This window comes from Taudactylus pleione, unplaced genomic scaffold (assembly GCF_031769625.1).
Source record: "Taudactylus pleione unplaced genomic scaffold, aTauple2 ptg000018l, whole genome shotgun sequence".
NCBI lineage: Eukaryota > Metazoa > Chordata > Amphibia > Anura > Myobatrachidae > Taudactylus > Taudactylus pleione.
This window is the reverse complement of record NW_028284420.1, coordinates 7,689,319-7,833,497: the sequence shown is the minus strand read 5'-3', so window position 1 is coordinate 7,833,497 and position 144,179 is coordinate 7,689,319. Positions and strand designations below refer to the sequence as shown.

Here is a 144,179-nt window from a genome sequence, read left to right as displayed (position 1 = left end):
AACATACAACTATGAACAGAGCATTAAAACAAAAGAGGCAATGGCCCCAAAAAAAACATATCAGGGAAGGATCACAGTGAACCCCAGAAGGAGTTCGAGGAAGAGATTTAACAGTGAGTACAAAAAAATCCAATTTCCTCTATCTTCCATCTGGGGGACACTGAATAGTACTTACAGCTGAGACTTTCCAAAGCGCACAAAATTGGTGTCCCCCACACAAAAAGTGTGGAAACTATAAAATTTTTGAAGGTATGCACAGGCAACCAGGTAGCCGCTCAGCACAACTGTTCCAACGAGGCTCTGGGGCGCACCGCCCAAGAAGCGCTAACACCATGATCCGAATGAGCCAAAGAGAAGCTGGATCCGGCATATACGCCAAACAAATAAGCTTGACGTATGACAGAGGTGACCCGCTGAGCAATGGTACTCTTTGATGCTGGCCAACCCCATTTTGAGCATTAAACAACAATAGAGAATCTGTACTCTGGATAGAAGAAATACAGTTCAGATAGATCTGTAGCGCTCAGACTACATCCAACAACTCCAACGCGAAAGAATTAGCAGAAGAAGATGCCCGCAGAAAAGCAGGAAGAACCATGTCCTGGTTATGATGGAATTTATAAACTACCTTAACTAGAAAGGAATGTTTGGTCTACAAAACTACCCAATCTGAATGGAAAATGACCAGGGGAGGTTTGCAAGATAGAGCAATTCTGACACGCACTTGGCAGACGAAATAGCCACCGATTCAAGACGTTCGTAAAGTGCCTATTGGAGAGCCTCCAACACCAAATTCAGATCCCACAGATGAACAGAGTGAAAATACGGTGGTTGAATATGAAGAGCACTCTGAAGGAAAATCTGGACCTCCGGAATGGTGGCCAATTGTTACTGGTATAGAATAGACAGAGATGAAACTTGACCTTTGAGAAAGGAAGGGCCTGAGACAACCCATCCTGCAGGAAGGACAGAAGACGTTAATGGAAGGCAGCAGCAGAGAGGCCCTTACCTTCGCATCAAGAAACAAAGATTCCAGACAATGCTAAATTCTGGAAGTTACTGACTTGCAAGTCTGAATCATGGTCCTGACCACCTGGTGGGAGAACCCCGAGCCCTCAATATCTGGGTCTCAAGAACCATGCCATCAAAGCCAGATGAGGTAAATTTGGGTGCAGACAGTAACCTTGATGAAATAGGTCTGGCCGAAGAGGTAGATGGTAAGGATCCTTGTTCAGCATGCTATTAGAATGACTGGTAGAGCCTCGCGACACACACGCTGAAGAACCCTGGGCGGTATGGACAGGGGGGGTAGCAGATATCCTTGATGAAGGAGCCAAGGATCCATCATGGTGTCTAGGTAGGCTACTTGAGGGTCTCAAGAGTTGTAATTCCCATTCTCCGGGATGAACGGTATGGCAGCTGAGAATGTCTGCCTCCCAGTTGTCCACCCCAGGAACTGTAAATGGGTGATATGGTGGGGACCCAGAGTTCTGCCCAATTAATGATGTCTTACACCTCCCTTATGGCCAAAACACTCAGAGTTCTGCCCTGTTTGTTTATGCAGGCCACAGCCGTGGCATTATCAGACTGAATTCTGACAGCTTGCCCCTGCAAACACTTCTGAGTCTGGACCAGGGTATTCCTGATTGCCCTCAACTCAAGGATGTTGATGGGGAGAGTGGACTCCATTGGCAACCAAAGCCCCTGAAAGTGCTGATCTAGGATGACTGCTTCCCACCCAGTCAGGCTGGCATCTGTTGTGATGAGGACCCAGTTCCAAATTGAAATGGGAGAACCCAGGGACAGATTCTGAGTGCCAAGTCTGGAGTGTCTGAACAGACAGATGGAAAAGCTGCCTGTTCAGACAGGAACCTGAAAATTAAACCACCTTGAAGTCTGTAACCATTTTTCCCAGCAGTTGAATGCACCGAAGAACTGTCACCTGAGGCAGTTGGAGAAGAGAGCGTACTCTGGACTGGAGGTACTGAATCTTCTGAGAGGGTAGGAAAAAATTCACAGTTGAGCTGTGAGTCTGTAGGGTGTCCACTGCTACTTGCAGATGTTGTTGCAGAATGACCTCTGATTAAAGGACCCATCCGGCTTGCCCACCAGAAAAAGACTGGCATAAAAATCTAGCCTTCTCTGGTGAACCGGAACAATAATTCTCGAATTTGAAAGCAAATGAATCGCTTGCAGGAGGGCTCATCTTTTGGACGGATCCTGGGAAGAGGAGTGCCGAGAAAAAATTTGTAGTTCGGGACCCTCCAAGTCCAAGATGTTTTCTCTGGATACAAGGCCGCTAACCCAAACAGCTGGTGCCGACTGAAGTCAGACGTCCCGGAACCGAGGAGATGGGCCTCAACCACCTGGGGGTGATGTTGGGCCCACAGAATATCATGCAAATGGCTTGTCTGTTGGCTTGGTAACAGGCCAGCGAGGGCCTGTAGTGCCATGGCCCTTGAAGGCTCCCCTATGGGTGTATCCCAACATACATCGAAAAGACTGCAAGCTCCCCTACCCTGAGGCCAAAAGGAACAAAACCTAGAAGCCTTTGTCTTGGGGGCAGAAACAGGGAGGTAAGGGCTCTTACCTCGAACAGCCTGAGAGATAATCCTTATATATTCTGGCCCAAAAAAAAATTCCCCCTCAAAGGGGACCACCTCTAAAGTTAATTTTGATTCTGGATCAGTTTTCCAAGACCGAAGCCAAATTTACCTGTGAGCAGAAACAGCCAATGCTGAAATTCGCGACTGCACAGACACAGGGCTTCACGAATCTGCTCCATTAGAGTAAAAGAGTCTGGATTAGGCTCCTCAGTCTGAAATCCAGAAACCATCTGAGCCAATCAAGTATATACAGCTCTAAGAATCCAAGCACTAGCCAGCACAGGCCTAAGGGAGGCACCTGTAAGAGAGGACACAGATTTTAGCAGAGCATCACTTCTTCGATTAGTGAGATAACTTCAAAGTAACAGACAATAGGTGCATCTACCTGAGGGTACAACAATCTGCTTACAGAAGTTTTCCTGAGGCTGTAGGAACACTTCCAACAGCAAGACTAAGGAAACATCTGTATTTGATACGATCCTACAAACTAATACTAAATCTAATTTTGACCCCCAGTTAAATAACCAGTCTAGTTTTACCTGCAGAAAAATGGGGTCCCTTGATGCTGGGCTGCAGGCTTACATGCTTTTTATTATTTCCAAGGTACATGATGCTTAAAACAACCTGGATAGGTTTTCTGCAGTATGGTTACAATGATATAGGTCTCAAGGTGTCACTTTCCCCGGTCTTTCTTGACCTCTCATTCCCTGCTCACACCACCTTCTCTTTCTACTGTCCATTCTCCTTCCTCCCCCTTTCGTTTCTGGGGCTCCTCTATTGGTCCCCCCCAGCTCGCTCCCTCTTTTCTAGTTTTCTCTCCTTATATATTTTCTTTTACTCTCTACTTTTATTTTTTGTTTCTCCCCACTATCCCATTTTCGACCCCGCCTCTTCCACCCTTATGGACCTTTGAGGATTAACTAAAACAAATTATATGCTATTGCGCATTGTGATCCTCCTATTTTCTCTTTCCTTTATGTTTCACAATTTTTACTCCTTTTTGTCCATTTGAGAATTTTTTTAATTTTTAACATTTCCCCCAAGTTAAGTTTTATTATTCAGCATGTTATTTTTTTTTGCATACCAGCAGTATGTTTAATATTGGTTCTGACATCTATTATTTGATTGTGATTTATTCGAAATTATTTTTGTATGTTTTTCTTTGATTCTTTAATAAAAACTATATGATAAAAAAACAACCTTTCCCTGTGACTCCTAACTTATACACTGAACCAAAATTTAATAGATGCAGTTAATTCCCCTGGCAGACCCATCATATCTACCAGGGGGACATTCTATCAGCCCATTTCTCAACTTTTGGACTCTTTCATCCAACCTACTTACAGTACTTGACACCGAATCTTTCCTAAAAACTTTTGAGTAACATTCTAGAAGTGAGTGATCATACCATCATGTGCACAATGGATGTACACCTCAATCCCACACAAAGCAGGTCTAGAGGCAATGGAGACATCCCACAGGTAGTAACTTTTTCCTTCATCTTTTGAAACTAAAGCTGCGTACACACTGTCAGATAAAGTGGACGATTTCAAAGATAACGATCCTATCGTTATCGTTCAAATCGTCCAGTTTCTGGCCCCTGCAAACGACCAAACGATGGTCGATGTGTGGGCACGAATGGTCGTTATCGACCATCGTTCGTCGCCCCCGGGCAAACCGGCATACATGGTCGATATCGACCATGTTAGCCTATTTACTATAGGGACCCGCGATCGTTAATCACGGGTCGTTATAGGTTAATGTATGTGTTGGATGTTCGATAAGGATCATCCAACACATGTAGAATGATCAGATGATGATCGTTATCTGATCGTCGTGCAGTCATCCCGTGTTAATCTCACTCTGTATTATTTTTAATTTAATAGAGAATATTATTTGCAGACATCTGGTTGCGTGATGGCGTCAAATGTGGCTCCATCCTATGCAAATGTGTACACATTCAAACAAGAAAATATTTTTTCATTTGAACCTCCAGATGTTTCTCAACATATCGACTTATATACTCTATATAAATAGACAAGTTATTTATGCTCTGCGATGGAGGGCAAGAGGCATTTCTCAATTTATGTCACAGATTAATCTGTTGCCGACACCATTTCTGTTCACATATCAATACAGAGACTGTAAGCCCAATTTTTTAGATGTCAAAATTTTCTTGAGAGGGATGGCTGAGTACCACAGTTTTCCACAAGGACACCGACAGGAATGGAAGCAAATAGCCATCATCTGCCAGCCTTGAAGAAAGGCCCACCTTATTCTCAAATGTTCAGAATAGTGCGTATCAACAGTGATCCAGTGGTGGTGGTTCCAGCACAGGTGGACAAATTTAGTACCAAAGGTTAGGACTATAAGAAACTCCTATCACTGAAACATCAGGTTCTGTCCATAAATGGCAGTGCCAGATTAATGTCCACATGGGCCTGGAGCTGAAATTTATGAAGGACCTATTGTGTGTCAATGCAGGGGATGTGACAAGCATTGTGGCAGTGTGACTAGTGATGTGGGGGCGTGACCAGTATTGTGTGTGTGTGTATGGTCTACACATGGGTGGTGGCCTGTGCCATGGGTGTAGCTATCTCCATGGAGGGCATAGCTAGCACTTACCTTCAATCGATAAAAAGCTTCCTTTAGAAATCCTTTAGAAACAATAACCCTTAGATACTCATATAATATGGATTTTATATCACATCCCCAGTCAGAATCAAATCCATACCACATCTAAAATTTGATAAACAAATCAAACTTACAGAGTGCGTGTATATATAGTGTGACAGGGTCAGCATAATTAAACATGAAGTAAATGTGGAATATCCAGATCTCCCAGGTTTGGCAGAACAAAGGCATTCGGATTGTGTAAATGTCCAGTTCAGGTGTTGCTTCAATCAGTGCCTGGAAAGGCAGCTGATTACAGACACATGTCAGAAGCTGGTTTAAGAGCTGCAGAGACACTGGGGAAACTGAGCCTGATGGTGAAATAGTCGCCCAGCTTATAGGCCTGGGGGTGACTAGTGTTAGGGTTCCTGGACCTGCGAGTCCACTGAAGAAATTGCTGTATTGGAAGACTTTAGGTGCATACACACACAACGATTTTTTTAACGATTATCATTAAACGATATCGTTTAACGATAATCGTTTGAAAAAATCGTTCACTTTCTGAGTCAAACGATGAACGATTATTGTTCATGCGCGTTCACGTTTGTAGTTCAGTCAGACTTGTCAACTCAACGATTTTCATTAAGTTAATATGCAAAAATAGTTTGTAGTTCATAAAAATCGTTCATTACATTTAAATGAACATAGTAAATGAACAACTTTAGTAAACGATTTTAGTTCATTTTTTCAAGGTAGAAAATCGTTTACTAAAATCGTTCATTAACTCAATCGTTGTGTGTGTATGCAGCCTTTGTATGACATCTTGCCTGTGAAACTGCCATATCCTGTGTAGCTGCCTGTGGTGAGCAATAAAAGCTACTGATGGATTTTACCCAGTCTATGTGATTCTTGTCACACAAAAAAAAAAAAAAAAAAAAAAATATATATATATATTTTGGTTTGCTTGAATACAGACATCAGTATTGTAGATTAATCTAAGTTCCTAGCGTATAACCAGAACTACTTCTGCTGATCTTGTAGAATAGAGGGATATGCTCTAAAAACAAACTAATACAACACTAAATTATGGGTAGTTTATTAAACAATATAGGGGCTTATTTATCAAATAATTTGTGCAGGATATTCCCCGAAAATACCAGTTTTTGGGAGCTACCTGCAAATATTAAGGATCCCCTGAATGTATGAAAGAGGGGTTGCAGCAGATATCTCAGATATCTGCTGCGGTCCTTCCATTTCCAACAGCAGTTGCAGCCCCCATATGTTTCTGGTGGCAAAATATTCACTTCTTACAGGTCCCAAATGTATATTTAAAGCTTAACATGACCAGGGGGCTCCCACACTAGTGGCACAGTTCCGGGTGACCAGAGGAGGAGCTTAGCACGACTGAGGGCAGAGCTTAGCAAGACCAGGGACTCTCACATTGGTGATACAGTGTTGTATGGCCAGGGGTGGAGCTTACCACAATCAGGGAGCAGAGCTTAGCATGACAAGGGGGTTCCCACACTGGGAACACAGATTTATATGGCCGGGAGCAGATCTTTTACCATAATCAGGGGGCTTCCACACTGGTGACACAGGTTCAGATGGCTGGGTGTAGAGCTTAGCGCATGTAGGGGTGTAGCTTCGGATGGACTTAGTGGACAGCGCCTTGGGGGGTTGTTGAGTGGTCGATGTTTCAGCCGGTTGGAACTGATATAATGGGCTGGACTGTTGGTGGTGACATGTTTTTTTTTCTTTTCCTGTCAACACTGTCACTGTGTACTAAACCCTACCATCAAAAAGGAGTCGTCAAATCTCTTTATTTGGACTATCACATATAATGCACAAGTCCTACTAGTCATAGAGCCACGTGGCCTATTGTGTCTAGCAACCTGAACCTCCCATACTTCAAAAACACTAGACCTATGGCATGTAATCGTTGGGGCAAAAACCTTAGAGATTATTTAGTTATAGCAGATCAATAAATCTAAAACTGATCTTTTCTGGGTTCCTAACAAACCTGGATGTTATGTGTCCGTCTTGTGTTATTTGTGGATACTTATTGATGGGCCAAACATTTAAACACCCACACTCAGGCAAGAAGTTTGTGATGAGACTTGTTTTTAATGCAGCACTCGGATTGTATTCCTTTTTTCCCTATTTTTTCTGTTTTCATATTTTTGTTTTTATTGGTATATTGACATTTTTTTGTAATATTTAAGGTTTGTTTATATATCTGTTTGTGGCTACATTTTGTACTGTAACACTTTTCTTCTCCATTGTTCTCTCTTGTTGGTTAACTAATAAGAGCATGATTGCTCAAAATGCATAGGACCCACTGAATGCTGCTATTCTACAACTCCTGGATTTCATAGACACATCAGTTAGACAAGCAGATTGGAATTGGGATCCCTCTGCCTGCACATCACGTGATCGTGGGAGGCCACATGGTAATGAGTACCCAGACGATTTAGCTGGACTTTTTACATCAGTACTATACCTTGTACCCCACCCTGTATTGGATATCTTCATTGTATGCAATTGGCTTGGAACTAGTGGATGCTTTCATGGTGTGCTATGTGCATTTTAGTACAAGTGCATTCTGTTGTATTTATCTCACTTTATTAAATTGCCAGAATACATGTTTTAACGTTATCACACCATGTATATCCTTTTCTTTCTTTCACATATGAATCAATAACTTCATTCAAGAGAAGCAACTAGCATATTAAGGAAAGTATTATTGGTTCACGGCACTATATCTTTCCATCATCCCTACTGCGCCGGGAGGTGGGCTTACCGCCTTCACCTTAACTAATAAGAATACTGCATACTCCTGTAATAGTGCCTCTGTTTTTTTCCGGTCAATCACATTACTGGTGTTCTCTCTTCCCTTTCAGCGGTGTTGCTGGTTGCTTAGACAACTACGTCATGGCAGTGGTGTAACTAGGGCAAGGCGAGCGGGGCACGTGCCCTGGGAGCCGGCCAACGACGGCCCGTCCGCCGTGCCGTGCCGCCGGCCATGGTCCAGCCCGTCCCAGTTAGGCAGTGTAGCGCTGACCGCAGTGTGTGCGATCAGTGCTACATATTTACAAAGGACCGGCGCTAGGCTTCCCTGCGCCGGTCCTGTGCTGCACAGCCGAGCCCCTTCCCTCCCCCTGAGTGCTTACCCAATAGCGCCAGGAGGGTGGGATGTGGGCACAGGCTGTGCAGTTTAACACACACATCGACCGCCAGCGCGGCAGCAATGTGTGTGTTAACCAGCAGCCAATGAGAGTCAGACAGACTCTCATTGACTGCTGCAGTGCCCACTGCAAGAACCGGGCTGGAGCTCACTCATGAGCTCCACCTTCTGGCTCCTGCAGTGGGTAATGGGAGAGACGCCATGACGTCTCTCCCATAATGCAGAGCACGCCAGCCCGGAAGGACTGACGTGCAGTGGCAGGAGCAGTGGCCAGAGCGTGGATTCAGGTAAGTGTATTTTTTTTTTTTTTTAACTTGTGTCTGCACTACGGGGAAGGGGGGGGGCTTGCTACTGGGGACCACAACTGAGGGTGGGCTACTACTGGGGGCACTGCATCGGGAGGGGGAACCTCTACTGGGGACTACTACTGGGGTGGGAAACTCCTACTGGGGACACTATATAAGGGGCTTACTACCATGGGACCACTACTGGGGGCACTAAATAGGGAGGACCACTACAGGGGGCACTGTATAAGGGCACTGGATAGGGGGGGACCACTAGCGGGGGCACTGCATGGGGGGGGACTACTGCTGGGGCACTATATAAGGGGCTCACTACTAGGGGCACTGCACTGGGGAGACCACTACTGGGGGCACTAAATAGGGAGGATCACTACAGGGGGCACTGTATAAGGGGATCACTGCTGGGGGCCTGCATAAGGGATGCCACTACTGGGGGCACTGCATAGGGGGGGCTACTACTGGGGGCACTATATAAAAGGGCACTGCATAAGGGGGTACCACTACTGGGGGGACTGCTACTGGGGGCACTATATAAGGGGCACTGCATAAGGGGGACCACTACATGGGGGCCTGTATAAGGGGAACTAATCGGGGGCTGCATAAGGGGGACCACTACTGGGGATACTGTATAAGGGGCAAAACTATGGGCCTGCATAAGAGGGACCACAACTGGGGACAGTGCATACTTATAGTACTGTATAAGGGGCACTACTGGTGTTAAGGTGCATATGGAAAGGAATGTTCAGAGTGATGATAAAGGGGTGTGTGTCATGTTGACACACCCCATTTTTAAGTGTTCGCGCGTGCACATAGGGGGCGGGGGGGTTCCATTTTTAAATTTGCCCTGGGCGCCAAATATCCTAGTTACGCCACTGCATCATGGTTATGTAATGATGTTATCAGAGCGGGCAGTCAGCAATGGTAGTGGATAGATCCCTTTCAGTATTTGTACCCTGATGTCATCAGTTACTGTCCAACGTCATTCCTTACTGTCCACGTGGACATAGAGGGGGAATATAAACCTGTGGTGAGCAAAGCGAGCCACTGTGCCCAAAGCATGGTGAGCGGACAAATTTTTTCTTTTGGTGGCCTTTATGGACAAGGAACCACACTTCCGCCCTCACTCCACGTCACTTCCAGGTACAGCTACTGAAAGGGATCTGTACGCTACCAGTCAGCAATGGGACTCCGATTTCACTTCTGTGCACTGGTGGGGATAAAGGGTAAGCCCTGCTATTGTTCTTTTGTACCCTGACAGGGCTCTGTGTGGCTCAGAAAAGCAGGTGTCATGAGCCTTTGGAAAGATGATATTTTTTTCAAATTGGTACTGTGCCTGTCTTTTTCTGGTTACACAGTTTTACCATATCTGAGAATATATATATATATATCTAGATGTGGTACTAGTAATTTTTCAAATTTAATATAAATCAGATGACATACACACAATATAATTACATTTAAAAGATTTTTGAAAAGCTTATCTGAGGTGTCCAAACAACCGGATTGGGACATCAGCAGTGTTACCACCCTCAACGCGTTTAGTCACTCACGCTATACCAGCTGGACTTCGTCAGGAGGATAATGAAAATACTGACAATCTGACTTATATGCACAGAAACAGACAAATCTCAGGTGCACAACTCCAAATTATTAATAATATATATATAAATGCAATAAAATTTTGCAATCAATAGAGGTTTTTAGCATAATCATGGCCAAGGTTATGGGCCTACCCACCATATCCAGGTAACCTCTTTCGCGTAGGTCCCTAACGTACTAAGGTTCAAATCCAGAGCGCAGGAAGTATCTTAAGTAGTTCCTCCACAAAATTAGAAGTTGGATCTTGAGATAATTTCCTATAAGAATTAACCTCCCAATAACCTAAAGACTTCCTTTTCACAGTCTACCCTGTTCTGGAGCGGAAATATATATATGGAGATAACCCATTCAAAAATCACCTGATTTTGTATGCACGTTATATAGACGACATACTGGTGATATGGAAAGGTAGTGAGAATGATTTTATAGAATTCATGGATTATATAAAGCATTATGAGTATAATCTGTCATTCACTTATAAATGTAGCCAGGAAGAAATTGAATATTTGGACCTAGTTATTAGTAGTGAGGGTACTAACATTGTCAGTCGGAATTATATTAAAACACTTGATACCAATAGCTATGTACACTATAACAGTGGCCACACATTGGGATGGAAAAATAATATACCATTCTCACAATTTTGCCGAATACGAAGAAATTGTAGCAAGAAAGAAATGTTTGAACAACAGGTGGAACTAAATTCCGAGAGATTTCGGGAGAGAAATTATCCTGAAGAAGTTATAAGGAAAGCAGAAACTAGGTCGAAAAATTTGAATCGAGATGATTTGATGGTGTATAAAAATAAAAAAACAGATAATGATAAGATCATATTTGTTACACAAATCAATCATTGGGAAAAAGAGATCAAAGAGATTCTCAACAAGCATTGGGATATTCTTAAAACAGATAACATTTTAGGAGATTTTTTTACCGGAAAAACCCATTGTTACTTTTAGGAAGGCAAGGAATTTGAAGAATTATCTAGCACCAAGCACTTTAAAACCTATTAATCAGAATATGAAAACTTGGATTCAAAACACCAAAGGATTTTATAAGTGTAACAGTTGCAATATTTGTAAATATGTCAGTGGAATATCGAAGAATTTTTGTAATTATAATGATACTGAAGTTTTTAAGATACATACTCTTATGAATTGTACATCAACATGGGTTATTTATTTGTTTGAATGTCCTTGTCAACTTAAGTACATATTGAAAACAAGAAGGTTATTAAAGATTCGCATACAGGAACACATTAGAGGAATTAAAAATAAAGTAGACAACCATTCTATACCTCGACATTTCTCTAAATGTCACAACTCTGACCCATCTGGTGTGAAATTCAAAGCAATAGAATATATACAGATGGGGGATAGAGGGGGTGATAGGGAGAAAAAACTCTCCCAAAGGGAAATGTATTGGATTTTTACTTTAAATACTATGGTCCCTAATGGCTTAAATGAATCATATGAAATTACAGCTTTCCTTTAAATGAATTTTTATTATATATTAATTATTTACTCTATTTATTGCCTTGTAATTTTAGTTTGCTATCTCTGTTATAGATATTTCTTACTATTTTTATATATTTTTATGTATTTATTCTGATACAACCTTGTACATATGTCTGACTTATCTGTATAAAGGGGGAGATATGTTTATTCCTCTATTTTTAGAATGAAATGGTAGTGTATATATGTGATGTAGTAGACCATGATAAAATGGTGGTTTTAAAACGCTAGGGGTGAAAAATGTCTACAACAAAATGGCGTCCGATACATTTTATGTTTTAAAAGTGTGTATAATTTCTATAACACTGTGGTAAGGATGAAAGAGAATGGGAGCCGCTTGCTGTACTCCCAGTCCTGGTACAGAATAAAGTCTGAGTGGCGCATGCTTACAGTATTAAGATAGAGGTATCGCGAGTGTGAAAGTTCCCGCGCATGCGCGGGAGACTTGGACATGGAAATAATATGAGATATGGTAAGAACTTACCCTTGTTATCTCTATTTCTACGAAGTCCATAGGGTTCCACAGGATACCTTGGGGTATAGGTGTGACGTCAGTCGCTGGGCACCATAGAGTTAAGCTTTTCAGCCTCCCAGGATGCACTAGGGTCCCCTCCTATACCCCGCCCCCGAGCCAAGGCACCTCAGTTAGTTATCAAGCCATAGGCCCAGGGAGGAGAAGGAAGAGAGAGAAAAAAAATCTGGACACATACAAGAATCACATTCTCACCAGAGGGAGACGGAAAACCGGTGACCAGAGCAAAGCCCATCTGCAGCACAGGTGCGACAGGGCGGGAGTCCTGTGGAACCCTATGGACTTCGTAGAAATAGAGATAACAAGGGTAAGTTCTTACCATATCTCATATTTTCTACTTCAGGGTCCATAGGGTATCCACAGGATACCTTGGGGATGTCCCAAAGCAGTATCCTTTAAGGGTGGGGACGCTCCTGTGCAGAAAGGAGAATCCGCCGCCCGAAGGAAGCATCCTGAGAGGCGAAGGTGTCAAACCTGTAATACCTCACGAAGGTATGGACAGAGGACCACGTAGCAGCCTTGCAGATCTGAACTGCCGAGGCACCACGTCGAGCTGCCCACGAAGGACCCACAGACCTAGTGGAATGAGCCTTCAGAGAAGGAGGGACCGGTAGGCCTTCATGAAGATAAGCTTCAGAAATAGCCATACGGATCCAGGCTGCCAAAGTTTGCTTTGAAGCAGGCCAACCCTTTTTACGGAAGCCATAGAGGACAAACAGAGCGTCCGACTTCCTAAACGAAGAAGTGCGGTCAACATAAGTCCTTAAGGCCCGCACAACATCCAAAGAGGCCTCACCCACGGAAAGACCCGGTGAGTTAAAGGCCGGAACAACGATTTCCTCGTTAACATGAAACTGGGAAACAACTTTGGGAAGAAACTCGGGCCGAGTGCGGAGCACTGCCCTGTTCCCATGAAAAACCAAGAAAGGGGGTCTACAAGAAAGAGCCCCTAACTCAGAAACACGTCTGGCCGAAGCAATGGCCAGACGGAAAACAGTCTTAGCTGTTAGCCATTTAAGATCCACTGAGCCCAGTGGTTCAAACGGCGGTCCTTGGAGAGCCCTCAGGACCACAGCCAAATCCCAAGGCGCCACAGGTGGAACAAAGGGCGGCTGAATGCGGAGAACACCTTGCATAAAGGTGCGCACATCCGGGATTGTAGCAATCCTACGGTGAAACCAGACAGATAGGGCCGAAACCTGTACCTTCAAAGAAGCAAGGCGAAGCCCATGATCTAGTCCTGCTTGCAGGAAGGCGAGAATCCGAGACAGACGAAACTCCCGCGGTGCATAACCTCTCGGTCGACACCACTGGAAGAACGTATGCCACACGCGATGGTATATCCTCGCGGAAGACGGTTTCCGAGCTCGTAACATGGTACGCACCACAGAGCTGGAAAACCCCCGGGACCTCAGCATGGCCGTCTCAACAGCCACGCCGTCAAAGACAGCCGAGTCAGGTCCGGGTGAAGGCAAGGACCCTGAGACAGAAGGTCCGGTCGTAGCGGCAACCGCAGAGGACTGTCCACGGACAGACCCTGAAGGTCTGAGAACCAGTGCCGTCTGGGCCACGCGGGAGTTATCAACAGGAGCGTCCCTCCTTCCTGTTTGAATTTCCGGATTACCCGTGGAAGAAGGGAGACCGGAGGGAACAGGTATGCGAACCGGAACGTCCACCGGACGGACAGAGCATCCACCAGAGACGCCCCTTCGTCTCTTGTGCGAGACCCGTACACCGGCAACTTGTTGTTGTGCCGGGACGCCATGAGGTCGATTTCTGGAAGACCCCACCTGTCCACCAGTAGTTGAAAAACGTCCGGGTGCAGGGACCATTCCCCCGGATGAACGTCCTGGCCACTTAGAAAGTCCGCCTCCAAATTTAGCACTCCCGGGATGAAGACCGCTGATATGGCCGGAAGATTGCGCTCCGCCCAAACTAGGATCCGAGAGACCTCTACGAGAGCCGCCCGACTGCGAGTTCCTCCTTGCCTGTTTATGTAGGCCACAGTGGTAGCATTGTCCGACTGGACCTGCACCGGGTGACCCTGGAGAAACCGCTGTGCCTGCTGGAGAGCATTGAAGACCGCACGGAGTTCCAAGATATTTATTGGAAGCTCCGCTTCTGTCGGCGTCCACCTGCCCTGGAACAAGTGTGGACCCGAAACTGCTCCCCAGCCCCGAAGACTGGCGTCCGTTGTCAACAGGACCCAATTTGGAACCCAGAACGGACGTCCCTTGTTGAGGTGGGTCGTCTGTAACCACCACGCAAGGGACAGGCGAACCTCCGGGGTGAGCACAATCGTCTGGGACTTCAGAGACTGAGGCAGCCTGTTCCACTTGGACAGGATCAGGTGCTGCAAAGGTCTGGAGTGAAACTGGGCGTATTCCACCATGTCGAACACCGATACCATGGAGCCCAGTAACCTCATCGCCGAGTGTAAGGACACCCGGCGGCTGTGCAGACAACTGCGCACCCTTGACTGTAAAGCAGAGATCTTGTCCTCCGTCACGAAGATCCTTTGCTGTCCCGAGTCCAATAAGGCTCCAAGATGCAGAATCCTCCGAGACGGGATTAGAGTGGACTTCTGCCAGTTGATTAGCCAGCCGTGCCGTTGCAGCAGTGCAATGGTCAGGTCCAAGTGGCGTAACAGGAGCTCTGGAGATCCTGCCACCAATAACAGGTCGTCCAAGTACGGCAACATGCGGACTCCCTGCAGCCGCAGAGAAGCCGCCATGACCGCCATCACCTTGGTGAAAACACGTGGTGCTGTCGCCAGGCCAAAAGGTAACGCCCGAAACTGGAAGTGGTCGCTGCGGATTGCAAACCTGAGGATCCTCTGAGACGGGGTGAGAGTGGACCTCTGCCAGTTTGTCAACCAGCCGTGACGTTGCAGTACCGCAATTGTCAGATCCAGATGGTGTAAAAGAAGCTCTGGAGACCCCGCTATCAACAGGAGGTCGTCCAGATAAGGCAACAGTTGGACTCCCTGCGTCCGCAGGAGAGCCGCCATGACCTTGGTGAATACCCGTGGAGCAGTCACCAGGCCAAAAGGCAGTGCCCGGAACTGGAAATGTTCATTTCAGATTGCCAATCTGGGGAACTGCTGATGGCGCAAAAGAATAGGGACATGCAGGTAAGCGTCCTGTATGTCCAATGACACCATGTAGTCCCCAGGTTCCAGCGCCAGAATGATGGACTGTAGGGTCTCCATCCGAAACTTCGGGACCCGCAAAGACTTGTTGAGTGCTTTGAGGTTGAGAATCAGACGATATGACCCATTGGGTTTCTGTACCAAAAATAGATTTGAATAGAAACCCTGGCCCCTCTGGGAGAATGGAACAGGCACTATAACTCCAGCCTGGAGCATAGTGTGCAATACCTTCCGCAGCTCCGTAGCCTTGTTCCGGTCTGATGGTAGACCCGTGGTGAAGAATCGAGCCGGGGGTCTGTGCCGGAAGGAGAGGGCATATCCGTGGGAAACCACCTCCAGAACCCAAGTGTCTGTCGTAGTGGTCGACCAACACTGGGCGAACTGTAGCAGGCGGCCTCCCACCCTGGGATCCCCCAAAGGGAGGCCCGGACCGTCAGGCCGCAGGCTTGTCATCTGGCTTGGGGGCCGGACGTCTGGTACTCCATGCTTGCTTCCGGGGCTTGGCCGATTTCTTAGGACCAGCCTGTCGAGGAAACGACTGTGGTTTGGGCCTGCCCTGAGCCCTAGATGACCGAAAGGACGATGGTCCAGAACCAGAAGGAGCAGCGGCCGACGGGAGACAAGCCGATTTGGCTGCCGCCAGCGTGGCCACAATCTTATCCAGATCCGGACCGAAGAGAACTTCTCCGGTATACGGTAACGCCTCCAGACCCTTTTGGAATCTGCGTCCGCCTTCCAGGATCGCAGCCACAAGGTGCGATGAGCAGCTACCGCTGCTGAAGAAATCCTAGACACCAGAGTACTAATGTCTAGGGCTGCCTCGTTGATGTAGGTGGCCGAATCACGGAGATTGCCAATCAACCCTGTTCGGCCGGACAGTCGGAATCAAAAGAAGCCTCTAATGAATCCGCCCAGCGCTCCATCGCTCTGGCAACCCAGCAAATGGCCATAGCCGGCCGTGCTGCCCCCCCCGCAAGGGAATAAGCGGACTTCAGGCAGATTTCCACCTTGCGGTCCGTAGCATCCTTAAGGGAGGACATGGATGGCATTGGCAATGTGGCACTACGGACAAGACGGGTCACGTGAGAATCCACCTGTGGAGGGGATTCCCACTTTGCAAAATAATTATCCGCGAATGGATAAGCCACCGCCAGGCGTCTCTGCGGCTGGTATCTTTTGCCAGGCTGTTTCCACGCCTCCTCTAAATGGTCCACCAACTGACCCGAAAGAGGAAAGACTGTGGCATCGCCCTTCACATCCTTGAAAAAGGCATACTTAGATTTAGCCGCTGGGGGAACTTCGTCCTCAATCACCAAGGCTGTGCGGACCGCCCGAATAAGTCCAGGAATATATACTTTGGACTTAGCATCAGCGTCCTTAGTATGGAGAGGTTCCTGATCGTAAGGATCCAGAATCTCCCCATCATCAGACGTCCCCTCGTCATCCTCATAAGGAGCCGACAGAGACGCCACCGGCCGTTTATGCGGCCGCATCACAGACTCCCCTTGCAACACATCCGACACGTGCTGTACAGAACTCGTCAGGGAGTTAACCCACGCTGGCTCCTGAGAAACTGGGAGCGGGGAAATAGGGAGACTGTGGGGTACCACCAATTGTCGTGGGAAACCCTGCATGGGTGACGACACCACTGACTGCTGGGATAAACCCATCGGTGTAAACGCGGGCTGCGGAGCTAACTGGCCCACTAAGGCTGTAAGCGCCTGAGCGAAACAATCCCAGGGCGGCTCCTGTACCGGTGCTGTAACCGTAAGAGGCCGCGCCATGGACAAACACTGCCGGCAAAGGCCCTCCGCGCTACCCTCCCCCTCCGCTAACGGTACTTTACACTTAGTACACTGTAGCCGGAGGGGAAAATCACTTTCGGACATGATGGCACCACGTATGTGACCTCTCTCACCAATTATAACTTAAATAGGCGAGAGACCACCCTGCAGCACCACAAAGGGCTTAGCAGAAAGAACAGGGACAGTAATAAAGCTGACAGTTTAGAGAAAAGTTACAGGCAGCAGCGCTAGCACAGTCACATACAATGCAAAGAAAATCAATTCCTGCACTAACAGCGCTGATCACTCAACTACGCAGACACAGGGCCTGGTAGGACACAGCGCTGCATACACAGACCTGACCACAGCGGAGGAGAGGTATGCGGGGGGACCCAGACCACGATGCTTCCGTCCAGCGCTTCCAGCAGCATTCACCATGCGTTCTGGAGAAGATGGCTGCCGAGGAGCAGAGAGGAGGCTGGCCTGGGGGAGGAGCGCTGCCACAGGACCAGTCGGCAGCATGCAGAGAGGGCTGTGTGCAGCGGGGGAGGCGCCGGCTGTGAGACAGGGAAGGCGCGCTCCCCTGGCATGCATTTAACCCCTGGGACGCCGCAGCGCTACCGCTCTGCTGCGGTCCGCTGTCCCAGGGGGTAGTGGAAAGCGCAGGTTGGTCGCCTGGCTCCACGCTGCAGCCAGTCCCCAGGGAGCCCCCTGCCTGGGGACTTAGGACCATGTGACCAGCAGGGACCCACCGCGGGACCCCGCTGCTTACCTTTGTCCCCCTTGGATCCGGCCATGGTCCGGAACATCTGGGGTCACCGCTAGCTGTGACCCCAGATGATCACCAGCATCCCCAGATCGGTACTGACGTTCTGGTACCGGCGGGGGTGTAGGGAAGACAGCATGGACGTCAGGACTGACTGTCCATGCTGTACATCCAGATGTGCAGCCACAGCTGCACTGAAGAAAGCTTCAGGGGCTCTTCTAGCCCCCACTCCGACAGGTGCACCCGACGCCGGCCGGGCACCAAACTAAACTGAGGTGCCTTGGCTCGGGGGCGGGGTATAGGAGGGGGACCCTAGTGCATCCTGGGAGGCTGAAAAGCTTAACTCTATGGTGCCCAGCGACTGACGTCACACCTATACCCCAAGGTATCCTGTGGATACCCTATGGACCCTGAAGTAGAAATAATAGATAGTGGAACGCATGTATTGCCGCAAGACTGTGGGGATCTCGCGCAGCCACGGAAGTTTCCAAAATGGCGGCACCGGAAATACCGTGTATGGTATTGCCCAATTATGGAAGTAGGTACATAAGTCAGATTAGTCAGTATTTTCATTATCCTCCTGACGAAGTCCAGCTGGTATAGCGTGAGTGACGAAACGCGTTGAGGGTGGTAACACTGCTGATGTCCCAATCCGGTTGTTTGGACACCTCAGATAAGCTTTTCAAAAATATTTAAATGTAATTATATTGTTTGTACGTCATCTGTTTTATATTAAATTTTAAAAATTACTACACTATGAGAGTGTCTATTCTCTCTCTTTCTCCGATTCTATATTGTTGAGTTCCATATCCAAAGAGTCCACTGAATGGAGACAAAGATACTGACTACGTGATTGTTTATACATCGTTTGGGGAACGCATATTGGATTACCTTATTTTCTATATAATAAGTTCCCACAAATTACTACACCATAAAGCGCTTGTTTTCTCTCCTTTTTGTCTTATAATATATATATATATATATATATATATATATATATATATATTTTATATGTGTGTGTGTTTCTGAGAGCTCATAAAAGTGTGAGCAGGAAGTACTTTACATGTGTAGGCATTGCCACCTCTGCAGGAGTGAAAAGATGTTTCAGCTTGGGCAGCCACATATGGGATTTCCGCTATGTAATCAGTAGGCTGAAAGCACAAAGTCAGTCAAGCTTGTCTTGTCACATTGCACAGAGGAAATATATAATGGTAACTTAATCATCACTTTTCACTTAAGTATTAAACAATACTGAGTTGGAATTTCCTTCATCTCCACCACACACAACAAAAGCCATATTGCCACAAACAATTATAAAAATTCTGTCTATATGGGTCAAAAAGATGAAATGACAAAGAGTATTGTTTATCAGAATGTAGATTTAACAAGTAAAATTTAAAAAACATATATATATATGTTTAGCTGTATTTAACATAAATTTTTCTACTAACATCTAGTATAAATCTTGATCATTCTTTCTATTGTCATTTTGGCATTGCTATGCGCACTTTAGTAGCCCCGAGTTTGGCTAAGTTATTAGCAGGTTTTCAGAGACTTATTTTGGACCAACAGTCTAAGCTGTCATTTATACACATATAATTGTGTTTAAATATTCAATGATTAAAGCTAGTCTATCACTATTTATGTGAACCCAATTACAGAAGGTAGACTTTGATACCTGCCTATGCAAATAATTACCAAAAGAGAACTTGGCTTAATAGTATTCCAAAGAGTCAACCCCTTTGACTACTGTTCCTGTATTCATTTAATAAACCTACAGAGAGACTTATGCACCATATTTGCTACGTAGCCAATGATTTGAAAACAAACAGCACACCTAACTACTGTATCAGCACAGTCCTCCTTGGTATGTGACATCTATGTAGTACATTGCTAGTCTAATTTCCAACACAATCAAAACCTATTGTGACCGGATGAATTCGCTTCCGCCAACCGGTCAAAGATTATTTTTGATCCCACTGGTTCTTGGGGTAATATGTATCCCCTCTTACCGTCATTAACCGCCTGTTACTGACTCCGCCCACTGCGCTATGGGCATGTAACCATGCTGCCACCATCAAGCTCCTTCACCAGCACTTGGAACCGCTTATTTCCATACAGTCTCCTACCACTTCTTCCAGGCTCCTGCGTCGGCACCTGGGACCGCGTCTGTAGTGTATGTGTAGACAAGCTGCAGCCACACCTCAGCTGATACCCACTGATCCCTCGCAGTGGACTAGGCCCTGCATGGTAGCTGGCAGAGGGCTTGAGTTTGGAGACATTGGGCTCAATCCAGAATAGCCCGAGAATGGAATAGCATGTGGCACAATTCTGTTGTCGCAGGATACAGATGTCTTAAAGGCATGAAGTATATTGCTCAAAACGTCTTCAAAAATACTTTTCCCCTTGGGGGTATCACAGCATACAGATGTTACAGCAGTTCATTCCTTCTTGATGTCCAAAAATATATACACACACAGGGCTTACATGCCCTCTTTATATCCCATTCTTACACACAATATGACGGGTCAAATCCACCCTGTTTTTCTTTTACCCAATCATGCTATCTCACAAAATATAAACACATCTTATATTTAAAAGAAACTACATTTCCTTGTTAACTAAAATTTTAATTGCATTCATCCCTTTATATATCTGTGCCTAAAAACAGTTTGGCTTATTCACAATCAGGGGCGCATTGGCCATAGACCTCACTGGGAGTGTTTCTGGGTGGCCAGACTGTTTTGGGGCCACTGAATTTTTTATTTTTCAGTAATTTTTATTTTTAGAAATATGACCCACCCCACCCAACGGGAGTTGGCCCTGGCATAATTAATGGCTGAAGCAGACATGATTTGTTAATGGTGGTTGACTCCACCTCAGGGACCAGCAACCTATGGCTGTGCTTCGCAGATCAGCCCACCCCTTCCTGATCCACAACTCACCCTCCCTTTGCTCTCCGCTGGTGGCATCAGGTGTTGGAAAGTAGGGATGTGAGGTGAGCGGCACAGGCAACATCTCAAAGCCGAAACCACACACACACATTGACTGCCTGTCTGCCTCTAGATCTATTCTGTGGATGCTGGGATTGGCGGCTGCTGCTGCCCCTAGAGGGCCCTGAACAGAGATCACCCATTGCTCCCCCTTCCCCACCTGTAGACCTCCATAGACCATCTTCTCATTCATCACTGGGCATGAGTTAGCAGCAGTGGACACCAAACATTTTGTGCCACTGAGTAAGTGCCTCTGTGGAATTCGGGGTGTGCATGTACTCGGGGGGATGGTTTGGAGTGCTGCGGGTTGTTTACCCACCAAGTTGTCTGTGGGGGCTGCAGTATCTTTCATTGCATTGTATTACAGGCCCCTGGAAGTATGCCAGGGTATATAAGCAGGCAGACTGGAAATATGGTTATGGTATAGGCTGGCGGTGTATGTGTTCAAACTATAAGGCACCTCAGGAGCCATGTGCCCTCTGCTAATCCAACTCCTGTAGTGTCTGCAAACATGTTTGCACAAGACCCTTGTTGTTAGTGCGGGTGGGGGCAGCCCCATGGTCACTCACGGCTGAGGGAGTACCTATACTGGGGTCAGCCCCCTGGGTAGTCACTGCTGAGGTGGTACCTACATTGTGTTCAGCCCCTTGGCACTCACCTGTAAAGGGTGTACCTACACTCGGGCCAGCCCCTTGGGCACTCACTCCTAGAGGATTCACCTCTGGAGATTAACAGAATGGGTCCCAGCCAAGAAGGCCTCCCCTCCTCATCATTTGACTCTCATAAATGGGGTAAGGGAAATACTACATAATCATCCAGAGTGCACATATGAAGATCACTTTATCACACTAACAGAAACACACTATTTAGATTGCCAGCAATCGAAATACAATTGTGATTAAACCAATTCAGGGATACATAAATTGGCTTTCTCGTACTCTACAGAATACTAACTTTATATAACAACAAACCAAAATACTGGCTAATTTGACTAAACTATAGGAAATAACGACTTCAAATACTAAATGTAGACTAGAATAACTACAGTATGCACACCTAAACAGCAGGGAGGATTAGTCATAGGCTTCACTGGTAGATTTATGTAATTTGTTTTGTCCAACATGTAACAGTAATTGGGTAACAATGGTCTAAGGGCCAGATTCAGAGGCCCTCGCTGTTTGAGAGCGCTCGCTCTGAATCAGGGCAGGGGGGTTTTTTTGTTTTTTTTCGGCCTCCAGGCCGCTCGCTAAGCTGTTGGTGGCCACCCAGTTTTTGCGAGCGGCCTGGCGATGGTCGCGATTATCGCAACCATCGAGCTTGCGAGGAGACCTTTGTGGTAGGGTCTTAGCTCTCGAAAGCCCGAGTGGACTTCCTGCTCTAATAGAGCAGGAAGTCCACTACTGAAATCACGAGTAATGTCAGTAGGGCCGCCCACAACTGAGTGATTTCAGTAGGGCCGCCCACAAACGCCTGCGTTTGTGCAGCCATCCCCCCTCCCCGCCTACAAAACGGGGCGAGCTGTCAATCAACATCGACAGCCGCCCCGACTTGTAGCGAGACGCGTTGCGACTGAGCTGCCGTCGCAATACGGGTCAGTAGTGATGTCAGTAGGGCCGCCCACAAACGCCAGGCGTTCCTAAGGGAAAGCCTGCATTTGTGCAGCCACCCCCCCTCCCCGCCTACAAAACGGGGCGAGCTGTCAATCAACATCGACAGCCGCCCCGACTTGTAGCGAGACCCGTTGCGACAGAGCTGCAATACGGGTCTCGTGCATGCGAGCGGGTCTGAATCAGGCCCTAAGTCCACAGACAGTCAAGCATGATGATCTCCCATGCTGGTCTCCACACAGTCTGTTGGACACAGGCTACGGCCAGAGTGCTGTTCCATGACCTTGTCATCCAGAAGTGATCAAGTTACTAGTCTGGGGTGCTATGTACATTATTATGTACTGTATGGCATCACCTTGATCCTCAATGTACTGTATGACATTCAGTGGAATGCTATCTGTACATTATGGCTGTCACTGGGATGCTGTCAGTGCTGTATGGTGATCATGGGATCAGGGTTGGATTAAGGGGGGGCGACAGGGGTGGTCGTCCCTGGGCCCCCACACATGGAGGGGGCCCCACTAGCAGCGGTGCAGCTGGTGGCTTGCACCAGGGTCCGCTGTCTGCACCTGCTGCAAGTGTAGTGTAGTGTGACAGCAGTGAGTGCGGCCACACTACACAGTGACAAACACACAGCCGCCGGCGGCAGCTGTGTGTTTATTATAGCAGCCAATGAGAGTCAGACAGACTCCCATTGGCTGCTGCATTAACGGAGGAAGCCTGCTGGAGCTCACTCATGAGCTCTGCCTTCTGGCTCCCCCCACAGCGGGTGATGATGGGAGAGATGTCATGACACTGACGTCTCTCCCATAGTGCAGGAGAAGAGCCAAGACTCAGAGCGGACAGCAGCGGTCGCGTCAGGAGCGGGGATTCAGGTAAGTTGTGTGTGTGTGTGCGTGTGTGTGTGCATAAGGGGCACTGGCACTGCATAGGGGGCGGCTGCTACAGGGGTCACTATAGGAGAGCCGCTTCATGGACCACTGTATAGGGGGGACTACTACTGGGGGCAATCCATAGGGAGGACAACTACTGGGGGCACTGTATGTGGGGGGGACTTCTACTGGGGGCAATGCATAGGGGGAGACTACTATTGGGGGCACTATACAAGGGTCATTGCATAAGGGGGGACCACTACTGGGACCACTGCTGGGGGCATTATATAAGGGGCACTGCATAGGGGGACCACTACTGGGGGCACTGCATAGGGGGACCACTACTGGGGGCACTGCATAGGGGGACCACTACTGGGGGCACTGCATAATAAGCAATGCATATGGGGGACCACTACTGGGGGCACTGCATAGGGGGACCACTACTGGGGGCACTGCATAAGGAGCAATGCATATGGGGGACCACTACTGGGGGCACTATATAAAGGAGCACTGCATAGGGGGGGACCACTAATTGATCTGGGGGCACTGTATAGGGGGGAACACTACTGGGGCATTATATAAGGGGCACTGCATAACGGGCATTACTACTGGGGGAATTAACGTGAATAGAAAGGAAAACAAAATGTTCATAGCGTGACAAGAAACTGTGGTATATAGGGGTCCCCACAGATCTTAATCCGGCCCTGCATGGGATAGTGTCTTTGATGTATGGTGGTAACTTGAATGCTCTTTGTGCTATATTATCGCTAAGATGCTCAATGTACTGTGTGGCAGTCCCTGGAATGATCTCTGTACTTTATGGTGGTAACTGAGCTGGTCTCTATACTTGTGGTGGTGACTGAGATTCTCTCTGTACTGTATGATGTTCACTGGGATCAGGAACGTAGCAAGACCTATGGGGGCCCCATAGCAAAATCTCCAAAGGGCCTCCCCTGTGCAAATTATTTAGCAGTTTATCCAATTTGATTGTAAATTATCTGCCTACCTAGTTGACATGCAGGATTAAATGAATGGTGATTAGCATATGGTAAGCATTATCTACAAAAAAAATTATTATATATATACATATACATATATATACACATACATACACATACATACATACATACACGCACACGTATATATAGTCCCTAATCCTAAATGTTTATGGTATATAAAAAGTCTATGATTCACTAATAAATCAATAATTGAGGAGAGATGGTAGGAGAGATGGTGGCAGAGATGGCGGGACCAGTGACAGCAGATGCCCTGCAGCAACACACAGTGGGCCCCATAGAAGCCCCATTCCCTGTACCTACTGTCTGAGATCTGCTGCAAAATTGGACAGGTGTGTAGGCATCAGTGGCGTAACTAGGGTATTTGGAGCCCAGGGCAAATTTGAAAAGGGAGCCAACATCCCGATATGTGCGCGCGGGAAAAAAAATGGGTGTGGTCACTTCAAAATGGGGTGTGTCAACATGACACACCCCTTTATTTTCACGCTGAACATTCCTATCCATATGCACCTTAACCCCAGTAGTACCCCTTATACAGTACCCCCAGTATGCAGTTGTGGTCCCTCTTATGCAGGCCCATAGTAGTGCCCCTTATACAGTATCCCCAGCAGTGGTCCCCCTTATACAGCCCCCAATTAGTTCCCCTTACTCAGTGCCCCCAGTAGTGGTCCCCCCAAATGCAGTGCCCTATGTAGTGTTCCCCCTTATGCAATGCCCCCAGTAGCAGTCCCCATAATGAAGTGCACCCAGTAGTGGTATCCCCTTATGCAGCGCCCCCAGTAGCAGTCCCCATAATGAAGTGCACCCAGTAGTGGTATCCCCTTATGCAGCGCCCTTTATAGTGCTCCCAGTAGTAGTCCCCCCCCTATGCAGTGCCCTTTATATAGTGCCCCCAGCAGTAGTCCCCCCATGCAGTTTTCCCAGTAGTGGTCCCCCTTATGCAGGCACCCAGTAGTGATCCCCCCTATCTAGTGCCCCCTGTAGTGGTCCCCACAGTGCCCCTAGCAGTAAGCCTCTTATATAGTGCCCCCAGCAGTAGTCCCCCCCCCTCCCATGCAGTGCCCCCAGTAGTGGTCCCCCTGATGCAGGCCCCCAGTAGTGACCCCCTATCCAGTGGTCCCTGTAGTGGTCCTTCCTGTTATTGCCCCCAGTTGTGGTCCCCCCACTGCAGTGCGCCTAGTAGTAGACCCCTTTTATAATGCCCCCAGTAGTAGTCCCCCCCCCCCCAAGTAGTGGACCCCAGTGAGGTTCCCCCTGCCGATTACGTGCCCCCTGTAATAGCCCCTCCCCCCTATCTAGTGCCCCCTGTAGTGGTCCCCGCAGTGCCCCTAGCAGTAAGCCCCTTATATAGTGCCCCCAGTAGTAGTCCCCACCCCCTCCTATGCAGTGCCCTCAGTAGTGGTCCCCCTGATCAGGCCCCCAGTAGTGACCCCCCTATCCAGTGGTCCCTGTAGTGGTCCTTCCTGTTATTGCCCCCAGTTGTGGTCCCCCAAGTGCAGTGCCCCTAGTAGTAGTTCCCCCTATTTTATAATGCCCCCAGTAGTAGTTCCCCCCCCAAGTAGTGGTCCCCAGTTGAGGTTCCCCCTCCCGATTAAGTGCCCCCTGTAATAGCCCCCCCAGTAGAGGTCCTCCCAATAATGGTGCCCCCTGTAATAGCCCCCCCCAGTAGAGGTCCTCCCAATAATGGTGCCCCCAGTAATAGCCCCCCCAGTAGAGATCTTCCCAATAATGGTGCCCCCAGTAGTAGCCACCCCCCCGTTGTGCCCCCACCCCAGTAGAGGTCCCCCCAGTAGTAGCCAACCCCCTCCCCTGTTGTGCCCCGAGTAGTGCCGACAGTTTTTTTTTTTTTTTTTAATATATAAAAACATACTTACCTGAATCCACGCTGCTCCGGACCGCGACACCTCTCCCGCTGCCGCCTGCCAGTCCTCCCGGGCTGGCGCGCTCAGCATAATGGCAGAGACGTCATGATGTCATGACGTCTGTCCTATTACCCACTGCAGGAGCCGGACGGAAGTCCGGCTCTTGCAGTGGGTGCTGCAGCAGTCAATGAGGGTCTATCTGACTCACATTGGCTGCTTTTTAACACACACACATCGCTGCCAGCGATGCGTGTGTTATGCACAGCCCGAGCCCGCCTCCTAGCGCTATTGGGCAAGCGCTCAGGGAGAGGGAACGGGCTCAGGTGTGCGGCACAGAACCGGCGCTAGAAGCCTAGCGCCGGTCCCGTGTACATGTGTAGCGCTGAGCGCACTCACTGCGGTCGGCGCTACACTGGTGGCTAACTAGGGCGGGCCGGACCGTGGCCGGTGGCGCCCCCCATACCGCCGGTCCCACGGCGCCCAGGGCATGCACCCTGCTCGCCCTGTCCTAGTTACGCCACTGGTAGGCATATATTGGGTGTTGAATCTGCACACAGGTCTCCAGTAGCATTGTGTCAACAGTGTGGTCTGGAATTTGATCCCTGGAGGATTGGACAAGTGTGTACCCATCTTAAGTCATGCAGCGTCATATCAGATGAATAATTTATTTACATTAATTGTTTCAACAGAATAAAAAGTGCAATATTGATTGCGCAATAACAATGAGGTGCAGCTAAAGGTGCAAAAGAGTACACACCCAAATACTCAAATAATAACCAAAAAGAGAAAAAGACTATTGCACCTATATATAGCGCTCCCCAGTGGACAAATTCACATAAACAAAGCACCCTGTGAGTGAAAACACACAAGATGAACAAAAAGTAATCACCATAGAAACAGAATGAGAGTCCCGAATAATTAGAACTCATGGTCCTCCTGCAAGAGGAATATGGATATCCTTCCACTTCTTTTTTGCTTGTTACATTGATCCAATGTGGAAGGAAACATGCACAAACAGGAGAAAAAAAATATATAGTGTAGTAGTCCTTTATAAATTCAAAGGTTTAATGGTAGTATCACTTACAAACATAGAAGAAACAAAGGCATATCTGTATATCCCTCAAGGCACACAGCAGGTCCGTGAGTCTAGGAAGCCAGATGGTGTACAGGCAAGGTATCCGGATAACCCGTCTGATAAGGCTATGAACAACCCCGTTCCTCCGGTCCTCTGGGATGACAGGAATCAATATCCAAGTGAGCAGCTTAACGCATTTCTGACCTAAAGGTCCTTCATCAGAAGCATGCTCAGAGGGATATACAGATATGCCTTTGTTTCTTCTATGAAGGACCACAATATAGAAGCGCTTGTGATAAAGATCATGTATCTATTAAGCGTGTTATGAGGAGTCCTAAATGGATAAACTTTGATACAATATGGCCTGGCAATCTCTGAAATTATAAACTGTGTCAATTAAATAAAATGTAACAAAATTAAAAACGCCTGTTAGGTTAGACTAGCAATGTCTGACACACAGCGCGCTACATATAAAAAAATGAATAATAAGATGTTTATAACTCTTTTAGTGGAGTATATGTCAGTTGGGAGTCCCGTATAATGGAAAAGGATCCGGAGCACTGGTGGACTTACCCTACCTTTCCCTGACGGCAGCAAGGGCGACAGTGATCGGCTAGCAGAATAAAGGTGAATACTGCTGCCCGCTAAGCGCCTTCTGGTTGTGCTTGTCCGGGGTGAGCTTTCTCCCTGGCTTCTTGTTGAAACGCCGATAACGGGAGTGTTTTTGCCTCGTGTGCTTGAGCTTCCTCTGACGAAGTGACGTCAGTCCGGGGTCCCGCTTAACACCAACGCGTTTCGTCACGATATTGACTTTTTCAAGGTGTCTGTAGTGCTGTGTTAACCCTGTTATATTCTACAGGGAATGTTCTGATTGGTTCTTTTCTTGCTTCTGAGATTGGAAGCTGAATCCATGTATACGGTTGTTAAAATGATTAGTGTTTAAAAGGTATAATCTTTATTAGTTTATCCATTTAGGACTCCTCATAACACGCTTAATAGATACATGATCTTTATCACAAGCGCTTCTATATTGTGGTCCTTCATTATTGGTTATCAGTTCATTCTGATCTTACTAAAATAGATAGCTGCTTATACATATAGTAAGAGCGCACGATTTCCTTTTACCATATATCTGATACTTTAGTGTATTATATCTGTGCAGCACTTAAAACATTTGAAATGTCTGAGATTACATATTTACACAGGAACTTTATAAGTGAGAATTTTTTCAGTACAGAATTAAAAGCAAAAGACTTACCTAACAAAGAGAAGGGATTCTGTGCTCGTTTTCTAGAGTTTGAAAAATTATGCATAGCAGAAACCAAACAGTGGTGGGAGATTACCACCCTAAAAAGATATATAGAATGCAAATTAATACCAAGGGGATTACAATTACAAAAAAACCCTACTTTTACACCCATAAATATCCAGTTTTTTACAATCTGGAATAATATATTGGATACAGCTTCTATGGAACTTATAAAACTCATTATTAAGGATAGAAGTGAATCTTTACAAAATGTTCAGGATCAAATAAAAAAATATGAACTTGAATTCACACCTGTCAAAAATATGGAGGATTATAGAAAACTTATACAATTCACTAATAATAAGATTGATGAAATGGAAGGAGATATTAAAGAAAGAAAAAGGAGGAAATTTTGGAGAGATTTAGAGGACAAGAAAACATATGATCCCACAGTATGCAGAAAAACAACCGGGAAAGACACAGGGCTGAACCAATTATCAACAATAAGAAAGGAAAATTTACCGCGAAGAAGGAATAATAAATACCTATTGAGGACTCCAGTTCAACCCCAGAGGAACAGGACCTATCTACCATTCAACCAAAAAAATTTCAGCTATAATAGAAGTCCATGTGGGAAAGAAAACCTACAGATCAATCGATCAAGGACAGCTTATGAAATAGGAAGAAAAGAAGCCATAAGACAAAATATAAAAGAAGCATACCAGTTAAGACAGAAAATTGCGAACCAAGAGCTAAATAATAGTCCACTTGGGAGCACTAGCATGAAAAAAAGAACAAGATTATCTTCAACAGAAGATTTTTTAGAATTTCTGGAGACATTCGACGACCCGGGTATTGTTCCCCAGTGGAAAAAATCACAAAGAAATATAATAGAAGAGGAAAGAGAGGAGGAAGAAGCAGGTCAACTAGGAAATCATGGGAAACCGAGTCAAATAACATCACAACAGGAGATACTCAAACGAGTGGAATCTTTAACCTAAGTTCATCAGAGCTTAGCAAAGACCAATATAATCTTCTGAAAAAAGGACTGAAATTTGCGCTCCAATCAGTACCGAACAAGTTTGAGATGTATATAGATCTGCACAAATTCGTTAGGAAACACTGTTTGAAGAAGTACTTCCAAAGAAACCCGATCATTAGAAACCACACAGAAATAACAGAAGGAGAACAAGAAATACAACATACAAATTTAAAACCACAAAGCAACTTTTTCCCCGCCACATAAAAGGACCAGCTCTGGAAATGTTCCAAAGACTTGTTGAAAAAGACATAGAGAAAATACCATCCGTACCAAAGATCAAGATGAATCTAAACAAAGGGGAGAAGAAAGCTCTAGAAACACTGAAAAGTAACAAATAAATCATTATAAAAGGAGCTGACAAAGGTGGAGGCATTGTAATTATGGACAGGTCTAGATATCTAACAGAAACAGAGAGACTTCTATCAGACAACACCACTTACGAAATGTTAGAAAGTGATCCCACGGAAATGTTCAAAAGAGAACTAAATGAGCAGTTAGAAGAAGGACTTAGGTTGGGCATCTTAAATAAAAAAAGAATTTGAATTTTTAAACAACGACGCTCCAAGAATACCAGTATTTTAGCAATTGCCTAAACTACACAAAGATCCACTCAACCCTCCAGGTCGACCTATAGTGTCCGGAATTCAATCTTTGACCTCAAACCTTTCAGGTTATGTGGACATATTTCTACAGCCACTAATGACCAAACAAAAAAGCTATATTAAGGACACCACAACGGTACTACAAGACCTCAAAAGCATCACCTGGAAGGACTCCTTTTATTTAGTAACCTGTGATGTCAAGTCACTATATACCTGCATACGCCACGCTGATGGTTGTGCTCATACTTATCATTATCTGAACCATAGATCAGACATTTCTTATTCACAAATAAACTTTATTATGAGCAGTACTCTGCACAAACTGCTGCGTCTAATTGAAAAGCATGAAATGTAAGAAATGTTATTATAGCTTCTTTTATAATGTTCATTTATAAATTTTATCAAGAAACATTGTGCTACATATTTTATATATTTTTTACTTCAAAGATACCAATAAAGATTATACCTTTTAAACACTAATCATTTTAACAACCGTATACATGGATTCAGCTTCCAATCTCAGAAGCAAGAAAAGAACCAATCAGAACATTCCCTGTAGAATATAACAGGGTTAACACAGCACTACAGACACCTTGAAAAAGTCAATATCGTGACGAAACGCGTTGGTGTTAAGCGGGACCCCGGACTGACGTCACTTCGTCAGAGGAAGCTCAAGCACACGAGGCAAAAACACTCCCGTTATCGGCGTTTCAACAAGAAGCCAGGGAGAAAGCTCACCCCGGACAAGCACAACCAGAAGGCGCTTAGCGGGCAGCAGTATTCACCTTTATTCTGCTAGCCGCTCACTGTCGCCCTTGCTGCCGTCAGGGAAAGGTAGGGTAAGTCCACCGGTGCTCCGGATCCTTTCCCAACTGACATATACTCCTCTAAAAGAGTTATAAACATCTTATTATTCATGTTTTTATATGTAGCGCGCTGTGTGTCAGACATTGCTAGTCTAACCTAACAGGCGGTTTTAATTTTGTTAAATTTTATTTCATTGACACAGTTTATAATATCAGAGATTGCCAGGCCATATTGTATCAAAGTTTATCCATTTAGGACTCCTCATAACACGCTTAATAGATACATGATCTTTATCACAAGCGCTTCTATATTGTGGTCCTTCATTATTGGTTATCAGTTCATTCTGATCTTACTAAAATAGATAGCTGCTTATAAATATAGTAAGAGCGCACAATTTCCTTTTACCATTTGTTTCTTCTATGTTTGTAAGTGATACCACCATTAAACCTTTGAATTTATAAAGGACACTATATATTTTTTTTCTCCTGTTTGTGCATGTTTCCTTCCACATTGGATCAATGTAACAAGTAAAAAAGAAGTGGAAGGTTATCCATATTCCTCTTGCAGGAGGACCATCAGTTCTAATTATTCGGGACTCTCATTATGTTTCTATGGTGATTACTTTTTGTTCATCTTGTGTGTTTTCACTCACAGGGTGCTTTGTTTATGTGAATTTGTCCACTGGGGAGCGTTATATAAAGGTGCAAAGGTCTTTTTCTACATTCATTGTTTCTAAATTAAAAAACTGCAGCTAAAATGGAGGAAAGTGTCTGAAAGAGTAAGGGTGACTTACCTGAAGAGGTTATTCAGCTTCTTTTTCTGAAGATGTTGCTCTTCAGGACCTTATTGGAAGATGTAATCCAAAGATCTTATCAGTAGTTGTTATCCAAAGTCGCTTAAATAAAACAGGAACTACTCAGAGTTTCAATGTAGGACAAAATGCCACCACAAAATGGCTGCCAGTAGTTGGACATCCTTGATATAGGGCTGTGACCAGCATTGTGACATCACAATGCAGGCTGGCAGCAGCTAGAGATGGCTGTAGCTTGGATCAGATCTGAGCCCAGATGCCTTTGGTCCCAGCTCTGATTCAGCCCCTAGATTAGTAATTTTGTGCCTCAAATGCTCATGGCTGTACAAAGTGGGGGAAGACAGAACTTCTTTAAAGCACTATAACACTCCAGGTAATCGTATACTAACATAACACTTCCCTCTATTCACTTAAATAGATTAAAAAGATGAAAAAAAACAAACAAACACAAACAAACAGAAGTATTTGTTGTTGGTGAAACACTCCTGGATGCAATGTGAGAAACATAAAAATGCATACCTCCCAACATGACCCTATCCAGGAGGGACACAATGATGTGGTCCTGGACTTCCCTGGTAAGAGGTGGGGCTGCAGCGCAGTTCAAAATTCAAATAGGGGAGCCACACCAACTGTCATTTCACACGCTGCCAAACATCACTGGCAGTTGGTGTGACTCCCCTATTTGAATTTTGGACTGTACTGCAGCCCCACCTCTGGAGCCTCCACCAATCATAAATTACCAGGGAAGTCCAGGACCAGAGCATTGTGTCCCTCCTGGAGAGGGTCATGTTGGGAGGTATGAAAATGCATTTGTTTATTTTGCAAGAGAACAATTGGAGTAGGGATTGAATGATGAACAGACTGATGGAGGACTGGTGAAGATGAGGTAAAGGAAGAAGAAAAGGGAAGTATCATTTTAGTACGTGGACATGCTTTGCTAACGCACCCACAATCCTAAACAGATATTTGCTACATGTAACGTGTCACTGTGAGGAAATGAAACTGAAAGACCAAATAGTAGGGGTGTGTGTGGAGGCGGGAGAGAAACTATATGTGTGAGGGAATTTCTACTGCATGCAATTGTTTACATTGAAACCATCATTAGTTAGTTTAATGCAAAATGCTTTTCTGTAGCAATTGTTTATCTATATATACAACTTATTGTTTAAAATTGTATATACATTATTAACCCATTTTGTATCTAAACATTTAATCTGAAATACATAGACATAACAGCTGCCATCTTTGTTTCATATCTTTCCCTTTGTGGTACTGTATATTACCTGCCTCCCTACAGTGCTTTTCCTATATGATTATTTGGCCATCCTCACACCATTGTTGCCTGGTGACTCTCCTATCCGATAACCTGCTATTCTCTGCTACAAATGTTCAAGACAAGATGGCACCATCACCATGACTGCTCCTCTTTTAGAGTGACTGAACTTACCTGATGGCATTTTATTGTTCTGCTGAGCTACAATTATTCTATTGACTGATTCCATTTTTGTGGCATTTATTATTCAGCACCTCCATTAACCACTTGCCTGGCACAGTCGTATCAGATACGACCATACCAGACTGGGCTTTCCCTGACATGGTCGTATCTGATACAACCAGTCAGAAACACACAGTGGGCGGCTTGTTGGAAGTTAACTTCCAGCAGCCGCCCATCTCAGAGGGACCTGCCGGTCCCTCTACACCTGCGCCGCCTCCTCCTTTGTGTCCCGATCACTGCTGGCCACAGTGATCAGGCCCCGGCGGCACCCCCCTAGAAGAAGCAGCCACGGCTCATGTAGCCGCTGCTGCTGTGACCCGACCACTGTGGCCAGCAGTGATCAGGCACCCATTTCAGTAATAGGCAGTAGCGGTGGCTCTGGTAGCCGCTGCTGCAATGTAATCCAGGCCACTAGCTGGACACCCTCCCGCAGCGGCTCCGGATCACAGTGATCAGTGAGATCACTGTGTGAGAGAAGCAGCAGCGGCGGCGGCTCTGGCAGCCCCTCCCACTCCTTTCCGGCCTCAGCTCCACCTCCCCAAGTCCCCATGTGTAAATATATATATTATATATATATATATTATATATATAGAAGCATGAAGGTGCAGTACTGCCCTCTCAATAAATCAAACAGAGACCAAAGGATCAATAGGATCCTTTGGTGTCTGTTTGATTTATTGAGAGGGGAGTGCTGCACCTTCATGCTTCTATTTATCCCTATGTGAGGGCACCCCTGCAGGATTTGGTTGATTATCTGGAGTGCCGGACCTATGTTTATATATATATATATATATATATATATATATATATATATATACACACACACACATATATATATACACACACACATTATATATATATATATATATATACACACATACATGTTATATATATACATATATGATTATATATATATATATATATATATGTTATATATACATATATGTTATGTGTATATATATATATATATATATATATATATACACATGTTATATATACATATATGTTATATATGTATACACACACATTATATATATATATATATATATATATATATATAATATGAGATATGGTAAGAACTTACCCTTGTTATCTCTATTTCTACGAAGTCCATAGGGTTCCACAGGATACCTTGGGGTATAGGTGATGACGTCAGTCTTCAGGCACCACAGAGTTAAAGTTTTCAGCCTCCCAGGATGCATCTGGGTCCCTCTCCTATACCCCGCCCCCGGGCCAAGGCATCTCAGTTACGTCACAAGCCATAGGCCAGAGGAGGAGAAGAAAGATAGAGAAGAAAAAATCTGGACACTCACAAGAATCACATTCTCACCATAGGGAGACGGAAAAACCGGTGACCAGAATAAAGCCCATCTGCAGTACAGGTGCGGCAGGGCGGGAGTCCTGTGGAACCCTATGGACTTCGTAGAAATAGAGATAACAAGGGTAAGTTCTTACCATATCTCATATTTTCTACTTCAGGGTCCATAGGGTATCCACAGGATACCTTGGGGATGTCCCAAAGCAGTATCCTTTAAGGGTGGGGACGCTCCTGTGCTGAGAGGAGAATCCGCCGCCCGAAGGAAGCATCCTGAGAGGCAAAGGTGTCAAAAGCGTAATACCTCACAAAGGTATAGACAGAAGACTACGTAGCAGCCTTGCAGATCTGAACTGCAGAGGCACCACGTCTAGCTGCAAACGAAGGACCCACAGACCTAGTGGAATGAGCTCTCACCAAGGAGGGAACTGGAAAACCTTCATGAAGATAAGCTTCTGAAATTGCCATACGAATCCAGCCTGCCAAAGTCTACTTTGAAGCAGGCCAACCCTTTTTACGGAAGCCATAGAGGACAAACAAGGCGTCGACTTCCTAAAAGAAGAAGTGCGGTCAACATAAATTCTAAATGCCCGCACAACATCCCAAGTGGCGTCACCCACTGAAAGTCCAGGTGAATTGAAAGCCGGCACAACAATTTTTTCATTGATGTGAAAACTGGATACCACTTCGGGAAGGAATCCCGAACGAGTGCGAAGCACCGCCCTATTCCTATGAAAAATCAGAAAAGGGGGTCTACAAGAGAGAACCCCTAAATCCGAAACCCTTCTGGCCGAGGCAATGGCCAGAAGGAATATGGTATTAGCTGTAAGCCATTTAAAGTCCACTGAGTCCAGTGGTTCAAACGGCGGTCCCTGGAGAACTCTCAGGACCACAGCCCAATTCCAAGGCACCACCGGTGGAACAAAAGGTGGCTGAATGTGAAGATCACCTCGCATAAAGGTGTGCACATCAAAGAGCGCAGCAATCCTATGATGAAACCAGACTGACAGGGCAGACACCTGCACTTTCAGAGAAGCCAGGCGAAGCCCATGATCCAGTACAGCCTGTAGGAAAGCCAACACCCCAGACAGGCGGAACTCCCTAAGGGAATACCCTCTAGGTCTACACCACCGGAAGAAAGTATGCCACACACGATGGTAGATTCTTGCCGAGGAAGGGGTACGAGCTCTTAGTATGGTTTGCACCACGGAGCCAGAAAAACCCTCCGGGTGAAGACAAGGACCCTGTGACAGCAGATTCGGTCGTAATGGTAACCTCAGAGGAACTTCTACTGACAGACTCTGGAGGTCGGAGAACCAGTGCCGTCTGGGCCACTCGGGAGCTATCAACAGTAGCGTGCCTCCTTCTTGATTTGAATTTCCATAATACCCGCGGAAGAAGGGAAAACGGAGGGAAAAGGTAGGCAAACTGGAACGTCTACTAGACGGACAGGGCATACACCAGAGACGCCTTTTCGTCTCATGTTCGAGACCCGTACACCGGCAACTTGTTGTTGTGCCGGGACGCCATGAGGTCTATCTCTGGAAGACCCCACTTGTCCACCAGACTCCGAAAGACGTCCTGGTGTAAAGACCACTCTCCCGGTTCCTCCTTGCTGGTTTAAATAGGCCACCGTGGTGGCGTTGTCCGACGGGACCTTCACAGGGTGACCCTGGAGAACCGGCTGTGCCCGCTGGAGAGCTCTTGACACCGCATGGAGCTCCAAAATGTTTATTGGAAGCTCCGCTACCGCCAGAGTCCACCTGCCCTGAAACAAGTGTGGACCCGTGACAGCTCCCCAGCACCGGAGACTGGCGTCCGTTGTTAACAGGACCCAGTTCGCCACCCAGAACGGGCAACCCTTGTTGAGGTGGGTCATCTGCAAACACCAGGTTAGAGACAGGCGAACATCCGGAGTGAGCCCCATCGTCTGGGACTTGAGACACTGAGGCAATCCATTCCATCTGGACCGGATCAATAGCAGCAGAGGTTTGGAGTGAAATTGGGCGTACTCCACCATGTCGAATACCGACACCATTGAGCCCAATAACCTCTTTGCCAAGTGTATCGACACTCGACGACACTGCAGACAACTGTGCACCCTCAACTACAAAGCAAGGATCTTTTCCTCCGTCACAAAGATCCACTGCTGCCTGGAGTCCAATAAGGCCCCGAGGTGCAGGATCCTCTGAGACGGGGTGAGAGTGGACCTCTGCCAGTTTGTCAACCAGCCGTGACGTTGCAGTACCGCAATTGTCAGATCCAGATGGTGTAAAAGAAGCTCTGGAGACCCCGCTATCAACAGGAGGTCGTCCAGATAAGGCAACAGTTGGACTCCCTGCGTCCGCAGGAGAGCCGCCATGACCTTGGTGAATACCCGTGGAGCAGTCACCAGGCCAAAAGGCAGTGCCCGGAACTGGAAATGTTCATTTCAGATTGCCAATCTGGGGAACTGCTGATGGCGCAAAAGAATAGGGACATGCAGGTAAGCGTCCTGGATGTCCAATGACACCATGTAGTCCCCAGGTTCCAGTGCCAGAATAATGGACCACAGGGTCTCCATCCGAAACAGAGGCACCCTCAAGGACTTGTTGAGGGCCTTTAGGTTTAGTATTGAACGGTAAGACCCATTGGGTTTCTGCACCAAAAATAGAATGGAATAGAAACCCAGGCCCCTCTGGGAAATTGGAACATGCACTGAAACTCCGGCCTGGAGCATAATGTGCAAAACCTTCCGCAGTTCCGAGGCTTTGCTCTGGTCTAGCGGAAGGCCTGTCCCGAAAGGAGAGGGCATACCCGTGAGAGACCACCTCCTGAACCCAAGTGTCTGTCGTAGTCCTCGACCAGCACTGGGCGAACTGAAGCAGGCGCCCCCCACTTTGGGGTCCCCCAAAAGGAGGCCTGGACCGTCAGGCCGCAGGTTTGTTATCTGACCTAGGAGCCGGACGTCTGGTACTCCAGACCTGTTTCTTGGGCTTGGACAATTTCTTGGTCCCAGCCTGCCGTGGAAAGCACTGTACTTTAGGCCTACCTTGGGCCCTGTGAGGCCGAAAGGACGACCCACCAAGGAATCGTAGCAGACGGAAGACATGCAGATTTTGCTGCTGCCAACGTAACTACAATTTTGTCCAGATCTGGACCAAATAGTACCTGTCCAGACCTTCTAATCCCTTTTTGGAATCCGCGTCCGCTTTCCAAGAACGCAACCATAAGGTACGACGAGCAGCCACGGCTGCAGAGGAGATCCTAGAGGTGAGCATACAAATATCTAAGGCCGCTTCATTAATGTAAGTGGCTGAGTCTCAGAGATTGCCCACCAACTCGGTCTGTTCAGCCGAACAGTCAGAGTCCAAAGACGCCTCCAAATTATCCGCCCAGCGCTCCATAGCTCTGGCTACCCAACACACGGCCAGAGCCGGTCTGGATGCTTCCCTGCAAGGGAATAAATGGATTTGAGGCAGATCTCCACCTTGCGGTCAGTGACATCCTTCAAGGATGACATCGAAGGCATAGGCAACGTGGCACTTTTGACTAGGCGTGTGATATGTGAATCCACTTGCGTAGGGGATTCCCGCTTAGAAAAATAATTGACCGCAAACGGATAAGCCACGGCTAAGCGCCTCTGGGGCTGAAACCGTTTACCTGGATTTTTCCACGCCTCCTCTAAAAGATCCACTAATTGATCAGAAAGAGGGAACACCGTAGCCTCACCCTTAATATCCTTAAAAAGGCATATATGAATGTGGCCACCAAAGGATCAATATCCTCAATAACTAAAGCCGAGCGGACCGCTCGAATAAGACCAGGGATATACACCTTGGACTTAGCGTCCGGCTCTTTGGTACGGAGAGGTTCTTGGTCAGATAGATCCAGAATCTCCCCATCATCTGACGTCTCATCGTCATCCCCATAAGGAGCAGATAAAGACGCCACCGGCCGTTATGAGGCCGCAACACAGACTCCCCCTGTAAAACACCGGACAAATGCTGAACCGATGTAGTTAGAGTATTAACCCACGCAGGCCCCGGAGAAACCTGGGAAGGGACAGGGAGACTGTGGGGTACCATCAATTGTCTCGGGAACTCCCGCATGGGTGACGACACCACTGACTGCTGGGACAAACCCGTCTGGGTAAACGCAGGTGGCGGAGCTAGCTGGCCCACAAGGGTTGTAAGCGCCTTAGCGAAACAAGCCCAGGGAGGTTCCTGTACTGGGACCGTGACCATAATCGGCCGTGACAGTGCCACTGGGGACATAGCCCCTCCGCGTTACCCTCCCCCTCCGCTATTGGTACCTTACATTTAGTACACATGAGCTGGAGAGGAAAGTCAGTCTCAGACATGATGGTAAGTATGTGACACTCACACCTATACGTATTGGTATAGTGTGAATAACACCCTGCACACCGCGCACCGCAAGGGCTTTGAGCAGAGCAAGATCAGGGACAGTAATAAAGCTGACAGTAGAAAGTGAAAGTACAGACAGCAGGCTAGCAGTTCAGTCACATACAATGCAGAAGAAACAAATCCCTGCACTATTAGCGCTGGTTCTCAACTACTCAGACCCTCAGGCTGGTAGGACTCAGCGCTGCATACACTGACCTGTAACAAACAGAGGAGAGGTATGCTGGGGGACCCAGACCGCAATGCCACCGCTCACAGGCTTCCAGCAGCGTTCACCATGCTTTAAAGATGGCCACCGAGGAGCAGAGGATGAAGGAGGCTGGCCTGGGGAGGACAGCTGACACACTGTGGCCAATCAGGCAGAGCAGAGAGGCTGTGTGCAGCAGGGGAGGCGCCGGCTGTGAGACAGGGAAAGCGCGCTCCCCTGGCATGCATTTAACCCCTGGGACGCCGCAGCACATGCCGCTCAGCAGCGGCCCGCTGTCCCAGGGGGTAGTGGAAGCGCAGGTTGGTCGCCTGGCTCCACGCTGCAGCCAGTCCCCAGGGAGCCCCCTGCCTGGGGACTCAGGACCATGTGACCAGCGGGGACCCACCGCGGGACCCCGCTGCTTACCTGCTATCCCCTTGGATCCGGCCAAGGTCCAAAACATCTGGGGACACCGCTAGCCGTGACCCCAGATGTCTACCAGCATCCCCGGATCAGTACCGGCGTTCTGGTACCGGCGGGGTGTAAGGGAGACAGCATGGACGTCAGTACTGACTGTCCATGCTGTACTCCCAGATGTGCAGCCAGCGCTGCCTTTAAAAGAAACTTCAGGGGCTCTTCACAGCCCCCCTCTGCACAGTGCCTCCGACTCCGGCCAGGCACCGACGAAACTGAGATGCCTTGGCCCGGGGGCGGGGTATAGGAGAGGGACCCAGATGCATCCTGGGAGGCTGAAAACTTTAACTCTGTGGTGCCTGAAGACTGACGTCATCACCTATACCGCAAGGTATCCTGTGGATACCCTATGGACCCTGAAGTAGAAATATATATATATATATATATATATATATATACATACATACACACACACACACACACACACATATATATATATATATATATATATATATCGATAGATATCGCAGAGCCTCTGTTTAGGGATGGCAACTGACCATCGATGGTTTGCAAACATCGATGGTCTGACTGAACACAAGTGGTTTGCCATTGCTGGTGACCATCAATGTTGCATCACCGACGGTAACCATCAATCGATGTTTAGGAAACATCGACAGTTGTGGTCTACACAGATCTTGCCCAGTCGCTAAACAATTGATGGCTTCTAACGATGGTTGAACCATCAATGGTACAGCTGTCAATGGCCATCACTACAGTATAACATAAAATTGCTATTTTTATGGTAAACCGGGTTTAAAAAAAAAAATTTTTTCAAATAAAATAGTGATGGATAAGTTTAAAATTATGTTCTTGACCTAATTCAATCATAAAAGAAACAGACAATTTTGGAGCTGTTTTTGGAAAAAGAATTTGTCAGTTAAGTGGTTAATGGCAAAACCTCCCCGCGCTAAAGACAACACATGTAAAGGTGACCGGATCCATCTATTGATGCTGTTCAACCCCCTTCATTACTCTCTACAAAACAACTGGGCTTGGCGCCCCTGTCATATGTTGGAGTTGGTAAAGATCATGGAGAGACTATGGAGCCCTTGATGCTGCAACAGGCTGCTAAGTTTGTCATCTATTGCATAAATTAAGAAGCAGCTCCAATTCACTTCACATCAAGTGACAGGTAATGAACACCAAGGGGTCAATCCAATTAGGTGCGAATTGCGAGTAGTGAGTTTGTGTCTTGAAACTCGCAGACTTCACAGTGAATAGCGCTCACGAGAATTCTCCAATCCAATAAGAAATGCCTATTCGCACTTCTCACAGCAGGGGGGTGCGAATTGACTGCCAAATGATATTTGCGAAGAATGCATGACAATATGGGGAGACCATCCTGGAACCCTCAAAATGGATAATTTCATTAGCAGGACCGTATAGAAGGCTATTTGTGGGCATTAGGAAGGTACTGTAGGTTTTTAAATGGTGTCAAATGTCTGATTTGTGAGGGGGGGGGAGGTTTAAATGCAAGAAAATTATAAAAACCAAATTTTTTCGTTTAAACTCACGCAAATTAAATGAAAAATGCAAAAAAAAGGAGGAAAAAGAGTGATTTTGGGGTACTTTGAGGGCACCTTGAAAAATTAAATGTATAACAATTATTTTTCAACTAAAAAATTATTGGAATTAAATTTAGGGTGCCTAAACTAACGAAAGTGTTCATTTTGGGGTAATTTGAGGACTTTTTTTTTACCCCAAAAAATGAGTTACAATTATTGGACTAATTAAGGAAACTTCCAAATGCCTAATTAGTCATTAGGTGGTGTGGGGGTGGGGTGTCTAAGGAGCTCAGCACAGTATCCCGACATTTTAACCTTAAAAGATTATCCTTTCCATCTCTCTTACTCAGGGAGGTGCGAGTGGAAAGTTGCGAATTCAGTCTGGCTGCTTCATTGCGAGTTGCTAATTGGATTGCAAAATTAATTTGCAATGCGAATTCGAAGTGAAAATAGCAATTTGCACCTAATAGGAGTGACCCCCAAATTGGGACTAATTTTAATGAGATGTCTGAATTCAAGCTGCAGGTGGCTGATTTTACCATGTTTTGTAACCAGTTATTGGCAAAAGTTGATGATTTAGGAAAGAAGTCATGCAGGAACATGCCGTATAAGGCCCCCGGAATCATTTGGTCTGGCAATCTGAGCTTTTGTCTGCTAGCCTCATCTGGCTAGCAGGGTACCTAGAATGGCACCCTGCAGCCAGAATCTATGCAGCAGTGCCGCCTGGAGCGTCCCGAGGACGCTTCAGATGGTCACACTGCTGCCCTCAAAGCTCCCCGGAGCATCTTGCTCCGTGTAACATTATATGGAAGGGGCATGGCATGCAAATAATGTTATATATAAAAATGGCCCTCGGCAGAAAAAAAGTTCCCCACCCTTGATCTAATGAGATTCCTTTTGAAACATTTACCAGCATTACTGCAGGTTTCATTTGATCTTCAACCAATGGAAACTGAGTGAGGCCACTGATTGGGTCCTACCCGAGACACTATTATCTGTAGACCAATAGTGTATAAGGACTGTGCAAAGGGAGGTCCCGCTAGTGCACACCTAGGTACCATACAACAAATGCTGTAACAATGAAGTTGTGCAGATTGTTAGTTTGTCTATGTACGTAGGTATACCGGTATTCGCCTGTCCAAAAGTTTATTTTGTTGATATGCAAAATATCTATAATTTTAGAAATACTTTTTAAACCCCTAATCTGGTCATTTATTTAAAATATATCAGTGGGGTATGTGCTGGAAAATTGCCCTCTATTGTTATTCCAGATGGTTACAGTTTACCTGCATTGCAGGGATTCCTGACTTTTCATTTTCTAATTTCCTTTTTATTTTAGTTATGTTTAGGTCATTGTTTTTTTAAATATTGTTAGCATGTTTTTATTTACTTGGCATATTTGGCATTTTTCATTATTACTGTTTTCAGTGTGATTTGCTTGGTGGGTTCAGGGGGTGGCATTGTGGTTCTTAATTCCTACATTCTTGAGTAATGTTCCCAACTTAAGTATTGTTCTTGGAACGTCAGGGGTATACACTCTCCTGTTAAATGCAGGCATATAATTACGTTGTTTCACAAACTAAAGCCGAATATAGTGTGAAGATTCACCTGATATCCCCAGAACAACTTAAGCTTAACATGCTTCATGACCGGGTCTTGGATTTTGCCTTCTTTTCCTGTAAAGCCAGGGTGTGGTCATTCTGCTGTGGAGTACTGAATATACCATCCAACCTCTATGGGTAGCTAACTTGGATTGCCACATTTGTTGTGACAGAGCTTAGATGCATGGGGTTATATTTACTAAAGGGTGATTTTGCTATATTTCTAGTCGATTTTAATTTGATTTTGCAAATCGGGGATTTACTACAGGCATAACAGACTATAAAATAGACTATAGAACTGAACCCCGACCAAAATCGAACATTGATACTGTTACATAAACCACTATAGAATCCCATTATTTGCCAACATTCAGATTGGAAATCAAATAAAAATAGACTTCAAATCAGACTGTCAAACCACCCAAAACAATACACCTACCTGAGGCAGCCGATTTTGGAAGCATGCACAGATCACTATGATCTGTGCATGCTTTTTATATGTAAAAGCACCTAAATAGTGAAAAAAAACAAAAAACAAACAACTGTGTGGGATTCCTCCTAAACCCATAACCAGCCCTGGACCTTTCAGCCTGGTCTGGTCATGGAAAAACTATTTTTCATTAACCAGGTTAAACCAGCCTCGGTGGTAATGCCACAGCAGTACACACAGCGTGGGGCCATCCTGCCAAAGCATTAACCAACCCCAAAGTGGACAGCCCAGGGCTGACATTCCTCAGAAAGTGGGTTCTTCCCCTGGCCAGTGGGTGCAAAGGTAATGGGTTAAATTGAGTAATAATATTGTTCTTCACAGTGAACTACAGGTACCAGAAAGCCGGCCTTTGGAACTTATAGAACTACAAGTGCCAGCAGGCCGGTGGCACCTGTACCTCCACTGTGAAAAAAATATTAAACAAATCACAATACACACAAAGAATATTGTAATTCTTTTTTTAAACATTCACCGATTATAAACTTCTGACTAAAATTATAGCAGATATTGCTAAATACATCATACCTTCTGTGATACACCCTGACCAAACAGGATTTATTTGGGGCCGAAATTCTGTCACTAGTATTTGTAAAGTGTTAACTATTATACAATCTTTGTCCAGCTCGCCACAGGTAGATCCAAAGTCCTTGGTTTTGTTGAATGCTAAACAAGCCTTTGATTTGGCAACTTGGGACCACCTGTTTGAGACACCCGATTTGGCTTCCCAGACAATCTCACCCAATTATACAAACATTGTACTTCACCCCATTAACACAGGTGCTCATTAATAATTTCCTGTGTAAACCCTTTTCTGTCCAATGGGGGACATGACAAGGCTGTCCTTTGTCCCATATACTGTTTGTTCTAACATTAGAACCTTTAGCTGTTGTCCTTCAACAAGATGGCAATTTTCATGGAATATTTGTAGGTGCAAAGTAAGTTTGAACAATTTGCAGGAGATACAGTATATGCGCCTGCTGGTCTCCAATACTTTGCAATATTCGAATTGATATCTGTTTTCAGCTCTTTTGCTGGTTATAAAATAAATGAGCAAATCTGAACAGTTGCTCCTGATCTCCACCTACATTATAGCCCAATATGCCCATATCACCTTCCATTTTACGATTGTCATGGATAAGTTGAAATATGTCAGTCTCTATATCACTTCCAATCTATCCTCTCTATACAAACCTAATCATACCGCTATTATCTCCAAAATGTGTTTGCTGTTGGACAATTGGAAATATTTATAATAATGAATCATGCGCTCCCAGTGAATAAGCAGCTTTCTTTTAAAATGGCCAGATTACTGGCCAGGTAAGGGTTAATGTATGCTAAAGAAGAGCTTGTATAGTGGATAGTGCTTAAATGTAATACCAGCAATAGTGAAACATACACACAATAACACTCAATACATATAACGTAGATAAATGTTTAAGCGCTTTCAGTGAAAAATGAAGTGTCCTGAAAAGGTTTCCCCATTAAGACGTGGGCGCTGGATACCAGGTTAAGTGGGATAAACTGACCCTACCTTTCCCTGTATAAGATCTTCTCCGTGCGGGGGCTGGCTGTGCCCAGGCGGCTGCAGTATAATCAGCTGTATGACAATTCTGTCTGCCGCTTGTAATATCAGTGGCTCGCCGGAGCAGCGTCTTTCTGCACTCTTCTGCCTGGTGGAAATCTGCCGTTCTCATGGAGAGAAATTCGCGCTCACTGGAATAGTGACGTCGGGGGTAGTCTAAACACCAACGCGGTAGGACTTTATCAAGGTGTTGCTGTGAAGCCCTTGTTCACCTTTTATCCTTGTGCTAGCCTGGTAATTGGCTGGTTAATTATGTCAATCAGACATGTCTCAATACCGCATATTTAGCCGGATAACGGGATAAAAAGCCGGGCAATCTAAAAGTGTGCATTTCTTTAATATGTGTATACAATAAAAATGATAAATGAATTTTATTAATAAAATCTGTTTAAAAGTAGTGTGCAGTTATAATTGGTTTAATAATAAGCCAATTAATGCGAATGTAAAATCACAGAATACTAACAGAAACATTTACATTACATTATCAGTAGAGTGTATCATGTTGTTCCATTTGTTGCTGGATTGTATCATATAAACAATAAATAAATAAATATAAAATCAATCAATCAGTCTTTAAACGAAAAATTGATACAGATTATAATTTGAGAAAAGCTCCTAAATCAAAGTCTATATTTAGACCCTTGGGGTGTAGGGTTCCAATTCTGTATATCCATTCAGTTTCTATTCTTGAAATTTTTTCTATATATTGGCTCCCTCTCCAATCTTTTTTTTAATTGCCATAAATTTCATTCCTTTAGGATCTTTGTTATGGTGCATCAAAAAGTGATTGGAGACACTGTGTGTGGTTAGACCTTTATGTATGTTGTAAACATGTTCTCCTATTCTTGTTTTTAATTGCCTTATCGTTCGGCCCACATACTGGAGTCCGCAAGGACATTCCAGTAGGTAAACCACACCTTCGGTGTGGCAGCTCAAACTCTGGGTGATGTTGAATTTTTTCTTGTTCGTATTGGAACTCTTAGGCGGGCTCTGTTCTTAAAAGAACAAAGCAACTTTCTCAAAAAAAGATTCTTGGAAAGAAATTATTCTTCCAGTAAGGTCTGTAGATAATGAATCCTGGAGCAATACTATTCCAACTTGTGGCTGAATCGAGATGTTACCATGGTTGATATCTGCTACCATCGGTGATCCAGCAATTTAAAAACCTCCAGATTATTGGAGGGCTTCTCTGCTGAGGAAATCTCTAGCATTTTTCTACCCACAACATGGAAAGTTTTCCTACACTCATATGTCTTATTCTGCTCCTCTCTCATGGCCAGGACACTCTTGGTGCTACCATGAGCTTGTCCCATCCTCACAAGAATTGGAGTACAATGACCAGGTCGCTGAAGTCCGCCTAAGCACCAGCACATTTATTGAGAGCCATGACTCCTCTGGTGTACAAGGACACTTTAAGGCTGGAGGGCCATCGCTCTTCAGTCCCATTTAAAGGATTGAGTCTGTTGATCGTATCATACAGTCACAGATGGATAATGGATTACCTATTTTGAGATCATGTATCACCCACCAGCAATGATAAAGAGAGAGCACTTTAGAAGACAGTCTGGACAGCTGGCTAGTCAAGTATTGCCCTTTTTATTTCCCCCTGGACTTAAGGGCAGCCATCACAGCAATGGTCTTTTTAAATATCCTCGGTGCTGTGGCCAATAAGGTTAGTGCCTGAAACAGAAAATGACAGCACTGAATGGCAAATTTGAGAAGGCACAAGTGCTCTTTCCAGATTAGAACATGTAACTACATGCACTTGAGGTCCATGAACTCATCCTGCTCTCTGAAGTTTATGACTTATCTCAAAGACTCCATCTTAAACCTGTCTATCCCCAACAGAGCACTTTTTAATTCCAGTTTCATAATAGGTGAAAAGGAAAAGTCTAGTTTTTGGAACAAGGGACTGGATGCTTATTTTACGGCAAAACATGACAAGCTTTTTCCGATTCAAAACTAACTAAATCTAGAATATCTTCACATGGAATTGTGGAAATTGCACCCCCTTAAGGCAGACACCTAGCATAGACATTACAAGTCCATGTAGAGAGGGGGTTTTTCTTTTTCCATCCGGTAATAAAGTCTGCGGACAGGTGTCTAACACAAGCCCCATAAAGATAATCCCCTGAGGTGGTGTCTGGGTGAATGATTTTAAGTGGAGAATCCAATCACGCGATTCCAAGATCTTGGCTGTTGCCAACACATGATCCTGCAGAAAGACCCCTCTTTCTCCCACTGGTGTTGCAAAAAAAAATAAAAAATCAGCGGCTCTGATGCAGGGAGCGGGCAGCCTAGTGGGAAATCTGCCGCAGCCCCTTTAGCCATACTGTAATTAGTGTAAGGCTGTCCTGACAGGCAACCCCCAACTGACATGCGACCACCCTGCTCCTACTTCAAGTTTGCAGGAGGCTGCCATGCAGATTACCGTGGCTGGTTGCTCCAGGAAGAGAAACTTAATGTCTCCTCCTGATGTAATCTTTTTCTACAATCTCAGCCTCTACTATAAGTGTTTTATGTTAATGTCTCCAGATAAGTATAATACTGTGCATGCTGCTGGCACAAAATCATGTAATCATATCAATAAGTTCTACATCAAACTTTTTTTTTTTAACCCAAATGTAAATGATAGTTCAGTGGTTCTCAAACTTTTCTGGAGTGTGGATCACTACAAAATGTTCTACAAGACTTTGTTAATAACCAAAATGTATTTTCTTGTTTACATTATTTACGTGTAGCTTACAAAAATGTTCAGTGCTCCTGTATGCCCAATAGCAATGTATGAGACTAACATGACAACTGACCAATATGACCAATCATATAGTATTACTATAGCAGAACAACAGAGAGCTGCTCGCTTAGTGTGTCCTCCTACTTTTGGCCTATAGCTATCGTAAGTTTTTCAACTGTATCCTAGTTTGAGAATCACTGTAACAGGCATGTATTCCTCTATTGTGCCACATTTTGATTACATTAATGTTTTGTACAATACTCTACACCTTGCTGTTCAACCTATATATAATAGGGATGTGCAGGCTCGGATTTGCACGAGGGAAAAATCCGAACCCGGCATGCAAATCCGAACTAATCCGAGCCTGCACATCCCTAATATATAAGCAGTGTTGTGGCTTTGTTTGAAAAACAAAAACAAAACAAAAAAACAACCGTAAAACGCTTCTAGGCCACTAGTTCCTAATTAATTGCTGTGCAGCATTGCATATAAATTGTATAAGTGATGAGTGCTACTTGCAAATATTTACATAAGCCAAAACCATGTAGGCAACACTGTCGCTTTATATGGTTTTATTGAAATCCTTCATATTTACAATGGTTACTTTGCACTGAAGGGAACTTTTAATGGACTAACATTACAAGTTTTTTATATGGCATCAACTGCATTGATTTCCTTGTGGGGTTTTTTTTTCCAATGAATTTCTAATTATACCTCCAGATTGTAACCCTCATCTACTACAACACTCTGTCCAATAAATGGCATCTCAATGTACAAAGAATACTGTGTGTTATGCTTTTTTGCAGCCAGTCTAGTTACAATGTTTCATTTATACAGATTACACAATAAAAAAAAAAAAAAAAACAAGATTTAAACCAGATAAAAATGTAAAGAATCCAGTTTGATCATCAATTCTCTGCCATGCCCAGCACAAAATGTTCCAACAGGGCAACAAGTCCATTACACTAAATGGGAAAGGAGTTGTGGGAAGTAGATATAGAGCAAACATGTATAGAATTGTTCAACTTAAACTGTGACACTCACAACATTTGTTTTCCAGTGATCCCATTTAGCTCTGCTCCGTTGGGAAGTTGCAATAGATAAAAACGCAGTTCTGCTATGCTGTACGGTGTGATTCCAGGCTTGATGAACTACGGAGAGATTAAGCCACAGGTGTGGGTGCGGATACCTGTCTCCAAGCATGCATGGGTCTGGAGCGTGAAAACAGACCTCTGTTATACAGAAAATTCCAAAGGATTGAGTGGATCCTTCCAGACAATAATTTCAGGGTGCAGGAACAGAATAGTGAATTCCCCTTCCATATAACATCCCACACAAGCTTTTTATGTCTCAGCAGCAACAAAAGTTATACCCAGATTTGTCAGGATCTTACATTTTATTTCAGATTTTCGTTCATGCCGCGTTCAAAATTTCCTTTACACATGAGCACACGGAGAGGTATTTAAACCGAGAGGGAGTCAAAATAATATTAATTAAAAAAAAAAAAAAAAAAGAAAAACACATTCTCTAATAAACAGAGACATAATGATGCCATGGAAAGTCTGTTTAAATAATGTCCTTATTCTGGGTAAAAACACTTGAACAGAGACGGGAGATGAGGGAGTAGGAGGGACATAGGGTGTTGGGCGAGTGGAGTTGCAGGCAGGAGTGTGGGTTTGTTACCCAAACTGGAAGAAGAAATTCCCAGGTCCGGAAGCTGAAAAACAAAAATGTAGTTAGTGCAAACTGTAAGAGAAGCATTTCTAAGTATGTGGCCGATGTTTATACTCCAACTGGCAGAGGCATTTTTGCAGCAGTCAGTAACACAGATCTTATTTTTTGTCTTAATTGCAGGTTTTCAAAGGAACATTAAACATAGCAAAGCTGCCTCCCCCCCCACCCACACCGTATACAACAATATGCAGATATCAACAATATCCTTTGGGTATCTAATATTTTGGAAGGAGGCACTCACCAATCAAATTTCATAATTATATATATGTTTTATTGTATATCCATTATGCTATATTATGCCTATGCTTAGGTCGACGTTTCGGTTCAACACTAGAACCATTCTCAAGACCAATTATACTGGCTATTTAGACACACTATGATTGTGTCAAAGTTCATCTTATGCAGCAGACAGACACACAGTCAAAGCCGCGTGTCACTGAAACCGCGTCTAAAATGCCGCATACACGGCACACATATATATTTGGGATATTCCACGTCAGTTCAACCAGGTGTGTCCACCACCCATCTCCGATTTTTACGAAAATTTTTAGTTGGGAGGATGTCAGAAAACTACTGCCAAATATCTCCACTGTTAGTTTCCGAAATATAGATTTTTCAATTAATTAAACTATTCACTAATCGTGGTTTATTTATTCAGTTTATTTGAAGTATCACAGGTGTTTAAAAGGGATCACCATGAAATTTGGACCCCAAGGTAACTTTTTCTCCCGAATCCAAACCAAATTACTGGTTTGGATTCGGGCGGAAAAGGCAGTATCCACATCAGACAGCAGGCAGTGTATACTGGAAGGAAAATGCCAGACCATTACAACAGGTTCTGAACAAGGGAGAATAATGTTATTGTTGACTTAAGTTTTTAAATTGCATGGTTTCTTGTGTAAATTATGTATGCGGTACAGCAGTAATCGAACGTCAAATTCATTATATTTTTTTTCTCCACTATAAAACCATGAGTACCATGCTGAGGAGGTGGTGTGATGGTGCTTTACTGGTGACACTGTTGGTGATTTATTAAAAATTCAAGGCACACTTAACCAGCATGGCTACCACAGCATTCTGCAGCGCCATGCCATCCCATCTGGTTTCCGCTTACTGGGACCATCATGTCTTTTTTAACAAGACAATGACCCCGAACACACCTCCAGGCTATGTAAGGGCTACTTGACCAAGAAAGAAAGGGATGGAGTGCTGCGTCAGATGACCTGGCCTCCACAATCACCCGACCTAAGCCCAATTGAGCTGGTTTGGGATGAGTTGGACCAGAGAGTGAAGGAAAAGCAGCCAACAAGTGCTCAGCACCTCTGGGAACTCCTTCAAGACTGTTGGAAAACCATTCCAGGAGACTACCTCATGCAGCTGAATGAGAGAATGCTAAGAGTGTGCAAAGCTGTCATCCAAGCAAAAGGGGGCTACTTTGAGGAATCTAAGATATAAAACATTTTGATTTGGTTAACACTTTTTTGTTTACAACATAATTCCATGTGTGTTCTTTCATAGTTTTGATGTCTTCAGTATTAATCTACTATGTTGAAAATAATTTAAATAAACAAAAACCATTGAATGAGAAGGGGTGTCCAAACTTTTGACTGTGTATTATACATATATTTATATATATATATATATATATATATACACACACACACATATACACACACACACACACACACAGATACATGCATACATTCATAAAAGTGTGCACAGTGCTTGAGAAACACTGCATGTGTACACACACACAGGGCCTGATTCAGTGATGGATGCAATGCCGTTATCATGTACGAACACCGCACTGCGCACACGCAGCAATTGCATTGCAATTACTCTCACAGGAACCACTCTCAAAGTGAGTGACAGGTAGTCAGATTTGGAGTTGGTAACGGGGGTGGTTGAAAAAAAAACAAACAGACGCATCTGATCGTTTAAACGCGGTTTTGTGGGTATGCATATATTAGCTATTACGTTCTCATACGCAGCATGAGATCTCTCTGCACGTCAGGAGAGCTGCAGTGTTTGCGGCTGGTCAGACTTGTCTTACATGCTGTATATGTCTACCAAATGTATGCCGATAGTACCAAATTTACCGCTGTTGTATGACGTTAGACGCATGTGAGAGCGCAGCGGTGGGCGTCCCTATGCTGGAACGTGCTTTGGCAATAGCATATTTGCGCAGCTACGTTCCGTGAGAAATCACAGCTGCGATTGCATTAATGTAAAACTCTGCATCAGACTCACAGTCTGTTAGTCATACATTTGTCTTTACATATACACACAGATGAATGCATACACTCATGATGTGTGTGCACGGTGCTCGAGAAAGACCGCATGTGTGCAAATCAGTGTGTGTATGTAGACCACTCCGAGATTAGGTTGCACTACAGTCCACAGAACTAAAAATAACCTAATACAGTTAAGTCTTATATATAGATATAGGTCAGAAAATATATGTACAGGCATACATATTTGCTTAAATATATTTCAAGTACACACATGACAAATGGCGGCTGTAGTAAAGGTAAATGAAAGCCTTCAGAAAAGTGCCCTCTAAGCTGATTTGGTCATTTTCATTGTCCTCAAACACAATAACAGATCTGATGTACAATTGTAGCCAATGCATAGTTCTGAGCCTCTATGTTACTGTACACGAAGGCAACAAAAATAAACTAAATCGAATTTACAAAAAAGAAAATGAAAATAATTTGCGTGCCAAATGAAATGAAACAACTTATTTTACATGACCCGGACAGTCACTCAATACTACATCTTTAGGAGACTCTTAAAAAAACAAAAAAAGAAACCAGGGTATTCGTCTTGTGGATTTGGCAAAGCAGCAGTATGAAGGAAAAGATTTGATCACTGAGAAGGAACATGCGGCTCTTCTCATGTAAAGTGAATGGATATGGTGCAGTGCATGAAGCAATGTAATCAGTCCTAACCAGCTCTGCTTGTCACCAGATGTCCCCTTGTTCTAGGCCTGCATGATGGTCCTTTCATTGACAAGGACTGCAAGAGCACAGATACAGGGAGAGCACAGCATGTGTATTGTCCATATAATGGTGTCAAGGGAAGGGAATCACTGCCTGAAGCAGCTGCACATTACATGATGTACAGTGTCAGTTTTGCTTTATTAATGTATACTGAATACCCATACACAACACGCACAATACTATCAATTCACAAAGAAACAGGAGATCCATTTAAAAATGGCTCATTCTAATTATCTCTGTCAGAGAAAGCAGTGTGAAAAAGTAAACATGTCAGAAACGTACTAATATATACACAAAATGTGTATATTGTAATCACTTAAGGCTGAGAGAGAAGACCTGCTGCCATACATGTGTATAGTGGCTACATAAATGGCATCTGAATGGTAAACTGAGCTTTCAACAGTCTCTGTAGTATACACTGTTTATCAGTACAGAATGACCATAGAACAGACCAAAACAGAGCATGGACCATTTATGCTGAGCTTATAGCTTGCAAAATCATTCATCTGCACTGTCCCTGTTATCACAATGGTAACTGTAGCTGCCTAAGGGGGACTGGTGGACAGATGTTAATGTTGAGTACACACCGGACAGATTTACCAAAGGATGCTAGGGACTTTGGACCTTAAAAACAACCCTGAGAACATCCAATTTCGAGCGTACACATTTCCTACATTGTTTACAGATCTTACAATAGAACCAATTCCAACTGGCACAAATTCTTTGCTCTTGCACTTCTCCTTTATTTATGATTGCAATCACCTTTGATGTAGATGATTGATGGAAAAAGGTTTTTGAACACAGGTGACTGCAATCATAAATGATGGGGTTCCAGGAGCAGATCATTAGGTGACGGGTGAAAGGGTTCCTGTTGGATGGTGTGTAATTTTCCAGGCTTTTTCCTGTGTAGTACAGGTAATGCGGAGATTACTTGCATTTTTTTTTTTTGTCAAAACAAATAAAATTATTTATGAATTTAGCAAGCAATACATAAATGCTGTACATGATGACTGATTAAGTAAAAGAAGAGTCAGGTGTTGAGATAAACAAAACATGCAGTGTACAAAAAAATAAATAAAGATTTTATATATATATATATTTATTTAGTGGGCAATTTTGAGTTTGTGCTTTTTGGTTTGTGTGTGGGGTGGGGGGTTGTATACAAAAAAAGAGGCAGGACAGAAGTAATGTGGGATGCTACAGGTGCCTGGTAACACAACACACAGGTGAAGCAATGTCACAGTAAAGTATTGCACTGACGTTATAAACAAAAGATATCAGAGGATTATGAATATAGGCAGAAAAAAGTTTGACCCCCATCATTGTCGAACAATAAACAGAAGACATATGATCTATTAATAGGTAACTAAAGACTGTCAGATGACACACAGAATTGTATTCATTGATATAACGTTTGTTCGTTTTAAGAGAAGCTGAGGAGAGGCGCGGATTTAAATAGAAATTCCAAAAAAAGGTGACGTTTTCACATGAACTATCTACATTATAAGTCATCCCTACAAATAGTTTGGCACATGAAGCACTGAGACTGGCCCATGATGTTTTTGCCCTTCATGGTATTCACCGAATGGTTAATAGAGCTTGAGGGGTCTTCAAAACAGTAATAAGTTACATTGAGGAACACATTTTAAGTACTTACTAAATTTTTTTCTAAGTTTTTTTTTGTAAGCTTAATCCGTTTTCGGTATACCTATAATGAGTACTACCAGTGGGTCCTAAACACTAATCTGACTCACCGAGGGCAGATGTGAAATCACCTACAGATGTGTCCGCATACATCTATCCTCCGTGCAGTACAAGTCGCATTACACAAATCGTATGCGTCGTGCAACTCTTAACACCAAGCGTCTTTTTCGTGCAACTTTTTCCCTTACAGTGCGTGTTATTGCAAAGCGATGTGAAAAGGACGCACAATAAAATGATATGCAACATGCCTATATTCTGTGTGCGACTGCGGTTTTATGTGCTTGCGATATGCTATGTTACAGATTCAGCGACTATTACACTGTAATGTAGCATTTTGCATGCAGATACACTGGCAGTAGCACACAGAAAATAAGCATGCCGCATATCATTTTAATCAGCAGAAGCTTCTTGTGCGTCCTATGTGCATCACTTTGCGAATAAGACTCATTTAAAGGAAAACAGACTCAAAGCACTACAGAGTTGCGCTACGGCATGGCGCGACTAGAAAGGCTGTTTAACGCGCAAGGAGGAGGCGGCTAGATGTATGTGGACACATCTGTATGAGCGCTATTCATTTTACATTACAGTTTTTTTTTTTTTAAACACAACGGATCACAGATTAGATGTGGTGCGGATTTCTGCGAGTTTCCAAGCCGTTTAATAATCGACTTTTGAATTAATATACAGATCAAAAACTCTGGCACACACAGTAATTCTCGCTCTGTCTTCCTGCAAGGCTGTGGTGATAGGAGACAGAAGATTATAGGGCCAATCAGAAAATTATGCTGAAGGGAAAAGCAATGAGCAAGGTATCCGCAATTTGCAGCTTTTGCTTCATGCTAATATTAAAGATTTAATATAAATCCCCCATCACCCAATCTAGTTGAACTGTAGGCCTTTGAAGTCTATGAAGCCTGCTGCCGTGGTGCATGCACTTTGGGAGCCTCTGCAATGGCCAATATACCTGTCACAGACTAGAAAATAAAATTGAATCTTGCTGGTGCTGACACCTAATACCAAGAACACCGTTCAGATAGATGCTGCAGCTGACCAATCAGGTGCAGTCAGCACTTTCTTTTATAAATCATCATTGCATTTAATATAACTGTATGATGAGACAGTAGTAACAGCAGGATAACTTGGAGCCGCTGCTATTTCTCCCGAAAGAAACAAGGAAGGAGGCATCATACTCAAACAAGAAGCTGATGCTAATACAAGTCTGAGGAGACGGTAAAGATTTTTTCTGATGAAATATCTGGTCATAAAACTCACCTTCGAAGCTGAAGCCTCCTGGACTGCTGAAGAATGCCTTAAATATATTATTGGCATCAAAATCTGGAAAGAAATTGGAAGAGTAAAATAGTATAATACAGAGGTAACTTATCAGTGAAAAAAGGATACTGCTATAGTGTAAAACACATCCTGTGTGTAACATGTGCACTGCTTACTAGTGTTACATCTTATTACATGCACCAGAGCGACTTTAGAAAGTGCGCAGTATTCACCCCTGCAAATAACGGGTGAGGGGTGCATTAAGGGGGAAATAATTATTTACCTGGCACCACCGTGTGCCCTCCAAGAATGGGCACACAGTGGTGCCAGAGAGGACCCACAGGACACCTCATAGAAGTTTGATAAGATGCTTACTACTCTGAGATACAGTATAGTGCGGCCAGTTCTCATATGGGAGTTTGGATACTTTCATACAATTCATTAAATTAGCTTTTAACCATATTATAACAAGAGAATAAAGATGTAATAAATATTAAGTTAACAGTCTGAAATCGGTGAAATAAAACAAAGGGCGAGTTAATCTAAGTTTTCACATTTAATCACTTTACAGCGAGCACTATGTCGTTTTTCTTTTTCCATTTAAGATCACAGACCAGAGGAAGATGGCATTTAATGATGGGTAATAGATTACCTAAAGGTGAGAGTACTGACTTCCACTTGGACCATATTGAATTTGAATAATTATCAGAGTGTGCACTAGGCTATGTTTTTTATGATTCAGAAGTTTACCTTCATTTAATGCACTATTCTCTTCTGTTGGTGAATGGAAATATTTCACATTATTATTATTATAGCATTGGAGGACCCATCAATACAATATACACTTCATTTACACCTGAGTCCAACTGCAATGAAGTTCTTCCCTATTTGGACTAATTTTTGGAGGAAGACTGAGCAGTGTTCACGTATATGCGCTACAGCGCATTTTTTACTCAAAAATGGTGGCAGGACACTCCGCGTCCTGCAGGATGCGCAATGGACATTCAAATAGCACGGTACAGTGGCAAAGCCGGACGGTTGATCACGGTGTGGCAGTTATTATCCCCTCCACCTGCTCTCTAGTTGTGCGGCCGCATACTTCACATATGTGCCCGTTGGCAGATTCATATCACTTTATTTTCCCATTATGGCTCCTGTACAAGTGGCAGAAGTACTCCAGAGACCGGGGTGAGGTTAATCTTCTCTGTGGCAGGCAAAATGCTCTGGCTTAGGTACCCCGAATGTCATTTAAGAGGCATGTGGAGGGTCTGATGGCATGGGGAGGTCTTATTACAATTAAGGTGTATGTGTGAAGTCTGATATACATGTGGGTTGGTCTGACAACATGAAGGAGGGAAGATTGGCACTTAAGAGGCATGGGGCGGTCTGATAGACACTTATGGGGCATGTGGGGGGTCTGATGGACACTTCAGGGGATTTAATACAAACCATACATTACAATGGGACACCGAAACATCGAGAATGCAAAAAACATTTTAAATAAGGAGTCCCTGGGACCCATACAATTATAAACTGAGTACAAACACTGCTGGGATTTCATAGATCTCCTGAGATTAACTAATAATTTAACTGGACATTTAACCAACTCTAATAAGGGTGTTATTGCATTTAGGCTATTTGTATCAGTTGGCACAAGCCTCTAGTTCCCCTTTTATAATTATATCTCAGAGTAATTTAACTTAAAAAAAAAAACCTGACTAGATTAGGTTAAAGTAAAAAAACAATATAAACGTGTTCAGTAAATGTGAACTTGAGATATATATATATATATATATATATATATATATATATATATATATATATAACCCTAAAAGCTGGCTGACACTGACCTCCCATGTTCATTCCATCCTCCTCTAAGTCCTGCCCGCTATCGTAGCGAGCCTTCTTTTTTGGATCGGACAAGATTGTAAAGGCCTCGCCCACCTCTTTGAATTTCTTTTCCTCCTCTTTCTGAACTTCTGTTGTAGCAGCACTGTGTCTGTCTGAAAGGGAATAAACACAGTGCCAGAGTAAGTGAAAGTGTCCACTGGCAGGACCAGTGTCGGGAAGGTATATTAATACATCTTCTAGCAGGTAAATAAAACAGGGTGCAACCAACGTTAGCTTTCCAAAAGACAGGAGGAAAAAGCATGGAATCTAAAAGTCACAGATGCTTTTCCAATTTTATAGAGCAACAGCAACTTAGAGTTAGGGATTCCAAAAGAGTAGGTTTTTAAAGTCTTAAGATGTGTACACACTACACAATATTTTGCTCGATTCGCCAGATTCCGACGTAAATCGTGTAAAATACGGCCACGATGCCGATGCGCGTACATCACATCTTCAGATCTTGCCTACAGTAGGCAAGATCTGCCAATCTCGTACACAACACACTGGAAATCTTTAAGGACACACGATAGATCGTTGGTCAGATTGGACACTTTTTAGCACCATATCGTGCCCTGGAGTGCCAGGGAGAGTTCAAGGGAAATCGCTCTCGATATCGCATCGTGAGCACATTGTCTAGTGTGTAATGCACCTTTACTCAGCTGTATTGCACACAGACAATGGGGCTATTAATAGGGTGTGAGCTTGTGCCGCTACGGGAATTCATGCAAGTGTTCCCGTATTTTTAAATAGCAATCATTTTAAAAGGCAAAACCAAGCTGGTTTTGCCTTTAAAATGATTGTCACTTTAAAAATATGGGAACACTCACATGAGTTCCCGCAGCGGCACAAGCTCTCGCCCTATTACATAAGCCCAAATATACGAGTCTGTAGTATAGCTAGTGAAAGAATGGCACTATTGTATCAGGCCTCTATTGGCCTACTTTATTCTGTGTTTCACATTCCTATGCACAGTAGATGTGTCTCATTACCTGGATGATGCATTAATGCTCGTTTCCTGTAAGCTTTCTTGATATCATCTTCTGATGCATTCTTGTCCACCCCTAGTATCTTGTAGTAATCTTTCCGCTTGCTCTTCTTTAATTCCAGCTGTGCGTTCTTAAGGAACTGCTTGTGTTCTGGTAAGAAAAGGGTGTCCAGTGGGATGCATTATGAAAGCTCCTTTGTATCCCCATACACTATTGTTTGCTGACAAATGTGAGGGCTCTCCTTGGTACAGTGGCACGCCATCTGCCATTCCCTCCCCCGCCATATATAATGACACACAAATAAACACTGAGTTATGTATTCCACAAATGCTGGGACAGTGCCAGACCACCAGCTTACCGAAAATATGCACTTAAAATAGAAAACCCCATGAACACCAAAGTGTACTTGTATGTCAGCATGTGTAAACGGTTTTACATTAGCTCAGAAAACAAAATCAGTTTATTAAGTCATGTAACAGAAAGTTAATTTAGTTGTTTGTAGTAGTTTAAAACTTAAATATTCGTGTCTCCAAATAGTCCACAGAAATCCGTCACCAAATACAATGTAGCTGATAATAAAAGTAAGCTTACCTTTTGTGTTTTCTGTCTGGTAAACCTTTTCATAATCCCTAACTGCTTCTTCATACTGCTCTGTGTCCGTGTAACTAGAGGGAACAGAGTAACAATACTCATGTTAGTAACAATACTCATGTTTTGAATATTCAGTGTGCTTTTCTCTATCATGGTTTTATGGGAAACCAATCAATCCGCTATACCCAAAATGTAATGTAGTACAGATACTGATCCATATTTAAAGCACAGTTCACAAATAGGCCAAAATACCATACCAATGTCATTAATGCTGTGTAGCAGCATTTGTTTGTACGAGCGAAACCAACACCATCAGCCCATACATACATCATATGGACATATTGGAAGACCTAACGGCGTTAAATATAATTATATCCTCAATACTTGTTTTCATAAGGACTTCACTAGAAGGGTAATGGATAGTCCAATCTATCCCATCTCTTTGGTGAAAGCAGAGATTTTTTTACACCGAGTGGACATGAAATTGCGCTGAAATTGGAGGGCAACGTAGGGAGTAGTGTAATAAGTTTGAGTCATTAGCTTAAGGTCTCCTGTTATGACTGATGTATTTGCATATACAAATGAGCAACAAAAACGATAGATTTGCTGTTTGTCAGCAGTATTTTAACTACCAGCTAAAACTGTGGGACCTGTTTTTGTTGTTTGCAAGGCAAAGAAACACTGCAGAAAATCAGAGTAAGACTGAATAATATATTTTACTTTTATTCCCCATATATGATCGCTTAATAACAAAATAAAATAAATCACACAGCATGACGTGTTTAAGGGCAATACTGCAAATGTGGGAACAGTACACTATAGGCCTTTCATTCAGTAAGTGTACTGGAGCTCCGTACATGGGGAATAAACCATGTGTGTAACAAAGGCACCAGAATGAGAAGTATTACAGTTACTCAGGACAAATATGGTAATATCGCCTACCATTGTGCCCTCCGTAAGTATGCCTTGATGTAGGTTTCATCCAGCTTTATCGCATTTGAACAATCTTCTATGGCCTCGTCCAGCTTTTTGAGCTGTGCAAATCAAATGATTAGATGACATCAATTAACTATTCTGAAAGTTGATAAAGAAAGTTAGATGGCTGACCCCCAACAACTCTGTCCTGTTTCACAAGAGTCCACCACCCTCCTAGCAAATGCAATCAAATGTTCAAGCTTTTCACAAATACAGATAAAGAATGGCAGAAGTCATATGTAACATGGCAACTTTCTTTTCTTACAAACATGTGCACACCACAGCATGGTGGTACAGTGGTTAGCACTGCTGTCTCATAGCACTGGGGTCATAAATGCCAAATCAGATTAGGAACTTAAGGACGGGGGACAACGATATTCAAATGGATGGTGAAATTAGATCTGATTATTTGGCTGCATATAAAAATTGATAACATGCACTTCTACAGTTCTGTATATAGGTACGACATAGTACTAACCTTCGCATTGACAGTGCCACGATTACAGTATAATTTGGCATTTGTTTTGATATTGTTGGGGTCTATGCTGAGTGCTTCTGAGTACAGTCTGTAGGCCAGGTCATAATTGCTGTCTTTAAATGCTTGGTTGCCTTCTTCCTTTTTGGCTTTTAAAGCTTTTGCATTCTGAAACAGAGAATAATGAGCTGGTTGACTTGATCATTTGTACAAAAACACCACCAGAATCAATCTTGGTAAACCTGAAACTTAACATCTGCTTTTAAAGTAGGCTTGATAGCCCTCTGTAAAACTCCTGTTAGCCAGGTGATAGCAGTGATAAAAATAAAACAACCCCCATTCCACTTTAGGAAAGAACCATTAACAAATATGAAGGACAGCTGCAATTTAAGAGGAACTACCGGTGTTGTTAATATAAACTGCTATATAGCGGATGGACAAGCTGACCTAAAAATCAGCTACGCCCACCATCTCCATCTGTAGTAGCGTGCCTTTACATCTCAGACTATGACGCCAGGAGGATCATGGGAATGTACGCGTCAGCAGGAATGAGTCCCCTAAACAATGGTGGTCCCAGAAGTATGTTTCCGGTAGATGTATTTGCGCAAATACAAGTTTATGTGGATACCTCCATTAAGAAATGGTTAAAATCCTATTGAAATGGGAATTTCACATTGTTTGTTGAAATGTTCACATCACCTTATCACTTAGAAATTCCTAAATTGTTTGTGGAAATAAACACATTAGTGCACCAGGGTGTAAAGGCTGATGAGCTTTGTTTTGCATGTTCATTGTCCCTTAATCCTCAATATGATGACCAGGTACACACATTATACATGAAGAGAAGTTTGTCTTTTTCTATTTGTAGGTCATTTTGGGTTCCAAGGTCTTTTTTTATCCTGCTCTAATGCTGGTTTGTCATGTTGCAAAATATAGTAGGAGCTTTCAGGTGGAACAAAACTGCATTGTTTCTGACCTGTGCCATGTTACCAGGTAGTAAATCACACACTTGGCATCTGCATACACAGGAGAAATACCTCTTTTTGAGTTTAGGGGGTGGGAGGGTGTTCCTCTAGTTCAGGGATGGGGAACCACAGGTCCGGGGGCTGTATAAGGCCCTTGGAATCATTTGGAGCTTTTTTTCTGCTAGCCTCATCTGGCTAACAGGGTGCCTAGAATTACACCCTGCAGCCAGACCATGCAGCAGTGCCGCCAGGAGCGTCCTTAGGATGCTTCAGACGGTCACAGCGCTGCCCTTACAGCTCCCTGAAGCATCCTCAGGATGCTCCGGACATTGCTGTAATTATCGCCGATTGTCATCCCGCCCCCATGTGACATCACACGGAGGGGGCGTGGCCTGCACCAGGCCTGTGAATGATGGTATATATATCAAAATGGCCCTCTGCAGAAAAAAAGGTTCCCCACCCCTGCTATAGCTGAAGAAAATGAAAGGGACAGAAAAATCCATCTGTGTACAAATAAAATTTGTGAGCAAAAACCACAGTAGTTTAAGATTTTATACAGAAAAGCCTACCATGGGCCTACTACTATACATAGAATCCGTCCAGCATATTTCAGATCTAAGCCAGGGTCTTCACTCAAGTCATGTTGTGAAGAGAAATAAAACCAGTTTCAAAGCCAAGATATACAATAGAGATGAGCAAACCAGCAGCAAAATGTCAGAGAAACCGGGTAAGATGTTTTAGTGACAGCATGGAAGTTCTGTTCTGCACTGGACTTGTAAACGCACCTTCTGCAGAATTTATAGCCTATAATTAGAGCTGGGAGAGAGCGAACGTCAACTCACTCTGCTCTGATGTAATTGGTGTAAGCATTATAATAATAGAGTAACACACACAGCAGCTGAAATTTACACTATTCATCTTCATCTGGTATATCAGAATTAATACCAAAACCAGGGGCTTGTAGGTAGCGCATCTTGGTCACTGTTAGAATTGCTCTGTCCTGTTAAATTTAGTGGCTGTGCTACACAGACTTATAAAGTAGTGTCTGTGGTCAGTCGCACTAGGTGCTCTTCACTAACACTATGTGCTACTGACAGTTTAGGGGGGGTTATGCAATAGGTTCCAAGTATAAGAAACAGGTGTGTGTTTGTAGAGTTTGCTGCTAAATTTATAGATGCAATTCGTTATAAGGCTGGATTTGTCTTACAACAAATGATAGCTTTACATTTAGCAGCAAACTCACTGAAAACGCTCCAGTTTCTTACTCAGAACTATTACATAACTCCTTAGGGCGGCATAGGTTCAGCAGCTGAAACAACTGATCCTGATTTTTTTTTGTACCAGGAAACCTACAGATGTGTCCTCATACATTTAGCCTCAATATCCCACACAACTTGCCTGGCGTGAGTGAGTCGCCAGGTCCTATCTTAGCCTGCTAGCGTTGGGTGTCTCTTTTTGCCACAAATGCATCTAAGTCACAATGCAATACAACTAGGACACACCAGCAGGAATAATTTGATACGTGACACTTGTATATCTGTGTGCACCTGAGTCTGTATATGAAGCACAGCGGAACTTGGAATGAAAAAAGCTGCGACCGCTACACTGTAGCACTACTTATACAGATTCAGAGACTCAGTCACACACAGATATAGGGGGGTATTCAACAAGTCGATATAACGATACGTTTTCTCTTGCAAAAACTTTTTGGACCCATCGCACAAATATTCCGCTTATCGCATCTATGCCAGCTCCCGTTTATCGTGCAATCCTATTACAAAACCGGCGATAACACATGTACACGATAATTCTTGCAGGGTTGATAGCTGAAAAGTACAGGTGAAAATGGGGAAATCAGCATGTATCCCCAAAAAAGGTAAACTAATATTGGGTAACAGTATAGAAGTCTTTTATTGGCCATAATCAAAGGGTCTGGCGTTCATAAATGGTGTCAAATGGCTGTTACATGCATTTTTCTATAACAGTAAAAAAAAAAAGATAGAAAATACTTTTTTTTGGCCAAAAGTAATGCTCTAGTTAAATTAGGGGTACATAAAATAAGTATATTTTTGAGTCATTCTAAAGCACTTTTAAAAAATGGTAAACATTCACCTGCTGCTATGCAATGTTTAAAATACCTGCCCCATCCATACAGCCCCCAAAATACCTAATCCACTACTTTGAACCAATTTTTTAAATTTTCACCCCAAAAATGTCATGTCATTATTGGCCCAAATTAGCGAATTAAAAAAATATATTTGCCTAATTAGTCATTAAGGGGGGTGGTCCCAGGGGTTCTGCACCAAGTTCTGACATTTTGTGGGATTTTGCACAACTTCTCACCTACTCAGAGATGGTGAAAACTAATTTGCGATAATTGCTTTGGACCTTTGAAGACCGCGGCTAATTGGACAGCACGATAACGGTTTTTGGAGAAAAGTTTTTGCCGAAAGACAGGTTTTTGCGGCTAATGGGATACCCCCCATAGTGTATAAGTGTTGCATGTCAAATTAAACAGCACAGTCTGCTGATGTGTCCTAGTTGCATCAAATTGCGACTTAGGAGTATAATTACTAAAGTGAGGGTTTTAAGTGGAGTTATTGCCTAATGGCAACCAATAAAATTCTACTTAACATTTATCTAGCACTTTCTAAAAGATAATAGCTAGAATCTAACTGATTGCTATGGGCAACATCTCCACTTCTACAAATCTGCACTTTAGTAAAGATACACCTTAGTCTCATTTTCGGCAAAAAAGACGCCCAGCGCTAGCAGAGTCTCACGGGACCTGTTGTGCAGAGAGGGGCTTTTTAGCACGACTGTAGCAAAGATGTATAAGAACACATCTGTACTAGTGTACTGGTCATTTAGTGATTGTTCACTGTAAGAATTGCTTTGTTCTTGTTCTGAAACACATAATCACTGTTTTGAAATGATTACTTGTGCGATTCAGGGCACGGTCAGATGCTTATGTACTTTCTTGCGATAAAGCTTTATGTTTCCTATGAAAATATTACACATGCAGAAAAATTGGGTGATAAAAAAAAAACAAGATTTAGAAAAGATACACAATGTAACAGACGGCGCTGCAAATAAGATTAAACACACATTTAGCTCATTCAGAAAATATTTAATACATAAAAATAAAGAAAGACAATATTAGTAAAAAAAAATGGCCATGAAATATCTAAAAAGACAATATATTGGGGTAAACCCCTAAAATCTGCGAGTACATTATATATACACATACATATATATATATATATATATATATACATACATACATATTATTACCAGTCATTTATATAGCGCACATATTCCGCAACGCTTTCATTATATATATATATATATATATATATATATATATTAAATGGCTTGATACAATTAATAGTATATTTGTTAGTCACCAATAGTATGAGAACATCAATTGTTCATCTGATAGCTCCACAGTTCAGAAAATACAAAAATAATTATAAAAAAGCAACCATACAAGTTTAAATTACCAACATTTGCTAATACAGGTTGAGTCTCCCATATCCAAGTATTCCGAAATACGGAATATTCCGAAATACGGAATTATTTTGGCATGACTGAGATAATTAAATCTTTGATTTTTGATGGTTCAATGTAAACAAACTTTGTCTAAGGCACAAATTATTAAAAATATTGTATAAAATTACCTTCAGGCTGTGTATAAGGTGTATATGAAACATAAATGAATTTCATTTCTGTACACAAACGTTGCTTGAGCCACAAAATTATTGAAACTATTGTATAAAATTACTTGCAGGCTGTGTGTATAAGGTGTATATAACACATAAATGCATTCTGTGTGTATAAGGTGTATATAACACAAATGCATTCTGTGTGTATATTGGGGTCCTATTCCCAAGACATTTCATTATGATATGCAATTATTCCAAAATACGGAAATATTCCATTATCCAAAATACCCCTGATCCCAAGCATTTGGGATATGGGAGACTCAACCTGTATAGTGCTTTCTTTCAGAGGCTGCTAGGTGTTTTTTAGGATTTTGTGATAGTAATTCTGTCTGAGAAAGCCGCTGAGACTCAGAGAGGCGGGGAAACGTGTTAATCATTACCCACAAGTGTCTGTGCTTCACGCTGCATGCAGCAAGGAACTTTTAGCTAAAAGTGCACTAAGGCTGGAAAGAAGAAGGACTGCTAAAAATCTCCTCCACAAGGCTACCAGTGAGTATGACCACATGGATTGCCTGACCTAAAAGTCAATAGAGGGCTGAGTTACTATTTCATCATAGCGTGCTGACTATTTGACTGTCAGAAGTATACTATTGGTGCACTCACTATTAAAAACGGGAAAGAGTGGACCGTCAATCGCCCCTATAAGGGGAATGATCTATATTGCATCACATTTGCCAGTGAAAATACTGAGGAAATATTATTATATGTGGCTCCCCACCGAATGAGTGGATCACGTGGGAGAAGGAGTATTAATATCACAAAATCCTGAAAAACACCTAGCAGCCTCTGAAAGAAAGCACTATACAGGTTGAGTCTCCCATATCCAAATATTCCGAAATACGGAATATTCTGAAATACGGAATAATTTTGGCATGACAGATAATGAAATCTTTGATTTTTGATGGTTTAATGTACACAAACTTTGTCTAAAGGCACAAATTATTTAAATTATTATATAAAATTACCTTCAGGCTATGTGTAGAAGGTGTATATGAAACATAACTGAATTTCATGTATGTACACAGTTTGCTTGAGCCACAAAATCGTTAAAAATATTGTATAAAATTACCTACAGGCTGTGTGTATAAGGTGTATATAACACATAGATGCATTCTGTGTGTATATTGGGGTCCCATTCCCAAGATATTTCGTTATGATATGCAAATATTCCAAAATACGGAATATTCCGTTATCCAAAATACCCCTGGTCCCAAGCATTTTGGGTATGGGAGACTCAACCTGTATTACCAAATGTTGGTAATTTAAACTTATATGCTTGATTTTTTTATTATTATTTTTGTATTTTATGAATTGCGGAGCTATCAGATACACAATTGATGTTATCATGCTGTTGGTGACTAGAAGTACAAATATACTATTAATTGTATCAAGCCAATTTATATTTTTAGATATATATATATATATATATATATATATATATATATATATACATACACACACACACACACACATATATATATATATATATATACACACACACACATATATATATATATATATATATATATATACACATACACACACACACACATATATATATATATATATCACACACACACACACACATATATATATATATATATACACACATACATATATATATACATGCGCACTCACAGATTTTAGGGGTTTACCCCAATATATTGTCTTTTAAGATATTTCATGGCCATTTTTTCCTAATGTTGTCTTTATTTTTATGTATTAAATATTTTCTGAAATATTTGAACTAAATGTGTGATTAATCTATTTGCAGCGCTGTCTGTTACATTGTGTATCTTTTCTAAATCTTGTATTTTAGAGAGGGGTGACCATAATTAAGATAAATTGAATATACGGTAAGTGTATGTGGGACGCCTAGGTGATCTTTTTTCTTTATATGATTAAAAAAAACAGACCTAAAACATGACATCAACTAAATGTGGTAGCCCTCGTGAATTAATTGAGGAAGAGAGACATGAAGTAAGCCACACAAGTTCTGTGGAACAAGGTAACTTACACATCTGTGGCGTTAATGAAGAGCAACCCCCCTCCTCCGTTAGCAGCAGCAGCACCTGAAAATCAGAAGGATATAATACCCTCATGTAAAGTCCCTGCTGACACAAACTCAGATGCACCAACAGCAGCAAGAAATGTTCTTGTGTCACAAGTGTAGACAGAACACAATTGTCAATGATCAACCTACAGCAGCTGAAAGTGCACTTTCCACATGAAAACAAAGATAGGTACTGTTTCTATAGATGATGATAATATTAAAGTGGAAGTAGAACAAGGAGAAGTAGACAGTTACTTACAGGTGGAAAAAGAAACATACAGATGGTAGAAGTGGGACTGGTGATAAAGGATCAGGTAGTCTGCAATGTTTTTCAAGCCTGCTCAGCCTGTATTCCTATATTGCTTCTGGTATGCAAGGCGTTTTCTTCCTGGTACACGTAGTCTCCTCTCACTTTAATTGATCTTATAAAACCACTAACATATACATATAAACCACCTGTGGCAATGACTAGTGGAGTGTGGCAGGATGACCAGCACACAAATGCTGATTATGGACAACACTTTGCCACTAATTCAGCAAGCCAAAATTACTTGGAGGAATGCATTCCAATTCCATTCCAAATGTGGAAAGGGATGAATGTTCTACAGAACAGCTTTACGCAAATTTTGCTCATCTCGAATGTACACGGTTTGTTTGGCTATGTAATGCTCTAACACAGGCATGTCAGACTCAAAATACCAACCAGCCCAAATATTCAAGGTCTTAAGTGTGTGTGGGCCGCAACAAAAACAAAAGCATTGTATGCAATTTTGAAAGGTTTATTATTAATAAAAGCCAATGCAGTGCCCCCTGTAGTAGTGCCCCTTATGCAATGTCCCAAGAATTTGTTCTCATTATGCAATGCCCCTTATGCAGTGTCCTAGTCTCTGTAAAGCGCTGCGGAATATGTGTGCGCTATATAAATAACTGGTAATAAATAAAATAATAATAAAATAGTAGTGCCCATTATGCAGTGCCCCAGTAATGTCCCTAGTAGTGCCCCTTATTCAGAGCCCCCAGTAATGCCCCTTATGCAGAGCCCCCAGTAATGTCCCTAGTAGTGCCCCTTATGCAGAGTCCCCAGTAATGCCCCTTATGCACAGCCCCCATTAATGTCCTTAGTAGTGGCCCTTATGCAGAGCCCCCAGTAATGCCCCTTATGTTGTGCCCCTTCCCAGTATAGAACAGGCCCCACTCACCTGTGCAGTACTTACCTTTTTCTTGATGGCCGCTGGGCACCGCTCCAGTCAACGCAGTCTTCACTCCCACCGTCCCGCGTAGACGCTGCCTGGATCTAATTAGATCCAGAGCGGCAGGTGCAGGCTTCTCTCATCGCTGCATCACTGGGAACGCTGGTCTCTGAAGCGATCAGAAGCTTCTGATCGCTTCAGAGACCAGCGTTGCCAGCTTTAAATGAAGTAAACACTGCCCGATCAGAGCTGAGCTCCAATCGTGGCAGGGGTGTGGGCCCATGCTGTCGGGCCTCACAAAATGTTTATTCGGGCTGCATGTTTGACATACCTGCTCTAACACATTGTTTTGAGGTCACTGTATTCAGATCATACTGGAGTATAAATTGAAATGTTATTAATATGCAATTAGACTAGTTGCTTTCTAAGTGTTATCTGCAGGTGAATTCAATATGGAATAAAAGGCAGACTTGTGCTCTAGATAAGCGTGCTAATGTGTAAGGGAGCTGCTTCGAAAAATGGAGATGTCCCTTCTCCTTCAAAGTTTAGTATTATATGATAGCTCCGAAGCGCTACACCCTACACAATATATATGGAAATAGAGTGATGTGGTCCAGGACCATAAATGAATGAGACGTCTATACTGGGTATATAAAATAATGATATACCAATGTCCCTTATTAATATGGATGGAAGTGAAATATCAGCACACTGTAATATAGCAAAATGATTTTACTGATAGATACAATAACATATAAAAATGTAGACATCCTAATACTGATCTATACAATGATCCTGTGCACGTGTCACAAAATCAGTGTAAAAAAGAGAAGATCAGACTTCAACTCCATTTGAATAGTCCTGGATAAACCAGGTTTAGTTCAGAAAATGACTAGAATGACCACGGCGGGTCATCAACAATAAACAATGACCACGGCGGGTCATAAACCATAAACAATGACCACGGCGGGTCATAAACCATAAACAGTGACCACGGCGGGTCAGACACAATTATAGCTGATCTGATAAAATAAATTGTCAGTCTGAGATATCCGTGTGGAAAAAAATCAATGTTCAGATGCAGGAGAGGCGTCCCGGGACGCTAATATGGCTGTTGAAATAAGGTGGATGCCCCGGGGATCACCCAGCCTCCACGCCAGCGTTCCGGGCGGAACACGAGTGTAGAGTACCCGTCCAGGACATATGCCCCATACTCATAGCCCTGCAGCCGTACTCCCTCTCCGGGAAGACATCCCCGGGGCATCCACCTTATTTCAACAGCCATATTAGCGGGACGCCTCTCCTGCATCTGAACATTGATTTTTTTCCACACGGATATCTCAGACTGACAATTTATTTCATCAGATCAGCTATAATTGTGTCTGACCCGCCGTGGTCATTATTTATTGTTTATGACTCGCCGTGGTCATTCTAGTTATTTTCTGAACTAAACCTGGTTTATCCAGGACTATTCACATGGAGTTGAAGTCTGATCTTCTCTTTTTTACACTGATTGTGTGACACATGCACAGTATTAGGATATCTACATTTTTATGTTATTGTATCTATCAGTAAAATCATTTTGCTCTATTACAGTGTGCTGATATTTCACTTACATCCATATTAATAAGGGACATTGGTATATCATTTTATATACCCAGTATAGACGTCTCATTCATTTATGGCCCTGGACCACATCACTCTATTTCTATATATATTGTGTAGGGTACAGCGCTTCGGAGCTACCATATAATACTAGGTGAATTCAATAAATACATGATAAAAAAAATCTCTTAATCCACTTTAAAAAAGATGCTTACGTAGCGTGTAAAATGTCTGACAACTTAAAGTTGGGGCGCTCAGGTCTCGAGATGTTTTAAGTGTGAAACTGGTAATATTAATTAGAACTCTCATTTTCACTTGAAACATGCCCAAACTACTGAGAACAAGATAAGATAATGCGGAGACAAAAAAAACAGGATTTTGGTACTTACCGATAAATCCCTTTCTCCGATTCCACAGGGGACACTGGAGTTCAAGACAGTGGGGTATAGACGGTGGTAGAGTAGAGCCTGGCACTTTAAATAATCTAGAAGTGTGACTGGCTCCTCCCCCTCTATGCCCCATCAGCCCCAGTTTAAGAACTGAGCCCGAGAGGAGACCGAGGACAACAGGAATACGAGGAGAAGGAGAAGACCACAGAACGGAACAATACCGACTGAAGGAGAACAGAGGAAACCACTGCAGGGAACACATGCAGCCACACAACTATATAAAGACCCACAACAGGCAGGTACGCCGCGCCGGGCGGGCGTCCAGTGTCCCCTGTGGAATCGGAGAAAGGGATTTATCGGTAAGTACCAAAATCCTGTTTTCTCCTTCATCCACTAGGGGACACTGGAGTTCAAGACAGTGGGGACGTCCCAAAGCCAACCTCCCGGGTGGGAAGCGCGGAGAACATGCCGACCCTTCAGGCAACCGAACAGGGACCGCATAGAACCGGAGGTTCAACGGAAGGCAAGAGCTGAGAATCAAGTGTCGTGAGCCAGGAGACAACCAGAACTCCGTGCGGAACAGACACAGAATACCACAACGTACAGTAATCGAATGGAATAAGCGGCTAGCGAGAAAACACCCTCAGATGAGAAGCATCAGAACACTGTAAACTCAGCTGAAAACAGACCAAGCCAGACTGTTGGGAGCAGAGAACTCCTACCCGAATCCATAGGAGAAGGGCAGTAACCCGAGAAGAAACCTCGAGGAAACCGTACCAGATTCGGAAACAGGAAGCTGCCACATTTTGCAGATAGCAGAATACCAGCACTGCTGGACATAACTCATATAGATAGAAGTATAACGATACCAATCTACAAAAACAGAGAGTCCACAGACTCCTCACAAAAAGTATAAGGTAAAAGTCAAGGCCGCACAGTCGCCCTGAACCCTTCCGAAAGTCCAACTACTACAAAGTTGTGAACCAGCGGAAGGATGAGACCATAGAAATCTCCAACGAGTGGAGATCACCCTGGGCATGAGGCCGAGGCGGCTTCGAGAAGATTGAGATTACAATACCTTCCAGAGAGTCAGACCGCAGTACAACCCCTTCTGAGAACAGGAATAAACCAGCAACTGAAACCCTGACGCTAAAGAGAAAACAACGGACAACTTCCAACATGATGGAAGTGCATAGGTAGTAGTAACTGCTGGCCTGAACATAGCATGAAAACAACCAGGAAGATACCAGTCAGGTACCTGTCAGTATGATAAAAATATCAACAGCTACTGAACAGGAAACCCACCAGGCCCCCTGAGTGGAACATAGTGACTGTCACACTTCTATGTAAAGATGTGCAGTAGCCCAGAGATGTGCTTTGGTCCATAACGCCAACAGATTCTAGTAGAATTGGTTCTCAATGTTGTAACTATGCACCCACACTCCAGGAAAATTCTAAAGTGTAGAGCCAACTGATTAAAAGAGCGGATGGCTGCTAGGAGGCAGTAAGGGAGAAGAACTCTATGTATGTCAGTTTACATGAAATAGGAGCCTCTACCGAGGCATTAGTGGGTAAGCTCTCACCTGTGAGCGACCAGAAGCCCTCTGGCCCGAAATGTAGAATGTCACTGACCTGTTGTATCGCAAAGCAACCCGCCACATTAGGAATAGAGAGTAGCTTCAGTGGGCTAAGACCAATGCCCTACAGCACGTACTTCAGTCTGGAGATGTGCAGTAGAAAATACTGTGGAAACTAGCAGAATGTTAGTGGAGACAAGAAGGTCGTAAAACAGGACTCTATACCTGAGCCTGTTCCATTAGAGACGTGTATCTGAAGATTATACTTATACCCCAAAAACGGTCTGCTAGTTTAAGTATCCTTACATAAATATTTACAATGTGTATTATGCCCACCAATCTAATATAACCCAGGTCTGTCCCTGCCTAAATCGGTAGGTGGCCCTAGGCCTTCAAGATATGAATTGTACCTAAGGGCCCTTTAGACTCATTCTATTGAGATATACGACAATAATATGGAGTATCGGAATCGATACTGAGAAGGGTACCTGTACTTAGACATAGAACTCGTTAGTTATCCCAAGCAAAGAAGGGAGATAGCAGTAGTGATAACCCCAGTAGGGTTAAACAGAAAACAGGTTTTTGTTTCCCAATTATTAGGAAATATACATACAAGGAATGAGCGTCTTACCAGTTTGCTACCAAGTGCATCACTGTAATGATAATAGGTCCCCCGAAACGGGGCGCCATAGATATAGACTAACATGAACCGAGCTATATAAGTATATATCCTTATATACATGTGACATGGCTAGGGTCCATACTAGAAGCAATGCCTTAGGGAATTGTGACTATCACTATGTAAGCTGCAGCACATGACTTTAGATTATAGAGCCACCATATAATATGTATGGATATAGCCTACAGCTTCTGGTAATCCCTGGCGGCTTCCCATGCGTGGTATTATAGGTAACCTAATGCTTGTAGAAGTATAGGCCTCCTACACATATACATGTATATACACACAACCCAATCCCCCGGGAGAGATCGTGTTAAGCGGAGTTATTGTACCATCTACCGCATCAGGAGTCCAGCCTCCAATCGCAGCCTTCTATCAATATGCAAGGTATCAGACATAAAACTGATAACAACAGATCCTACCCCTGCTCTTATGGTAAGGATAAGAAGCGATATCCACATATGCATATGCATACCTACATACAAATTTAGTAGGTGACAATAATATTGTAAAATTAGAACATGAGCAAAAATTAAAGCCATGGAAGGAACTGAGCCCAAGGACAAAATTCACTCCAGCATGTATATGTTCTACTGCAGGGCTAGTATAAAATACAATATACATATTACATATATATATATATATACACACACACATATACATACCATACACGTGGCTTACCCCCACGCAGGGGAACTGCTCATGTACCGCGTGTGGCCGTCACTCTGCTACTGCGCAGGGGCAGGGTATGTTAGCTGCGTGCTGTCCCAGACTGGTTTCAATCCTGGGACCCTTCTGTTACAGGTGTACTCGCCTTAGCAGGTGAGCCATTTTAGCGCCAGATTAACCCATTTTTCGAAGTGGGAATCAAAAAGACCACCTCAGTGCTGTGAGGCAGCAATGCCACGTTACTAACCTCTTCCTGTATGTGCTGCCGAAGGGAACACATGAGAAATAAATAGATGCACATATGCATACCTTCTAAAGTAAGCACAGAAAACTGGTGAAAGGTTTTAAGACCAGCCTATAATGTAGTATATGTAGTAATGTAGTATATGTGCTGCCACATATATGCATGGGAAGATACTGCCCCTCTTTAAGGCGAGCCCATGTGAGGCATAAGCCTGGGGATGGGACGCCAAAATGTGCTAACCCTGGGTGAAGGGTATGCTATAACCATAAGTTCTGGCAGCAGCACCAGAACAGTAGAGCTAGTACACCATGAGGCTATGATACTTCACAAGCTAAGATACCAAGCCATTAGATTAAGCTAGGCGCCCTTTGTTATAGAACGAAGGGAAGCCTGCCAAGCGGCGCTGCATTGGCGGGACTGTCTCGTCAATCCCTCGCTTCTAGCTGTGATGCATCGACTGAACTGGCCTCTTTCAGAACCGCCTAACGTGGTGTTATGGTGCAAAAGGGAATTGGGCTAGTTCCCATACAGCTAGCAACCAGCTATGCACTGTAGCTAGCACTAAACTCCTGTCATACAAGGACAGGGCCTCCCCTACCCTTTGCGCTGAAGCACTCCCAGTGTGGAAGGCGTAAGAGACCCACGCTAAAGCACTCCCTGCTGCAGGTAGTGCACTGAGCTATCATGCTTGTGTGCAGTAGTAACTACAGTCCTTAAAAGGGAAACAGGGGGCGCTGTTTGTACATGAATACCGCGCTGTACGTGTGCAAACTGCTACACTCCAGTTAGCACAGCGCTGCTAGCCCCCTTAATAGTATAAAGCGGTGATGCTGTCCTGCTGTGACAGGAGTGTGAAGGTCATACAGCACTGCATCGGGGAGCCGCATTGTGCTGGTATAACTTAAGGCTATTAGCCCTATGTTATAGCTAACAGGGAAGCCTGCTCAGCCCAGCCAGGAGCTGCGGGACGCGGCATCTCCTCCTGAGATCTAGATGAGGAGCGTTGCTAATTTTTTAAAACCAGCCTAAGCAAAGACAGTGCTGCCTGCACCGGGAGAACATACAAACTCCACACAGCAAGAGCCGTGGAGAGATCCGAGCCCTGCGCTGATACTTATTTGTAGCCAGCCCTATACTCCTATCTCTACTTTTGTGCTAGCAGCACTCCCAGCGTGGGAGAAGGAGGGAGTCGCGTAGGATACCCACGCTAATTAACCCTGTTGCAGGAGTTAGGAGGCAGCCGCGCTCTTCAGGCGCTGGTCTGCACTGCACCTTTAACCAGCGGCAGGCAGTGGTACAGATGGCGCGGCTATTATGCATGACGCGCCCTTCCCTAAAATCCCGGCTATCAGTGTGTGCGCGCGCGCGTGCACTGTTATGCTCGCCTCTGCCCACTTACTAGGAAAGAGTGGGCTGGGCGTAATGTAGGGAACACAACCTTCCTCCCGGCCCTGCAGAACGGGGTGCGGGACCAGCAGATACATTTATAAGGCTGGGCCGCTCAATAAGGGAAGCCTCTTTACGCGGGTACTCCTTACCAAGGATCGCGCTGCTTGTCAGCGCTGCAACTGCCTCTGTAGAGGGACGCGTCTGGCCTCCTGAAGCCGGCCATTACACCAGATGGCAGGACCTCGCCTGTGCTGCACTATTTAGTGAGCAGCGGTGCGGCGTCTGTCTTACTCACACCTGGCTGCCCCGCTGGTTGGGCTGCCCCGCAATTAGGGCCGCGAAGGGGGGCGTGGCTTTTCCCCGAGTGCGGCCGCCATTTTAATAATGGGGGGGCTGCTGCTGCCCGCTCTAGACGCGGCAGGATGCCCTCCCAGGTACCTCTGAGGTCCCTTCCCGGGGGGACTAATGCAGAGTATGTCAGCGCAGCAGCGCTAACGGACCGGCAGACCGCGCTGCTCTCAGATGAGGGCTTAGAGCACGAGCCCGACTCCATCCCCTCGTTAATAGGAGGGGGATGGCTAGGAATAAGTCAGTCAGCAGCTCCGACACTACCACTTTCACTGGCAGGGGGAAGGAGCAGTGTGTGACAGCCATGCAGTGTGCGCTGTCCCTGAGCCCAGCGTTTTGGCCCACCACTCCAGCTAGTCAGGAGTAGTGGGATATACTTACGGACTGCTGCGGCCGGGTTGCTGGGCTGGGGGCCAAATGAGGAAACCCGGACACGAACCGGTTTCAGTTGTGGCGGGTCCTCATGGAGTCCGATGACTCTGTTTAAAGTCCCCCCTCAGGGTCACCGGACACAGACTGCAGTAGCCGTGTGGTGCCCTCCCGGCGGCTCCCACGTAGCAGGCAGACTGCCACAGTAAGCAGCCTGCCTGTCCTCATTGCTTGTATAAAAGCTTAAAATATGATTATATGAGAAAGGCTGGAGACAGCCTGATGTGCGACCGGCTCTCTCGGGCACATTCTAAAAACTGGGGCTGATGGGGCATAGAGGGGGAGGAGCCAGTCACACTTCTAGATTATTTAAAGTGCCAGGCTCTACTCTACCACCGTCTATACCCCACTGTCTTGAACTCCATGTCCCCTAGTGGATGAAGGAGAAAATTAAAAATTACATTGAAATTGAGAAAAGACTACATTTTATCCAGTGAACTCCTAGGCTAGGTTTCATAAAATGTAGGTCCTTATTTATTAATGTAGAACATTTGTATTAACAAAGCATACAAAAATACAAACCTGCATTGTTCTAAGCAGATGATCAAAATGTACATTTTCTAGTACTCCAGGCTGCATTTATAATTGGTGTTTTTAAAACTTAATAACTGGAATATAAATTGTGAGGTTATTAAAACATGATCAAATAAAACGCATACCCTGCAGGCTAACCGAGCTTTCTGGTGATCGGGGAACATTTTCAAGGCCTGCACAAAGAACTGTACAGCCTTCTCGATACAGTCTTCATAATACAGGCAGAGTCCCCGAACGTACAGTGCGTCAGCATTTGTAGAGTCCAACCGTAAGAGGTCACTAAAAGGAGAAAAATGATGGAACATACAGTCTGTGGCAGACAACAAGAATTACAATGGAGCAAAATATAAGTGTAAAAAGGTAAAGCAACTTCAAAAGTATTTTTACTAGCTAAACACTATCCATATGAATACAGTACATAATGAACGATCAGATATCTGTTCAAAGTGGGCATTTCACTTATACAAAACTGCACATTAAGGCGAACATGACATGTCCACAACCCCCCTACGCCCACAATGCCTCCCTTCAACCATTTTACACCAATTTTGCCAGGCCATTATTATGGATCACAGAAAACAAATGCCTCACAATTGTGCACATGCTGTTATCACATATTATTGAGTGCTGACACATGGAAGGTCTGTACACAGTGCAGAGCCTAGAAACCCAGGACAAGGGGAAAAAATGTTTTTTATTAACATTTCGTGCTGCGACATACTTGGTGACCAATCAGGTAAGAAGAATGGTGAGGTTTTCCAGATAACCTCACTGACCATCATCGCAAACTTATTTTCCGAATTGTCCATCACTAAGTACTATCAGCTGGTAAGCTCTCAATCATTCTAAATGTATTAGCACTGGCAATACAAGGCTTACAGCCTTATGCATTATAGCCTTCTGAAACTAAGTGTTTGGGGATTTAATTAACCAAAGAACCAGACAATTTGTAAAACACAAATTTTGAATCCAAATTATCCAATATATGTTCAGATCTTAAAAGATACCAATCGAAAAATGTCTTTAAAATTATATCCTACCTACATAATATATTATACTTATTGTAATCCAGGAACCTATGTATCAAGTTATTTTTTATGCAAAACTATGCAGAAATTGCAGTTTGTGCATAATTTTATGTATTGTAGCTATGTACTAATGGCACAATGCAGGAGATTTCACAGAACTCTCCAGCAAAGTGCTAAGTAGCGCTTCAGATCGCAGTCCCCATCATCATCAATGGGGACTACGATATGAACCTTATGTTACAAACTCCAAAAAGCACCCAAGTAGTTTAGACCATCTTCAGATGGTGTAAACTGCTGTCAACCTATGGAGAAGCTGACACTGTGCGCACGCGCAGTTTCAGATTCCCCCGGAGAAGACTTTCACTTCTGTGAAAGACTTCTACACCCTACAAGTTCCCCTTTGTACATAGCGGGAATATTTCCATTAAAAAATAAAAATATCCCCTGCGATATGAATAGGTAAATCGCGGCTGGTCCATGATTATTAGTACATAGGCCCCTCGGACTCTACATATACTCATCACCAATGTTCTTCAAACAAATTCAGAAAGTGATCAGGGATTTTATCTGGGGTTAGAGAAAGCCTCAATCCAAATATGATAATTCCGGCGTAAACATTTGGGGAGCCTACTACAACTACCAAATTTCTTAATGCACTACCAGTCAGTATTTCTCTGTAGGATCATGAAGTAGTTGCACCCTAGCTGATCTAAACAGTGGGTTACAATTAGAGATGAGGAGGTCCGGTTCTCCGAGATCCGGACCAAGACCCGAACGCGGCTCAAGGTTTCCCGCGTGACTCGGATCTCAAAACGAGGCAAAACGCCATCCTCCCGCTGTTGGATTCTCACGGGTTTTGGATTATATAAAAGGTTGTGGAGAGAGAAGCTGTCAGTCACTCAGTGTGTGTCCAGTCAGGGTGTTAGGCTGAAGGCTGCTGCTGTGTTGTTCATAAAAGGTATGCAGAATGCAGTATATAAAGGGGGCTTCCTTCATTGGGTGCTGCAGCTGTTGTGTCACTTGTCCTGTCAATTAACTATGCCTGCTGCTGTGTTGTTATCCTGTCCATCAGGTTAATGCTCTGTCAATTAAGGGTGTTCTTAACCAGTGTAAAAAAAGAAAAAAAATAGTGCTTTTTTTTTTTCGTGTGTGCGCGTTAGCAACTTAGCTGCGCTATTATTGTTTGGTGACACTGCCAGCCAGACCGCAGTTTACCGTCCACGTATTTGTGACTCTGCAGGTGATCTGTCCGCACTCAGCAGGTTGTGCTTTGTTGTCCATAAAAAAGGGGTGCTGTCTGTGTTGTTCATCAAGGGGCTGCTGCCTCATTAAGGGGTGATCTTTCTCAGTGTAAAAAAATAAAAGTGCAGGGGTTTTTTTTGTGTGCGCGTTAGCAACTTAGCTGCGCTATTATTGTTTAGTGACACTGTCGGCCAGACCGCAGTTTATCATCCACATATTTGAGACTCTGAAGGTGGTCCATCAGCACTCCGCTGCTCCGCAGGGGTGCTTTGTCGTCCATAAAGGGGTGCTGTGTTGTTCATCAAAGGGCTGCTGCCTCGTCCAGGGGTACTCTTGCTCAGTGTTAAAAAAATAAAAGTAAAGTAAAATTATCATTCCTGTGTGTGCGCTACTGTAGCTACGCTATTATTGTTCGGTGACATTGCGCTCATAAATTTTCTTAAGAATCAAAACTTTAAAATAAAAAAATTTATGAAAAACTAAAAATCAATCATCCCGTCCTTTCCGGGTCTTCAGTCCATAAACATATTCCAACTCCGTTGGGCCTAGTTAAGGAAAACATTCGTGGTTTTTAAACTTTCTAGGGATCGTATAGTTTATTAAACTGCCATCCTGTCTACCACTGCAGTGCCACTCTGTGCCATGTTGGAAGCTGAACTGACACATGTTAGTGCCGCCCACTGCTGTCGCTTAGCTTAGGCAGCCAGCTAGCTGGATGCAACATTTTGGCCTAAACTAGATGGAATCAATATTGTGAGGTGGTCATAACTGACTGGAAATAAATGTTATTGAGGTTAATAATACTGTAGGAACAACAACAGGCCCAAATGATGTGATTTTAGCTGTTTTATGATTTAATTTTTTTAGAAAAAAAAATATAGATCAAAAACCAAATCCAAAACACGCAAGGGGCGGTTTTGGCAAAACCAAATCCAGATCCAAAACACGAGGAGATACTGATCCAAAACTAAAATCCGCGGGTCAGCGCACATCCCTAGTTACAATAGAACACCACTCGTTCAGGTCAGTAGCAATAGCTCCAAGGGTCTTCTTATAAGACAACCTAGCTCTCCCTAACAATGGGGGCAATTCAACTCTCTGCATATGCTTCTGACACACCTATGCGGGCACCCCATGACCATGTATCTTTGATACATTTTTCCTCACACCCTATAGAGGTTCACAGGAAAATGAGTGAAGATTCTTTATAAAATAAGCAGCAACTGGACTCTGCAGCTGCACATTGCAGATAATTGAAAATATATGGTGTGACAGATGGTCTCTTCATCTATCTCTATCCAGACACTCTATTGTGGCTGGTACTCTAGTGTCACCTTTCTTTCCATAAACCATCCATGAACAAGTACCTAATTATCAACTGAAACCACAGGAAATCTACACAAACAACACCGGCGGACAGCGGTGAGAATCAGTCCAATGCGACATTTACATCTGAAATGAGGTGAGTGTGTATATAGAAGCACTTACCCACATTATTCTACAACATATCACACTGTGGGGCACATTCAATTGGGAGCGAGGTTTTCACCGAAAAAAATCACGCATACCTCGCGCCTAATTTTGGATTATCATGGGTATACGCGCTCCTGATACACGCAATATCCAACAAATAAAAAAATGCACACGGGGCTTTTAGCACTAAAAACCCTGCTGTGCGAGAGAAAAAAAAAAAGTTACTTACGGGTCTGGTGGACTCCACGGCTCCCGGTAATCTACCTTCCATCTTGCTGGGGAGTGGAAGTGGGATGCTGGGAGATTTAGTTCTCCCTGCTGCAGCCTCCAGGGGAGTTCTCACACAGACACACATCTTACACACACGCTGCTGCAGAAGACCGGGTCCAGACAGGCTGGATGAAGACGACACTACTTCGGAAGGTGAGTAATTACTGACTAATTAAGCTAATTGGAAACTTTCAATTGCCATGGGGGGTCCCAGAGCAATTCCCAATAATTTTTCCTAAAAATATGGATTTTAGGAAAAATTGGTTGTGCTCTGGGACTGTGAAAAAAATAAATTTCCACCACTCAAAAAATGTAAAACCCAGCACTTAATTGAATAGCAAAAATGCCGCACCTGCAGGAAAAAGCCAGCATGTGTGGGATTGTCGCACCTAATTGAATACGCCCCTGTGTACCTTTATGCTTTTACTTGGAGTTTAAATCAAAGTGATCACCATTACAAATCTCTGGACAGTGACAAATAACTAGTACTCCAAAGAGCAAAAGGTTGAGCAGTTTTATTCTGGCTGTATATTTAAAGATACACAACTATCCTCCTGGTGCAGTTCTACACCTTTTTATATCGTTCACAATTGTGGACAGAAAGAAATGCAATTAAAAACCATGAAATACTTATCCACTGTCAGTATTTTGGAGGACAATCTGACTGGAAAGTGGTCTATATACTGGTCATCATGGCTAGTTTTCTCTTCTTATTCTTTTAATTTAAAAGAAACTTTTTGCAATATATTACTGTAGGTCATATTATTATTCTATACTGTTCTCACTGGGCACCTTTAGCAGAATACCCTGCCATTTTGTTAATTTGGAAATGAACCCTTCCCATCTTGGAATTCATGAATTGGGCCACGCCTTCTCCGGAGCAGACACACACACACACCACACACACACTACACACACACAGTAGGACCGTAACAAAGCAAAAGGGGAAGGCTGAGCAAAGGGCCGGATGCAGCAGCTCGGCCACAACCAAGCACCCCAGGTAGGCGCATACAATGGAGAGTAGAGCTCAGGGCTTCCACTGCATGCCGCCGGCAGCCCATCCCACACAAGCTGGGGTCACCCAGACATACAGCTTTCTCTTGCAAGACACCAAAGTCAGGACAGCACATGATCTAGCCATATGCAGCAGGCTAGGCCGAGTGGCACCCAGGCTGGACCTTTGCTAAATGCTTTTGGCCAGTATCTGGCCGGACAAGCATTATTAGATGCTGCACACATGCTGCCAGTCATTTTGAAATTGTTAGTGTGAGGCTTTAGCAAAGGCAAGGGTGGAAAGGCAGCTAGACACAGGCGGACAGTAGTAGTCGCAGCTGGAGGACACCGTACCATGAAGGGGCCCCTATCTCCACTGTGGTGGCCCCTATCCCCTCACCATGAAGGGGTCTCTATCTCCACTGTTGTAGCCCCATCATTTACACCTCCACATCATTTAGCCCATTATTGAGCTTTTTAGAGAAATTCACCTGAAAACAGACCGGTCTTTTATTTATACCATTTAAACCCTTCCAAGTACATGATTATTCATTGGGAGGGGTGTACCAGAGGTTCTGCACTGTGTCCCCACATTTGTACCTTAAAATATTTTTCATACCTTGTCACCTGCTCAGGGGGGTGCACGCAAAATAACGTCAATTTCCTCTGAAAAATTAATGCGAGTTTGGATTGTGTAATTCGCAGAGAGAATAGATCACAGGACACAACTTGCACCTAATAGTACTGAGCCCTATAACTACTGTAATGATTGAATTGTAAAACAATGTTGAGCTCTATGGCTTCAGATAACGGCACATAATCCCACCTGTGCACTGGCAGTAATGAAAGTACAGTTTATATATCCACAAGTAGTTTACAAAAGGCTGAAATAAAGAAGTTTAGACACTACCTGGCAACGGATTGGGCATCTGGGTAGCGGCCAAGAAGCGCCAGACATTCTGCTTTGAGAATTTTGAAGCGGTGACAGGCGGGGGACAGCTCTAAGGCTCGATCCATGCAAAACACAACCTGCCACAAGACACAACAATAAGCAGACAACCAGGGTGCAGCTATGCCTTTAATAAGGGAAACAAGGTCTCCCGGGAATTTTACTTCTTCACATTATAATAAAGTACAAGACAGCGAAGGAAAAAATCAGTATAGTGCTCTGACACTCCTAGCCAAATCTGGTTTCACATAACCATATTAAACCAAGCTGCCACTGACAAAAAAAAGGAGTGCTCTGTAAAGAATGGGGTTTAATTAGGGTACTTTATTGATGGTGGAAACGCCATGAACAGAATAGGAGGAGCTTCACACCAGCACTATCACTTGAAATTTGCAGCGCACATTATAGCAGACTGGGCAGTGCCTCAACACTTCTCGGTCCGTACTCATCATTTGTACACAGTTGAAGCAAGTGTGACTGAAACAAAAGAAAAGTCTGCATAATACCATGCCAGGATTCCAGTACGAGCTAAAGAGGCAACACCTACAGCAAGAGTGCAAGTGTCATTTAAAGTGAAAATAAAGGCCCAAAAAATATTCTTTGGTAGAATGTTAAGCTTATATATAAAGGGGAGGTAGTCAGGACCCGGACGGTCTTAATACCGGCAGCGGCATCCTGACAGTAAGTATTAGGGTTGGGCACTAGGGGGAGGGTTAAGGTTAGGCTGCGGGAAGAGTGGGTTAGGGTTAATATCTGGGTTACCAAAATCTGTCTGAATTTTGACTGTCGGGATGTTGCTGCCATCTATATTCTGACTGTTGGCATCCTGTATCATATCCATATAAAGTCCTGGTATCAATCTATTTACACTGCCAGTGGCAGAAATGCCTTATTATTATGGAAAACCATGGGAAGAATTACATGAAGGGTACAATAAGTTCTATTTCCAAAATTGATCTCTGCTCCTGTAATATTGGCTCCTGGTTAATATTTTTAACATGTTCCTCTGAAAACAACTCTTTATGAAGAAATACTCTAACCTTCCTGAAATCCCGTTTTTCAAAGTCAGCTTCTGCAATCCTCTCATATTCTAGGACAGCGGCTGCGTTCTTCAACTACAAGGAGAATAGAAGTTTAATGGGTGCAGGAAACCTGCCTCATGTATAAACAAGAACAGATATATGATGAGAATTACAGTCAATAAGGACTTAAAGCAGGAACTGGACAAATACCAGGATTCAGGTTGCCATGTCATTGATGTTAATGGGTGCTCTTTAAAAATAAGACAAATTCAGAGTCTGTTGGCCCTTAGATATGACTGTCTCCTGAATTCTACACTATTTTGTTCATTCCTGCTGTATAAGGTCTCCAAAAAACACTAAACATCTCAATATACAGGATCAGAAATAATTCCCGAGCATCTTCACTGTCACAATGTTACAGGCCGCTGCATTGTAACTGTTACCTCCTGCCGCGTAAGCTCGTTATTTGGCTCCAGTTCCACCACCTTCTGGAAACTGCGTGTGGCAGCCATAGCATTTCCCAGAGTCAAATGACACTTTGCCTCTCGTTGATGACCCTAAAAAAGATGTGCAGAACAAGACTAAGTTTTATGTAGCAAATGGGAGCACACAATATTTTACATCCATTCATAATGATGCCATCCATGAATACATTCGCTTGCAATTCCAATGTATCTCCATTAATTTGCATCTGCCAAAACAGTAAGTATCAAAACCCCCCAGACACTGTATTGATGGCAGTAAAGCGTCTATGCTACGTAAGAATGTAAGACCTACCTTCACAAAGGTGTCATCAAGCCGCACTGCTTGCTGTGCATCCTCCAGCGCCTCCCTGAATTTCCCTAGCATTATCAACGTGGCTGCTCGATTGCCATAGTAACTGGCATTCTTGATGGAACAATCTTGAAGAAAAGAATAATTGATCTTAAGTTAATAGCATAGGAACAGTCAAACTGTATTGCATCTGTTGAGAAACGGGCTCATATGGAGCTCAATGTCAGGATAAAACACCATAAATATCACAAAATCATTTAGTGAAACATGCAAGGGAATTTTTTTTTACTGATACGCACATATACACATATAAACACACACACGTCAAAAGTAACTCCACGGGTCGCGGAGATTAAGTCACTCTCCAGACTTGTTAGTTCACATTAATTCATAAGCTTTATTAGCATGCAATATTAGTTCAATTTGTCTGGTTGAGACTTGGGTGCTCTGCAGCCCTCACACATATAGATATCGCTGTTTTTTATGTTTCATTTATAATATAACGTGATGAAATATATTATTGTACATCTGATATGATCAAAATAGATTACCACAGGTGGTGTCTCAGCTGTTTATACATCAAATGATCACATGTCAAGAAAATATAAATATATATATTTATTTTTTTGTACTACTAGTTTGATGCACAAGTATTATTAATAACATCAATGGCAGCAAATTACTATTGCTATTTAATCTTTTGTGAACTTTATTCATTTTTTGTGAGGTGGAATTGCATAAATTTCATAGGCAGTTAAAGTTTAACCACTTGCCTGGCACGGTCATATCAGATACGACCACACCAGGCTGGGCTTTCCCTGACATGGTCGTATCTGATACGACCAGTCAAAAACGCCCACTAGGCGGCTGTGGGAAGCTAATCTTCCAGCAGCCACCTACATCAGAGGGACCTTCTGGCCCCTCTACAAGTATGGCTGCTTCTCCAGTGTGTCCCGATCACTGCTGGCCACAGTGATCGGGCACAGTCGGCAACCCCCTCCCTGCGCACTGCCGTTGTAGCAGCAGCCACGGCTCATGTAGCAGCAGCTGTTGCTGTGACCCGATCACTGTGGCCATCAGTGATCGGGCAGCCGGCTCCAGCAGCCGCTGCTCTTGTAGCCGCCGCTGCTGCTATGTACCCGGGCCGCCAGTGGGACACGCTCCCGCTGTGGCTCCGGAACTAGTGATCACTAACTGTTATGTACAGGAAGCAGCAGCCGCGGCTCTGGCTGTAGCTTCTATGTACCCAGGCACAGCCTAGCGGTGCCCCGCACACTCACGCCCCGGCCTCAGCTCCTCCTCCTCCCCCATGATGCCCGTTTTTATAAGGGCCATAATAGTTACAGAATTTTCATATTTTCACTTCTATTCACCACCACAATGGCTTTGAAATGAAACAAACAAGATGTGCTTTAACTGCAGACTTTCAGATTTAATTTGAGGGTAATTACATCCAAATCAGGTGAACGGTGTAGGAATTACAACGGTTTCTATGTGTGCCTCCCACTTTTTAAGGGGCCAAAAGTAATGGGACAAACTAAACAATCCTAAATCTAACTTTCACTTTTTAATACTTTGTTGTAAATCCTTTGCAGGCAATTACAGCCTGAAGTCTGGAACGCATAGACATCACCAGACGCTGGGTTTCATCCCTGGTGATGCTCTGCCAGGCCTCTACTGCAAATGTCTTCAGTTCCTGCTTGTTCTTGGGGCATTTTCCCTTCAGTTTTGTCTTCATCAAGTGAAATGCATGCTCAATCGGATTCAGGTCAGGGGATTGACTTGGACATTGCATAACATTCCACTGTTTAGCCTTAAAAAACTCTTTGGTTGCTTTTGCAGTATGCTTCGGGTCATTGTCCATCTGCACTGTGAAGCGCCGTCCAATGAGTTCTGAAGCATTTGACTGAATTTGAGCATATAATATTGCCCGAAACACTTCAGAATTAATTCTGCTGCTTTGGAGATCCGTCCCCGAATTGCCTATTGGTTACTTGTTACATCACAAATCTCTATAACAGGGGACAGCGATGGGTCAAACATGGCCCCTGCTTATGCTAACCTATTTATGCATAATTATGAAGCGATAAACATACTTGGTAACAGAAGATATTCGTTGTATATTGTGCTTAACAAGCGTTTTATCGATGATATCTTTATGATATGGACCGGCGATGAGCACAGTCTTTTGGAAATTATAGAGGTGTTAAACAGTCTAACAGGCACCATCAGTTTAACATGCACAAGCAGTCCTCATAGGATATACTTTTTAGATGTTTCCATTACTATTGTAAATTAAAAATCCAATACTACAATTTTTAAGAAGCCTATGGACAGAAACACTTATTGGCAGAAAGTTTCCACCCCAAACCGCTTAAACAAGGACTTCCCCTTCTCACAACTTCTGCGAGTGGTCAGGATTAACTCTGATCCTTCCACATTAGACCAGGCTCTAAGGAAATAGGGCGAGGATATTGTATGAGGTTATGATGATCGAGGAGGCCATACAGAAATGTTTGACACGGGATACATTGAGTGCCGACAATGAGAGTCTAGCTCTGGACCAACTGGTGTTTCCCAGTACTTACTCCATAGCTTCACGTAAAATACGGGACTCTGTCATGAGACACTGGCATATACTGGAGACTGACCAGATTATGGGTATTCATTGTAAGAACAAACCACTGTTTGCATATAAACGGAGCCGTAATCTGAAGAACGTGGTCAGCTACTCAAATATTAGTCCAACTTGTAATAAAAACTGGCTATCCTTAAGGAGTGGCTCATTTCGTTGCAGTGGCTAGGCGACTATTTTTTGCACCCTAAAACACGTTCTGAGGCAACATATGACCTGTGAAAGCAAGTTTGTTGTATATTTGATCATCTGCCCATGCCAGCTTATTTATATTGGCAAGATGATACAGATGTTAAAGGAGCGTATTGCCATGCACCGCTCCTCCATCAAAATGGCCATGTTAAAAATTGACCAAAGCACACCACCAGTGGCTAAACATTTTTTTTTTTTGAGGCCAAGCACACATTAAAGGACTTCAAATTCATGCCGATGCACCAGTTTAAACCATGGGAAAGGATGGAGACCGCCATAAAAGACTTCTGCAAAGGAAATGCGAGTTTATTTACAAATTTAACTCAATTTCCCCGCACGGTCTTAATGAGGAGATAAGCTTTAACGTGTTCTTGTAAACAATTAAATGGACTTACTGAGGCTGCCTGTGCAATAAGAGTGCTATACATTTTATGAAATTGGGTAAATATTTTTTCTATTATACTTCATTTGTATTCTGTGTGGAGGTGTTTATGTGCTCTTGTTTTTTCTTTTTCTTATTAGACTTGTTTTGTAACTTTTTAGTTTTTTTTTCCATTGATTTTTTATCCTTGGTTTGGGTTGCTTTTCATGTTGCATATGGTTTGTTTTGGGTGCCTGTCAGGCTTATGTGGCCATGCACGCTGTGCTTAATGCCCGCACTCACACATTGTATTTTATTTGAGTTAGGATGGGTACACAACAAAACGAACGGCAATCGTACCGATGTTCAGTGCGATTTGCCTTCACTCTGGACATCGCATGATTGCCGGTACACGCTTCACAATTTAATGGATGATGGAACAATTACTTGTTCCGTCCTTCATTAATATGTATGGGGCTGCATGCGATTGGTTGTGCAGCACAACCAATTACATGATAACGCATTGTGAGCACGGGAGCGTGCAAATCGGGCATACGCACTGCACGATATGGCAGATTTGTCGTTCCGATTTGGCTAAATCGGCCCGATATTGTGCAGGTGTGTACCCACCCTAATGCCGCGATTTAAATGAGCTGTTGAACGTTCAGTGTAGGCACTGCACATTATGAGGAACGACTAAGATTACAATGTTGTTATCGTACTGTCGTTCCTCTATCTGCTAGTGGATACGCACCTTAAGGCTGTGTCTATTAGAACACATGCTTCTGTGCCTCATTGATTTTTCTGGAGCTCTGCACAGACACAGCATGCTTACTGATTACATGAGAGTGTGGTGTTGCACAGATGAGCAGACTCACAGTGATAATGATGGGCGCCCAAACCATTTAAATGGCTTTATTGTACACTTTAGTCTGTATGCCCTTGAGGAAGGTGGGTTTCCACCGAAACAGCCGTCGGGCAGAAGAGGGTACACTTGCTTCTATACCGAGCCTCCCTATGGACAAGACGAGTACCATGATAATCCTCTGTTTGTTGTCATACTTGCTGTGAACAATATGCTGCTATATTTTTTTTTAAAAAAGCACTTTTTGAAACGTTTAAATGGTGGTGTGCTGGTTGACTACATTATTCATGTGTGATTGCAGAATTTTATATTACGTCATGTCAGGAATATACTCCCTGATTTTTATGTTTCTAGGTCCAGGGGATTGGGAGTACATTCCTGACATGACGTAAGTGCCCACTATGAAGGGATTTTTCAAAATTCGACTCCTATGGGGGTGAAAGGGGCTATAATGTCTCCTCCCCCTGTGCGATGTCCTCACTGACTGTCTCATTGTGGCTGCAGCACAGTTCAATTCAAACACCAACTGTCATCCCAAGTGCTGCCAATCATCACTGGCAGTTGGCGTGGCTCTCCTATTTGAGTAGTGATGGAAGCGTTGGGGCTGAAGATACAATATTGGGCGCAGGGTTAGGGGATCAGGGTGCAGTATTGGGTTAAGTGTTGAGGGATAAGGACCAAGTATTGGGTGCAAGGTTAGGAAGGCAAGCATATAGTAGTGGGTTCCAGGTTAGGAAGTGAATAGTATGGAGTGTAGTGTTAGGGACACGGACACTCTACACAGGTGAGAGAGGAAAATGTCAAATGTGTTACTATGGGGTGTAGGAAGGGAATGTGTTCCAACACGGATGAGGGAGTGGAATATGTTGCTCCAGAGGTGAGGGAGGGGAATAAGTTACTACAGGTGTGAATGAGGGCAATGTGTTACTACATGTGTGAGGGAGGGGTTGTATTTCTACACAGGTGAGGGAGAGGAATGTTGAATGTGTTACAACACAGGCACGGGAGGGGAATGTGTTGCTACAGAGGTGAGAGGATAAGGTTTTACTACAGAGGTGAGGGAGTGGAATGTGTTAGAACACAGTTGAGGGAGGGTAATGTCTTACTATAGCAGTAAAGCATTACTATAGAGGTGAAGGAATAATGTGTTACTGGAGAGATGAGATGGAAATGTAAACAGTAAATATCTAAAGTCTACCTGGGTGAAACCGGGTACATTTATTTTTTTAAGCACTGTTCTATAGAGTGATTGCTTCCTAGCGTTCCCACTAGGCTGTTTTAGCAGGGTGCGGCACCCTGCCCTCCTTCTGGAGGGCAAAAAGCACCCTGCCCTTCAGAAGGAGGGCAAAAAGCACCCTGCCCTCACAGGCTGCGGGTGCAGTCTTCACCCGCGGGACGCAGTGTCCCGCGGGTGGAGAAATGTGCGGTGACCCGGTCACCGCCGGAAAATAGACGCCGGGCGCATGCGCCCGGCATCTATTCTCCCTGTTTGCAGCGCTTGGGGGCTGCCCGGCATGTCCGTAAGTGCCGGGCACGCCCCCAAGCATGATGAAAAAGGGGACGCGTCTTATAGACATGCCCCCTTTTATGGCCACGCCCCCTTTTCGCCCGCGCGCACAAAGTTGCCCTCTCTAGCTCCGGCACCCTGTCTGCCGCCGGAGCTAGAGTGAACACTAGGTTCCTAATTATTTCAACATCTGGAACCAATTAGTCTTACAACCACCGACTTTCCTGAAGCACCATTGTTTGTCACACAGCACCCATTGAACATTTCACTTATCAAAATCCATACAGTGTAATGTCACTGAAGTATGCTTAAAAAGTCTTAAGGATTACACTATTAGTTTACACTTTTTGGTCATTACTATACTTTACACTTTTAAGACCTTATTACAAAAGAAAGCCATTCTGTACCAGAACTGCAGCACCCCCAGATGAATAGCAGTGCTAAAACTAGCAGGAAGGCTGAGCATTTCACTGCATACGTCAGCTGCTCCCAGTCAACTAGGCTGTTTTTAGAGTTGATCCATATGGTCAGGAAGCAGCTGGAAGCAATGACTGATCTGCTGACGTTACATACCAGTGCTAGCTGAAAAAGGTGGGTATAGTTTTATCATGTGTGACTCGGGAGTACTTTGGTTACACAAATGTATCCCAGCCCATAGCCTTCTAAAGCAATGCAGGCATCACAAAGGAATGCTGGAAAGTATTCATGCCTGAAATACACAGTAAAGTAATGTTTTTGCGTAGATAGAGTTGCTGTATGCTATGCTTGCAGGGTTTAAATGGTACACACTATTTTGCATTTTCTCTTTATTTTCCTATGGTGGTCACATCACTGCATATAGGGCCTGATTCAGACCGGCTCGCAAGCGGGTCGCTGGCCAGTCGCGTGCGCGAGCCCCGCAGCGAGCGAGAAATCACTTGCTCCGGGGCTCGCAACAAAACGGGGCGGCTGTTGATGTTAATCGACAGCTTGCCCCGTTTTGTAGGCGGGGAGGGGGGGGGGGGTGGCTGACCAAATGGAGGTGTTTGTGGGCGGCCCTACTGACATCACTCGTGATGTCAGTAGTGAGCTTCCTGCTGTATTAGAGCAGGAATCTCACTGGGGCTTGCGGGAACGAGACCCTACCACAAAGGTCTCGTCACAAGCCCGATGGTCGCGATCATCACCAGGCCGCTCGGAAAACCTGTGGGTGGTCACCCACAGCTTAGCGAGCGGCCAGGAGGCCGGGTAAAAAAAAAAAAAAAAAATCGGCCCCCCTGAATCAGAGCAAGGGCTTGCTTTTTGCGAGTGCTTTTGATTCAGGTCCATAGTACAGCCATTACCAAAAAATTTGAGAATGACACGTATTGGTTTTCACAAAGTTTGCTGCTTCAGTGTTTTTAGACCTTTTTGTCAGATGTTACTATGGTATACTGAAGTAAAAAGCATTTCATAAGTGTCAAAGGCTTTTATTGACAATTACATTAAGTTTATGCAAAGAGTCAATATTTGCAGTGTTGACCCTTCTTTTTCAAGACCTCTGAAATTCTCCCTGGCAAGCTGTCAATCAACTTCTGGGCCAGATACTGACTGATGGCCGCCCATTCTTGCCTAATCAGTGTTTGGAGTTTGTCAGAATTTGGGGGTTTTTGTTTGTCCTTCCTGCCTCTTGAGGATTGAAAACAAGTTCTCAATGGGATTAAGCTCTGGGGAGTTTCCTGGTCAACTAAAAATGTAGAGGTTTTGTTCCCCGAGCCACTTAATTATCACATTTGCCTTATGGTAAGGTGCTCCATCATGCTGGAAATGGCATTGTTCGTCACCAAACTGGTCTTGGGAGAAGTTGCTCTTGGGAGGATGTTTTGGTACCATTCTTTATTCATGGCTGTGTTCTTAGGCAAAAACAAGAGATATGGTAAGAACTTACCTTTGTTATCTCTGTTTCTACAAAGTCCATAGGGTTCACAGAGTGACCTTGGGGGTATAGCTGGATCCTGGATCCTCGGGCACCACGGAGTTGAAGCTTTTAGCTGCTCCCAGGATGCACTTGGGTCCATCCTCCTCTATACCCCGCCCCCGAGCCACAGGCACCTCAGTTGGTAAGCAGCCAAGGCCGGAGGAGGAGACGAAACAGAGAGAAGGAAGACTGGAACACACAAGAACCATACTCACAGAAATGGGAGACAGAAAACTGGTGACCAGTCACAGAGCCCATATGAAGCCAGGTGCGTCAGGGCGGGTGCCCTGTGGACCCTATGGACTTCGTAGAAACAGAGATAACAAAGGTAAGTTCTTACCATATCTCTTGTTTTCTACTTCAGGGTCCATAGGGGTCCACAGGGTGACCTTGGGGATGTCCCAAAGCAGTCCAACTAAGGGCGGGGGACGCTCCTGTGCTGATAGGAGAACCCGGCGCCCAAAGGATGCATCCTGAGAGGCAAAGGTGTCAAACGCATAGAACCTCAAAAAGGTCTGAATAGAAGACCAGGTGGCCGCCTTACACAGCTGAACAGCAGAGGCGCCACGGCTAGCAGCCCAAGAAGGGCCCACAGACCGAGTGGAATGAGCCTTAACAGAGGCTGGAACAGGTAAACCCTCCTGCATTTAAGCCACAATAATAACAGAAGGAAGCCAACGGGCTAGTCTGTTTGTTGGCAGGCCAACCCCTCTTGTGAAAACCAAAGAGGATAAACAAAGAATCCGACTTCCTCACAGAATTAGTCCGGTCCACATAAACCTGGAGAGCACGGACAACGTCTAAGGAAGCCTCCCCAGCCGAAAGATCAGGCGACTGGAAGGCTGGTACAACAATTTCCTGATTAATGTTGAACCTGGAAACCACCTTAGGCAGGAAATCAGGACGAGTGCGAAGCACCGCTCTGTCCTGATGAAAAACCAGAAAAGGGGGACGACAGGAAAGCGCCCCCAAATCCAAAACCCTCCTGGCAGAAGCAATTGCCAAGAGGAAAACAGTCTTAAAAGTTAGCCACTTGAGCTCCACTGACTCCAAGGGCTCAAAAGGAGGACCCTGTAAGGCCACCGCCAAATTCCACGGGGCCACAAGTGGCACAAAGGGAGGCTGGATTCTTAAAACACCCTGGAAAAAAGTGTGTACGTCCGGCATAGCAGCAATCCTGCGCTGGAACCACACCGACAGAGCAGACACGTGCACCTTCAGTGAGGAAAGACGTAATCCTAACTCCAAACCCGACTGAAGGAAAGCCAGAATACGCGAAACCCGGAACACCTGGGGATCATATTTTCTGGCCTCGCACCACTGAAAGTAAGTGTGCCACACTTAGATCCTCGCGTTAGCAGGCTTGCGCGCCCTCAGCATGGTGGTAATAACGGAGCTAGAAAAGCCCCGAGACCTCAGGACGGCTGTCTCAAGAGCCACGCCGTCAAAGATAGTCGACCCAGATCCGGGTGAAGACAGGGCCCCTGAGACAACAGGTCCCGCCGTTGAGGTAGGAGGTACGGAGCGTCGATGGACAGGCTCCGTAGATCGGAGTACCACGGCCTTCTGGGCCACCAGGATCAGTGTGCCTCCGTCCTGCTTGAATTTGCGCAGGACCTGAGGCAGCAGAGATATCGGAGGGAACAAGTAAGCCAGGTGAAACAGCCATTTCACCGACAGCGCGTCTATCAGACTTGCGCCTGTGTCCCTTGTCCTTGACCCGTACACGGGCAGCTTGTGATTGTGATGGGACGCCATCAGGTCAAGCTCTGGCAGCCCCCACTTGTCCACGAGTAGTTGGAATACCTCTGGATGAAGCGACCATTCCCCGGGATGCACGTCGTAACGGCTGAGGAAGTCTGCCTCCCAATTGAGGACTCCCGGGATGAAGACTGCCGAGAGAGCTGGAAGATAGCGCCCTGCCCAAGCCAGGACGCGGGACACATCAGACATCGCAGCTCGACTGCGAGTCCCACCCTGGTGATTGATGTACGCCACCGTAGTGGCGTTGTCTGACTGCACCTGAACGGCCCTTCCGTAAAGAGCGGTGCCGGACGACTGCAGGGCTCTGTACACTGCCCACAGTTCCAGGATGTTGATGGGAAGAATCGCTTCCTCCGCCGACCAACGACCCTGAAGTGATAAGGAGCCTGTCACCGCCCCCCAACCCCGGAGACTGGCATCTGTTGTGAGCAGAACCCATTTCGGGATCCAAAAGGGGCGCCCCTTGAGGAGATGAGCCGTCAGTAGCCACCAGGCCAGGGACAGACGCACCTCCGAGGACAACACCAGCATTTGAGAGCAGATCCTGTGTGGAAATCCGTTCCATTCCGAAAGAATCAGCCTCTGCAGGGTCCTGGAATGGAACTGGCAAACTCCACCATGTCGAATGCCGACACCATGGACCCCAAAAATCTCATCGCTGAGTGCACCGACACTCTGCCCCTGCTCAGACAACTGTGAATCCGCAGCTGTAAGGAGGAGACCTTCTCTGGAGTCAGAAAAATCCGTTGCTGACGAGAGTCCAGCAGGGCCCCCAAATGAACCATCCACTGTGATGGGATGAGGGAGGACTTCTTCCAGTTGATCAACCACCCGTGCGCCTGTAGACAAGCGACCATCAGGTGGAGATGCTGGATCAGTACCTCCGGGGAGCTTGCCAGCAAGAGGAGGTCGTCTAGATACAGTAGCAGCCGTATCCCCTGGCTCCGAAGGTGAGCCGCCATGACCGCCATCACCTTGGTAAATACCCTTGGTGCCATGGAGAGGCCAAAGGGTAGAGCCCTGAATTTGTAGTGGTTGTGGAGAATAGCAAACGGCAGAAACCGTTGGTGCGATGTTGCTATAGGCACATGGAGGTAGGCGTCCTGGATATCCAGGGAGACCATATAATCCCACGGTTCCATCGCCAGAATGATGGAACGCAAAGTTTCCATCCTGATTTTGGGAACCCTGAGAAACCTGTTCAGGGACTTCAAATTGAGGATGGGGCGATGAGAGCCATTGGGTTTCTGCACCAGAAACAGCGTAGAGTAATACCCCATCCCACGTTGAGATTGTGGTACGTGTATAATGACCCCCGCCGTCAGCAAGGCCTCTATGGCTTCCTGAACCTGCAAGGCCTTGGTTTTGTCCTGAGAAGGACTCGTGCAAAAAAACTGGCGAGGCGGCCTGTGCTGAAAAGACAGGGCGTACCCCTGGGAGACCACTTCTCGCACCCAGGCATCCGTGGTGGTATTGTGCCAGCACTGGGCGAATTGAAGAAGTCGGCCTCCCACTCTGGGGTCCCCCAGAGGGAGGCCCGTCCCGTCATGCAGAAGGCTTATCGTCTTGCTTGGAAGAAGGGTGCCTAGCACCCCAGGCTTGCTTCTTTGGCTTTGAGGCTTGGTTGCGGACTGCCTCGGGAAGGACTGACCCTTTGCCTTGCCCTGAACCCGAAAGGAGCGAAAGGCCGAGATCCGGACCTTAGCAGGTGTCGTAGCTGAAGGGAGGAAGGCTGACTTGGATTTTGCCAGGGTATCTACTATTTTGTCCAGGTCCGGACCAAATAGTAACTCTCCATTAAAAGGTAAGGCCTCCAAGCCTTTCTTTGAATCAGCATCTGCTCTCCAAGACCTCAACCACAAGGATCTGCGAGCAGACACTGCTGCAGGCGAAACCCTAGAGGTCAGCAGGCTAGCATCCAAAGATGCTTCTCCAATGTAGGAAGCGGCATCTCTCCAAGGCGTTGGGCCCAACCCTCAATGGCCTTGGCCACCCAGGAGATGGCCATGGACGGCCGGGTTACAGCCCCTGATAGAGAGAAAATAGACTTTAGACAAGTCTCCACCTTCCTGTCCGTAGGATCCTTCAGCGAGGATATAGACGGCAATGGCAAAGTAGCACTCCTGATGAGGCGTGTTACATGGGAATCGACCGCAGGCGGAGTTTACCATTTCTTACAATGCGCCTCCAGAAATGGATAATTGGACGCCAACCGCTTCTGTGGCAGGAATCGCTTACTGGGCGTCTGCCAGGCCACCGCCATGTGATCCGTCAACTGAACAGACAAGGGGAATGCTGCAGAAGTAACCTTAGCTTTTTTAAAACTAGGATACCTCGACTTGGGAGCGGGTGCCTCATTCTCAATCAGAAGAATGGCCCGCACCGCCCTAACCAGAGCCCGCACATTGATGGAAGGCTTAGTGTCTACCTCCTGGACTGAGGCATCTGAGGATGAGTCATCCTGCACCTCACCATCATCCGAGGACCCCTCAGAGTCCGAAAAATGCGCAGCCTGCGCCATAACTGTGCGTTTAGACGCCCTGGAGGGCACGTCACTGCGCAACATCGACTGAAAAGCCGAAGATGCTGCCGCCAAATCTTGGACAGTGTGGGAAAGCGCATCCACCCAGGGTGGAGGAGCTGCCACAAGAGCCTGAAACGGCACCACAGCCTGCTGCGCCACAGGGGTGGACTGTATATACATTGGCAACCTGCACAGGGACCAACAGGCTGAGACCCCGGGGGAGTCTGCAATAATTGTGGGACACCCGGGGAATGGGGGATGGTAGGCTGGGGCAACGCCCTAGTAGGGGTCCGCAATGGACACCAGCCCCTGGGAAACATCGCCCATGGTGACTCCTGCGACATAGGAGGTTTAGACGTACCAGGGACCGCCTGGCACCGTCCGCACAGGCCGTCCTGTGACAAATCCTCCCTATCCACTCCTGCAGAACAGCGCCTGCAGGAGAACAATACCGGAGCCACAGAGTGCTCAATCTCCTCCTCAGACATGACAGACTATATAGTTAAATATACAGTTATGACATAGGAAGAAAACATGCACACTCACCAGTGTGCTGGACAACAGCCCACAATATGGCCCTGTGTAGCACACAACTGTTTGTGACGGACCTCACAAATATGTGATCTATATAAGTGAGGTCAGTAGAAACACCCTTCCCCCGCACACCTGTAGGGCTTGTAGGAGAAGGAAAGGGATAGGTATAGGCTGACAGTAAGTAGAAATTAGCACAGACAGGCAGCACTAGCAAAAGTCACATACCATGCAGGAAGATATACTCACTGCACCTTTCCACTACAATCAACCTGCCCAGACTCAGTGTCTGGGAGGGCTATAGTGCTGTGTACACTGTCCTTTTGCAGGGGAGAGGTACACAGGGGGACAGGTCCGCGTGCTCCCTGAGAGTATCTGCGCTGCCACTTGGGAGAAAATGGCTGCTGGAGACCTCAGAGGAGGAGTGGCTGAGTATCTGCAGCTCAGCGACGCCAGACTACTAGCTGAAAGGCGCGCTGAGCTGAGGGGAGGAGCCGCTAGACAGGGAAGGCTTCCTCCCCTGGCTAGCCATTAACCCCCGGGTTGCCGGCATCCCGCTTGCCGCATTATTCACCCTGGTTGTCTAGTGGTCTGGCGGGGTATTCCTCCAATGGAGGGGGAGCCCGCCGCCACCGCTAGCGCCCTCGGTTTGTCCCCTAGACCAGGGGCATGGGCCTGCATTTAAAAGGAACCCGTGCACCGCCGCTAATCAGCGGTGCGCGGCTTACCTTGATCTCCCCGGCGTCTCCGGCAGCAGTCCCGGGGGAAACCAGAGTCCGGCTAGTACAGACCCTGGCTTCCCCCGCCGCGATCCCCAGTTCAGTGCTGGCGTCGCGGCGCCAGCAGGGAGAAGGAGCGGCAGCGTGGGCGTCTGTACAGACAGCCCATCGCTACCGCTCTGGAGAAAAAAAAACTTAAACTTAAAAAATAAAATAAAAAGCTTTAGGGGGCTGTCTGTACCCCGCAGGGTGACCCGACTCCGGCCGGGCACCATCTTAAACTGAGGTGCCTGTGGCTCGGGGGCGGGGTATAGAGGAGGATGGACCCAAGTGCATCCTGGGAGCAGCTAAAAGCTTTAACTTCGTGGTGCCCGAGGATCCAGGATCCAGCTATACCCCCAAGGTCACCCTGTGGACCCCTATGGACCCTGAAGTAGAAATTGTGAATGAGCCCAATCCTTTGGCTGAGAAGCAACCCCGCACATGAATGGTCTCAAGATGCTTTACTGTTGGCGTGACACAGGACTGATGGCAGTGCTCGCCACCTTTCCTTCTCAGAACAAGTGTTTTTCCAGATGCCCCAAACAATCTGAAAGGGGAATCATCAGAGAAAATCATTTTAGCCCAGTCCTCAGCAGTCTAATCCCTGTACCTTTTGCAGAATATTAGTCTGTCCCTGATGTTTTTCCTGGAGAGAAGTGGCTTCTTTGCTGCCCTTCTTGACACCAGGCCATCCTCCAAAAGTCTTCGTCTCACTGTGCGTGAAGGATGCACTCACAGCTGCCTGCTGCCATTCCTGAGCAAACTCTGTACTGGTGGTGCCCTGCTCCCGCAGCTGAATCAACTTTAGGAGACTGTCCTAGTGCTTGCTGGACGTTCTTGGGCACCCTGAAGCCTTCTTCACAATTATTGAACCTCTCTCCTTGAAGTTCTTGATGATCCGATAAATGGTTGATTTAGGTGCAATCTTTCTAGCAGCAATATCCTTTCCTGTGAAGCCCTTTTTGTGCAAAGCAATGATGACTGCACGTGTTTCCTTGCAGGTAACCATGGTTAACAGAGGAAGAACAATGATTTCAAGCTCCACACTCCTTTTAAAGCTTCCAGTCTGTTATTATAACTCAATCAGCATGACAGTGATCTTCAGCCTTGTCCTCGTCAACACTCATCTGTGTGAATGAGAGAATCACTGACAATGTCAGCTAGTCCTTTTGTGGCAGGGCTGAAATGCAGTGTAAATTTTGTTTTTGGGATTAAGTTCATTGTCTTGGCAAAGAGGGACTTTGCAATTAATTGAAATTCATCTGATCACTCTTTATGACATTCTGGAGTGTATGCAAATTGCCATCATAAAAACTGAAGCAGCAGACTTTGTGCAAACCAATACTTGTGTCATTCTCAAAACTATTGCCCATGGCTGTAATACTAGATAAATTGTGGTCCTACTAATCTTTTTGAACTATACATTGGGTGTTTTTAAAGAAATCAAATACACTTGTAGGCGCTTCTTATATATAATTAAAACCAATAAAGTATATATTTAACCTAATACACAAATAGTGAAGATATAACGTATTTCAAACAAGAACTTCTTTAACGATTATGTTTAACAAAGCGTGTAACTTTCCCATCTCCCACAATGTAAGGAAGTGGGTATTAAAAAAAAAAAAAAAGTTTATTATTACATTTTTCTGTTTACTACTGGAATTCTCTGCCGTAAATATTAAAATGAATGAGGTGATTAAACAAGACCACAAAAGTATATGACCATGAATAACGGCAGGGAATACAATCTGTGTTTCAGTTAATGGTCTTTAATAGAGCATTTTTAACTGAGGATATATTAGTCAGCAATTTTCACTGAAACGGCAATTTTTTTTCCTTACAAAAATTGGGTTATTATTATTAGGTCTGCAAATATTTTTGTAGCGCTTCACACTCGCTATTTTCTTCAAGAACCAATGGCAGAATGTAAACCAACGAATAGAAAGGAATTTATAGATACTTCTTTCTCTACATGTCAATCACAAAAACTCTGTAGAGCACAGATTTTCAACAGCAAAAAAATTGCAGTGGAAAAATTGGTCAAGAAAATAAAATCAAACTTTTCTCCTAGGGAACCGTAGTGTGAATAAAAAAACAAAAACAAACAAACCTCAGTTGGACATTATCTTTTAGCTATACTGAAAAAACCTTCCTCATGAGCTTAAAAGATACATTGCCTTTTATTGTTAAATGCTACTAATCTGCTTCATTTCCTTAACGGAGCTCTGTATTAAAGGTGCCCATCTACTATAAGACAGGCAAATGAAGACGACATTGTAATCGTGCAGTCGTTTGTCAGTCTGATGTGCCTACACTGAACAAGCAGTCGTTCAGTGTAAGCACATCAATCTGCAAACATGCTGATCTTGACGTTATCGTCAGGTTGACCAGCATGTTTGCACAATGATAGATGTCTAAAAGACCAATTTTTTTAAACAATATGCAAACGATTTTCGAACGATATCATTATATCGCTCATTTTAACCTTAAGTTATAAACAAAAGAAACAAACATACAGCAAAATAACGTAGCCATAAAGATTATTAGACTATTTATAACACAACAAGTGGTCAGAAGCGCCGTACAGGGGTGTGGTATAAGAGCTAGACAGTAATTAGATAGACAATGTCTAGGTCAGTGGTGGCGAACCTATGACACGCGTGCCAGAGGGGGCACTCAGAGCTCTCTCTGTGGGCACGTGCCTTCGCCCGAGCACAGCGTGGGCGCGGGCTTCTCCCCTCCACGTGCCTAAAAACATCCAGCCAGCACTCTACACAGCACAGGCTGAGGTAAGCAGCACAGGAGGTGGCATCTGTCTCCGGATCAGGTTGGTAGTCTCGGGTTATAGGTGCCGCGGGGCCTGAGGCCACGCTATTTGTTGTTTTTCTTTCTTCAATTCAATTTGGTGAGCGCGGGTCGGAGAGACGGTGCAATGAGCTGTGTGTGTGTTAACTAGGTATGGAGCTGTATAGATGTCTATGGGGCATAAAATATTATAGATATACTGCAGAACATGAACTGGGGGCACAAATATGGGGCATTATATGATTTGGGGCATAACTATATTGTAGAATATGAACTGGAGGCATAACTATGGGGAAAACCTCAGTATTCAGGTTAAATTGCCATGCTGGCACTTTGCGATAAATAAGTGGGTTTTGAGTTGCAGTTTGGGCACTCGGTCTCTAAAAGGTTCGCCATCACTGGTCTAGGTAGACACCAGGGTTTAAATTGACTAAGATGGGAGTTCTATTTAAGAAGTGATATTGCCCATAGCAACCAATCAGATTCTACTTCTCATTTATCTAGCACCTTCTAGAAGATAATACTTGGAATCCACTTCTTAATAGAACTCCCATCTTAGTAAATTTATCCCCAGATATTAGACAGTCAATAGGTTGACATGGACAAAAGGTCGACACGTAAGGTTGACATGTACAAATGGTCGACAAAAAAATGGTCGACACTTAATTTTTCTAGCCCTAATCTTCACCCTAACCCTTCCTCCTGGTGGCTAAACCTAACCATCGGAGTAGGTGCCTGACCCTAACCCTCCGGTAATTGCCTGACCATAACCGTCAGGGTAAGTGCCTAACTCTAAACCTCCCTCTTGGTGCCTAACCCTAACAGTTGTGGTAAATGCCTAACCCTAGCTCTAACCCTAAAAAACATGTAAACCAATTTCGTGTCGACCATTTGTATCAGCCAACCTTCTTAAATGGCGACCTTTAGTGTGTCGACCTTTTATCCCTGTCGACCTATTGATTGTTTAACATCTGATGTCTACCTAGACATGGTCTATCTAATTACTGTCTATCTCCAGTCCGGAACCCGCCGTACAGAGAGGAGACAATAAAACAGAACTTACAAAAATAGATAATACTGCATCATTCCACACAGCTATTGGAGAAAGGAGGGGGGGCTTGGGTGTAGCCAACAGGTTTTGAGCCACTGAATGAGGTGCGAGCCACAGACGAGGCAAGGGCAGAGAACCCACAGAGAAGTGAAGAGTATAGCTATTGAGCAGGAAAAGACAGGAAGGAGAAGGGCCCTGCTCCTACGAGCTTACATACTAAAGATATTTAATTCTGCAGCTTAAAAGTGTTTTAGCCATAATATAAGAACATCAAAAATGTCAACTTATAATGTAATCTATTTTCTTATGCTGCCTAGACAAGCACCAATCACTCAACCCATACTGTATAATCGGAAAACAATCTCTGCCAAATAGTTTGATTAAAACAGATCGGTTTAGTTCATGTTGCTAAATGTGGACAGAGGAGGATGATCACTATATGCTTTTGTGTACAGTCATCCAAAGAACCGAACAGCCCGACTTCAACCAATGTGTCCACTTACGTAGATTAATCATAACTTTTATATGGACATTAGAAAGAAATGTAGTAGTATATGCTTTTTATCTACTATTACAGTGTAAACAACTCATCACAATTAATGTTGTTTAAGAAAATGTGGGAAGAACCAGAAACCTTGACATTAGTTATTTTGACTAATAGAAAACAACTCGCAGTTTATGTTTAGTGGTCACATAATTTAGTTAATAACCACCACGTATTGCCGCAAAACCTGCACCAAGTAACCCACTAGGAGCGGTATAATCATGGCAGCTCTCAAACAGTAAAAGAGGCGACTCTAAAACTGAAACAGTGACAAATTCCGGTCACAGTACTTCAGGAGACCCAAATAGATGTCCCAAACAAAAATATATCACAACCCTTCCTTACCAACCAAAATGGTGTAGTACCTAAAGAGAACAGATACCATTTTGTGTGCAGAGATTTGCAAAGCATTAGCCTTTCAAATGAATCAAGCTAATCTTAGTGTCTGACATACAGGGAGACAACAACTTGTCCAAGGACCTGACAGTGGGATCCAGTGGTCCTGTTATTGAGCCACTGCAGTTACTCTATCTCAGGTTATAGGCAGCAGGACTATAATCCCAGTACTGCAACCTTCTACCTATACTTACCGATGGCCTTTGTATAGTAGTTGTAAGCTTCATTGTACTCCTTCTGGGCATATAATGCATTCCCCTTCTCCTTGTACATCTCTGCTTCCCTGTAATGATGGGAAAACTCTTTTAGCAGTTTATTCACCATTTTAAGTCCCCAAGACACAAAGTACATTCCTGCTATGGTGATGACTCCATTCAGTGCAATGTGAATAGTGCCGAGAAGGAGTTCTCTGAGTTATACAATTCAGCACGCTTTTAAGTCGGAGAATGGCAGTTAGCGCGACTAAAGCAGGTCGTTTAGTCGCGCTAACCGGCATTCTCCGACTAAAGTGCCGGCTGCTAAGCCAGAAAACAGCGTAGAGGCGACCACTTTAGTCGGATTTCTGCTCACAACCTCAGGAGGGTGCGGGATGAAATCCTTTAGTTGGACTCCGGGAACTACTTCACGGAACTATTCATGATGGCGCTGAATCCCCCTTTGTAACAAAAACACTGTGTAGTCCAATATTACTACAGACTAGTGAAAGCTTAACAACAGAACTGAATAATCAGAATAAGGAGCCGAATTAGAGCGGCTTGCTAGGATGCGTTCACTCGTAGCTGGCCGATAGTTGCAATCTGCACATGCGTATGCATTGCAATGCGCATACCACTGCGAAAGATCAGGAAGCATTTGCTGGACCAGCATAGACAGCCCAGCTGAATGACTGACAGGAGAGGGTGGTAACAGGAGCAGGCCACTAGAAACGGGGGAGTGGAGGTGCTAAAGCCGGCGTGCCTGAGCGTCTCAATGCCATTTCAGAGGCGTACATAATTAACAGGCAGCATCATTGTACACGTCACCTGGTTCAATTCACACTGAAGTGATCGCAGCGCTTGCGAATGGGTATAGTCAACCTCAAGCCCTGCGATCGCATCCGATGGTGCTCGATTTACCAATGGTTTCATGCACTTCCAGAAGATGACGTGCGCAAGTGGGCGTCTTATGAATGGCTGGTGGGAGTCTGCATACACAAAGTGATCGCACGGCAAGACATAGTGGGCATGCTAATGCCTTGCTGTGCGATCGCCTGCCTTGCTGGGTGTGCGCTGGATTTGCATACGCTGGGTGCGAGCGAACGCATCTAGCGAGAGGGTCTGAATGAGCTCCTAAGTGTCAAAACATTGATGAAACATTAAAAAAAAACAACTTGTCTCTCAAAGTAAAAAAAAAAAAAAAAAACTAAAAAGACATCTTAAAACTTGTAATATAAGCACAGACTGACCTTAAAAAACATGTCAAAGTTTGGTTGCAAAAAAGAACATTTTGCAGCGGTGCAAAGATTTAGTGGTGTTCTACACATTTTGGTAGGCATGCCAATTTTTAAGGATGGGTTGTCTACTTTTGGTCTTCTCATGCTCTATATATAACAATGTTCAGCATATCAATGCAAAGATGAGAATCATAATAACCAACAGTGACCATCAAACAGTAGCAGCCATAGCGGGAATTTACTACAATTGCTTAGTACAAAATATATAAAAAAAAAAAATAAACTCTCTATTAATGAAAATAAGTCAAATAATCTGTGTAGCAGACTTTTGATACATGATTTGTGGAAATTACAGAGCTGCATTAAAACTGCCCCTACGATGGAAGTTTGCTCTGTCCCACCACACAGTTATTCACAGCTACAATATATAATGTGTGATTTTATTTTATGTTATGTTTCAATAGATTTAACTTCCCCTTTCCTTTAGATTGAACCCAGACATACATTGTTATGGATACATCAGCTGGTCCTACGCATTATTGTGACGAATGTAAACAAAATTTGGCAAATTAATGTGAATATGTCTTAATCAATGACGTATAGCATATAGAGGTCTATTCATGGGACAACATCGGCACTTTTCAAGGCATATCGATTTTGATATATGACGGTGCCGTGACTGACCAAGCGCTAACAGTCAGTCCCGGCAAACACTTACCAGACGAGGAGCAATGTCTTTGGCAATAGTGAAGGTCGTCTTTAACATTAAAAAGCATACACTTTTTTTGTGTGTAGTTGTGCTAAATAGAGCCTATAAACACATTCAATAACCAAAAATACTGTAATGCTCATGCACATCCTGCATATCAAATGCTGAATTTCTACAGTGGTTTGACTAGAACACTAGAAGGTGCTTGGAATATACATTGATAGTTCCAGTGGGAGAAACCATCTATTATCATCATCTAATCATAGTATAAAATAAAGTCACTGGTAGGCGTCTGTTTGTTCAGTCTAAGGGCCTGATTCAGACCAACTCGCTAGGATGCATTCACACGTAGCCTGCCGATGTTTGTAATCTGCGCATGTGTACAAGACGAACCAGTCCATGTGATCGCATCCTGTATACAGACGCACCACAAGCATGAGTGAAGGGACAAGCAGTTTGTGGGTGGTGACAGGGGGTGGTAGATGGAAACAGGGGTGTGGTGGTGCGAACGCAGGCATGACTGTGCGTATGAACGCCGTTTCAGGTGCGTGCATAATTAAGACGCATAGTCAGCATACACGTCACATGGCTGACTTACACACAGCAGCACTCGCAGTGCCTGCGGTAGGGTATGGTCAGCCACAAGTGCTGCGTATGTGTCCGATGTTACAGTTTAATACACTTCCTGGAGATGACGTATGTTACGAAAAAGAAAGTGGGCGTCTTGTATCAGGCTGGTGGGCGTCTAAAAGCATACCGCGATTGCACAGCAAGACATAGTGGGCTTGCTAATGTAATGCTAGCGAGCGTGGGATTTGCATACTTTGGCAGCTGACGGCTGTGTGCGAACGCATCCTAGCGAGCGGGTCTGAATCAGGCCCTAATCTCGATAACCACTGAACGGATTTTGATGCAGTTTTCGCTATTCTATAGAGCAGTTTTCGAGAAAGATTTAGGTGTACGAAACATTAATGTATGACAAAAGGGAGCCGAGGAGTGACAACTTTAGTGAAGCAAGTCAATGAAAATAAAAACGGACATCCGAGCGCTTTTGGCTTATGCTGCCTAAACTATTAAAGATATATCGCAACAATGGACTTTATTTTTTAAACCATGTAGATTGATAGGTATTATCTTGTTTCTCTAGAAAAATTGATGTAAGCCCTGTTTACTGAAACAAAACTTCAGTTTTTCCTTATTAGTACAGTTCCCATTTCAATTATGTGAATAACTGTTCTTTAATTTCAAATGAGCCCAAATCTCCGATAAGACTCTGCTTTGGCATGACAAATAAATCACAGGGACAGACACCCAACGTGGCTGGTGTTGACCTAAGTGCAGACTGTTTTTCTAATGGACATCTTTACATGGTCCTTTTGCCTTTCATGTCAAAAATAAATCTTTTCAGGTTGACGTCAGGAGGAAAAACTACTAGTATCGTCTACAAGACAATCTTCTAAAACCTAAATAATAAATAAGGACTATCACCGTAAATTCAAAACTGCTCCTGTGCGAAGTCGGGACGTGGGTCGCTAGCCTAAGAATAAAACTGATAGCTTCAACCAAGGTTGGCCAAGTAGGGACTCTAAAAACTTGAACAGAACAGATGTGTTTAGTTGTGATGGAAATACTCAGACACCACTACAGTAGATGATGCCAATGGGCCAGTTGGTCTCATCTGCTATCAGAAGACTATAAGCCTCATTTAATAAAACAAGATGAACTCATGCACTGGTAGCCATAGAAACCAAAATTACTTTCATCAATCAGACTGTTATAATATACTCAAAGCTAACCTCAGTGGTTGCTATGGGTTACCTTACACCACTGCTCTATTATTATTCTTATTATGTCATTGGTTAAGAACGTGTCACAGTGTTTGTCAGCACCAGGCTGGAAAAAGCAGAGCAAACAAAGTATATAATATAAGTGCAGATATAAAAACAAACCTCAAGTACACACTGAACGACCATCATCTGCATGCTGCAGCGGGTCAGGCCTGCCTGGGGGGCGGGTAGAGGGTGTGGCCTAATCACGGGACTCATGGCCACGCCCCCTTTGAGAGAACAAAAAAGAAACCCATTTGCGGTGCTGCGCACTGGGGAAGGGGGCGCTGTGTGCCCCTCACCCCGGTGCAAAGTCAATGGAGGGCGCGATCAGCGTGATCGCTCCCCCCCTTTCGTATAGGAGACTCTCCGGCTGTTGCCTTAGCAGCCTCGGTCAGTCTCCCAGTGCTGCCCAGCACACAGCATGTGCTGGGCTGCTGTGACCCAAGAGGGATGGGGAGCGGTGCCAGACTCGGGTAATTAGTATCCTCTCGTGGCTCCCCCACCTCTAGGAGCCCCTGTGTACTGGCGATTGGCTGATCGCATGTACACACTTGCCGATGGACAGATACGTCTGCAGACATATCTGTTCATCGGCTGTGCAGCGCAGCCAATGCGATAGGTCTGTGAACGCCGTTGTTCACAGACATATCGTCTGTACACACTGGCCGATGGGGATACGCTGTATTGGCTGATCAATTGACCGCCCAATATATCGGCCAGTGTGTACCCAGCATTAGGGATGGCTTACAATCTAGTCTGTTTCAACTAAATTGAGAATTGTGTGACCTCTACAGGGTATAAAGTTAAAAGAAATGTCTGCTAAAATAAAAACACTGTTTTCTACATATTAAGACCTAGAGTGCAGCTCATTTCATGCAAGGTATTTGTGTTATTTATTACCACCAGTTATTTATATAGCGCAAACATATTCCGCAGTGCTTTACAGAGAATATTTGGCCATTCACATCAGTCCCTGCCCCGGTGGCGCTTACAATCTATATTCCCTACCACATGCTCACATAGGGTTAATATTTGTTGGGGGCCAATTAACCTACCAGTATAATTTTGGAGTGTGGGAGGAAACCGGAGTACCCGGAGGAAACCCACGCAAGCACAGGGAGAATATACAAACTCCACACAGTTGGGGCCATAGTGGGAATTGAACCCACGACCTCAGTTCTATGAGGCAGTAATGCTATCCATTACACCATCTGTGCTGCCCAAATGTGAGGATACGGGGTTCTCTCAATCAATCACCCAGACGCCAAGCAGATGAAACCAAAGTGATGGTTTATTTTTCCACAGCACACAGAAGTAGATAATATATAACAACAAGAGTTAAATATAGTGAACAGGCAATAAACAGGTAGCAGTCCAGATTGGGCCAGTCTCAGCAGCGTATAATGTATGTAGATACATCTTATCTCCTTGTTTGTCTATCACTACATACTGTAGTTTTGTTTTATTACAGTTTTGTTCCCAGTTGTAAATCTCAACAGAACATTCTGGTGCTAAATAAAATTATAACAATACCACTGTCAGACAGAAACCTCGGCTTTAACCCAGGACACTGAACTTGAGTAGAAAGCCAGGGTTTCAGTACTTGCCCCCTTCCACCCCGGCATATAGACCCGCGTTAATCCTCGGTTGTCGCCGTTCACACCGGACCAGAGACAACCAGTGACCCGGGTCTTTCGTCTCTCAGTGGGCGTTTGGAGATGTAATCTCCAAGCGCCCACTGTGCCCTCCAATTAGCTCCTTTTAGGCCTTTGACACAGGAAGCTACCCAGGAATAATCATGGTAGCGACCCGGGTCAAAGTCCCGGGGATTTCGACCGGGGTTGACCCTTCCATAAAGAAAAAGGACGCCGGATGACCTGCCAAATGAAAATTACCGGGTCCTTATCTCTCTCTGAAAGGGCTATTAGAAGAATGTTAACAATAATAAAAAAAAATATTCCTCATTTCTATTTATTTTTAGATCTACAAGTTTCAATTATTTACAATGTCTTGCAAAAGTATTCACCCCCTGCATTTTTCATGTTTTGTTGCCTCACAACCTGGAATTAAAATGGACAGTTTGAAGGTGTGCATCATTTCATTCACAGAACATGCCTACAACTGTGAAGTTGTGTTTTTTTTCATATTGTGAATCAAACAACATTTAGGAGAACATAACAGAACTATGCATAACTATTCACCCCCATAAAGTCAGTACTTTGTTGAGCCACCTTTTGCAGCAATTACAGCTGCAAGTCGCTTTGGATAAGTCTCTATGAGCTTGCCACATCTTGCCCCTTGGATTTTTGCCCATTCCTCAAGGCAAAACTGCTCCAGCTCCTTCATGGTGGATGGTTTCCGCATGTGAACAGCAATCTTCAAGTCTGACCACAGATTCTCAATTGGATTGAGATCTGGGCTTTGACTAGGCCATTCCAACACATTTAAATGTTTCCCCTTAAACCACTCGAGTGTTGCTTTAGCAGTATGCTTCGGGTCATTGTCCTGCTGGAAGGAGAACCTCCGTCCCAGTCTCAAATCACAGCCAGACAAACAGGTTTTGCTCAAGAATATCCCTGTATTTAGCACCATCCATCTTTCCCTCGACTCAAATCAGTTTCCCAGTCCCTGCTGCTGAAAAACATCCCCACAGCATGATGCGGTCACCACCGTGTTTCACTGTGGGGATGGTGTTCTTGGGGTGATGGGATGTGTTGGGTTTGCGCCAGACATAGCGTTTCCTTGGTGGCCGAAAAGTTAAATTTTAGTCTCATCTTACCAGAGCACCTTCCTCCATACATTTGGGGAGTCATCCACATGCCTTTTGGCAAACTCAAATCGTGTCTTCTTATTTTTAACACTAAGTAATGGCTTTTTTCTGGCCACACTTCCATAAAGCCCAGTTCTATGGAGTGTACGGCTTATTGTGGTCACATGCACAGATACACCAGTCTCTGCTGTGGAACTCTGCAGCTCCTTCAGGGTTGCCTTTGGTCTCTGTGCTGCCTCTCTGATTAATGACCTCCTTGCCCGGTCTGAGTTTTGGTGGGCGGTCCTCTCTTGGCAGGTTTGTTGTGGTACCATGTTCTTTCCATTTGATGTTGATGGTGCTCCGGGGGATAACCAAAGATTTAGAATTTTTTTTTATTTTTATTTTTTTTATAACCCAACCCAGAATTGTACTTCTCAACAACTTTGTCCCTGACTTGTTTGGAGAGCTCCTTGGTCTTCATGGTGTGATGCCTCTTGCTTAGTGGCGTTGCAGCCTCTGGGGCCTTTCAGAAAAGGTGTGTTTATACTGACAGATCATGTGACACTTAGATTTCACACAGTACTTTTCTCATATCACTTCACCAAATTAGACTATTTTGTGCAGATCAGTCTCATAAAATTCATATAAAAAAAAATAAAAATACAGGTTGTAATGTAACAAAAAAGGTAAAAAGCCAAGGGGTGTGACTACTTTTGTAAGGTACTGTAGATATCACACCGAGTACTTTTGTACTTTGGGCCTGATTCAGTAACGTTCGCCACTGCAAGTCGCAGCAGCGAATTCACACGGAACATGGCTGCAAAAATATGCTAATGCTTGCCAAAGCTCAGCCGGCATAAAGACGCCCACTACTGCTTTCTCATACCCATCCAATGTCGCTCTTCTGAGTACACATCGGTACCATTGACGCAGTATTTACAACAGGTCTGACCGGCCGCAGACAATGCAAGTCTACACGCATGCAGTGAGCTCTCATGCTGCGTATGCAATCGCAGTGGCTAATTTATGCACGCACAGGAAATAGCGGTCAAACAGACAGACATGCCTGAGTTCTTCCAACCACCCCCCCGTCACCACCCCCAAACGCTGACAGCCGGTCACTCACTTTGCCTTGGATTTCTTTATGTGTCCGTAGTCGCACTGTAATCGCTGCACATGCACCGTGCAACTTATACGCATGCGTGATAACAATCGGTCAATTGCATTTGCTGTCGCTACTGATTTGGGCCCTTTGATCATCAATAACATCAACATTGGCTCTGAACGACCTAGACAGTCACTTCTAACCATAACCAAGTGTTAATATATGCCATTTAATGTTGCATACTGTATGTTCTCATTATGTGGGCACAGTGAAACAGTTTTTTTTAGACCAGGATACAATCTGCAGAAGTTGTCTGCTGATTAAACTTCTGACTATATTAGTCCTAGCGCATGTATTTGTGTGGCTGTAGTATGGAAAATAGCTTGCAAACTCAAACGACGCTGGAAATAACTGCAGAACACTTAAATCCACAATAAAATATAAAGGGTAATAAGTAATTCTATATCTCTCCTTGCAGTGCCCCTCATGTACATTGGTCTAGATTGCAAGCTTGTTTATGCAGGGAAGGACAAATGTAACTTATTTTCCGTAAGATGGGGCTTTATAAAAGGACATTATTATAAGTAGTAACATTATAATAATGCAAATGTCATGTTTACAGTGTAATGCCCAGGTAAATGGCTGTGTAAAAAGTCTGACTAAAGGGGCCTATCTATTAGCAGATAAATTGAATGATAGAACAATATATCGTTCAATTTATCTGCTATGGCTAGGCCCTGAACGATTACAGATGCGCACTCCCGCAGACGATAAATTGAATCTTTCATCTCTCCAACATGTTAGTCAATTATCGCATATCGCTGCCAGATATTAGAAATATCTGGCAGTTTATATACGGTAAATGAAAGATATTAGCAGCAGCTACAGAGCGCTGCAGAGAAATAAAATGGGATTTTGGTACCTACCGGTAAATCCTTTTCTCTGATTCCACAGGGGACACTGGAGGTGCTTACGCTGGGGTATAGAGGCGTGGATAGCTGGAGCTGGCACTTTAAATAATTCAGAAGTGTGAAGCTCCTCCCCCTCTATGCCCCATCAGCCCTCAGTTTAGAAAATGAAGACCGAGAGGAGATGGAGAACAAGCAGAGAAAAAGGAAGAGAACACACAATAACCAAAACATACAACATATGGAACAACCGAACAGGCAGGCAGAGAGCGCTGAGGTGGGCGTCCAGTGTCCCCTGTGGAATCAGAGAAAAGGATTTACCGGTAGGTACCAAAATCCCATTTTCTCTGGAGGTGCCTAGGCTGGGGACGTTCCAAAGTTTTCCCCACGGGCGGGAGCGCTCTGCGGCACCTGCAGAACAAGACGGCCAACACGATGCTGAATCCGCAAACGTGTCAAATCTGTAAAAATTTACAAACGTGTGAACTGAAGACCAAGTTGCCGCACGACACAATTGTGACGTGGAGGCTCCCCTATCGGCCGACCATGACGCACCCACAGAACGTGTGGAATGAACTGAAATGGACGAAGGAGGTCGGCACTAACATAAGCCTGATGAATAGTCTGCCGGATCCAACGTGCCAAAGTCTGCTTAGACGCTGGCCAACCCCTCCGAACCTCATCAGAGAGGACAAAAAGCAACTCAGACTTACGGAGGGAAGCAGTCCTGACAACATAGATGCGGAGAGCTCTAACCACATCCAAGGTAGAACATCCAGAGTCCTCCACCAAAGACGGTACCACAATAGGCTGATTAATATGAAAAGCCGACACTACCCTGGGAAGGAAGACGGCCACCGTCCGGAGTTCCGCCCTATCTGCATGAAACACCAGGTAAGGTGGCCTATAGGACAGAGCACTCAATTCCCAAACTCTACGAGCCGAAGCTAGAGCCAGGAGGAGGACAGTCTTTCAAGACAAGTACTTAATATCAACCTCTTCCAAAGGTTCAAACATGGACGACTGAAGAAACAGAAGCACTAAGTTCAAGTCCCAGAGAACTACCGGAGGTACAAAAGGAGGCTGCAAGCGCAAGACCCCTTGAAGAAACGTCTGCACCTCAGGAATGAGGGCCAAGTTCCGTTGCAAGAAAATGGAAAAGGCAGAAACCTGCACCTTTAAAGTTCCAAGACGAAGCCCAGAATCCAAACCCGTCTGAAAAAAAAAAAACCGGGACAACCGAAAAATCCTAGATGGAAGATCCCGACTGGAACACCACGAGATATAAGAACGCCAGAAGCGATAATTTGCAGCCGAAACTGGTTTCCTGGCGCATAGCATGGTGGGAATAACTGTCTGGGATTCCTCTGCGTTCAGGATATCGGTTTCAAGAGCCACCCCATTAAGTGCAGCTGCGCTAAGCTGGGGTGTACGAAAGGACCCTGCTATAGAAGATCTGGGCACAGAGGAAAGGCCCATGGATCGTCTGACAATAGGGACCGAAGGTTCGAGAACCAACTTCTCCCTGGCCAGTTCGGAGCCACGAGAATGACAGAGGCTGACTCGTGTTTTATGCTCTTTAGCAGTCGAGGAAGAAATGGAATCGGAGGAAAAAGGTAAACGAAGTCGTAGGTCCACGGAACTGTCAGAGCGTCTACTGCCTCTGCCTGTGGATGTCGAGTTCTTGACACGTAAACCGGGAGCGGACGATTCAATCATGACACCATGAGGACCACCTTAGGACATCCCCATCGACGTATCAGCGCGTTGAACACACCTGGATGAAGCTTCCATTCCCCAGGATGGATATCCTGGCGGCTTAGGTAATCTGTACCCAGTTGACTCCTCGCATGACCATGCGACTCAGAGGCCTTCCTTGGCGGTTGATGTACACGACTGCCGTCGCGATTGAATTCTTCTTTCTTCTATCAGAGCAATGTAAATCGCTCTGAGTTCCCACACCTTTATGTGCCACCTTTGTTCTAGATGGGACCATTGACCCTGAAAGTGATGATCAAGGACTACTGCTCCTCATCCTTGAAGGCCGGCATCCGTTGTTACGATGATCCATTTCAACACTCCGAATCTTCGGCCCGCTAAAATATTGGTGGATTGTGTCCACCAGAGAAGGGCTACTCTGGTAGCTGGTCTCAGACGGATCTGTCGATGTAGAAGCAGATAAGATCCTGATCCCTGTGTTAGTAGGTCCAGCTGAAACAACCTTGAGAGGAACCGCCCGAACAGTAGTGCCTCGAAAGCAGCTACTATCTTCCCCAGGAGATGCCTACAAAGAAGTAGGGAAACCTTCTTTGGTCTGAGGACCAGCTGAACAAACAACCGGATATCCCGGGCTTTGTCTATTGGAAGAAAGATCCTCTGTAATGCCGTATCTAAAATCATACACGGATATGTCAGTAAGGCTGATTTCGCCATGAGTAACAGGTCGTCCAAATAAGGGATTATGTTCACTCCCTTTGACCGAAGGAGAGCAATCATGACTGACATGATTTGGGTGAAGATGCTGGGAGTTGAGGAAAACCCAAACGGCAATACCCGAAACTGATAATGATGTTTCAATATGGCGAAATGCAGAAAGGCTTGGTGTGGTTTCCAGATGGGAACGTGGAGATAGGCATCCTTAATATCCAGGGATAATAGGAACTGTCCTGGTTCCAAGCTCACAATAACAGACTGTTGAAAAGAAAAAAAAAAAAAACTAAATTTTTTTTTTTTTTTGCAGACGGGCTCCCACTGTAGGTGGTCCCAGGTGGGACGTTAGACCGTCATGCCACCTGTTTTTTTAGCTGGTTTAGGCTCCTGTCTACATGTAACCGTGTGTGGGCAACCTCTACCTCCTCTTGCTTGTAAGGGAGCACCTCTGGCTCTACCACGAAAGGAATGTGGCGTACAAAAGGAATGAAACGAAGGTCCAATGTAAGGGTTTCTGGGAGCAGGTGCAGTAGACGGGAGGAAGGAAGACTTACCCCCCTGTGGCTTGGGATATCCATTTGTCTAATTCCGGGCCAAACAGCCTGTCGCCATTGAATGCTAAACCCCTCTACCGCATGCTTGGATTCTGTGTCCGCTTGCCAGGCAGATATGCAAGCACTAATCTGACTGATATCTTTTGACGCTTCTCCCAGGTAAACTGCAGACTCACGGATATGTTCTGCTAGTAGGCGTATCTGTAATCGACCAGCAAACCACCGCTTCGTTAACCCAAGTAGTAACAAGGGTGGGCCTAAGTTGAGCACCTGCTGCAGTATAAATAGATCTTAGTGTTGTCTCCAATTTACGATCCAAAGGATCTTTTAGTACTGTAGCTCCCGGCTACTGGGAGTGCTTCTTAGAGAGACGGACGCATCTACTGGAGGGGGGAGTTTCCCACTTCTCCATCATGGATGATGGAAAAGGGTAGCTAGACGGAAACCGGCGCGGAACTTGGAACCATTTATCCGGTTGTTTCCAGGCCACTGAGAACTGCTGCTGAAGCTGCAGTGAGAACGGAAAAAAACGCTGAGCGCTTTCACACTCCTGGGATGCAGGAATTACATCCTCAGGTAAGTTAAGGATTTTTCTGGCCGCCAAAATTAGAGATTCCACCCCAGGAGAGGTGGACTCTAACTCTTGAGGGGTATCGTTTTGTAATGATTCCTCCAGTTCCCCTTCCTCAGTATCCTCCGTAGCAAGGAATTCTTCGTCAGACTCTTCTAACTGAAGAATAGCCGATAAAGGACTCTTTTGTGACGGTCCCTGTAAGGAAGTGGAGGGTGCGGACACAGCTGTACCCCTTATCTGTACCAGGGTGTCAATAGACTGTTAGCCCAGCAACCCAGGGAGGCTGAGACTTGCGTGTCTCAGCTAACTCAGACGTTAAATCCGTCATTAGTCCTACCATGTAAGCTGCCCGTGTAGGTGCAAGCGAGGCAGTACTAGCCATAGGTGGATCAATTGCTATGCAAGCATCACATAACGTGGACCCAGCGGCATGCGGCTTAGATAGTTTGTTGTTACCCTTAGAACCGACAAACATCCTTTGTGACGCCTTTTCTGTTTGGCATGGATACACACAGTCACCACACACAGAGGGACATAGGCCCTGATTCAGAGCCGGACGCTCTGACCAGAGCGCTCGCTCTGAATCAGGGCCCACCTCCATTAAAATGGAGCGTCCTCCTGGACGCTCGTATAGCTGTGGGTCACCACCCACAGCATATACGAGCGTCCAACAAGATGGTCGCGATGGTCTTGACCATCGCGACTTGCGAGTGAAACCCTGTGGTCGGGTTTCTCAACCGCAAGCCCTGGAGTGATTTTGGCTCTATCAGAGCCAAAATCACTCCCACTGACATCACTAGTGATGTCAGTGGGGCCGGCTTCAGACGGTCGGCGTTCCCATAGGAACGCCTCCGTCTTGCAGGCACGCCCACCAAAGGGGGCGTGCTGTCAATCAACATCGACAGCACGCCCCCTTTGATGCGAGACTCCGAGCGAAGGAAAGTCCTTCGCTTGCCGGGTCTCGCGCATGCGCACGATGGAGCTCCCTCCGTCGTGCGCATGCGCAGTGGGGAACATCGACCCACTTGCGAGCGTACTGCCGCTCGCGAGTGGGTCTGAATGACCCCCAGAGTACAAACAGAAGTAATGAAAACAGAAGGCTGGCTTGGGACACAGAGGAGGAGATACACCCCACTCCCTTCCCACAGATCAGATTCCCTGCACTTACAACCCCAGTGTATTATGTAGCCAGAAATGGGGAGCAAGAGAATCCAGCCTTCTGAATGCTGCACTCTTCCTGTATAAGGGAGAGATGCAGGCATTTAACAGTTAAAGATAGGCAGCCACGCTGTTTTCTACAGCCGCTTCCCGCGCATAGAGAGAGCATCTGCAGATTTAGGCTCCGCCCCCTTCTTCATGCCCCAAAAGGACCCCCATTATGGCTGTTATGAGCCTTTACCTCCCCCTCCGCGCTACACCGCATGTATCAGCGGGGAGAGGGGAGAAGCAGGGAGCCGCATGTAGCACTGTTTCAACTGCGCTATTGTAATTAAACACAGCGCCGACCTGGCCAGCGCTGGACAGCGGGGAGAGGGGAGAAGCAGCAGGGAGCCGCTTGTAGCGCTGATTCACTGCGCTATGTATAAACAAACACAGCGCTGACATGGGCTAGCGCTGGACAGCAGGGAGAGGGGAGAAGCAGGAAGCCGCTTGTAGCGCTGTTACCAATGCGCTATGCATAATTAAACACAATCTTCTCTTCTTCTGTGTGAAGACTTGCTGTGGCGGTAAGGAGCTGTCAGGAGCTCTTTGAAAATGAGCCCTGTGCACTCCTTCCTGATGTTTGTTAAAACATCACAAACATCAGGGCGCCAGGTACCCGGACCCCACCTTTAAGATAGGTGGCGAAGGGTACCCTATAGGAATGTAAAAGATGCTTTAAAATAAATGTATTGCTGGAGCACAGCATGATGTGACTAGCTCCTAGGGGCACATTTTCTAAACTGAGGGCTGATGGGGCATAGAGGGGGAGGAGCTTCACACTTCTAAATTATTTAGAGTGCCAGCTCCAGCTATCCACGCCTCTATACCCCAGCGTAAGCACCTCCAGTGTCCCCTAGTGGATGAAAGAGAAAAATCCACTCCCTGAATGTCATGAAATTTCGTTCGTTTGCCAAAATCTGTCATGTACATTTACATGACAGATATCTAGTGTTCACTCTAGCAGGGCGCCGGAGCTAGAGAGGGCAACCTTGCGCGCGCGCCCGAAAAGGGTGCGTGGTCATGAAAAGGGGGCGTGTCTATAAGACGCGTCCCCTTTTCGTCATACTTGGGGTCGTGCCCGGCGCTTACAGACATGCCGGGCAGCCCCCAAGCGCTGCAGAAAGGGAGAATTGATGCCGGGCACATGCGCCCGGCGTCTATTCTCCGGCGGTGACCGGGTCACCGCATGTTTCTCCACCCGCGGGACACTGCGTCCCGCGGGTGAGAACGGCACCCGCAGGCTGTGAGGGCAGGGCGCTTTTTGCCCTCCTCCTGGAGGGCAGGGTGCTTTTTGCCCTCCAGAAGGAGGCCAGGGCGCCGCGCCCCACTAAAACAGCCTAGCGGGAACGCTAGATATCGTTCAGCACAGCCACTGGAATTTTCAAGGGAAATCTTTGGTCTTTCATCGCTCAGAAATACATCTGCTAATGGATAGGCCCCTTAACTAATATTTGCATTTAAGCCAAGAGAGGATGTTTTTAGCAAACTCTAAGAAGTCTCACAGAATGGATGTGCAATCCGGACATGAATTTCTGTTAGGAAGAGGAGGAAGATGTAACATGGTTTCTTTCGGGATGCATCATATCTTCCTTTGTGATAATGCTGAGCTTGCCAAAAGGCTGATAACTCCCACCTCCGACAGGAAGAGTGCAGGATGGCGCAGTGCAGTAGTGAATGAGCTTGGTTGTCTGCTGCAAATCTGTGCTGTTACCTACAGAGTTCCTGCAGCAGGAGTCATGATCCCCCCACTATGCGAAGTGCTCTGAACATGTGGTGTTATTTATGTCAAGATGATTTAGACATTTGTGAAAGAGAAGAAGGTTTGTGCCTCTTTCACACCAAACTGCAGCGGCAGCAATATAGCCATAACAAGAGAGAGAGACTAGTCATATCAGTGAATTATACACTACTACAGAAAACACATCTTGGTCAGTGACAAACATCACTACTAGAATACCTTTATGTAAAGAATAGGAGCTAGTGAGAGGTCATATCAAGGTGGAATGTATTGTAGAGATAAAAAAAAATACCATATTAAAAAATAGCTGTTTCTTCTGATACTAAAAAGGCAACAAAGTCTGTTGTAGGACAAAAGGTACATAAAACATTTTTGTGAGAGTAATTCCAGTTTAAAGAGGACTTATTATGACCACAGAAACTTTCCAGAGAACAGCACGCAAATCCATCTTTCTGGCATAATACATAGCAATTAGAGCTGTATACAGTATGTTAGACAATGCCTATAGGTAAGAACTGGCAAAAGAAAAATACGTAATTCCGGTGTAGCAGAGGTACTGAAACGTTGCTGTACATATTGAATCATTAAAGTCGGATATAACTACCACGAGTGCCGCATCCTGTGGATAAATATATTATATTATTTTCTTTTAAGCAACATTAACGATGAAGGCCCCCATACACGGTGCAATATAGCAGTTGATCTGACGGATTGGAACAATATCGCTGCTATATCGTAACGTGTGTGGGTATGATATCGGCCAGTCCGTGCTCCCGTGGGATCATACATCGCTCCTCCAGATCTTTCTGCATGTTCAGTTGATCTGGGGGAGCGATGTATGATCCCATGCAGTGCTATAGGGGGTGCCGGCATATCAGGGGGGCTTTTAGAAAGGATGATATGCATAAAAAAAAAAAATGAAAAAAAGGAAAGATGGAGGCCACATAAAATACTGACAATTGTACTAGGTACTATCAATGGGAGTGAAAATGCATTTATAATCATTTACCAATGTAACTGGCCTCTTTTTGATAATCTCCACTGTATACATATGTATCACTAGATGTCCCAAACCAAAAGTAGAATAATTGCAACGGAGAAGGAATGGTTGAGTTTAAAGTAACTAAGTAGGATATAATAATGATTAATAGCACTTTTGGTTTTGACTATGGTTCATTCAAAATGAAGATTTAGAGGGTGAGGGGAGTTGTGAGGTTCAGTAATAGTTACTTGGAGCGGTCCTATAACAGGATTTTGGAACTCACCGATGAATCTGTTTCTCTGATTCCACAAAGGACACTGGAGTCAAGACTGTGGGGGTACAGAGTGGAGCCGGCACTTTAAGAAATTTACAAGTGTGACTGGCTCCTCCCCCTCTGCCCCCTCACCTCTTCAGTTATAGAAACTGAGCCAAGAGGAGACGGAGAGAAGACAACTCTAAAGAAAGAGGAGGAATAGAACAACAACGAAAAACAATAACATTTTGCTCAAACACGCAGTCATACCACTACATGAAGCAGTATAGCAGTGCAGGGAGGGCGTCCAGTGTCCCCCCTGGAATAAGAGAAACAGATTTATTGGAGAGTACCAAAATCCTGTTTTCTCCTACACCCACAGGGGACAATGGAGTCAAGACTGTGGGGACGTCCCAAAGCTACTCCCACAGGAGGGAGAGAGCTGCATCACCTGCAAAACAAAGCGGCCAAACTGGGAATCAAAAGCCGCAAAGGTGTCCAACCTGTAGAAACGAACAAAGGTGTGGCCGCCCGGCAGAGTTGTGAAACAGACCGGCAGCCGCCCACGAGAATCCCATGGAGCACGTGGAATGTGCAGAATGGAGACCAGTGGCGACTGGGGAGCCTCCAATAAGCCCAACGAATAGCGAGATGTATCCAGCGCGCCAGAACCTGTTTGAAAGCAGACCACCTTGTTTCGCTGCATCATAAGAAACAAAGAATCGGACTTGTTTAAGTGAGCCGTCCAATCCACATAGAACTGTAAGGCATGAACCACATCCAGGGAGCGTGAAGACAGCTGGTCCCCGTCCAACACTGTAACTACAATAGGTTGGTTGATATGAAAGGATGAGACCAAATTTGTCAAAAAAGGCAGGGCTCTGCTTAATCCTCATGAAAAAACAGATGAGGGCGGCACTAGAGCTCGCCAAGCTCCAAGAGCTCCTAGCCGAAGCCCAGCCCAAAGAAATACAGTCTTCCAAGAAAGATACTTCATAGCCTCCAATGGTTCAACAACCGATGACTGAAGCAAACACAGAACCTTTTGCAAAAGTTAACTTGCGTTGGAAGAAAATGGACAGTCGAGATCTGTACCTTCAAGGATCGAAGGTTAGCATCCAAACCTGACTGAAGAAAACTTGAGACGGCCCAGGTGAAAAGACAGACAAACCCCCGCCGTTTACACCATGTCACATAAGCCTTCCAAATGCAATGAAAATGGGCTGAAGTCATCGGTTTTCTAGCCCGGAGCATGGTAGGAATACCTGCTCTTGGTGGTTTCAACAGCCACGCCATTAAACGCAGCGTGGTTTCAACAGCCACGCCATTAAACGCAGCTGCTGAAGGCGGGGTAGCGGAACGGAACTTGCTGAAGGAGGTCTGGGCAGTGGCCAAGAGTCTGCTCCGAGAAGCATCCTCAGGACTGAGTACCAGGCCCTGCACGGCCAATCCAGAGCCACCAGAAGGACCCTGACCGTCTCTCACTTGATGCGCTAGACTCGAGGGAGAAGAGAGAAAGGTGGAAACAGAAACTGCCACGGAACTGTCAGTGCGTTCACTGCTGCCGGATCCCAGGTGCAGGAGCAATAAAAAGGTAGCTGATGGTTGTGTCTGGATGCCATGAGATCTACTTGGGGCCTACCCCATAGTTGAACCAGCTGTTGGAAACCCTGAGGATGAAGAGGCCATTCTCCCAGATGAAGATCCTGGCTTCCCAGTTGTCCACACCTGGAAAGATCATGACAGAGTTGACGTGTGTCGTTCTGCCCAACAAAGCATGCGGGAAAATTCTCGCAGAGAATCTGACATAACCCCTGCCAGAGTGGAGATCCAAGGAGGAGAGGGGTCCTCCTTGGATGAGAGGGGTCCTGTGCTTAAGAAGCCCGTCCCTTTTTATTTATTTTTTTTTAAATGGCAGCTGTAAAGTGGCATCTATAGAATATTCTATGTCTCCTGTTTTAGCTCATGGGGGTCTATTGGTTATTTTTGAGTAGGAACTGATATACAGCGGCCAATAGTCAAGGTAGCAGTAGTTACCAGTCTATGTGCTGTGACATATAGAGGTCTACATTGGAGGTATTAAGAATAGATGGAATTAGAAAGAGAAAAAGGGATTGCAAAGCTCAAAAGGACTTAAAAATTCAATAAAAAAAATACAGAGGAGCAACAGCCCACAGGAATGGGATATTGTGTTTGGCTCAGTACCAAATTGTTATGCTCTGGTTGAAAGATTGGTTTGTTCCATACTGGGATAATTAATGGGTGTTTGGACTTCAAATTATTAAAGGTAACTGTGGACAAAGTTAAATATTTACCCAACCAGATGAAGTTGGATTGCAATTGTAGATTTTATGTAGCTTGGAGTTACTTAAACAGGTTGTGCTTCAAAAAAAAAAAAAAAAAAAGGAACATTTTGATAAAGGGGCCTATCCATTAGACGACCTTTTTAACGATCCGACTAAAACTAGGAGGTTTTGGTTGGATTGTTCAGAAAGTAGTCTAATGGATAGCCGGCAAGGACCAGCGATGTGCGTGCACGCTGGGTCCTTGCCGACCACGACTATCTGTGGAACATGCGCGTCAACCTGACAACGATCGCCAGGTTCCACATGTTCACAGATAGTAGGTCGGTCTCCTGCACTGAATGACGTTCAGTGAACGCCGTTCAGTGCAGGCACCGCACCCAGCAACCTGAAGGACTGAACGCTAGACGTTCAGTTTTTCAGCTCGCCTAATGGATAGGCCCCTTAAGACTATCATTTTAACAGCCACTACCGTAGATTCCCCTTAACTGTGCTCAGTAGTTTTGAAACATTGACTGGGTAAAGTTGTGAGTATTCTATGGGTAGGAAAATACCTAGATGCTTAGATTTTGTGATTGCTAGTAGTACTTAAAGCTCTTCTGAATAGCATAGTACATCAGTGCAGGCATGTAGAGATCCAGGATTTATATTTTGTTTGCATTTTAAAATTGGAAATCTCAATGTACTTTTACATTTCATAGAAAGTTTGGGAAAGGGATATGTGTATTCGCCACAGATAGCAAAATATCCTCTGTATATAATTCTATTTTGTGCTTTGATAGCCAGTTCCATTTCCCATAAAGCTAAGGGTTTCCAATTCAGGAGGCGAGGGTCTCTTAAATGAAAACAAATATTAAAAGGATACCTTGCATGCATCCACTTTTAATTTGAAAGGTAAATGAGGAAAACTGATGATTATAGAGGCCATGAATTTGTGATACAAGGCCACGGTTCCATGGCAGAATATGCCCCTGATGATCCCCATGATGCATGGGCTTTCATGCATAAAGGGCTTCACAATGCTACTAAAGACCATTTCTGCATTTAAAACCATGACCATGGAAGGGACTATTACTTGGTAGACCAAATAAAACCAATGACTCGCCATCTGTTATCTGATGCCTGACAGCCATGTATAAACCACAACTAGTTCATGGGAAGCAAGGATGTTATTACTGGACCTAATCTGGTGCTCAGAATCTTGACAAATAATTTTAAGTCTACAGGGTGTCCCTAAAGTCTGGACACATAGGCAAAAATGCATATTTTCAAAAAATGAAATGACGTTCATTAAATTCATCTGCTATCTTTCGATATGACCATCCTTCACGTCCACTGAGAAGTACCACTTCAGTTCTTTCTTCTTTTGACAAAGCCATATTTAATGTGTGTTGGTAAAAAATATATAGTTAATGAGATTTCCTATGTCTCCAGACTTTAGGGAAACCCTGTACATTGAGAAGGATGATTGGCCTGTAGCTGCCACACGCATTGGACAAATCCTGGTTTTGGGATTACCACAACATCAGCACTGGTGGTAGCGGTTAAAATTGGTCTCCATGAAGTCACAGAAGCTGGCAAGAGAGCAAATATTCCTTGATATTGAATTTCAATTGTTGATCTATCAAACCCTGGAGAGAGAAAGTACCAACCATTCAGCTTTTAACTGTCCATTGACTGGCTGTGTTTTAAAAAAAAAAAAAAAAAACCCAAAAAAACTGTGGTTGGGTACGGGATCCCAACGGTCACAAAGCAGACAGACAGACAGAATTCCCTTACACTAACCGTCCCGTCGCTTAATCCTAACCCTCCCCTTGGTGCCTTTGTTGGGATCTATCTGGATTGTGACAGTCGGCATTCTGACGGTCGGGATCCAGACTACATCCCTGAAAAATGGTAGTTAGAAGATGATTGGTTGGTGCTATATCTCTCTCCAAAGCTGTGATAAATCTTCCGCCTTGTGTCAAATATATCATTTATATGCTCTATATATATAAAAAAAAAAAATCGCCACCAATTTATTCCGGATGTTGTTAAGATAATTTGGAAACAAGAGACAACAACTTATCTTAGCAGCTGAAGGGTGAGAGTAAAAAATGAAGCTGAATTAAAGGGCAGGCAATGCCATGTAACAGGACCCACACATCAAAACAGGCCACTTTCTGAAGATATTTTTTTCTACTCAAGGGTTAAGCTGGGTATATACTAGACGATATGTCGCAGGATCAGGCAGACATATCGGCAAGTGTGTATGCACTATGACCGAACCATACGTGCTCCCACGGGGTCATTCATTGCATAGACAGATCGAGCCTACATGCTGCTCAATCTGTAAATTTGATGAACGACCCCATGCTTGTGGAGGCGGCTGGTGAACGATGTATCGTGAGGTTGTTAACCAGATAGTGCAATGTCAAACGGCCGCACGATATGTGATTCATCGCATCGGTCAGGTACACACATCGCCTAGTGTGTACCCAGCATTAGAGTAGTGAAATAATGGACACAGCCTAAATATGGAAACACAGAGAAGCAAAAGAAGTTACAGAGTCAGCGGCCAAACTAAGTAATGTCTTGTCCTGAATATACAGCTCCTAAAGTAAAGAATGCTACTTTTCTACCACATATCACTGTCAATTATACCAAGTGTAGGAAAATTCAGAAAATATCACATCTAATAAAACAGTTACTTAAATTAAACATTTTAATATGACAGGTGACATGGTTGAAGCAAAACTGAAAAAATATCCTTTAAGGATCAATCCAATTGAAATGACAATTATTAGTTAAAATTAAACTTATAAACAATTAGAAATAATTAAAATAAACTCAAGCTGGGTTCACACTAGACGATCTCTCCCGAACCTTGCAGACCATGCACATCGTCTAGTGTGTACCCACTATGTGTGCTGCCGTAGGTCGTTCATCGGGGTCATTCCATCAGCCTGCATGCACGGCCAATGAAGCGGTCTAGTTGCCGACTTCGGCAAACCCAATGGTGTCAGTGAACGATATATCGGGCAGTCGTTCACTGGATCGTGCAGTGTATAGACCGCCTGATATATATGGTTCATCGGCACCATCGGGCATCGCATTGGCGGGTCGCTAAGTGTGTACCCAGCCTTAGTCAACTCAGTCTTATACCCCTTTTCCACTATCGCAATAACCCGGGTATTGCAGAGTCTCCCCAGGTCGCAGCTCAGTGGAAAAGTGTCCCAAAAGAAATAACTCGGGTCCAGTTACCCGGGAATCCAACCCGGCTTAAGGGGCAGTGTAAACCCGAGTCGCTTTTACAGTATTGGGAGATCCAGATTTCCTGGCACTTCGAGATGATGTATTCTCCAAGCGCCGTCAGAAGAGTTTCACTCCACACGGGTGCAGTGTGAACAGGGCTGATCCGAGAATAACCCGGAACAAAGTGCAGTGACTGGGTCTGAAGCAGTGTCCGACCCGGATTGGACCAGACTACAAAATACTGGGTCCGACCCGGTATTTTGGTGGACAAGAAGTATTAATGAGATCACTCTTGCCTGACCTAAAGCTAACTACTTCAGACATTTAGCTTTGAGTATTAGCAAACTATTGTGTATCATTGTATATTAAAAAGTGATTCATCACACTTTTTTGATTCTATGTGTGTTTGTGCAGCACTTTCCACCTAAAATCTCTTTTATTACGCCTATGTGAGCATACACCTAGAGAATATGTGAAAGCTTTGGATAGCCTTAGAAACCTGGACTGTTAAGGCCCCTACACACTAGACGATATTTTGAGCAATATGGCCGATTCCAATGCATCGAAACAACAAATTGTCTAGTATACACATGCCATGCACGCTCCTGCTGTGTTGTCCGTCGCATCTTCAGATCTTCTCTGCATGCAGCTCAATCTCATTAACGATTCCCTGCAGATCGTGCAGTGTGTACGCTCTACTGAACGACCAGATGACATGGTTACATTATATCAGGGGTGGGGAACCTTTTTTCTGTCAAGGGCCATTTTTATATACAGTCAGGTGCATAAATATTGGGACATTGACAGAATTTTCATATTTTGGCCTCTGTTCACCACCACAATGGCTTTGAAATGAAACAAACAAGATGTGCTTTAGCTGCAGACTTTCAGATTTAATTTGAGGGTAATTACATCCAAATCAGGTGAACGGTGTAGGAATTACAACGGTTTCTATATGTGCCTCCCACTTTTTAAGGGGCCAAAAGTAATGGGACTATCAACTCAAAAGCTATTTCATGGACAGGTGTGGGCTATTCCCTCATTATTTAATTATCAATTAAGCAGGTAAAAGGTCTGGAGTTGATTCTAGGTGTGACATTTGCATTTGGAATCAGTTGCTGTCGACTCTCAATATGAGATCCAAAGAGCTGTCACTATCAGTGAAGCAAGCCATCATTAGGCTGAAAAATCAAAACAAACCCATCAGAGAGAGAGCAAAAACATTAGGTGTGGCCAAATCAACTGTTTGGAACATTCTTAAAAAGAAAGAACGCACTGGAGAGCTCAGCAACACCAAAAGATCCGGAAGACCACGGAAAACAACTGTGGTGGATGACAAAATAATTATTTCCCTGGTGAAGAAAAACCCCTTCACAACAGTTGGCCAAATCAAGAACACTCTCCAGGAGGTAGGTGTATATGTGTCAAACTCAACAATCAAGAGAAGACTTCACAAGAGTGAATATAGAGGGTTCACCTCAAGATGTAAGCCATTGGTGAGCTTCAAAAACAGGAAGACCAGATTAGAGTTTGCCAAACAACATCTAAAAAGGCCATTACAGTTCTGGAACAACATCCTATGGACAGATGCGACAAAGATCAACTTGTACCAGAGTGATGGGAAGAGAAGAGATGGAGAAGGAAAGGAACTGCTCATGATCCAAAACATACCACCTTATCAGTGAAGCATGGTGGTGGTAGTGTCATGGTGTGGGCATGTATGGCTGCCAATGGAGCTGGTGCCCTTGTATTTATTGATAATGTGACTGCTGACAAAAGCAGCAGAATGAATTCTGAAGTGTTTCGGGCAATATTATATGCTCATATTCAGTCAAATGCTTCAGAACTCAATGGACGGCGCTTCACAGTGCAGATGGACAATGACCCGAAGCATACTGCAAAAGCAACCAAAGAGTTTTTGAAGGCTAAAAAGTAGAATGTTATGCAATGGCCAAGTCAATCCCCTGACCTGAATCCGATTGAGCATGCATTTCACTAGATGAAGACAAGACGGAAGGGAAAATGCCCCAAGAACAAGCAGGAACTGAGGACATTTGCAGTAGAGGCCTGGCAGAGCATCACCAGGGATGAAACCCAGTGTCTGGTGATGTCTATGCGTTCCAGACTTCAGGCTGTTGCCTACAAAGGGTTTGCTACAAAGTATTAAAAAGTGAAAGTTAGATTTAGGATTGTTTAGTTTGTCCCATTACTTTTGACCCCTTAAAAATTGGGAGGCACATATAGAAACCATTGTAATTCCTACACTGTTCACCTGATTTGGATGTAATTACCCTCAAATTAAATCTGAAAGTCTGCAGTTACAGCACATCTTGTTTGTTTCATTTCAAAGCCATTGTGGTGGTGAATAGAGGCCAAAATATGAAAATTCTGTCAATGTCCCAATATTTATGCACCTGTCTGTATATAACATTATTTGCAGGTCCGATGCAGGCCATGCCCAGGGCCACAATCGCCGGTGATTACAGCAATGTCCAGAGCAACCCGAGGATGCGCCGGGGAGCTGTAAGGGCAGCGGTGTGACTGTCTGCAGTGCACTGCTGCATAGATTCTGGCTGCCACTCTAGGGCGCCCTGCTAGCCAGATCAAATGATTCTGCGAGCCTTATATGGCCCCCGGGCATAGTTAGCGATCTAACCACCAAGCGATGCAAGATATTGTTTGGTTAGATTGCACAGTGTGTATGCACTAGATCATTTGTCCGGGAGTTCAAGGGAAATCGTTGACGACATTGCATCGTTAGCAAGTCATCTAGTGTGTACCTAGCATTAGAATGCCTTGAGGACAGAGCTTGGGAACAACCGTTTGGAGGACTGGTGGTTTCTTAAGAACATTTCATATCAATCATATTGGTTTACATGGGTGTAAGATGTTTAAATAACAGTCAATTTGATTAACTGTTATTTTGATTGACTGCAGCCTAAATTGCAGTTTTCATTTATCTATTCAGCTGTAGGCGTCTTCTAGAAAAGTGTTTTTATAGTGACTTTGTGGAATTAATTAAAAAAAATGTACACACATGAAAGACAAAGCTGCTGCGAAGAGTTTAGCGTTACTGAAAAACACTGTACCCAAAATGTGGATTGCCCCAGGGAGTCCAGTTGGGTTCCTGCAATGTATCTCTACAGGAGTACAAGTAAGGTGCATAGCCAGAAAAGAAACCGCTCACCCACAAAGAACAAAATTAATTTTTTCTGGCTCTACAAAGTTCCTCAAACATATACATATAGTTATTGTGGAATCAGTATGATTTACCGCCGGCCGCACGGAGGCCCAGCAGAGGTAAAGTTCCCGAATGTCCAAAGGTAAGTATAAACTAACCTAATTCTACCCCCTAACCCTCCTTTAGGGGGCCTAACCCTAACCTCCCCCCCAAGTGCCTAAACCTAACCCCCCCTTCCCCGCAGCCTAACCCTAAGTCTCCCGGGGGGGTGCCTAACCCTAACCTCCCCCCCTTCCCCTAGCCTCCAGGAGGGGTGCCTATCGGGATTTCGATGCCTGTCATTAGACACTTGCCGGGATTAGACAGTCGGGAAGCCGCCGGTCGGGATTACGTCCATCGGCTTCCCAACTGCTTCCCGTTATTGTACCAAATCCATTTTAGGATATCACCTATAACAACGCCTTATAACAGACACTGCCTTCCAGAAATAAAAACATACCTTCAAAAATGTCTGTTTTATCAAAGTATAAAATCTATAGAAATGTATTTCTGAATACGTTAAATGGAACTCAACTTATGATAAACATTTGAACTAAATATTTTTATATTCAGGGTGTGTTTTCTCATGGAAAGTTTAAAAAAAATAAAATAAAATAACACAATCTGGGATATTTAACTATACATGTTAAGAGCCCCATACACCAGGGCCATGATTCCCAGTTCTGTCACACATCCTCCTCTCCACTTGCACAATTTGTGTGGGTCCCAAAAGTCACCCTCTGCAGTCATCTCTTGGTGAGCAAATTCACTCGTTCAGCCTCCAGTGCCACCTCCAAACTCTCTTTGCCTCCACTCTAAAGCTGGGTACACACTATACAATGTTTGTACCCAGTGACAGCACACGTGTTGGAACAATATATCGAGCCAGCCGTACACACTACACCGGTAGCGGCCAGACTCAGTGATCTACTTATAAAGCTAAAAACCTTTTGTGATTTACCAAGTGTCCAGAAAAGGGGGCGTGACATGTAAAAAGGAAGCATGGTATGCAAAAAAGGGTGTAACCTCACAGGAAAGGGGCGTGGGTCTGTACTGCCAATATCACACATTGGCCCCCACAAAAGAAACACACACACATTGGCCCCTACAGCAAATAAACCCAATCACAATGTCCCCCTCCCCACCTGAGTATTTTCTATTCTCTGCTTCCTCCCCTACAGGAGTTAACTTACCCGTTTTCCTCCTGCAGTGCAATCTCATGCCTGTCACTGTGGGTCCTGTCACTGTGGGTCCACAAAAGTCCGCAGAGTTGCCGACAGTAAATGGGGCTGGCGGGTGAGAGGGAGCATTTTTAGGAAGTGGACCAGCCAGGTGCCATCGTGGAAAGGGTCCCAGGTGACCGCCCTAGCCACATGTCTGGCAGCCTGGTGAAATGCAGATGATGCTCATCAGCCACTCAGTGTTTTACAAGCAGGATAATCAGCAGCGCAGGCTGCACACAGCACCCTGCCCCATGCCTCAGCCAATAAGAATCAGCTTGATTCTTATTGGCTATTGCTGTCACAGCGACGGCTGCCTGAGACAGCAGAGGGTTCAGCTGGGCGCAGTAGCCAATAAGAATCACACTGATACACCTGACGGAGCAGCTAATAAGAATCTGTCTGACTTATCGGCTGCTACCAAACATTCGTGATCGTCTGGTCGCATGTCCGACCGCGATCGATGTTTTGGCCACCCCGGCCTTGCACGATCTGGTGTATGACCGTGCAATATACATCAATCAATGTTCCATTTAGCCACATGGCTTCGTTCATAGAGGCACAGCAGATGGCATGCTGCGATAAACAACCTCCGTGCACGCACACTATACAATCCACACAATATATTGATCCTACGTGCGTCGGACTACAATATTGTATGAAGGATTGCATAGTGCGTACCCAGCTTAAGCCCCACTCGCTTTTCATCTCAGCTAAGCCCTTTGCTCACTAATTTATTAATGCTCTAACTTTGTCTTCACTTTTGTCTTCCTTTTATGTATACAATGAAGTGAACGGAGAACAGCATTTAGATTTTATTCTGGTATGAGGCTGGGTACATAAGTATTTAATATAATAGCACTTCTTGTATGATTTAAAATAGTTCTTCACTATTGGATGTTTCTGGCTTTTTTTCATATACTTTTATTAAACTATGAGGGGCATTCACAGGACAGCAGCCCACCCTGTAGTAGTCTTCATGCTAGCACCCTGCACCTGTCACAACCCGTGCAGTTCCTCTTCCCTGCCTGAGGTGTCGCTCTCTGCTCTGGTGCTTCTAGCACACTTTGGTCTGTATTTCAGCTGTTTGTTGCATTAGCGGAGTGTGCTAGAAAACAGCTGATATACAGACCAGTGTGAGCTAGAAGCACCAGAGCAGAGAGCGTCACTCCAGGCAGGAAAGAGGAACTGCACGGGTTGTGACAGGTGCAGGGTGCTAGCATGAAGACTACTACAGGGTGGGCTGCTGTCCTGTGAATGCCCCTCATAGTTTAATAAAAGTATATGAAAAAAAGCCAGAAACATCCAATAGTGAAGAACTATTTTAAATCATACAAGAAGTGCTATTATATTAAATGCTTATGTGCCCAGCCTCATACCAGAATAAAAGGGGGCGTGGTCATCGGAAAACGGGGCGTGTCTATAAGACGCGTCCCCTTTTCATCACTCTTGGGGGCGTGCCCGGCACTTGCGGACACGCCGGGCAGCCCCCAAGCCCTGCAGACAGGGAGAATAGATGCCGGGCGCATGCGCCCGGCGTCTATTCTCTGGCGGTGACCGGGTCACCGCATGTTTCTCCACCCGCGGGATACTGCGTCCCGCGGGTGAGAACGGCTACCCGCAGGCTGTGAGGGCAGGGCGCTTTTTGCCCTCCTCCTGGAGGGCAGGGTGATTTTTGCCCTCCAGGAGGAGGGCAGGGCGCTGCGCCCCGCTAAAACAGCCTAGCGGGAAAGCTACATAAGGACGCCCACTTTACCTTACACACATCCGTAATATCTAGGACTGCAAAACATCGGTACAAATAGAATACCATCGCAGCCTCACGCACACCTGCACTAGCCCTGACCTTACTCAGAAATTGCTAACTTCATCGCACACTATTAGGCCTCAGGCTGCGTAGGACATTGCAGTGGCTAATTTATGCACGCCCTTGCAACGGCGTTCAAATGCACTGGCACGCCTGCGTTCAGCCAACCCCCCCCCCTCCATTACCACCCATAAATGGCACTTCCTATTAATCTCTCTGCGATCGCAATGGCTAGTTTGCGCACCGCGATGCATGAACAGTACGCAAAAGTCAGCCAATTGCGTGCGTATTAGCAGCTGCGTTCCTTGCTGAATCAGGCCCATTGTCATTAATCAGACATTTTGTAGTGGAGAAATACAATGCACTTCCTATATTTCAACTAAACATGTAGCTACAATTATAATTATTTCTATAGAATATTCACGAATATGTTCATTAGGTTCCCAGGCATTGGAAAAAAATTAGTAGTCAAAACTACATGAAATGTATTAAGTAGCGGAGAGAGAATATGCAGTTGTCCGGTTTAGACAAAACACCTTGTGGAAGAACACCACACTGACTTATGTCATAATAAACACTTTTAAAAGTGGATTGATGTCATTTATCTTACTATTACAGCATAACTTTACCATTTAAAAATTGTGTCAGTCAAGTTCTATATCACTGGTGAATATTTAAACATACAATAGGGCTCAAATATTTGCTATTGAGAGAATGGATATAAACTTTAAAAATAAAAAAAAAAACTCATCACCACCTGTATGCATGAAGCTCAAAACACCCTAAAACTGAAGACACACAACGATTTTTTGAACAATTATCGTTATCGTTCATGCGGGTTCATGTTTGTAGTTCAGTCAGACTTGTCAACTCAACGATTTTCAGTAAGGGTATATGCAAAAATCGTTTGTAGTTCAAAAAAATTGTTCATTACACTTTAAAAAATCTGACAGATAATCGTTCATAAAATCGTTGGTAACAAAATCGTGTGTGTATGCAGCTTTAATGGAGCATACACAGGGTCAGATTTTTCTTTTGAACGATATCGTTTGAACGATTTTTTTTTTTTTTCAAACGATTTTGCTAACGATTTACTCAACGATTTGAACGATATCTGAAGAAAAAGAACGAAATCTGACAAATCTGACTGCAAACATGTCAGATATCATTCTCTAACAAATGTGAACGCGCATGGTTCATGTTTGTACACATGAACAATTTTTTCATCAGATTTGAACGATTGAACGATTTTTAAATTCGTTATCGTTCAAATCTGATGAAAAATCTGATCGTGTGTATGCACCATAAGCTGCATACACACACGATTTTTTTAATGATTATCGTTAAACGATAATCGTTTGAAAAAATCGTTCACTTTCTGAGTCAAACTATGAACGATTATCGTTCATGCGCGTTCACGTTTGTAGTTCAGTCAGACTTGTCAACTGAACGATTTTCATTAAGGGAATATGCAAAAATCGTTTGTAGTTCAAAAAAATCGTTCATTACACTTTAAAAAATCTGACAGAAAATCGTTCATAAAATCATTCACAAATTCGTTGGTAACAAAATCTTTGAGTGTGTATGCACCTTAAGTCTCAATATATCTTCCTGTATGTTTATTACAGTATATGAAATTGTCTTTGTTGTTTTAGAACTGCTGAATATTGTAGTGAAGGATAATAATAAATGGGTAACTGTATCCAACAACTGCTGTAAAAAAAATAGGGTAAAGTTACCAAGGAACACCATGATCATATACCAGAGGTTCCCAAACTCGACAATTACAGTCCATGTTTTAAGGATAATCATGCTTGAGCACAAGTGACTTAATTAGTTCCTAAGTCAATTTGATTTAACCATCTGGACTCAAGCATGGAAATCCTAAAAATCTGTACTGTAATGGCGGAGTTTGGAAACCTCAGTCATATACGCTAGCAGGGTACACACTTAGCGATGTGTGTACCCAGCAACATATCGGGTGATCGGTACACATTACACGAATTAGTGCCCGACATGTCGAGCACTGGCTCCATTCACCTGCTTGACGTTGGCAGCTGGGTCGTTCCGTCAGCCCTACATGCAGGCAGACGGAACGACCCCAATAGACAACCTGCAGGAGCACGTATGGTCGTCCATAGTGGGCACACTTTTGCTGATGTGGACGATATGTAGGCACGATCCGCCAGATCGGGGGCGACATATCGTCTAATGTGTACCCACCTTTACTCTAGCTGTACTAATAGACTCATGGCCTGATTCAGAGCCGCTCGTAAGTGGCCGCTCGTTCGCACAACTGCGCATGCATATGGGTCGTAATGCGCATGCGCCAACCAGTCAGTGCGATCGGAAATCGAGCGCTCGCCAAATAGCGAGTGCCTGCTAATTTGAGTGACAGGATGAGGCGTTTGTGGGTGGTAACAGGGGAAGGTGCTTGAAAACGGGGAGTGGAGATCCGAACGCAGGCGTGCCAAACGGTCAAAACGGGCGTTTTAAGGGTGTGCATAATTAACAAAGCAGCGTCATCGACCACGTCACTTGGTTGTCTCTTAGACTGAACTGTTCGCATGATTGCGGTAGGATAAACCTACCACAAGCACAGCGAGCAGTTCAGATGCCTTTCGATGTACTCGATTAATCAAATAAATAGCGGAGATGACGTAGGATGCGAGCGGCCAGGGGGCATCTTTACAAAATAGCGAGCGCATGTTTCGTTCGCTCGCTCAGACATAGAGGCGTGAACAGACCGCTAAGAGCGAGCGCTCAATTTAAATAGCCGGCCCCTTTTTCTGACCGAGCGAGCGCAAATAGCGTCCGGCTCTGAATCAGGCCCTCAGTCACCATCCACTACCATCTCTATGCAGATACCTAAATCTATTTTTCTCTTTTATCCTATGTGTCCAACTGCCAGCTCTATTTGGCGATATCAATTCTACTTAACTGAGCTCATCATCTCCCTCCTTCCAGTGTTTCTACACTCACCCAGTCTCCCTCACCATTAACGCCATCATCTCAAGTAAATTATGCCCACTGCACTGGTGTCATTCTTCACTTTGCTTCACTCCACACATCCATTACATGGCACTGTCTTGTCAACTTCATAGTCGTCAGCTTACACCTTTTTCTCATTAAGGAGTCAGGACATTACCAAAATTCTTATCCATTCCCTCATTACCTTCTGCATTGATTACTGCTACCTTCTCATGACCCATCTATCCCTGCTCCAATTCTGTGAAATGCCACAACAAGACTGATCTTCCTCTCTCACCAGGCCCCTAGGCTGGCACCCCTTAACTTTAAGAATTCAATTCAAGCTACTCACTTTCAGCAACACTACTCCCTCAAACATTTTTGGCATACTGTACCACATGACCTTCCAGCTCTGCACCTCTGATTGCCACCCCCGAAACCACCCATGCTACGCTTTACCCTATGACCAGACTTTCCCCAACCTTCAATCTCAAACACCCACCCCTTCTGTACAGTTCTATGATCTTACAACTAGGGACCACTCTAATGGTGCATACACACAGTCAGATTTTCTGTCAGATATGAACTATAACTATTTTAAAAATCGTTCATATCTGATGTCAGATAACGATATCTGATATATGAGGTGTTTGCAGTCAGATTTGGACGATTTCATTCACTTTAATACTGTCTGAAATCGTTCAAATAGTTTGTAAAATCGTTCAACTGACAGATCTGGCCATGTGTATGCACCATAATCTCTGTCTCGTGTCTGCCCCTCCTTCGGCAAGTGCATATAATTTGGGGTTTCAATGTATGATCTGTTATACTTAAGGTGGCCACAGACATAGCGATGTGCTCACGTTCAGACATCGTGTATGATTTCCCTAGGACTCTCCCCCGGCAGTCCTATACACTATTTGGAGTAAAAAGCATCCAATCTGACTCAAGATCTATCGTGCATCTTAACTTTTTTTTTTTCCAGTGCATTGTGTCCCAGATTGGCAAATCTGCCCTACAGCACGTCAGATCTGAAGATGCGATGTGCGACCTGCGGGGACGCGCTTCACATCGTGAGTGGGGACTCACGATTTAGGCATTTTATATGATTTGTCATCACAATACGTTGAAATCGGCCAAATCGTGTAAAATATCGCTTTAAGTTGGCCACACACATGGCGATCTGCACACGATCAACCGATGTGTATGATTTGTGTATGATGTCTCTTGAAACTCTCCCCGGTAGCTCTGCACACGATCTGCACACGATTTGGTGTCCAATCTTCTTACGATCTCTCCTGCATCCAGACTTTCACAGTGTATCGCATCCTAGATTGTCAGATCTGCCCTACTGCACGGCAGATCTGACGATGCGATGTGCGACCAGCATTGCATCATGATCGTGAGTTGGGACTCACGATTTACTCAGGATTTGTCCAAATTTTACACGATCTGTCGTTCCAATGTGTCAGAAACGGCCAGATCGGGTAAAATATCGCTGTGTGTGTGGCCAGCTTTACTGTGTTGCTTTACAGAGCTATATAAATATAGGATAATGCCGCTGCAGACCCAATGCTTACAGAATTCCTAGGAGACTTGTCATTCATTTATAGCAGGAAGCGTGTTATTCCCAGTAACAATCTTCCAAGCGAAGACTGAATTGATAATGACATCAGGACAATATATTCGTAATTACCACAATAATGACAACTTGAGGTCCAGAAACAATATGTCCCCCTTTGTATTTACAAGTACGGTTGTCAGCTGCCAACATAATAACAGAATGATCCCACTCTAATATCAGCCCTGCAGCAGACTACACCTGTAACAGAGAACCGCATGACAGGAGGCATGGGGGCACAGGGCTGCCAGCAGTCACTAGTGGTAAGTGTCACATCGTGGGTGAGAGGCTCCAGTCAGGCCTCAGGATATCTCACCATCCCCCCTCCCCCTCTCTCTCAGGATGATCCCTCCACACGTGATCAACCCCATTCACTTCTCCCTCTGTGCCACTGTATTTACACCCCTAACCTCCCATATACCTCTCCAGCTCATCCGCGCTTCTCTCCGGTTCCACTGGCGCCATCATCACATCGCAGTCCACGGTTGCCGCCATCTTACCACCGGCTTACAAGGGAAGGAGAAAGAGACGCGACTTCCGGGTCCTCCGAGCCATCAGAAGTGCCAAACGGCCAACGCAACCCAACAACTACCATAGAGGTGTAAGACGATAGACGCCCCGGAATTACACAATCGGCCATCTTGGAAAAGGGTGCTTGCCCCATATAGAGTGTGGGCTGATAAAAACCGGAAGCTGTGTTGCCATGGAGATAAAGACTCCCGACCCGGTCCCTAAAGTTGTATGGTTTCAAATAACGGTATCAATTAAAACTGGGGTGTTGATTCCATAACATAACTGAATAGTTGACTTATGGAGCATACACACGGTCAGATTTGTCAGACTTGTCAGCTTTGTCAGATGAACGATTTGAACGATTTTACCAAAGTTTTGAACGATTTGAACGATTGAACGATTTGTGACTGCATTACAATGAATGGAATCGTCCAAGTCTGACTGCAAACACATCAGATGTCAGATATCGTTATCTGACAAACGGGAACGCGCATTGTAAATCGTCCATCGTTCAGGCATGTCAGATATGTCAGATTTTCCTTCAGATATGAACGACTGAACGATTTTTAAATCGTTATCGTTCATATCTGAAGGAAAAACCTGACCGTGTGTATGCACCATTATTTGTATGACAACTAAAGAGCTAACTTGATAATATTTTAAAATAATTCAGAGATAATTTCTACAAGATGATGTCTTATTAACTAGGTATGCTAGTGATTACTGTACCAGAAAAATACCTGAAGGTGGAAGCTAACCTTCTAATAACAATACATACGAAATAAAGAGGAAATCAGTACTAAATGGACAGCATATAAAAATTATCAATCCATCTTTCACCATGCTCTTGTGCTTCACACTTAATAGGTATACCCTTATAATATAATACATTATATATACGTATATACACTACCGTTCAAAAGTTTGGGGTCACTCAGACAATTTTGTGTTTTACATGAAAACTGACTTTTATCAAATGAGTTGCAAAATGAATAGAACATATAGTGAAGACATTGGCAAGGTTAGAAATAATGATTTTTATTTGAAATAATAATTTTGTCCTTCAAACTTTCCTTTCGTCAAAGAATGCTCCTTTTGCAGCAATTACAGCATTGCAGATCTTTGGCATTCTAGCTGTTAGTTTGTTGAGGTAATCTGAAGAATTTTCACCCCACACTTCCTGAAGCACCTCCCACAAGTTGGATTGGCTTGATGGGCACTTCTTGCATACCATACGGTCAAGCTGCTCCCACAACAGATCAATGGGGTTGAGATCTGGTGACTGTGCTAGCCACTCCATTACAGACAGAGTACCAGCTGCCTGCTTCTTCCCTAAATAATTGTTGCATAATTTGGAGGTGTACTTTGAGTCATTGTCCTGTTGGAGGTGGAAATTGGCTCCAACCAAGCGCTATCCACAGGGTATGGCACGGCGTTGCAAAATGGAATGATAGCCTTCCTTATTCAAAATCCCTTTTACCTTGTACAAATCTCCAACTTTACCAGCACCAAAGCAGCCCCAGACCATCACATTACCTCCACCATGCTTGACAGATGGCGTCAGGCACTCTTCCAGCATCTTTTCACTTGTTCTGCGTCTAAACAAATGTTCTTCTGTGTGATCCAAACACATCAAACTTCGATTCGTCTGTCCATAACACTTTTTTCCAATCTTCCTCTGTCCAATGTCTGTGTTATTTTGACCATATTAATCTTTTTCTTTTATTGGCCAGTCTCAGATATGGCTTTTTCTTTGCCACGCTGCCTAGAAGGCCAGCATCCCGGAGTCGCCTCTTCACTGTAGATATTGACACTGGCGTTTTGCGGGTACCATTTAATGAAGCTGCCAGTTGAAAACTTGTGAGGCATCTATTTCTCAAACTAGAGACTCTAATATACTTGTCTTCTTGCACATTTGTGCACCAGGGCCTCCCACTTCTCTTTCTACTCTGGTTAGAGCCTGTTTGTGCTGTTCTCTGAAGTAAGTAGTACACACCTGTTAAAGTGACGAATCATATTAAAGTGTTACTTCATTTTGTGTTCAAATGCTAAGAAGAAATGATATTTTGTGTGAGATATTGTGCTTGAGAAGGGCCTCATTCCTTATCTATCCTAACTCTTAGGAATGTATTCATATAGAATAACTTATGTTAACCAATTAAGGCTATAGTAGAGTGTATTTATCCTCTGTATTAAATTCTGATTTATATGACAGGAAAGATAAGAGATTCTATGGTTCTATTCAGAACAGTGGTGTAAAATGTCAGACACTGTTTACTATCGAGGATTTATGTTCTCCAAGGCTAGACATAGCTAATAAATCTGTCAAGGAGATATTTAAATTTATATCTGTAGATACTAATATTCGTTTATTGATAAGTTAGACAATACTGCCATCTACTGACGATGTATCTAATGCTTGAAATATATTCATAGATATTATATTTAGATCAGATAGGCAAAGTTATTGAGCATTAGACATTGCCAAAGAGACATGGGAGGGGCAGTCTAGTCCTTACAAAACGGTGATTGAGTATGTTTCTCAAATGCAGGAGAGAATTGCTGCGGTAGTGCCGATAGTGAGAGAGCACCTGGAACAGGCTCAACAAGCACAGCAGAGGGTATACAACCGCAATGCTCGGTTACGCAGCTTTGCTCCTGGGGACAGAGTGTTAGTATTGGTTCCCACTGTGGAAAATAAACTTTTGGCTAAATGGCAAGGGCCCTTTGAAATCTTAGAAAGAGTGGGGCAGGTCAATTACAAAGTTTACCAGCCAGGGAAAAGAAAGCCGGAACAGATATACTATATAAATCTGTTAAAGCCCTGGAAAGATAGAACGGTACTGTCGGCCGACCGAGCCCCTCCAGTAAATCCAGGGCCCTTAGTTCCCGAAGTGACCGTGGCAAAAACCCTGTCGGCAATTCAACAACAAGAGTTCAAGGAGTTTCTGATTAGAAATAGGGTGCTGTTCTCTGACGTACCTGGGAAAACCTCGGTCATTAAACATGACATCATCACTGACCCAGGGGTTAAAGTTAATCTAAAGCCCTATAGGTTACCAGAAGCACAAAGAGAATCGGTGTCGAAAGAAATTAAAAATATGCTAGAGTTAGGGGTTATTGAAGAATCACATAGTGAATGGTCAAGTCCCATTGTGTTGATTCCAAAGCCCGACGGGAGTGTGCGTTTCTGCAATGACTTACGAAAGTTGAACAGCGTTTCAAAATTCGTTGCCTACCCGATGCCAAGAGTGGATGAACTGATTGAGAGACTAGGGACGGCAAGGTATTTAACCACTCTTGACCTAACCAAAGGGTATTGGCAAGTACCGTTAACCGAGAGCGCCAAACAAAAGACAGCTTTTTCAGCGCCAGAGGGCTTGTTTCAGTACAAGATGTTGCCCTTCGGGCTACATGGGGCACCTGCTACCTTCCAAAGAATGATGGACAGGATTCTAAGGCCCCATAGACGGTATGCGGCTGCTTATCTGGATGACGTGGTCATTCATAGTCCTGATTGGCAGTCTCACTTACCCAGGGTACAAGCAGTGTTGGACTCCATCTATAAGGCAGGTTTGACAGCCAACCCAAAAAAGTGTTGTCTAGGCATGGAGGAAGTAAAATATCTGGGATACACCATTGGCAGAGGCCTGATAAAGCCTCAGCTCAATAAGGTTGATGCCATACAAAACTGGCCACGGCCTCTGAATAAGAAGCAGGTGAGAGCCTTCTTGGGAATTAAGGGGTACTACAGGAGGTTTATACCCAACTTTGCCACCATGGCAGTCCCACTGACTGACCTGACCAAAGGCAAACAAAAATTCATGGTAGAATGGAGTCCTGAGGCAGAGAAAGCTTTCCAGGAGTTGAAAGTAGCGTTGTGTTCCCAACCAGTCCTGATGACTCCTAATTTTGAAAGGGAATTCATAGTACAAACCGATGCATCACAAGTAGGTATAGGAGCAGTCCTGTCCCAGAACAAGGAGGGTGAGGAACACCCTATTTTCTATCTTAGCAGAAAGTTGAATGTACATGAGAGAAACTATGCCACAGTGGAGAAGGAGGCGTTGGCCATAAAGTGGGCGTTAGAGGCTCTCAGGTACTACTTGGTCGGAAGAAAGTTCAAATTGATCACTGACCATGCCCCTCTGAAGTTGATGTCTGAAAATAAGGACAGTAATGCGAGAATTACAAGATGGTTTTTGGCGTTACAAACTTTTAAATTTTCAGTGGAACACAGGCCAGGAAGCCAGCTGGCCAATGCTGACGCGTTGTCACGCGTTCATTGTTTGGGGGCTTCAGTTCCGCCCCACAGGTCGAAACAAAGGGGGGGATATGTGATAGGATCACTGGTAAAGTGGTCTGTGGCAGGTACATTTGTCCCAGATTCCTGTCTTTTGTGTTTTAAACCCCCAGGAGAAAGTCTGCAGTGTAGCAGGCTTGAGTTTCGGCTTTTTGAAAAGCCGGTTTGGGACCTGGGGGTTGTGGGTGAGAGGAGAGGGAGGGCTCCACCCACGGCCACTCCAGGTTTTGGTTCTCGCAGCCTGGTAACAGGCTTGTTAGTTTTCCACCTGAGAGTGGCCAATATAAGCCTAGTGTGTTTAGGGCTGATTGTCTCACCTGGGAGAGCAGACAGGGAGTTTGCTCAGAGACACTTGAAAACCTAACTGTGAGTGTTGTGCTGTGCCTTTTGTTGCTGGTGAGGGCATTAGGCCCTGCCAGGTTCTGGTAGTGAGGGAACCACCTGTGAAGTTAGTGCCCCGACAGGGCTAGGATTTATGTTTATGTTTTCTTTATGTTATTTCTGACATTGTACAATAAAGACTGGCGCCGACCAGCTTGTACTCGCATCCAGACTGGTGTGCTGCTTCCCTGCTGCTGTGTGTGTGTGTAAGGAAGGAGTCCCCTACCCAGGAGCGGGACCTCCTAATCTGACTGTGTCACAATATATATATATATATATATATATATATATATATAGTACCATCTGTTATCCATGAGGGATTCCATGTGAAAATCTTTTGTTCGCTCATCTAAACATAAATGTAGAGAAAAAAAAACAATTAGTATCATCGATTACTTTGTCAGGATTTTCTTGATCTTTCAAGTCCCACCTTTAATTTAAGAAACAATTGATCGACATCATATAAAGTATCCACTTATTCAATATCATTAATTAGTATTCTGCCAAGCTAAAATCTTGTGCTACATTTGTAGAGTTGTATTTTTCATAATATAATCCAGCGATATCATCAGACTCATGCTGATGAGTAAAATAATATAAACATCACATAATTGCAATTGGCTTATACATGTTTGCTTTTATGGTAGCATGATAGAGAAAAAGCTCTAAGATGGCTCCCAATCAGCAGCGGCTCCTGTCCTCATATCTAAGGGGTGCTGCTGCTGGCCTGACCAGGTCCTGACCTGAGCAATGAATCTGGCAGGTGCCGGGACCGGTGCATGAGTAGCGGTATCGCCGAGCAAGCGCATAACACTGGCTTCTGAGGATTGCATTGGTTGCAGCCCCAAGAAGCCCTGTAGGGCTGCCCAAAAGGCAGAGCAGCAGCTTCCACTGGAAGCTGCTCTCTGCTAATCGCAGCCCAGACTGGCAGTCCAAGGGGAAGGAGACACCTACCCCTGGGGCTGCCTATTCTCTTCGTGACTGGCAGGTGGCTCCTCCAATGGGGAGCCACATCCAGCCAGCGCAGTCATAGACTGCAATTGGCTCACTGAAGTAGCAGATTTTACTGGGGGGTGTGGCGGGGGGGGGGGGCTGCAGCCCTGAAACTTCTGTTTTGCAGCCATTTGATAAATCATTGACTGACAGACAAAAGAGTCCTGGGAGTCAGTGCTGATAGAAACAAAAGTAAGAGGAGAAAGGAGATAGCACCTGCTATGGAGAGGTCATGTATAGGGTGCATATAGCAACTGTGGTGTCTGTCCAAATACGCGTTCGCCCAGTGGCTTGCTCATATGCCTGAGACTGTCAGGTGTTGTTATGTAATGATGCATTGCTACACAATAAAATGGGTACCGGACTATGTATATTCCAACATACAGTATATTTTCTTTATTTATATAACTCCTCCAGCATGTACTTGGTTAGAAAATTATAAAGTAAATATATACAGCTCCTGTATCATCTTTCACAGTTTTTAAGTTACTAGGACTAGCAAACATGTTTCATTTGAGTGCAGGTCACTTCTCATGCTAGAATCTCCTGGGCAAAATAATTCCACAGCTACTCACACGTCACTCTCCCCCTGCTCCGCCTGTAGACTCTCTTCTATTCTGTTTCCTGTAACCTATGCAGTGCGCTCAAATGGCTGCCTCACCTGGTACTCGTGTAGGATGAACAATGCATGTATCTGATGATTTTGTAAGGATAGTGTATCTCACTTTATTATGTAGCATAGGCAAAACTAAGGGGTGGTCCGGGGGTGCATCGGACCACCCATTAGCCAGCCTGCCACAAATTTAAGACACCATCCGCAGCCAACACTACTTGTTAGACCCTCCCGAGCTCCGCCTCCTCTGCTGCATCTAATCACTTCAACAAGCCTCCTTCACGTGACATGACGTGATGGCGTCACACCGCGCTCTCTCTGCGATTCTTCATCATGTGAAGAACTTCAACAGAAGCGCAGAGGAGAGGACAGGACGTGAGCGGCACTGCAGGAGGAGAAGCCAAACAGCAAGCAGAAGCGGGAGGAGGTAAGTGTGCGCTGCGTTTGGCCTGGCTGGTGGCTGCAGACACAGAGGATTAGAGACATGGGAAGGCTGGATGATGAAGACATGGGGAGGATGGCTAATTGACACGGGGAGGCTGGTTGATTGATACAGGGGGGAGGTTGGCTGATTGACACGGGGGATGCTGGATGATTGACACAAGGGGAGGCTGGCTTGTTGACACACAGGTGAGGCTGACAGAGGGGGAGGCTAGTTGACACGGGGGGAATTCATATCAACGCTAATTTTATAGCGCCGGGAGCGAGCTCTCGGAGTTATTCAATTCAGTGCGCTGTGTGGTCAGAGAATGCCGTTATCACGTCTTAACAAGGGTGGTAAGGCGCGGTAACCGGCATTCTCTGACCAAAGTGCCGGGCGCACGGCTGTTAGCGACGCGCTATGCAGAAAAACAGCTGCGCGCCTGGCACTTTGGTCGGATTTTTCGCATCCCCAGGGGGGTGCGAGAAGAAATCCTTGGTCCGCCCAAACAGTGCGGTGTATTGAATAGCTTCAGGAGCTCCCTCCCGTCGCTATTTAACATCGCGTTAAATTGAATTCCCCCCATAATGAGGTCCCAGACATTATTGATATATGACATCAAGTATATAGCTACCTAATTTTGTTGGATAGCAAAGGTTAACTATGAAGGTATCATAGTGATCATTTATTAGATGATAGAAATGCATGTGCAAGCTATTTTGAGTACATGATTTATTAATGTCTTATTAGGTTCAATATCGCTGTATGTATAGAGTCCAGTGGAACACTAACCTGATATATATCTGCACTAAGTTGGGGCAGTGAAGGTATGTAATAAGTAAACTGAAATATGAGAATAATAATTGCACATTATGCTCAGGTTTCGATTAATTAAATCAAATTATGACATGTGTTAAAAAATAGTTTTGGGAAGGTTGTTAAAACTGAGAAGTATGTCTATCTGTTTCAACATTGATAGGTTTTGCATTGCCTGATTCATTGGATCTTCAATTGCATTGTAACATGACTCATTAATTGGGATATGTGTACATTTATTGAGGTATGTTATAAATTGGTTCATTACTGTCTTATTATAAATGCAGTTTTAATAATTTTGAGCTTGTTTACCATTGGTACACCTTGTATATAGTTTATAGATATACCCCTGAAGAAGTCTCGTGGAGAGACGAAATGCGTAGGGTTTAGAAGTGATAGGTGGTCTATTTGTTAGATCCAGTCCACTATTGGAACGTGGGTGAAAATTCACTAATAGTGGACAGCTGCTCAATATATATGGGATATTATGTAAGCAATTTCTTCTAATTTTGGAGCATTTTATGTATATTAATAAAATATTTTATATCTATTAATGTTGGCCTTGGGCCTGATTTTTGGGGTTTTCTTTGGTATGAGGGTGTCTTTTTAGGGCCCCAAGGAGTAATATTGACAAGCTCAGTAAATATTTCAAGGACTAATACGACAGAATCTGGAGCAAAGAGAAAGCCCCATAAGAAAACATTTATTCAAGATAAAAGCCGGAACCATAAAGCCCCTGAAGGAATGGTCCTTTATAAAAAACAAAAAAAATTCTAAGGATGTTTATGTGACATTGATTTTTATAAAGTGGTTTTCTGATTAGAGCACCCTGTCAGTATATTTGTTATATATATATATATATATATATATATATATATATAGTATATATATATATATATATATATATATATGTAAAATGGTTTAAATTTATACATTAAAGTCAACATGCACTTACCTTTGTTTCCCTGGAAGTCCCAGGGGAACCAGGGCTGGCTCTGTGTGGGTTGCTGGTTCCCCCAGCCCCTTCCAGAGAAACAGACTGCCCTCCCATGCAACCTCATGTGTGAAAGTGGTATGAGGAGGTGCATGGGGAGCTGGCCAATGCAGTCAGCTAATTATTTTCAGGGAGCTCCCAAGAGCCAGGAAACTCTGCCTGAGGACATTAATTGCCCATCTCTGGAGCTCGGATTCAGGCTAGTGGTAGCATCAGGGCTGGCTCCAGGGTTCGGAGCACCCTGTGCTGGCCCTCGAGAAGGCGCCCTAACATCACGCGCGGCTTCGCCGTACGCGACCAAATTTGGGGGTGTGGCCTAATTTCCATAGGCCACGCCCCCTCTGTGACGTTATTTGGAGGCGTGCCCGCATGGCATGCCTCCAAATAACGTCAGGCTGGCGGTAAAGCCCGTCACTGGCTGGGCTTCCACTAGCCCTCTCTCGTCAGTGAATGGTTGCCGCGTGCATCCATTCACAC

At 44.5% G+C, this 144,179-nt stretch overlaps 1 protein-coding gene across 1 annotated transcript; it reads right to left on the bottom strand.

Moving 5' to 3' along the window:
- Positions 1-48,330: 48,330 nt before the first annotated feature.
- Positions 48,331-135,236, bottom strand: DNAJC7 (DnaJ heat shock protein family (Hsp40) member C7). The gene is made up of 14 exons (XM_088442472.1): positions 135,090-135,236; positions 102,019-102,107; positions 83,953-84,077; positions 83,619-83,732; positions 83,194-83,268; positions 82,115-82,233; positions 76,324-76,477; positions 60,406-60,570; positions 59,895-59,986; positions 58,953-59,026; positions 58,365-58,511; positions 57,336-57,488; positions 55,486-55,548; positions 48,331-49,490 (listed from the first exon to the last, which is right to left on the bottom strand). The coding sequence occupies exons 1-14, from the start codon at positions 135,161-135,163 to the stop codon at positions 49,453-49,455; spliced, it is 1,482 nt and encodes a 493-aa protein (XP_088298598.1). The 5' UTR covers positions 135,164-135,236; the 3' UTR covers positions 48,331-49,452.
- Positions 135,237-144,179: the final 8,943 nt, after the last annotated feature.

What these genes read in the sequence shown, in the direction of transcription:
- DNAJC7 (XM_088442472.1), bottom strand. Translation starts at nt 135,163, where the DNA reads ATGGCGGCAACCGTGGACTGCGATGTGATGATGGCGCCAGTGGAACCG. An exon ending in AGCATTAATGCATCATCCAG is followed by an intron (nt 57,489 to 58,364) that starts GTAATGAGACAC and finishes ATTCCCTTTCAG; the next exon opens with ACAGACACAGTGCTGCTACA. An exon ending in AGGAGGCTTCAGCTTCGAAG is followed by an intron (nt 49,491 to 55,485) that starts GTGAGTTTTATG and finishes TTTGTTTTTCAG; the next exon opens with CTTCCGGACCTGGGAATTTC.